Here is a 121,427-nt window from a genome sequence, read left to right on the forward strand (position 1 = left end):
ATTTTTTTTATTTTTTTTTATTTTATTTTTTTAAAAAAGTGAAAAAAGCAGTTCAAAGAGTTGTCCGAAGAATAATTTGGGGTTCTCCAAAACTCCAGCTGGAGCTTCTGCGCAAGAATAGAAAAAAAAATGTGAGATCCAGACAGCTGGGAGGAAAGAAGAAATGATGCGTTCCTAAAAGAAGAACAGTTTGCCAGCAGATTTTTTTTTTAAATAAGGGGAGCTTGTCCGGGGTATCACGTGCTGATTCTAGGGCGATACTTGATGTATGTGTGTGTGTGTGGGGGGGGGGGTTATGTTTATTCTTGTGAAAAAGCAGTTCCTCAGGGAGAACTAATTTAATTAGGTCAGTTTGTGTTTACAGACCTTATCCTTTGATATTTATTTATTTATTCAATTTATATACCGCTCTTCTCCCGTAGGATTAGGTCTGGGCAACTTGAGGAAGTTTGCTAATGTTGGTTGATTGACTTAAGTTTCAGCTCGACTGTTAACAATCTAGCAGAGACACTGATTCTCAGACCATTGTGGATTCTGTTAATATTTTAAGGCACACATGTCAAACACAAGGCCCGCGGGCCGGATCCGGCCCGCAAAGTGGTTTCATGTGGCCCGCGAAGCCATCCTGGAAACAGTGAGGGAACGGCCCCCACTGACCCTCCTTCTGCCAGAGACCCTCAGATCTGTCCCACTCCTGCCCAGGCCCCCATAGGCACCCTTGATGCCAACGATGTAGAGCTGGCCACGCCCACCCAGTAGGCCATACGCACTCTAGCCATGCCCACCCAGTAGGCCACGCCCACCCTGGCCATACCCACCCGGCCCCCTTGAGGGCAACCGCAATGCTGATGCGGCCCTCAATGCAATTGAGTTTGACACCCCTGAAGGGGAAGGTGGAAACAGTATAAAGAATAAAATATATTTGGATATCAAACATCTCACAGAATCAAGAAAAGAGAAACGTCGGCTAAAGAAGCCATTTCCGGCCTTTTTTGCAGCATACAAACATAACTCCTACCTAACCCCTAATTCCTCCATCCTTCCAAACAGCTCCGGTTCATCAATCCAAAACTCGCCTTTCGAAGCTTGGAAAGCCAGATGGGATAACACAATTGCAGTTGGTGAGCCAGCATTCATAGTGTTAAGAGGATTTTCCTGACACATTTACAATATGTTTCAATTAAGGATTGTTGAAAGACAGCATAGGTAGATAAATGAACACAGCAGGTTGGCAAACCTTCGTAAAGGAAGACAAATATTTTATGTATTTGAAGATAGAGTATATGCCTAGGAAAGATGAGATGCTCCTTTACAAGACATTTGTGGTTAATTATAGATGAGGACCACCAAGGGACGCGGTGGCTCAGTGGGTTAGGACGCTGAGCTTGTCGATCGGAAGGTCGGCAGTTTGGCGGGTCGAATCCCGAGTGCCGCGTAACAGAGTGAGCACCTGTTACTCGTCCCAGCTTCTGCCAACCTAGCAGTTCGAAAGTACGTAAAAATGCAAGTAGAAAAATAGGGACCACTCCGGTGGGAAGGTAACAGCGTTCCGTGCGCCTTTGGCGTCTAGTCATGCCGGCCACATGACCACGGAGATGTCCTCGGACAAGCGCTGGCTCTTCGGCTTTGAAACGGAGATGAGCACCGGCCCCTAGAGTCGGAAACGACTAGCACGCATGTGCGGGGGAACCTTTACCTTTACCTTATAGATGAGGAAACATGTCTTTTAGCAGAATATGAAAAAAGTAAGAACTGCACAGGAGGAAGATGGGTAGCTCTTGACTTACGGCCATAATTGAGCCTGCAGTTTTGGTTCTAAGGTGGTAACAGTTGTTAGTGGGTTACCGTGGGACCACATTTTCCAACTTTTTTTGCCGTGGTTGTTAAGCAAACATTATTTGCTATGAGACATTGTGGTCACATGACTGGGGGAGGGGGTGGCCATGGGAACTTTGGGGGGGCTCTTTTGTAAGTCGCTGATTGTAAGTCGAAGAGTACGTGTATAATACATTCCATTTGATAATGACTGGCTAAATCTTTCAACTGAAAACCTGTTTTATTAAATGTCTACACCACCCAGATGACTCTGTAAGACTATGAGAAAGGAGATAGGAGAGCAAATCCACTGTGGCTGCCATCCCATGTTACTTGGGTTGAGTAAATATATTTTCTATGACCTCCGTTGATCATCTGGCATCGAATTCTTGGGTTGGGCACAAACTGGGGGAAAGAGGTCTTGGTCCTTTGGACAATGGAATATTTACTTGCTTCAGGTTTACTGCTGTTGATTGTCGGAGAAAACATTTTGGAGATCTCTTGACTGTTACCCATTGGGTCTCTGCTCTTCAGGGAAAGATGGAGTTGAGATGGCCAAAGAGCCTTGGTGGAGCAGTGGGCTAATGCCTCCTTAAGTAACACCAGTTGCCTGCAATTAGTGCAGGTTCGAGTCCCACCAGGCTCAAGGTTGACTCAGCCTTCCATCCCTCCGAGGTAGGTAAAATGAGGACCCAGATTGTGGGGGGCAATAAGCTGACTTTGCAATAATGCCGCTTGGGGGTGGGGGGGCGAAAGCCCTAATAAGCAGGCATATACATAGAATGGAGGCTATTGCTAAGCTCATTGATTTGTGCTTAGATTGTAAGCCGCCCTGAGTATTTGGAGGCATCTTTTTAAAACGTTGACTCTACAATTGATTCACGAAAGCTGCAGGGAGGTTCCTACCCATTTCTCCAAGTCAGTGGATCCTAAACGGCAGCCGTCAGACTCGAAAAACCAGACTTACATGTGCAGAGTTCTAGCTACTTTATTCCATTCCTGTCTATATTACAGAATTTCCCCAGCCTGGCAGCTCTCTCTTGGGAACAGTTATATACGGCTATAAGGAATTCAGGGAGGATTGCCTGGTTCTTTATGGTTGCGCAGTGACTTTAGACTAGCTCTGTTCTTGATCCCCTGGCAGGGTGCTTCCAAAGAACAACATTGATCTCTGTTTTGACATGAGATCTAGAAGGCTGGCTATTGCATATTGCAGGGAGCCCTGGGCTGGGCTGGGGGGTGGGGTGGGGGGTGAGGGCAGCTGCACAGGGATGTAATGCTATGTGGAAAAAATCTTGGGAGACTCAGGCTAAGAGATGCTGCCAAGAGAGGGGATGGTTAGAGTGGCCTAGAATAGTGGGTGGGTCAAGGTTGCAAAACTCTGTTCTGATTGGTGCTGGCAGGATCTTAATTCTGGATTGGCAAAAATACCACCGAGCTCGGTCAGTGTGACCAATTCCAGGGGGGTACTATTGGGGTGGACAGAAAGAATCTTTCAAACCTTTTGGAGATTCTGTGACTGAGGGAGGAGTTGAACCCAGGTCTCGTCGATACCAGTCCAACACTACCCCACTTCAATTCTCTTTCCCAGATCCCCGTTTGCTCAGTAGTACCATCCAAAAGGGTTGTCTTTGTTGTTTTCTGGGATACCTTTCATCTTTCCAATCTCTTTTTTCTTTTTTTTTTAAAAAATTCTTGCATTTCCTGGTGGTCTTCTATCCATGCAATAACCAAGTCAAATTTGACTTCCAGCTTTTGAAGACCAACCAAGGTTTGGCAAGACAGGAGGCACTTCATGTGTGTGTGTGAGAGAGAGAGAGGGGGGGGGGTCATAATCATAATAGTAAAGTTGGAAGGGACCTTGGAGGTCATCTAGTCCAGACATGTCAAACACAAGGCCCAGGGCCCAGATCCGGCCCGCGAAGTGGTTTCATGCGGCCCACAAAGCCATCCTGGAAACAGTGAGGGAACGGCCCCCACTGCCTTGGCCCTGGCCCAGAGACCCTCCTCCTGCCAGAGACCCCCAGATCTGTCCCACTCCTGCCCAGGCCCCCATAGGCACCCTTGATGCAAATGATGTAGAGCTGGCCACGCCCACCCAGTAGGCCACGCCCACCATGGCCATACCCACCCGGCCCCCTCAGGGCAACCGCAATGCTGATGTGGCCCTCAATGAAATTGAGTTTGACACCCCTGATCTAGTCCAACCCCCTGCTCAGGCAGGAAACCCTATACCATTTCAGACAAATGGTTGTCCAATCTCTTCTTAAAAACTTCCAGTGTTGGAGCATTCACCACTTCTGGAGGCAGGTTGTTCCACTGGTTAATTGTTCTAACTGTCAGGAAGTTTCTCCTTAGTTCTAGGTTGCTTCTCTCCTTGACTAGTTTCCATCCGTTGCTTCTTGTCCTGCTTTCAGGTGCTTTGGAGAAGAGCTTGGCTCCCTCTTCTTTGGGGCAGCCCCTGAGATATTGGAACAGTGCTATCCTGTCCCCCCTCGTCCTTCTCTTCATTAAAAAGAACTTTGTTCTCAGTCATAGATCCAACCTCGTCTGTGTTTTCCATTTCAAAACGAGAGCAATGAATCATTAACCAGCAGCAGTTGCTCCTTTGAGATCTGAAAGGTGTTTTGGAAGCTGCAATGTCAGTGATTTGGGCTTACAGATGGAAGTCTTTGTCTACAGCTGAGCCAGGGAATCTGAATCTCCTCCCCCCTTGTCTGGAGGGGAGGGGCAGCACCCGGGAAGGTGAGGAACTGCCTGCAGAGTCCCTGGCAGAGTAGGGAGGGGAGCAGGTCTGCCACAAACCAGAGACCTCGTCTCTCTCTAAACCTGTCTTCTCACCCCACAATGCCCATCATCAATGCTCAATATCGGACCTCAACACCCAGCATCTCCAGGCAACACTCGTCGGAATGAAGGTTATTTTAGGTTTAGGGCATGTGAATTTCAATACGCTACGGAAGACTGTTTAACTAGCTAAAGGGATAAAAGTGAAACCGTGTCAGATGTATTTAAGCTGTCACGGGTGTAGTCAGGAGAAAAGCAAGGTAACCCCTGCGAACAGGGCTAATGGTTTTAAGACCAGAGTACCTTTAGAGGTAGTATTTGCTGATATCATTGGCCCTGTGAAACCAAGTATTGGTGTAGCATGCTACATCCTGAGTATCATGGACCATTATTCACGGTATGGTTTTTGTTTCCTAATGAAAACAAAAGCAGACACGTCTCAGCATTTCTCAAACTGGCTTTAAGTTTGTAGAAAGGAAAGCAAAACGACAGGTTCAGTGCGTCCTAACATATAATGGCATTGAGTTCACTAATAAGCAGTTTGTTGCCAAATTACAGTCAGCCAGCATTGAACGTAAGCGTTCTGCCCCTTACAGGCCACCACAAGACAAGGGCAAACGCTGCAAGCTATGATAAGAACAATGTTGTCTGATTCCGGACAGCCTCTGTTGGCTGGGGAGGAGCTCCTACACATCTGTCCAGTGCCACTTTTGTGAATTTGAGCTGGGGCACAAGTCTCCCTTCAGGAGAGCTTTCCTATCTTGGCGACTTCCAGATGCGGCCATTTTTGTTCTTAGCAACAGCCACCTCAGGGGAGTACCTTGATGCTCTCCGAGCTTCGGTGGTTTTTGTTCAGACGTTTCACTAACCAAACTAGGGAACATCATCAGGGTTAGTAAGGAGTGGGCTTTACTCTCAGTTTCTGTTCTAGGGACTTGCCCTGTCCCTGTTGGTGGGGCCGGTCTTGGAGATTCTATTGTCCCAAGGGCAGTGGGTTGGGCCATTTACTATTAGTTTGATTGGCACTTTGTTGATTGGGATATTGGCTTCTTGACTAATGGTCTGATCTTGGATTAATTATCTGGCTGTTGACGGCTGGTGGGGAGGCGTTTGTTCTCTTTTAGCATTTTATATATACAGCATTATAGCATTTAGGCTTATATACCACCGCATAGCATTTTACAGCAGAGGTCCCCAAACTTGGCAACTTTAAGACTTGTGGATTTCAACTCCCAGAATGCCTCAGCCAACTTGGCTGGCTGAGGAATTCTGGGAGTTGAAGTGCACAAGTCTTAAAAGTTGCCAAGGTTGGAGACCCCTGCTTTATAGTATTCTCTGGGCAGTTTACAATTAGAAGCATTATCTGCATATTGCCCCCAGCAATTTGGCTTCTCATTTTACCGACCTCAGAAGGATGGAAGGCTGAGTCGAGGATCAAACTCCTGGCAGGGGGCAGAGTTTGCCTGCAATACTCCACTTTAACCACTGCGCCACCAAATAGATATTGCTTATGCCTATGTGTCTGTTGATGGCTAATTTGTCGGAGTGTCAGGCTTCCAGAAATTCTCCAGCATTTTTGACTTAGCTTGGTCTACGAGAGTCAAGTGTTTCCCATCTCAACTGGGAAATTAGTCATCTACCTTTAAAGTCCTCTGGACATAGACACAGGCTATCTACGGGACTGCCTTTTTCTACCAGGTCAGATGAGATGGGCACTCCCTTCTAAAGTTTGCCAAGTGATGGGATCTAGGAAGCATGCCTTTTCCTTGGCAGCCCCCCACCCCCTATGGAACCCTATGCCCCATGAAGTTCAGCAGGCCTCTGCCCCCTCCCCCCCAGCCTTCCGCAAAGATTTGAAGACCTGGCTTCCCCCCCCCCCCCCGAATGCTGGGAGGAGAGTAGAAAAATCACCCTTTAGCACTTTGATCCGATGCCCGGTTTATGTTGTTTTTAAGGTTTTCATGGGTTTGGTTTTATAGTTTTAATATGACTTTATGCGTCTTTTGGTTTTTGATTGGGAGCCACCCAGAGTTGGTTGAAAGCTGGATGGCTACATAAGTGTTCTCAATAAAGAAACTGGGGGAGTTTGTTACGTTTATACGTCACCCCTCTCAGTCTGCAAGGCTACTGGGTTCAGGTCTCCCTCTCTAGAAAGAGGTGCAAACTGGGTTTAGGGAAGAAGACCATCTTAGCAGAGCAAGCAGGACATCCCCCCACCCCCCACCTGCAGTTGGCCGATGGCATTCACAAAGAGACGCCACACCCCTCCCCTTGATTTCTCCATTTTATTGTCCACAAAGGTTGCTCAGAGGCATAATACTGTCAACCGTGACATTGAGGGCAGCAGCCCCAGCCAATGCCCCACCGAGAAACAGCAGCAACCCCCCTCCTCGAAAAAAAAAGCACAGTGTGTTGGGACGATGGCAGCTGCTGAGTCGCTAACAGTGCACACACGCATACACTCACACACAGCCACACAATGTTGCCCATCTCCTGGCTGAGACCAACAGGGGGAGGTTTTAATAAGAGATCTAGATCCGTGTTTCTCAACCTTGGCCGACCGTGGCTGCTTGGGGAATTGGGGGAAGTTAAAAGTTGTCCAGGTTAGGAAACACTGATCTAAATGCTTCCCGTTAGCCGGAACACACGCTCACCTGCAACACTGACACACCCTCGTTTAGGAAAACCCTTCTGGAGTTGGAGGGGGGGTTTGATCTCCCCTTCACACGATCTGGCCCTCGCCTAAAAATACAGCCCCTCTCTCCGAGGGGCAGCCAGATCACAAAGGCGCAGTCCTCGTGCTAACATCAAAGTTTATGTACATTATTCACATCCTTTGTTACCCAGCCAGTTAAATAACTATGTGGTTATATAGCGTTGAAGATGAGCTATGAGATGGGGGTCAGTCTGATAAGGTGCTTATTAAAAAAATAATAATACTAGTCATAAAATGAGGACAGGAAGAAGAGTAAGTGAGTCCAGAGGGCTGGCACCCCAGCCTGGCTCCTTGCATTGCCCTCAAGTCCACAGCGGGGCAGAATTCGCCCTGGGTGATCATCCTCCACTCTTAACGTAGCCTGCAGCTGGCCCCCGTCCTTTGGCATCCCCCTCTTACAGAACCTCTGCAGGAGGAAAAGAAAGAGAAAAATCAGAATTTTGGAGGACTAAAATGCTCCAGGTTTGACCCAGCCATGCTTCCTTGTACAAGACAGGCCTGAATATAGGCAGTCCTCCACTTACGACCACAACGGAGCCCAAAATTTATGAGCTACAGCGGGTTTGCCCCATTTTACAACTTGTGTTGCCACCATCGCTAAGTGAATCATTGCATTTGTTAAGTTAGCAACCCGGTTAAGTGAATCTGGCTCCCCGTCCCCCCCCCCTTGACTTTGCTTGACAGAAGGTCGCAAAAGGGGATCACATGACCTTGGGCACGGCAACCATCCTAAGTACGAGTCAGTTGCCAGGCGTCTGAATTTCGATCACGTGACCCTGGGGATGCTGCAATGGTCGCTAAGTGTGAAAAATGGTTGCAAGTCACTTTTTCCCAGTGCCGTTGTAACTTTGAACGGTTGTAAGTCGGGGACTAACTGTACAAGTAGTCCTGGACTTATGATCACAATGGAGCTCAAGCAAGGCAGTTGTTACGTGAGCAGTGCCCCATTTTATCACCTTTCGTTAAGCGAATCACTGCATTTGGGAATCTGGCTTCCCACATTGACTTTGCTTGTCCGAAGCTCCTTCAGAAGGTTGCAAATGACATTCTCAGGACGCGGCGGCCATTGTAAACCCAGGCCAGCTGCAAAGCATCCGAAGTTTGATCACGTGGCCGTGGGGATGCTGCAACGGTCATAAGCATGAGAACTGATCATAAGTCATTTTTTTTCCCAATGCCATTGTAACTTTGGTCATTAAATAAATGGCGCTAAGTGGAGGACTATCTCTAATCCCTTTTTTTGCCCAGATTGGCATGTTTGTTGTTGTTGTTATTATTACTGTCCCTTGGAGGGTGGGCTGGAATGAGATAATCCAATCGAGAGGCAGGATTTTTTGGCTGCTTGGGATTTTTTGGTGGTTTGAGAAGACTTAGCAGGACAACAGCTGGGAGGGGGGAAAAGTGGTTCAAAGAGACTGCGATGCCTTAATCAGGCATGTCAAACTCGCGACGTCACTTGACGTCGTGCGACGTATCGTGACTTTTCCCCCACTGCCGGCAATGGGGTGGGCGCGGTTTCGGTGTGACGCATCCGGCCCGTGGGCCGGCAGTTTGACATGCCTGCCTTAAATGAAACGTGCCTTTTCCAGGGATGTTCTTGCAGTTACAGAAAACCTGGGGGAAGATGCAGCTGCTTTAAAGAGATGTCTAAAGGTGCCCTGTGAGCACTAGCACATACTTGGAAGCCGCCTTTTGCTTTTGATTCTGAAGCCTGGGACCGCCTTCTTAACGCATTTCACGCTTACTTCTTCCCAAGAAGGCGACCAAGGGCATTTCACCTGGACAGTGTTACAGTGAAGGTCTTTGGGGGCGACAAGGAGCCCCTCCCAGGCCGTGAAAGGCAGACTTATACGAAAACCAAAGCAGACCACTCCCCACTTCTGCATTTGCTCCAACTTACTCACCAACCTGTTGGATGTGTGGAACTGAATCTTGTTTTTATTCATTTGTGAGACTGATACCCTATCTTTTCTCGAGAATACCAAAGTGGCATACCTGGAACCCCTTCCCCATTTTTTTCTTGAAACCATCACCTTTGAGATGCAACTGAGACACAATCAGTGGGCCTGTGGGATGTGAGCCTGCTTTTAGTCTATCTCTTTATTCTCGTTGGGCACCGGAACTACAGAATATCAAGCTAAGAAAGTCACGTTGCAATTCTTCCGAGCTGCAATACTTTATTGTTTCACTCCTCTACTACAGAATCTTTTCGGACTGAAGACTCAATTCTCTGCATCCTACAATGCACAGCTAGTCTTTGGCTTACAATCCTTCATTTAGTGACCGTCGAAGTTGCAACGGCACTGGAAAAAAAATGGTCCTAGCACTTACAACTGTCACAGCATTCCCACGGTCACATGATCAAAATTCAGGGGCTTGGCAACTGGCTTGCATTTTTGACAGTTGCAGCATCCCAGTGATCGCCATTTGCAACCTTCCCAGCCAGCTTCCGTCAAGCAAAATCAATGGGAAAGCTGGATTCGCTTAATGGCCACAGGATTCATTTAACAACTGCTTAACATTTAGTAATAAAGGTTGTACGAGCCGGCGTGACTCACTTAACAACCGCCTTGCTGAGCGATGGAAATTCCGGCCCCAATTGTGGTCATAAATTGAGGCGTTCTGTACTCTATGAACTGTTAAGGAGGGGCTGTCCTCGCCCTCTTTCTCTCACACGATATCTGGGCCAAGTTGCCTCTTGACTCCACTGGAATGCAGCCCCTCCCTTCTGGGAGTCCACCTCCCTCCTGAATTCCACTGGACAGAAGATGCTCCTTGCTGGAGAATGGAGGCTACCTTACCTGTGACCTGTGGCGCCTTGGCCACAGCGCTGTTGAGGAAAGGCTCCTTGTTGGCAAAAGTCAGGATGGGCTCATCAGCCATGCTTAGCCCGGACCCTGCAGGGCGCTCCCGTCCCCCGGGCTCCTGAGGAGAGGGGAAGCCATTCTCATGCTTGCTGGACTGCAGGCCATTCACCAGGGCCAGGGTGGGGTTGATGGGGGAGCTGCAGCAGAAAGAGAAGTGGTATGTGTGTGTGTGAGTGTGTGTGTGTGTGTGTGTGTGTGTAAGTCACGACATCCCAAGCTTCCCTCGAGGAGACGCGGAGGAAGGCAAAAGGTGGGCAGAAGGGAGAACACCCAGATCTACATTCTGGAGAGCAGATCTTTGCACACAACACACAGGTGCTGACAACACACTAAACCTTTGCTTTAGCCCCAAGGGTTGTTCCTTGGATTGGCCTAAGGACTTCTGAGCTGGCCTCGGGAAGGTATGGACAAGGAGGGGAAGGAGGGAAGAAGCCATTCAGCAGCAAGCAATCACACTTGCCGGAGACAGAAAGGGGGGGTCTCTTCAAGAGTCAAACCATCAATTCCTAACCATGCCCATATTCAGTCAAAGGACAAAACTGCTGTTGAATTTTGGCCACGACCACAACTCCAGGTGCTGCGCTGGTTGCCGCTGTGTTTCTGGGTGCCATCCAAAGTGCTGGTTGTCACCCTAACCCTTTAAAGCCCTACATGGCTTGGGACTGGGTTACCAGAAGGAGTGTCTTCTCCCGAGAATCTCTACCTGTCCAATTTTGTCTAGTAGATTGGGGATGCTGTGGGTCTTGTCAACTGAGGAATGTCAACTGGCCTTAACTCCTGTCCTTTGGAACGTTCCTCCTTTGGTGCTCAGGATGGCCCCAACCCTGTTAGCCTTTTGTAAGCCTTTCAAGATCCTAATCTTTAAAGATTAGATTAGGGGTCTCTGAACCAGGCAATTTTAAGACTTGTGGACTTCAACTCCCAGAATTCCTCAGCCAGCCAAGTTGGCTGAAGAATTCTGAAAGTTGAAATCCAGAAGCCTTAAAAGTTGCCAAGTTTGGAGACCCCCTGGATTAGATGATGGCACGTTAGCGTGGTTTGGAGCCAGGTTTTTGTCATTGTTAATGTTTTATGTTTTAACTGGCTTAAGTTTTATAAATTTTAAAATGATTTTATGTGACTTTTAATTTTTAATTAAAATCCGGCTATGTGTTCCTGGAAATATTAGAGGCCTCCATTACCTGGTTGCAGTGTTAAAGATGATAGAGATATAAGATAAATATATATATATGTAATTTTTTTTGGATTGCTAACAAAGAATTAAAGGGAAACTGATATGTGTATGTGTGTGTATGTATATGTGTGTATATATATATATATAATTTTATACACACACACACATACACACACACACACACACATAAATATATATATAAATAAAGTGAAGACAACTCAAGTTCTTGTATTCCAGGAAGGCTTGGTAATGTGGCCCCTGCAGGCATCAATCCCTGATTTCAGCCTGTTTGGGTGTTCAGCATCTGAGAAGGTTGCTATTCCCTGGTTTTTCCCAGTGGGCCAAGATTGAAAACCAAGCTGAAGGGCAGAAGAAACAGTAAAAGGAATTGGAGAAGGAAATACTTTGGCTCTGATAAAAATCATCAGGACAAAGTTTCCGACAATAAATCTTTTGTTCAAAGGATCGCTCAAGTTTTATCCCACTCTGATCCCAGAGTATTCCAAGGATGTGAAGAAGCTACATTATCCTTGAAACAGAGTCAAATGTGAACCCTGATCTGGCCTCCATATACTTTCGTTCAGGACACCAATAATGCAGCTGCATCGTATGTCTGCTCACATGCACTTCAAGCCATGTTTCTCAGCCGTGGCAACTTAAAGATGTGTGGACTTCAACTCCCACAATTGCCAGCATGATGGCTGGGGAATTCTGGGAGTTGAAGTCCTCACATCTTCAAGTTGCCAAGGATGAAAAACACCCATCTAGATAATTTGGCTGATTTTGAAAAAGCTGGTTGGATCTGATTAGTAGCTGGATGGAGGAATACCAGAAAAATCCAGGGCATTCCAGAAGGGAAAGTTTTGGCAGCTCCTTCCTTATTGTTGACAAGAAAACCAGCTAGACGTGTGAAGCTCCACTTGAGGGAGACCTTTATCGTTTTATAGCCACAACGAAGGGGATTCTGGGAAAGTATCTGCCATGGCATTCCTGTAACGTTCTGATCTGTCTTTGCAACTCTTTACATACCTGTGCTGCTTGCCTTCCGGACTTGGCCCTTTGCGACTGACTGGACTTGAGGGTTGCATCTCGGGCAGTTCTTCTTCCTTGGGAAGACTTCCAGGATATTTCTTGCCATCTGAAAATGGAAGAAAATCTATTAAGCCCCCTGGAGGCCAGAGAATTGTAAAAAGAAATAGTAATAGCACTTAGACGTACATACAGCTTCACAGTGCTTTTACAACCCTCTCTAAGCAGTTTTCCAGAGTCAGCCAATTGCCTCCCCAACAATCTGGGTCCTCATTTTACCAATCTCGAAAGGATGGAAGGATGAGTCAACCATGAGCCGATCAGGATCGAACTCCAGGCTGTGGGCAGAGTTTGCCTGCTACACTGCATTCTAACCACTGCACCACAAGGACTAAGGAAAGTGTTGTGATTCAGGGTCAGCCTGTGGGTTCGGCAGTTGGGTCGGACGACTCAGAGGAGGAGGGGGGTGTTGAAGAGCTTGCTGAGGGGGTTGGAGAGCTTGCTGATGAGAGCCCTCAGCCAGGCCCCTCCCACCTGGTCACGACGCAGACCCAGTTGTGTGAGCCTGACAGCGTGGATGAAGATGACCCACAGCTGGCCCTGTTCAAGGACACCCGACGCAGGAGGCAGTCAATCAGGAGTAAACAGAGGAAGGCATTGGGGCACCTCGGAAGGAGGCAGAGAGAAGCCACACCCTGAACTGTATAAAAGGGGAATGCGTGGGAGGGCTGGTTTGCTGAAGGCAACCGCTTGAATAGCTCCTGTTTCATGGTTCGTGTCTTGTTTGCTTTTGTATTCATAAATTTGGCAGGCTTAGTTCCAGCCTCTTGCCTTCTTGTAAAAGGGGTTGTCTCTGCCTTTTCTGCAGGGCCGGTAGCAGGCTGGTACAGAACAGAAAGGAGGGGAGACATAGCAATAGCACTTAGACTAATATACTGCTTCCCAGTGCTTTACAGCCCTCTCTAAGCGGTTTACAGAGCCAGCATTTTGCCACCAACAATCGGGGTCCTCGTTTTACCGACCTGGGAAGGATGGTAAAACCTTCAGCCACTCAGGATCGAATTGCTGGAGTGAGCAGTGAGTTAGCCTGCAGTGCTGCATTTCAACTGCTGTGCCACCACGGTCCTCCCAGGACCTCCTCCTCCTCCTTCCCCCCCCCACCTCAAAAGAAAGCTGGAGTTCTCAATGGGACCCAAAATGAATCTGTATTCATCCACGGTGAGTCTAGGACGGTGATGGCAAACCTTTTCGAGACCGAGTGCCCAAACCGCAACCCAAAACCCACTTATTTATCACAAAGTGCCAGGACCGCATCAGCATTGTGGTGCCCTCAGGGAGGGGCCTCTGAGTGCTGCCTCTGGCACGCAAAAACCGGGGGGGGGGGAGGAGAGAAATGGGCCACTGTGCTGCAAGGCACCAAAATGGTCACCACTGCACCGCAGAGTGCAGTTACAAGGCGGGGCGGGGCTAGTGAGTGTCACACAGGCACTAGCCCCTCCCCATTTGCAGCGCATGCGTGTTCGCGGCCCTGTGCGGACATGTAAAATGCTTCCCCCTCCCTTTTCTTCCAGTCCACCAATCGACAACGGTTGGTGAACTCTGCTCTACCACCTCTACTTGAGCTTGCTAGTCGGCCCCTTCGCCTCCTTTGTTCTGGGCGGGGTTCCTGCTCCGGGCAGTGGTGGTGGTCTGATGGACTTGCTGCCGGCGGTGGTGGCACACGTGCCAACAGAGAGGGCTCTAAGCGCCGCCTCTGGCATGCATGCCATACGTTCGCCACCACTGGTCTAGGAGCAGAGTTCATTTTTTTTAAAAAAGAGAGAAAGAGGCTCACGAGATTACAGGTTGTCCTCAGTGTATGACAACAGCTGGGACCAGAATTTCCACTGCTAAGCAAGGCGATTGTTGAACGAATCACGTGGGCATTAAAGCAAACCCGGCTTCCCCCGCTGACTTTGCTTGTTGGAAGCCAGCTGGGAAGGTCACAAATGTTGACCTCGTGAGCCTGGGGATGCTGCAATCATTGTTAAGTACGTGGTGGTTGCCAAGCACCTGAATTTTGAACGTGTGATTATGGGAATGCTGTGATGGTCGTAAGTGGGAGGACCAGGTGTCAATCACTTTTTCCGGTGTGGTTGCAACATCAAACGGTTGCTAATTCAATGGTGCTAAGCTGAAGACAACCTGTAATCAGATTTCATAGTGAAGATATTTAAGGATGCAGAAAGGGATTCTCACCTGGGCACATTCCACCCCCTTGCTTCCCTTCCTTGCCATTCACCATCTTCTTGTCCTCTTTCTTCTGCAAAAAAGGAGTGGAGATATATTAAGGGAGATGGAAGCGAGTCTTCAACCAGTATGTTGGCAGATGTTCACGCTTGCTATCTTCTCGTGGAAGGAAGGAAGGAAGGAAGGAAGACGAATGAAGGCAAATATATACGCCCCAAGATAATGTTGCAAGATCCAATCTGGGTCGATCACCGTGGCCAGAGGTTGTGTCTTCCCAGCTTTCGGACTTGGGCTGGAGCCCATTTTCAGGGAATTTCTCTCTACTGGAATACGTGCTTTGGGCTATATAAAGCTCGGAAGAGTAATCCTCTGGCCACGGTGCCCGATCCAGATTGGAAGGAAAACTGTCCACTGTTTCTGGGCCTCTGCAAAGGCCCCCGAGTTGGTGAGGTGCCAGAGACTCAAGGTTGCCCTGTCGTGAAGAGGGGCACAGGAGAAGAGAGACTGCCGACCGGCAGACCCAAAGGCTCTGTGGAGCAGCTGGGCATAAACGTTGTAAGAGTCGTGGGAGAGGCCTGGCTGAATTGTGCTCCCGTTCATTCAGAAGAAAGGCTACTAGCTGCTACCTCTCCTGTAGGCGTCACCCTATCTAAGGCCAGAAACAGCAGCTCACGGCCCTCTCGTCTGCTGGACGAGACCAGGAAAATCAATCACCCTTGCATCAGCTCCATCGGCTTTTCGTGTCCGTTTCATAATCTCTTCCAGGCGCTGCAAGGAGAAAAAACAAAACAAGATTGTCAAAAAAAAAGAAAAAGAAAAAAGGCCCTATTGAAATGCAAAAATTTGCTGCCTCACCAGCCACGACAGGAGGGGAAGTCTGATTTATAAAACAGTGAGAGGATATAGGGATTATTCGGATGTTTCGTTATGAGGTAAGGATGCGAGAAGATCCTGTACGTTTTTCAAACCGGAAGGATTCACACAGGAAATCCTGAACAAGATTCAGGATCCTGAACAAGAATTACACTCCACTGTTGAAGGGTTATCCCATTACACTTGGGACCAGAATTTCCACTGTCAAGCAAGATGGGTGTTCAGTGAATCGCACCCAATTCTGTGACCTTTTCGCCGTGGTTGTTAAGCAGATCACGGCAGTTGCTAAGTGAACCATGAGATCGTTAAGCAAACTCTGGCTTTTCCCATTGACTTTGCTTGTCAGAAGCCGGTTGGGAAGGTTGCAAATGGCGATCTCAAGAACCCGGAACCATACAACCGTTGTCAACAGATGCCGGTTGCCAAGTGCTTGAATCTTGATCGCATGACTGTGATCGCGCCCGCCTTTGGGGTGGGTTTTAACTGTGCTTGCCAATGAAGTTGAATTTAACCAGAGATGTGATGATTTTCTGATTGCAACTGTTTAAAATCCAGCGGCTCAAGCACCAATAACCAGAGTACAAATAAGCTACTCTATTGCTTTGCGCTTATTTCTCAGGAATCTTCTTAGACTGGCAGCTTTCCCCTGGGAAAGACTGGCTAAGTCTAATTGCCTTCCAGGGAGGGTCAGGCTTCTTGTGTTTACACAACGACTCCAGACTATTCCCCATTTGACCCCCTCCTCCTGACTGGGATGGTTGCTCTCCAACCCAGTGGCTAACACGAGCTGGCTTGCTTGCTTCGGAAGCAAATTGCCCAGCGCCCCTTTACAGAATAAAGCTATTATGGGTATTTCCACTCCAGGGGCAACTGAGCAGGGATTCCTCTTACCTTCTTCCTCTCCAGCCGCTCTTGTTCTTCCTTCTGGAAATGTTTTTCCCGTTCCACTCGCTGGCGTTCAGCCTCTTCCCGGGCCCGAGCCTCGGCTTCCTCCTTCTGCAAGGAAGGAGAGGAGAGGTGAGCACCCGCCGTGCAAGAGAAGGCTCCCCCCCCCGCCGCCCCTATTTCCAGCTGCTGCAGAAGGACCGGGAGAGCAAGCGTGGAAGAAAGGCAGGACTTTCTGAGTCAGATTCCCCCCCCGCCCGCCAAGAATGAGAGAAAAAAAGGCAGCTCCTCTTGCCAGACCATTTGGGAAATTCAGGGGTCCCTCCCTGTAAAGGGGAAGGAAGTTCTTTCTGGATAATCAAAATACCAACCCTTCTCAGTAGGACAGGTAGTCCTTGTTCAGCACCTGCCTCGTTTAGTGACCGCAGTTAGGATGTGTTGTGGCCCCGACCCCCGTGCCTGTCCTAACCGAGGAAGAGGACTGAGGATGATGGGGAGGAACTGGCAAGGCCTCCTTCTCCGGGACCCTCCTCTCTGGCAAGGCCTCCGTCTTCATCTGAAGGCCAAGAGGAGCAGCCTGGGAGTAGCCAGGCTGGGAGCCAGGCTGGGACGGAACGCGAGCAGCTGCAGCAAATACAGTCTAGTGAAGATGACTCATGGCTAGACCCTTGAGAAAGACACAGGGCCAAGCGTTTGCAGCAATGTAGGATGAGTAGGAGGGCCAGGGAGTAGCTGAGTCATTGAGCCACACCCCATAAGGTACAAAAGGGGGTGTGGCTGCTCTCAGAACATTGTGGCGAACAATTTAATTCAACACTGCTTCTGGTCACGTCTGTCAGATTTCTCTACCTGTGTGAACCCTGGTCTGGATTTTGTGACTACGCTTCTTCATCTCTGATTTTGGTTTGTTTGCCTGGATTTTTGTGGACTTATTTGTTGGCAGTTATCTCATGTCAGTGAACGTTTGAGATAACTAGCTTATTTTTGGCTGACTGTGGGTAGCTTGCTGCCAAGACTTTATCGGACAGCAATTATATTGTGGTATAAAGACTTAACCCTTTTGATTAGTACCTGCTTGTCTGTTTGTTTGTACCTTGAGGGTGGGGGAACAGAACAGGATGGTAATGCAAAGGTCACATTAGGACCAATCCCCCAATTCATAACGCACCTGCTTCTGCAGCCGTTCTTGTTCCTCTTGCTCCGCCCGAGCCCGTTCCTGGGCCTCCTGCTCCTCCTGGCGGGCCTGCTGCTCCTCCAGCCTAGCCAGCTCCACCTGCTGCTGTAAGCGGTCTCTGGCTTCTTGCTGAGCCCTCTCCTCCACTTGGCGCCTGCCGGATGTCAAGAGTCAAATATCTCAGCTCAGACCACAAAAAAAGAAGAATGAGGGCATCGTAGCGTGGCCCAGAATCAATATGCTTGCGCTGCAGAAACTTCACTCAAGATTATGTCAAAGAGAAAATAGAACTCTACACATGTTCCATGTCACCATCTTGTTTTACCAATTCTAGGTGATCTCATCCCTTCATTCCCTAAGAGACACTGGCTGGTCACCTGAAAGCTAATTGTGCCCAACTCTCCAGGGGAAAAAAAAATCGCATCCTCCTCCATGAGGCCTAGAAACCTAGTGTAAAACTCACCGCTCCTGTTCCTCTCGCTCCTTCCGTTCCTGCTCCTCCCGCTCCCGCTGTTCCCGTGCTTGCCGCCTTTTCTCAGACAGCAGTCTAGCAGCTTCTTCTCGGTCTGTGGTGCCAGCCATTGGCTTGCCTGGCGTTGAAGGAGGAGGTGGAGGCATCAGGCTGGCAGCCCCAGAGGGGGCAGGGACATCTACAGAATGCCAAGCTTAGGGTTAGGCCACTTCTCCCCGAAGGAGCCTCCCCACCAGTATCTCCACCCAGAGATCACATTCCTAATGGAAGGGAAGATGTAGCTTGATTGTAGGGAGGCTCTCAGATGGTTAACGGAGCCCAGAGACTGCTTGCTGGATGGTTTTGGATAGTCATCATGGCTGCAGTCACACAGCGCTCTTAAGCTGAGGCTACGTTAACCCGTTGCTAAATTAACCAAGATGGCAGCCCCCAAAAATACTAGCCCAAGGTTAACACTAGTCCAGGCTAGACAAGTTGTGCAAAAGCACCTGAGCTTCACCTGCCTGGATGAACTCAATCTCTCAGCGTAGATGTTGTAATAAACATCCCTACGAGGCAGGGCAGGTTAGGAGACAGACCCTATGGTGACTATTGAAACTCAATTGTCACAAAATATAGTTACAGAATCTGCCACTTTCCCTGTCCTCTTTTATGGAAAATTAATAGGCTGTTATTTTGAGTCTCTTCCTTACATTTCCTTTTTCCCCAGGACTGAGATTTCATTCACTGTCCCTTTTGCATTCCTTGCTATCTTTGCCTCCTCTATGTAAAGTTGGAAACTTCCATCCCTGCCTTGAGCAATCAGAGAAAAGCAGAATATAGCAACTTTTTTTTTTAAAAAAAACCCTGTTTCCCTTTCTTTTTGGGTTCTTGAAACATACCTGTTTTAGGATTCGCAATATCCCATTTAGCTTTCTAGCCCGCCCGCCCCTTTGCCTACAGGTAGTCCTCAACATACGACCATTATAGAGCCTACCCATTATGGTCATCTGTTATGAAAATGATAAACCCGAGTTGATCGTGGGACTGACCTGCTTTTATGATATTTTTGGTGGTGGTCATTAAGTAAATCACCATGGTCGTTAAGTGAACCTGTGGTCATTAAGAAAACCAGCAGTTCACTATAGGCACAGTTCTGCCAAAAAATGGGAGTGCTAGTTTTTAGGAAAATCGTTGTAAAACATGGTCTCGTGTCTGCAGGACAATGAAAACAACTGTAAATGCAGCCGTGTTGCTGAGCACTCAACATTCAGTCATCTAGCCAACCATTGGATCTTTGAATTCAGGTTGTAAGTCTCCTTTTAGGGGCTGGTCATAACTCTGAAGGGTTGTAAGCAGTGGTGGGATTCAGCCGGTTCGCACCACTTCGACAGAACCGCTAGTTAATTTTTTGTTTCCCAGGCCCAGAATGGACTTCTGGAAGCGGCATCCACGCAGAGAACTGGTTGTTTACCTATTTGAATCCCACCACTGGTTGTAGAGATATTAACCTGTCAACAAAAGTGCGTATAGTCAAGGCTATGGTCTTCCCAGTTGCAATGTATGGCAGTGAAAGTTGGACCATAAGAAAGGCTGAGCACCAAAGAATTGAGGCCTTTGAACTATGGTGCTGGAGAAGACTCTTGCGAGTCCCTTGGACTGCAAGGCGATCAAACCGATCAGTCCTAGAGGAGATCCACCCTGACTGCTCTTTAGAAGGCCAGATCCTGAAGCTAAAACTCAAATCCTTTGGCCACCTAATGAGAAGGAAGGACTCCCTGGAGAAGAGCCTAATGCTGGGAAAGATTGAGGGCAAGAGAAGAAGGGGACGACAGAGAATGAGGTGGCTGGATGGAGTCACTGAAGCAGGAGGCGTGAGCCTAAATGGACTCCAGAAGATGGTAGAGGACAGGAAGGCCTGGAGGAACGTTGTCCATAGGGTCGCGATGGGTCGGACACGACTTCGCAGCTAACAACAACAACAACACTGGTTGTAAGTCAAGGACTACCACCTGAATAAATTTTCAAAATTCAATTCTTAATTCTTTAATGTCCGGCTCTATGCCTTGTTTTATTTGACTACGTCAGTCTTGAACTGCAATTCAGCATTAACTAACACCAAGTATGACCCACCTGTTGGTGTTTCGCTGCTCCCTGTTGCCTTCAAGCTCTCCTCTGGGGCTGGAGAAGCTGCCCCACGTTCCTTGGGTTCATTCTTGCGTTCACGGGCCTTCGGTTGGCCCTCAGGCTCCCTGCGAAGTCGTCTCTTGGGTGAAGACTGGGCACTGCGAGCCAGGCTTGACCGATGTGAAATGCTGGGTCCCGGGCTTGGTGAGGCAGGGCGCTGTTTGGCCACAGCTGGCGAGGCTGGCCTGGGCTTGGGGCTTGGGCTGCCAAAGGGAAGCATAGAGGAGATGGCGTTAGAGACACGGTGGAGGAAACAGCTTTGCCAACCATCCAATCCTATTCTGGAGACCCTTCCTGGAGCAGATGTGGACAAAACAAAATCTCCAATGATACGATTTCCAGGGAGAACTCATGCCCAGTATTTAACATCATCCCAGCGGAAACAATGTGCTGCAAAAAAACAAAAAAATCTGAAGCCTTGTGAAAAAAATCTCAGCTGTCCATTTCAGCCCTTCCCAACCAGTTGAATGTGTGGAATCCCACATTCTGGCTGCGCAAAGCTTCCAGCTTCATTCACAAAAGGGGCGTTTCAAGCGTGGAGAATACATATGCCTCGGAAACTGGCCTGCAATCCTAGGAAGAGATGCGGCTGCTTTAAAGGGCTGCAGACTGAGGCTGCTTTCACGACCCTGGATGCAACAAGGCATCTTTTCGGAATTAGGTCCAAAAACTCAGAAATATTGGAATGGTTTCCTTACTGTAACTGTAATTTCTATGATTCCTGTGACAGATTGTACAAAATGGAATTATCACTCTAATCGGTGATAACAGTAATAATGCTTATGCGCATTATTATAAATAGAGGTATTCCTGGCAAGGGAAGCAGGGGGAATAACAAGCAGCCTCATCCATGTAGTCATTGCCATCATCTTGAATTTTGATACACACCTTTGATACACATGAGTGGAGTGGAGTGGAGTGGAGTGGAGTGGAGTGGAGTGGAGTGGAGTGGAGTGGAGTGGAATGGAATAGAATAGAATAGAATAGAATAGAATAGAATAGAATAGAGTAGAATAGAATAGAATAGAATAGAATAGAATAGAATAGAATAGAATAGAAATAGAATCTTTATTTAGTTATTTGACCACATCAAAAGTATAAAATATAAATATCTAAGTAGATGCCAAGAAAACAACAGGATGTGTTCATAGCAAGTAATTACCCCTACAGTTAACCCCAATCTGATCTAAATATTCCATCCTCTTTGAAATAGCCTTTGATACACACCTCCCACAGTCAGACATGACCGCAAAGTTGGTTTCTTAAAGTCCATTTGGCCAATGCTAAATTAATTCTGCATCTCATCAGGATCCCTGTGACTTCTTACCTGCCTTCAGGTACATGCAGCTGACGTGCCTGGCCAGAAGGCGTAGAGTGGCGTTTGCGGAGGGCTAAGGCACTCTTTTCTTGGGCATTTTCCCGATCCTTGTCTTTCTTTTCTTTCTTTTTCTGATGGTGAGAATAGAAGAAGAAAGAATCATAAAGCAGAACCCACATTGACGATGGAGAAGCAGTTCTCCAGAGCTCTGGGCCGAATCAGTTCACAGTAACAAAGCAGGAGGTTGTTAAAGCCAGTGCTTCTCAATCTTGGCAATGTATGAACTTCAACTCCCAGAATTCCCCAGTCCTTTAAGATGTGTGGAAGTCCCCAAATTGCCAGTGTAGTTAGTAGTTGGGTCCACTTTTCTGTACCTGTCTGTATAGTCAGTTGCTTAGCAACCGAAAGGTATTTGGTTTTCATCCATCTCTCCAGGCAACAGCAGAAGCATGTCTGAACATACAAAGCTGTGATGTACGTAGCATTTGGCTATAGGGTATCTCTCTCCCACCGGCAATACAGTACTTCAGGTCTGAAATTCAGGCATCCCTTTCTATCTAAGAGGCCAGGACGCAGGTTTAATTTAGGAAGTAGGCTATGATTAGTCTGAGAGCCCTGGGAATGAAAAGAATCTTGGACAACAACCACAGAGAAGACCATTTTCATTTTCCGTTGGATGAAACGTCTGCAATTTCCTCAAATTGCTGACCCCCTCAAGGTCACTACAGTTCTCCTCATCCCAACAGGCAGGTTAAAAATGAGATGTGGTGTCCCCCATGGCTGGAGTAGGGAGGGGACAGTAGGTTGGGGAAAGCTGAGCTACTACTGCAGCAGTCAAGACCAGGGGTCTTCAAACTTGGCCCTTTTATGACTTGTGGTCTTCAACTCCCAGGATTCCTCAGTCAGCCCTGAGGGGAGTTGAAGACCACAAGTCATAAAAGGCCCACGTTTGAAGACCCCCTGCTCAAGGACCACCAGGAGAACCATGCCAACTGCTAGTCTCTGTTACTTCTAACAGGAGAGAGGGAACTTTGATGGGAATATAGATGTGAATCTAAAAGCAGCGTTTCTCAAACTTGGCAACTTTAAGAACTCTGGGAGTGGAATCCTAAAGATTGGAGAAACACAGATCTAAAGAGTTGGGTTGGTTAAAAAACAAAACAAAAACATGGCAACTTACAGGAGAGGACTGTGGCTTATTTCGGGGCGTTACATCAGGGCTGCTGGTTGCTGGCCGCCTTCGCTCTGCACAACGGTGTACACGCTGGTTTTTGCAGTGGCTTACAGGGCTGGCAGAAGCTGAGCGAGGGCACACGGGTACTGTTGGCAGTCAACGAAAAGAGAAGGTCTGAATCTTTTCTAGGGTTGTTTAACAATACAGGTAATCCTCAATTTACAACTTTTAGTGACCATTCCAAGTTACGACGTCACTGAATAAAGTGACTTGGGACCATGTTTCACAGTTGCGACCTTTGCAGCATCCCCATGGTCACATGATCAAAATTCAGGTGCTTGGCAGCTGGCATGTGTTTATGACGGCTGCAGTGTCCCCAGGCTTATGTGATCAGATTTGACAACCGTCTGCAAAGCCAAGCCAATGGGGAGAGCCAGATTCATTTAACAACCGGGTTACTCATGTAACGGCTTCGGGGATTTACTTAACAACTGTGGCGAGAAAGGCCGTAAAATGGGGCAAAACTCACTTAACAAATGTCTCTGTCATGGTTCCAACAGATGAAACTCTTCAAAGAACTTCGAGGCATTGTTTACCTTGTTGTTGTTGTTGTTAGCTGCGAAGTTGTGTCCGACCCATCGCGACCCTATGGACAACATTCCTCCAGGCCTTCCTGTCCTCTACCATCTTCTGGAGTGCATTTAAGCTCACGCCTACTGCTTCAGTGACTCCATCCAACCACCTCATTCTCTGTTGTCCCCTTCTTCTCTTGCCCTCAACCTTTCCCAGCATTAGGCTCTTCTCCAGTGAGTCCTTCCTTCTCATTAGGTGGCCAAAGTATTTGAGTTTTAGCTTCAGGATCTGGCCTTCTAAAGAGCAGTCAGGGTTGATCTCCTCTAGGACTGACTGATTTGATTGCCTTTCAGTCCAAGGGACTCGCAGGAGTCTTCTCCAGCACCATAGCTCAAAGGCGCTCAGCCTTTCTTATGGTCCAGCTTTCACTGCCATACATTGCAACTGGGAAGACCATAGCCTTGACTATACGCACTTTTGTTGACAGGGTGATGTCTCTGCTTTTTAGTGTGCTGTCTAGATTTGCCATGGCTTTCCTCCCTAGGAGCGTCTTTTAATTTCTTGGCTACAGTCCCCATCTGCAGTGATCTTGGAGCCCAGGAAAATAAAATCTGTCACTACCTCCATTTCTTCCCCATCTATTTGCCAGGAATTGAGAGGGCCAGATGCCATGATCTTGGTTTTCTTAATGTTAAGTTTCAACCCAAGTTTTGCACTCTCCTTCTTCACCTGCAACAAGAGGCTCTTTAGTTCTTCTTCACTTTCTGCCATTAGAGTGGTATCATCTGCGTATCTTAGGTTGTTGATATTTCTTCCGGCAATCTTAATTCCAACTTTTGATTCATCTAGCTCTGCCTTTCTCATGATGTGCTCTGCATATAAGTTAAATAGGCAAGGCGACAGTATACAGCCTTGCCGGACTCCTTTCCCAATTTGGAACCAATCAGTGGTTCCGTGTCCAGTTCTCACTGTTGCTTCTTGACCCGCATATAGGTTTCTCAAGAGACAAATAAGATGGTCTGGTACTCCCATCTCTTTAAGAACTTGCCACAGTTTGTTATGATCCACACAATCAAAGGCTTTAGCATAGTCAAAGGCAGTAATCCATGAAGGGGTTGTTTACCTTAAAGAATCTTTATTCGAGTAGCATAGTGTCAGCACTTACATAGTCGAAGTCGAAATCTGAATTCCCCTCCCCTGAGCGCATAGTATCAAAGCCTAATTCCCTCCTGTAATTAACAGTCATAAATCACACTCTCCAATTAGTTTGAAATGCAGGCTTTCCCTCCAGTTCTTATCATCTCTTATTTCAATAACCTTGGTTCTCAAACTATTATTATTATTAATTTTATTTATATACTAGTTTCAGTATTGTTATGTCTAGCTGAACTCCCATGCATATTCCTCCTCCTCCTCCCCTCCCAGTATCATCTAATTCTAACTCTAATTCTAAGAGCAAAACATAAGAAGAAAAAGGATTGCATCTCCATAGGTTGTCAAAGCAAAAACATCCGATGTTAGTAGCATTGACAGTCTCGCTTAACAGCAGAAATTTTGGGCTCCGTTGTGGTCGTAAGTCAAGGACGACCTGTGTAAGACATTCAGTCTGGGAATAAAACCAGAGTTCTGATTCTACAGTACTTAAAAGGTAGCCTGCCACAATGTAGCACTTCCTACTTCTGTTCGAACTGTAGTACCCAGAATTCCCCCCGGCACATGCGCTAGTCGCTCTGGGAATTGCAGTCCCAGCACTCGGAAAGCCAGCAAGGTTTATAGAGTGGCTATCTCATTCCTGCCATATGCTAGGTTGGGTTCTTCAAAGCCAGCCTTTTCAACCTGTTGTCTTCATATTAGGTGTCAACCTTACTCATCATTCCCAGACAGCTTTTTTTTTAAATTCCATTTATATCCCGCCCTTCTCCGAAGACTCAGGGCGGCTTACAAGCTTAGCAGTAGCCTTCATTCTATGTATATGCCTGCTTATTAGGGCTTTCACACACACCCCCAAGCGGCATTATTACAAAGTCAGCTTAATTGCCCCCAACAATCTGGGTCCTCATTTTACCTACCTCGGAAGGATGGAAGGCTGAGTCAACCTTGAGCCTGGTGGGACGCGAACCTGCACTAATTGCAGGCAGCTGGTGTTTTGTCTGTCCTTGATGGGATGAAGGGCACTGGAGTTTATCACATTGGATGGACAGGCTCTGGCTAAAGCAACAGCAATGCCGGTAATCCTTGACTCACGACCATTTGTTTAGTGACCGTTTGAAGTTATAGAACGGCACTGGGAAAAGCAATTTAGGACCGTTTTTTGCCCTTACGACTGTTGCAGCATCCCCGTGGTCACGTGATCAAAAGTTGAAATGCTTGGCAAGTGGTTCACACTTATGACAGTTGCAGTGTCCAGGGGTCAGGTGATCTCCTTTTGCGACCTCCCAACAAGCAAAGTCAATGGGGTAAGCTGGATTTGCTTCATAACTGCAGTGACTTGCTTAATGACCATGGTAGAGAAGATGGCAAAATTGAGCACAATTCAAGCAACTGCACTGCTTAGCAGCCAAAGTTCCAGTCTCAACTGTGGTTGCAAGTCAACAACTACCTGTATTCAAATCATGCCCATTCTTTCATGTCACTGAGCCTATGCACAAAACAAGCTTCACCAGGCTGGGAGAGCAATCCTTTTTCTCATTTTTGTCCACCTAACCCAAAGGCCTGCCTTCACACAAGAGACTGAACCAGAAGAGTAAGCCAAGATGAAATCTAATCAAGTTTTTGCAAACAGGATGAATGCAAGACCTAGGCTTGTTGCTAGCTTGAGATAGGCTATCAAACTAAAGATAACCCCCCCAAAAAATTCTCAATTTATTGTTAACATAGACTCTTCCTAAAATTGTGAGCAAAATATCAGAGCGTGAAATTTAAGGAAGCACAGGACACAAAGGCTAGCCCCGTGGCTTTGTGTTAGACATGGCTTATTCAATCAGCCAAACATGGCATGCTAAACCATAAACTCTGGTTCATAAATGTAACGGCCGAGGTCACAGAACACAAGCTAAAACTAATAAATCAACCCCAGGATGCAACGGCAGTGTTTGCCTGATGCAATTCCAAACTTGTCCTTATTTTGGCATCATCGTGGCTTGCTCGGGATGCTGGTGAACCCATCACGCCCTCCTCTCGATAACATTTTAGCCCCTTCAGGTCATTCTGCTTACCCTGCTCCTTGCCATTGCCAGCCAGCGTCACAGTGCTTCTGCTGCGGGCCAAGAAGGCGAGAGTCGGGGTCATCAGCCGGTCCACGATGCTGCTCTCCCAAGCACTAAGTTGGAGACTACGATCTGGAGAAGGAAAAAAGCTTTTGGTTAAATCTGGTATGCCCAGTTCCATCCTGGACCAACCTTTCAGCACCTGAAGTTGCAAAGTTGGATTTCTGGTCTGCAGAGGTGTGCAACAAGTCTAACTTTCCAAGCTCCATTTTCCTCAAAATTGGTAGCTATCACTATCACTACAGTTATGTTTCGAGCACCAAAGCACTTCCAGGTTGAAATTGCCCGGAAGATGCCCAGTTAGGGGCTTCTTTCATGTCCCCAAAGTGGCACCCATCTACCTACTTGTAGTTGCTCACTTTCGAACTGCTAGGTCAACAGGAGCTAGAGCAAGTGACAGGAGCTCACCCATCACGCAGCAGCAACCGGGTCTCTGCCAATCATCAGACCAGCATCCTAACCACGTGAGCCACCATGCTCCCCAACGTGCAGCTCAGGTGCCACAATGAGATTCCAGGTGTGGAAGGCAGGAGTAGTGCAAAGGAACCAAGTTTAAGGTGATGGAAGAGAAAAGTCGTTGCGCCCGTGGGGACAGGAAATATTGATTATAGGCAGTCCTCAACTTACAACCACAACTGAGCCCCAAATTTTGATCACTAAGCAAGACAGTTGTTAAGTGAGTTTTGCCCCAGGTGTTAAGTCAATCGCTGCAGTTGTTAAGTCAGTCATTCAAACATTAAGCAAATCTGGCTTCACCCATTGTCTTCGCTGGTCAAAAGCTGGCTGGGAAGGTTACAAATGATGATCACTTGACCCCGGGACAGTGCAACCATCATAAATACATGCCAGTTGCCATGGGCCCGAATTCTGATCATGGGACCATGGGGATGCTGCAATGGTCATCAGTGTGAAAACCAATCATAAGCCACTTTTTCCAATGCTGTTGTAACTCTGGACTGCCACTAAATGAATGGTTGTAAGTCAAGGACTACCTGTATTCCATTCTAACTAATGGACTTGTTAGTCTTATGTCTTCCCTTTCCTCCTGCAGCTGAAGTCAACCTACTAATCCTCTCTATGGCCCATGCTGGCTGGGGGATTCTGGGAGTTGTAGTCCACCCATCTTAAAGTTGGTGAATTGAGAAACACTGCCCTAAAGCAGATACTCAGCTCTCAGCATTTTGTGTGCACAAGACCATCGACAATACGGATGTTGGAGAATCCGGTTTTGTTAAACTAGCTTTTGTGCATGTCGTGGCTGACTTGCCACGTACCTCTGCTCACAAAGAGACAACAGAAACGGGGGGGGGGGAAACGGAAAGTATTGGAATGCAAAGGAGGTTTGGGAGGGAATTGAGGGATTCAAGTGGCCCAGGACACTCCCAGCACCCCAAATCAAACGCTGGGAAAACTCCCAAGCTGCTCGGAATGTTTTCAAAACAAAATGAAGGCCATTGATTGGTGGACAATGGACAGTGGGGAAGTCTAGGGGAAAAGGGGGAGTTTTACCTCTGCTGGCTTTTGCACAAAAACTTTAGAACTGGTGCCTATGTGGAATTATCAGTAAAGTTATACTTTGGTAAAATAATGTCCCAGGAGTTTCTTTTGCTACATTTATCAAGAAGACGGTTGACAGTGCAGAGGCGGCTCTGGAGGGAAAGACTTTGAAAAAAGTCAAGATGGTGGCTGCAACCGAAGCCACCATCCTGAGTTTATTGGTCCTTCCTCCCTATGGACACTGTTGGCTGTGTTATTGCTTGACCCCAGCCAACGTATTGGAAGAGCGTTGTCCAGGACTCATAATCTCACAATAATTACTTGCTTCTCGATAGATTAAGTGATGTATTCAGTTTCACTTAAACTAGCAAAGAAACCAAGATTAGCCGATTTACCTCCTTATGCACTGAATGTGTAGCCGGCTTCTCAGTCTCTTAATAATTCCTTTGGCTGCCCAAACAAGCTGCTTTAAAGCCAACACACTCCAGGGAGATTGAAGGAACTTTGTAATAGTTACGGAGCAAACTACATGTTGACATTCTGGGTATGGCTGATAATTCTGCAAATCTTGTTGACGCTCAACTGACATTATAAACCACCTTTGCCTGAAAAACCTTTAAGCTTTGTAGATTCTGCCAGAGGAAGCGACTTGCCATAGACACAAATATGAACAATGGGAGGTCGAATTAGCAAATCCCATGTGGTTAATCTCAGCCAGGAATATCCCACACCCTAACAGTGGGAAACGTTTTTGTTTGAGAGACACCCAGGTCTCCAGCATTTATTTATTTCTTTGAACAAGCTTGTTTTCAGTGGCTCTGGAGAACAGAATCAAAGGGCATTTTAATGCTCCTTACTACGTATGATACAGATCTAGGGAGCTTGAATGCTTCTGTAAGAGAAATGTGGGGTGTATTTTATTTTAATATATTTTATTCTGTGTATCTATATATTTATCTTAATACACAGGTAGTCCTTGACTTATGACCACAATTGAGCCCAAAATTTCTGTTGCTAAACGAGACATTTGTTAAGTGAGTTTTGCCCCAATTTATGACTTCTTGCCTCAGCTGTTAAGTGAATCACTGCAATTGTTAAAGTGGTAACAATGTTGTTAAATGGATCCGGCTTCCTCATTAACTTTGCTTGTCAGAAGGTCACATGAGCTCAGGGCATTTCAACCGTCATAAATATGAGTCAGTTTGGCAAGCGTCCGACTTTGGATCACATGACCACGGCAGTGGTTGTAAGTGTGAAAAATGGTCATAGGTTTTTTTCCAGTGCTGTTGAAACTTCGAACAGTCATTAAACGAACTGTTGTAAGTCAAGGACTACCTGTATTTTATTTTTAAAAAGTGGGGTCTGTTTTAATCGATTTTAATGAGTTTGAACAAAAGAGTCAAACTAGCTATCATTTTATGTTGTTGGTGTGATTGAAAACAATCACAGCTGAAAACTACCCAGAATCACAGATGTGAGGTGGGTGGCTATATAATTTGAATAAATTGATAAATAAATAAATACAAACATAATTTTAGATTTAAAGGCTTGTTTAATTTGGCTTGGTCACTGCTGGAAATACCTTTCAATCCACTAATCTCAGCATTGTGAGATCACAGATTTATATTTTATTTTATTTTTACCTAAAAAGGACTTTTTTTTTAAAGGGAAGTTGAAATTTTTCTCTTGGCATCCATCCATACCTATGAGCACAGTGCTGCCTGAATAATTCCACCCCAGGACCGCTCCTAATTCCACATGCATTAACCATCCCTTCCTTTGGCCTTTTCCTGAATCTTGTTCAGATGCTCGGGATATTTTCATCTTCGCTAAGCAACGAGGAAACAAAACAATGGTGGGCAGAAATACTATCTTTAGCAGCGAAGGGACATTAGGGCAGAGAGTAATTGGAGCCGGTTGAGCTCAGCCTCGTGGGATCTGCTTGCAAGGGCCAAGTGGTTAAAATTTCCTCTCAATGGAGAGATAACTCCACAGGGGGGTCAAGACGTTTTTCAGGTTAAATCTCTGGGAAGTGTCATGCAAGACATCTGGAAGACATTAGGTGGTATTCTCTTATTTTGTAGTGTCCATGGTAGACATCGCCATCACTGCAGGGATCAAAGTAAACCAGGCTTATTAATATCCCACCCAATTTATAGTTTAGATTTGGGGGAAATTCCATCTTACTATTTCACAGTGCCTTTAGCCGTGTTTCGGCTGAGACCCATTGCAAAGAGCTGCTCCAGAAATATACAACTAGGAGGAGAAGGGTCTAACTATAGTTTGTTGGGTCAGTCAACTATTTCTCAGACCAACACATCTCACAGGGTTGTTGTTGTGGGGAAAATGGGAGGAAGAAGAAGTATTGTGTATGTTTTGCTCTTTAAGTTAGTTATAAAAATAATAAAGGCAGGATATGAGTCGTGGTGGCGCAGAGTGGTTAGAATGCAGCATTGCAGGCTAACTCTGCTCACTGCCAGGAGTTTGATCTTGATGGGGGCTCAAGGCTGACTCAGCCTTCCATCCTTCCAAGATCAATAAATTGGATCGGACTCAGGTTGTTGGGGGCAAAGTGCTGAAATTGTAAATTGTCCAGAGAGGGCTATAAAACACTATGAAGAAGTATATAAGTCTAAATGATATATGAATAAACAAGCAAACAAATAAATAACGGTTAAGATACTGAACAGGGATTCACATTTCTGCCAGCTTACACCCTCCCCCCCTGCCCTGCATGACCCAATGGACAAAGTGAGGGAGAAATAAAATCTGCTTGTTGAGAAGGATCACTGGGATCTCTGATACAAAGCATTTCGAGCATCCCAAACACTCCCCCTCAATGCAAAACTGATTTTTCCTTCCCTGCCTTCCCCACAAGCAGCTGAAAATGCTGGATAGTAGAACTGCAGTACCGGCAAAGAGGTTGAAACTACAAAACTGCCGTCCCCAAAACTAATGAGGATGTCAACCATTTTAGCTGTTTGAGGAATTACTGAGTCTGTCATTTGTACTTCTATAACCGCCTGGTTTGGCACAGCAACCAAAGAGGACAGGTACAGACTTCAACGGATAGTCAGGACTGCGGAAAAAGCAGTTGCAACCAGCCTGCCTTCCATTGAGGGCCTGTATAGTGCATGAACCAGAAAGATCCTGGGCTTTGTGTGCCAAAACCACCAGACACAGAGACATTCATCAGTTTGCATGTTGAGCTTTGCATTCACTTCTTTTGTTTGTTAAAAAACACTTTGCTGGCAGAGAGGAAAAAAAAAGCAGGCCACAAATAAATTACAACAAACATGTCAACAAACGGACCAGGCTGGGCAGTAAAACCTGGGATGACTCTACGACCATTCACTACAGCCAACCCGCTGTGGGACCACTTGCCATGGAACAACTCGCTGTGGGGAAAGAGTTACACCAATATCAAAGAGATAATGGAGCAGAGTCGTGAAAGAAAGGAAGCAAAAGGGGGGAGAGAATGAAATGTGAATGACAAAAATTAAAATATTTTTTTTAAAAAAATATTTTGAATAATTAAATTGAATTGCTAAATTGTCCTGTGGTGAGTTGGCCGGGGCCAACTGTCCCAATCCGACCTGGGGACTGATGACTGAAAGAAACCCCCACCCCCCAAAAAAGCACAACCAACACACTCGCTTTAAGAGAAAGGTCTGGGCTACTCGCATGGTTGTCAAATTAAGCAGAAGTGGTCTGGGGAAAAATCCACCCTTAAGTCATTGGTAAATTTGCATTAAGCTCTCAGCATTGTCTGATGAGACAATGGGGCAGGCAGCATATACAAGTAGTCCTCAACTTACAGTATAACTGAGACAGTTGTTCAGTGAATTTGCCCCGTTTTGCAAACTTTCTTTACCACAGTGAATCGCTGCAGTTGTTAAAAATTAGTAACACGGTTGTTAAGTGAAATATGGCTTCCCCATTGACTTTGCCCATCAGAAGGCCACAAAAGGGGATCACGCGATCCCCGGGACACGGCAACCGCCATAAGTATGAGTCAGTGGCCAAGCATCTGAATTTTCATCACGTGACACCAGGGATGCTTTGCAACAGGCATAGGTGTGAAGACCAGTCGTAGGTCACTTTTTTTAGTGCCGTTGAAACCTCGAACGGTCATTAAACAAACTGTTGTAAGTAGAGGACTACCTGTACTTTGAGACCCTGGTGGGATGACAAATGTATTAGACTTGTCAAGGTGAGGACATAACAGCGCTAATATTACAGAGTCAGGAATCCAGGGTTAATCCTAACTCCTACTAACAACCTTAAAGATGAAACTGAGATGAGATAGTCCTCGATTTATAACTGTTTAGCCACCGTTCGATGTTGCAACAGCATTTTTTTTTTAAAAAAAAGCAATTTACAAGAGGCGCTTGCCCTTACAACCGTCACAGCATCCCTTGTCACGTGATCAATGTTTGGTCGTTGGGCAACTGGCCTGTATTACTGGTTATACTAGCATCTTTGGGTCACGTGATCTCCATCTGTCACCTTCCCAGGCGGCCTCTGACAAGCCAAGTCAATGGGAGGAAGCCGGATTCGACTTTTAACGATCGCACAATTCACTTCACAACTGCAGCAATGCGCTTAATAACTGTGGCAAGAGAGGTCATAAAAATGAGGTAAAACTCACTTATTAGCTCCCTTGCATAGCAACAGAAATAGTCCCCATTGTCAAGGACTTACGTTCTGGAGAAGCCATGCCTGCAAATGGCTCCCTGAGACTCCATTTGCGCACCGAATCCTTGTGCTTTGTACTCTTGCGTGCATATTTGCACAGAGATTGGAGCAACTGAGCGGCCACCTGTGGTCTCTGGTGTGGCCTGGCTGGGCTCAGGCATTCTCTTTGGCCAATCCTTGTTCAACCGTGGCTTCCTAAATAAGCCACCATATCTGAGTTCTGCCGGGACTCAACAGGTAGTGTTGAGACCTGGCTGCTCTGGCTGAGAAACCACAATGTCTGGCTTCATGTGACACGTAAGCCCAGCCTATCATGCCTTCTTCCCCAAACTATGGCCAGAGAGATCAGGATAGCTGAGTGCTTGAGCTGGATCACAAATTCTTGGAGGCCTTTAACTGTTCCTGGATCAGATACCAATGCTGGTCCATGAAAAAGTGTTTCAAATGGATAAGACAATAATTCTCAATTCCTCTTGAGGAACAGCTTCCCCTTTTAGATAAAAACTTGTAAGCATTACAGATAAGGAGTGTTATCCCCTACTTTGAGGAAAAAAGAAGGGATGGGGGAGAATTGTTTCTTCTAAAGCAGGGGTGTCAAACTGCCAGCCCGCAGGACAGTTGTACCATACGGAGGCTGCGCCCACCCCAGATCCGGCAATGCCAAAAAAATAAAGTTGCAATACATTGCGACACATCATGTGACGCGGCGAGTTTGACACCCGTGTTCTAAAGTGTCTACTCTCACATATTTACAGATGATCTAAAAATCTAGGAGAAAAAAAATAAGCACATTTGGGGTGGTGTGGGGGGGCATGCAATTCCCTACATTAATCTGCTGCGCATCCTATGGGTTATTCAACTAACTTTTAAATCTCAACGCCGACCTCAAGCAATATACATGATAAACAGACAGGGAAGGTAAACAGAAATATTAACTGTGTTACTGAAAAGCTGCATAAACATTGATAATTTTGCCATTGGGTGGTGCAAGGATGTTCTGCCCCCAATCTATTAAAATTCTACCGAGCCCCATCTTCTGTCTGCTAAAATTTCATCCTAAATTGTAGGATTTTTCCAACCCTGGCAATTTTTAAAATGAGTAGACTTCAGTTCTCCAGATCTCTCTGCCAGCAACTCTGGGAGTTGAAATCTACACATCTTAAAATTGCCAAGGTTAAGAAACACTGCTCTGTTGGCTGGGTTTATGCTTCTTTTGGTAACCATAAGACCTAGGACCTTGAATCTTTTAAACATGCTGAACACTTGCATCCTGCATTAACATGTTTGTCTAAAAGATCGTTTCTCAATCTCAGCAAGATGAGGTGATGGCTTCAATTCCCAGAATTCTCCAGGCACTATGGCTGGCTTGGGAATTCTGGGAGTTGAAGTCGACACATCTTCATGACCCCAAGATTGAAAAACATTGGTCTAAAACATATACTAGAAGGCCTCTCTCTTTTTTCCCTTTCTTTCTTTCTTTCTTTCTTTCTTTCTTTCTTTCTTTCTTTCTTTCTTTCTTTCTTTCTTTCTTTCTTTCTTTCTTTCTTTCTTTCTTGTCCTTCCTTCCTTCCTTCCTTCCTTCCTTCCTTCCTTCCTTCCTCTTATCAGTTTACCCCTGTCACCTAGTTCCAGGGCTATTGATAGGATGGGTTTAAAATTGGGCCCCACTTCTTCCCATCCCTCGCCATGAAACAGCTGCGTGTCCCCAGGGGGTGGGTGGGTGGGTGGGTGGGTGGGTCTCTTACTTCTACTGGGTGAGTTCCAGAGAGTGGCAGAAGATTTGGAGAGGCGCTTGTTGATTATAGAGTCCACATGTTTGGGAAGATTTACAGCAGAGAGAGAGCACCTGCTTGCACCTACAGAGGGAAAAGACACACAGGTGTTAAGGGCAGCGGGGTGGGGTGGGGGAATCTGGTGGATGTGCGAGCATGCAGCAGCGGGGACCATGCAGTGAATGCAATGAGTTCCAAAGGAGACCCCCTGGGAAAAGCTATTAAGGTGCCTCGTTTCAGGTTGCCTGCAGGAACAGGAAATCATACAAACACCTTGTGTATTCTACTCCAGGATGGGTTCCCACTGATGTCAGAGGCCTAAGTGAGCTTGGCATAAAGCAAATTAGCACATGTGGTGGCACAGTGGCTGTCGGCAGGGCTACGCCCTTCCCAGAGGCCCACCGGCAGAAGGTCTGATTTGGAGATTTTCCCTTCTGCAGCCAAACAACAGCAGGAGGTGAAGACATCACGCACAGCTCCTTCTGGTTACAAGCTGACTTGCACTCGGGTCCCACCCAGCTGAGAGAAGCCGAGTCCCACAGAAAGCATGCAATATAGATGACAGCCTTCATAGAAGATGTTAAATATCTGAGCAAGACATAGAAGGAACCATCCAGCAAACAGATCCCCTTTTAGAGACAGAAGCTGAACCACAAAGTGCCTGGACTGACAGCAAAGCAGCATTTTTAGACCAACGTGAGGGCGGGATGAGTTTTGAAAAGACAAAACTGTAAGCATTTTTTGAGTCTTTATTTTATGGGACACAATCAGGATTTCAAACAAACCCTGGCTTTTTATTCCAGGGCCACAACAAATAAGTGGGGCGGTAGTCTATCCTCAGTACGATCTCTGCAAGCCAACGTTTTGGAAAAATGAACAAGACGATTTATTTATTTTTTAGCATTCTTAAAATTTCCATAGTAAAAAAGTTGTTGTGCTTCTCTAACACACCTAACTTGATGGTTACAGACTTAACTAGATCGGTCATTTGCACAACATGAAAGGCTTAGCTTGTTCTAAGCCTGTTAGGGCTTTTTTGTGACTTTGTGTGTTCTGTGACTCCAGCTTGTTTCTGATTCAAAGTATTAAAACAATCCAGGAAATAAGATGGCTCCGTCACCTGGTTAAGTGTGTTTTGTGAACAAGGCCGAACAAAGCATGCCTTTGAACCTGCTTTTTCTTGTTTCATATGGAAATGTAAACATAAAATAATGAATTGGACAATTTTTATGCACATTGGGTCACTGGTAGCATTCAGCCTGGGTCTCTATCTGTATTCTAGGATGAAAAACAAGGGCTGATGTGGAATTCTTGTTGACATAAACCACAGTTTTGTCTAAATCCAAAGCAAAATTCCTAAACCCAAAACTAATTCAGAGTAAGAGCTCCCAATACTGATGGAAGATTTGTAATAGAATCACAGGATTTGTCTCTGCAGAAAACAGACTAATTGCAGATATTTATTTGAACGTCATATATCCTACTTCTATTTTGCAATAAATAAAATCCAGCAGAGAATTCAGAAGAGATAAAATGTTGTTTGACATTATTTATTTATTAATGAACCACTCACTCTGAAAAGTGACTCGAAAGAACCCTATGGATAGTCCTCATTTTGCAACTGCCTTGTTTAACGACCATTTGCAATTAGAACAAGATGAAAAAATAACTTGGCAACTAAGCTTCGCATTTATGATCTCTGCAAGTCTGTAAACAACTTTGTAAGGAGTTAAGATTGTAAAATTGTGACATTTCACTTAACAACTGGTTTGCTTAAGAACCTAGTTATCTACCCTGTTTGCAGTTGCTAAACGAAGATGAGATAAAAATCGACCAAATTCACCACTCGCTTCCCAACAAGATTCCAACTACCCCATACATTGGCCAACAGATCTTCCTCAAAAAGTTTTTGAAAGTATATCTGAAGTGCTGTGAATATCTGAAAGGTTTGTTTTTATCATGATCAGCAGCAATTTCCAATCCGTTCAGACATTTAAAGTTAAAGAAGAGCACCTCAGAATTGCAAATAATAATAGCCTGGTTGCCTATGGAGAATTATTAATCACCACAGGTGACCAGGAAGTTGCTACTAAATCAGTTATGCTTGTTGTTCTCTTACAGGTAGTCCTTGAGTTATGAGCATAATAAAGCTTGCTCATAAAATACAAGCATTTTTGTGTGTGGCTGCCGCAGTTATTCAGTAAATCAATGATTCACTATAGCGGGGGTCCCCAACCCCTGGGCTATGGCCCACTAACGGGCCTTGGCTTTTTCAAAACTGGGCTGCAGGAGAGATGGGCAAGCACGCATGTGTGAAGATAGATAACCTTTATTGTCATATTTTACTGTGGGTCCAACGGCACACATTAAAAATGAAATTTAGTTGCTTGCTCTCAAAGTGTACACATACATAACACACAATTAAACCTACTATATACCACACCCTTGCTTATAAATATAGACCTACACTCTTGCTTATAAGTAACACACACACACACACACACACACACACACACACACACACACACATATATATATATAAAAGGTAAAGGTAAAGGTTCCCCCGCACATGCGGGCTAGTCGTTTCCGATTCTAGGGGCCGGTGCTCATCTCCATTTCAAAGCCGAAGAGCCAGCATTTGTCCGAGGACGTCTCCGTGGTCATGTTATGGAACTTTATCTTCCATAATACCTAGTTAAAATCATATACAAGCCTCTGGGGCCCCTCAGAGATATAAACAAAATCCATCATCCCCAGACAGGTTTCTCTTGCTGATGAACCTTTGTTGATCAAGGCAGTTATAACATTCAGTCACTAGGCAATGGTGGGTAAATTGTGCTTCTCAGGATAAAATATGGAAGCATTTTAGGACTGTGAAAAGAATGAGTAACCCCTTTGCAATGGTCTGGAAAACTGCATATTGTTGTGTCACGCACTTGATTTTTATTTTGGAACAGTTAGGAGCATGAGAAAAAGGAAGGACTGAATTAAAATGCTGGAAGAGATTAATCTGATAAAAAGCACAAATCTATAATATTTTATATAAGCACTGGAAGTCAGAAATCCAGATGAGGCTCACCCAATTAATTTGGGATACAATATTAAGGGTTATAAAAGGTAAAGGTTCCCCCGCACATGCGTGCTAGTCGTTTCCAACTCTAGGGGTAGGTGCTCATCTCCGTTTCAAAGCTGAAGAGCCAGCGCTTGTCCGAGGACGTCTCCGTGGTCATGTGGCCGGCATGACTAGACGCCAAAGGTACACAGAACGCTGTTACTTTCCCACCGTAACGGTCCCTATTTTTCTACTTGCGTTTTTACGTGCTTTCGAACTGCTAGGTTGGCAGAAGCTGGGACGAGTAACAGGCGCTCACTCTGTTACGCGGCACTCGGGATTCGACCTGCCAAACTGCCGACCTTCTGATCGACAAGCTCAGCGTCCTAACCCACTGAGCCACCACATCCCATATATAATACATAACGGAAGGAGGAAGCTTGAGAGTTCACAAGGTTTACTGCATGGCACAAAACTGTGACTGAATCTGGATGTTCTGCTTCGGATACCATGGAGCCCACTCCTCCCGGAAGGTAACAAGGAAAACAGGTCTAGCGGCGGGCACGAGCAGAGACTGCTTGTGTTCGCATGAGCGGAACTTTGCGCACAAACGCAAGGGCTTTCAGCTTGCATGAGTGGAACTTTACACACGGCATAAGCATCCCCCACTCAAGTGTGAAGCTCCAATTGTGTGAGTGGAGGGCACACATGCTTGTCGTGCACATAAATGGAGCTGCACAGATGAATGTGTGCCTGCCACTCTCTCTCTCTCTCACACACACACACACACTGCGCCGGACCGCCAAACTGGAAAGGTTGGTGGCTGCTGCACTATAGGCATTGTTTTGCTGAAAACTAGAAATGCTGGTTTTCAGAAAAAAACTCATAAAATGGAGTCACGTGTTCACGGGATTTTTGTAAATGACCGTCAATGCAGCCACGTGGCCAAGCACACAAAGTGTGGTCACATGACCATGGGCTGGGTGGGTGACTGTCGGAACTTTGGATCCAGATTGTAAATCCCCTTTTCCAGATTGGTCATAAGTCAAGGACTACTTGTACTGCTTGTCTTTTTGGAGCCCTTCCAGAGTATTTCTGTGTTGTCATCCCACATCCTGCATTACACACTTCTCTCTCCAATCATTGGAGTTTGTGATCGTATAACCCTCTCCGCTGCTAGAACGGCATGCTGCCTTGAGGAATTCTGGGAGTTGAAGTCCACGTCTTAAAAGTGCTGCAGGATCACCCCCCCCCCAAAAAAACGCTTCCTAACCCCACCAAAACAGGAAATCCTTGCCCCGTTCACACACAAGGCTATGTCCACTTGGCATCATGCATGCCTACAGCATTTGTACATGCCCAAAGTGTGGAGTGTGGCACCTCCCATTCTCACCCTTCAGTTTACCACCCTCCAGTCCATTCCTGCCCAAAGACTCTTGGGGAGGGGAAGATTTCCAGATACAGAACATGCTCAGTCTTGGGCAAGCTGCATCTATGGCTCAGCTCCTTTCTGCCTTGGTCCCAACGTGCCCGCATGGTGGAAACTGCCAACCAATGAGGAGAAAGATGGGGGAGGCTCTGAGCAGCACAAGGCATAGAAGAGAAGAAGCAGTGTGGGAACTTAAAGGTACCAAGCGGTCAAGAGTCCACCAAAAATGGACAAAGGACCCCAGCGAAGCTGCAAAGAAATGGAGTGCTGTCCTATATGCAGAGAAAAGAAAGAAAGAAAAGAAAGAAAGAAAGAAAAGAAAGAGAAAGAAAGAAAGAAAGAAAGAAAGAAAGAAAGAAAAAGAAAAGAAAGAGAAAGAAAGAAAGAAAGAAAAGAGAAAGAAAGAAAGAAAGAAAGAAAGAAAGAAAGAAAGAAAGAAAGAAAGAAAGAAAGAAAGAAAGAAAGAAAAGAGAAAGAAAGAGGAGAGGAAGAAGATAGGTGAAGGAAGGGAGGGAGGGAGGAAGGAAGGAACTGCCTTATAATTTCAAACTATAAACTAGGGTGCATAAGCCCCTCCTCATCTGAGCACATGCGCGTGCAAAAGTACCCAGCCGTGCAAAAGCATCAACCCCCCCTCCCCACCAGGCCCATTATGCGTGCTGTTCCCCCAGGGAATCTGACAGCCGTGTGTCCCCAAGCTAAGCAGGGCCTCCACTCACCCTCCTTGTGAATTGGGGAGCCCTGATGCAGCGCCCCAGCCCACGACCATCGCTGCTGCCGGATTTCAGCCCAGGTTTTCTTCACGGAGCGCTGGATGGCAGCTTCGTAGAGCTCCTGATCACAAAGTGGGAAAAGGGGAGGTTTAGTTCTCCATTTTTGTTCGCCAGTCGTGCAGCGCCGGGATGCGCTTGCGTAAGCAACGAAACTGAGCAGTTCGGTCAGAGGGGGGCGGGGAGAAAAAATGATAAAAGACTTTTTTTAAAAGAACAGAAATCCTTAAAGATAGTTCTTGACTTACAACCAAAATTAGGACTGGAACTTTGGTCACTAAAAAAGGCGCTTGTTTTGGTGAGTCTTGCCCGAGTTTTACAATATTTTTTTGCTGTACTCATTAAGCGAATGCAGCTTCCCCCTTGACTTTGCTTATTGGATAAATAAATAAATGCTTATTGGAATCTGGCTGGGAAAGGGAGAAATGGCGATCACGTGAGCCCCAAGATGCGGCAGCCGTCATAAATAGCTGGCATTCCTGCAGCTATTCCAGATGGCATTGGAGAAGGAAATCCTCTTTCGTTATTAGGAACCAGCCATTGGCACTCCCTTATTGATTCTGCCCGAGCCACCATCCCAAAGACCACAAGGTGTTTAACCTTCGGATGAGAGACCACAAGGAATTCTGTGGGTGAAACTGGGGCCATTTAAAAGAGGTTCCCTTCAGTCAAATGCTGCCTTCTTGCAGGACAGAAGAAATATCTGCCGGTTGCCAAGAGTCTGAATTTTGATCGCGTGACCATAGGGATGCTGCAAGAGCTGTTAAGTGTGAGGACCAGTTTATTAGGCACTTTTTTCAGCTCTGTCATAACTTCAAACAGTCACTAAAGGAACAGTTGTAAGTCAAGGACTGCCTGTATAAATGGCTTTCGACTGAAAAAAGAAAAAGTGCATTTATTATGGCATTTGGATATTAAAAATGAGACTAAGGGGTTGGAGGAAAGTTTAACGTGACGGTTACTCAACAGAAAGGACAAAAGGTGCCATTGTGTGGGTGGGTTTTTTCCCTCCAATTTCTTTCTTGTTTCTCCATCTCTTTATTTTCTTCGTTCTTGTTTGTTTTGCGTAGTCCTTGATTTACAACCACTCGTTTAGTGACTGTTCAAAGTTTCAACAGCACGGAAAAAACTTAACTTGTGACTTTTTTCACTTTTCATACGTTTTTCATACTTATAGCCCTTGCAGCATCCCCATGATCACATGACCAAATCATGTGATCCCTCAAGGCAACCTTGTGACAAGCAAAGTCAAGGGGGAAGCCCGATTCGCTTTACAACTCTGTTTACAGATAGTCCTCAGTTTACAACCACAACTGGTTTCTGTTGTTAAGCGAGACCTTTGTTAAGTGAGTTTTGCCCCACTTTACGACCTTTCTTGCCACCGTGGTTAAGCGAATCACTGCAGTTGTTAAATTAGCAACCCAGCTGTGAAGTGAATCTGGCTTCCCCATTGACTTTGCTTGTCAGTAGGTCACAAAAGGGGATCACATGATCCCTGGACACAGCAACGGTCCTAAATACGAACCAGTTGGCAAGCATCTGAACTTCGATCACATGATCATGGGGATGCTGCAAAGGTCCTAACTGTGAAAAACGGTCATAAGTCACATTTTTCAGTGCCGTTGTAACTTTAAACAGTCACTAAACAAACCGTGGTAAGTTGAGGACTACCTGTATTAACAACTGCAGCGATTCACTTGGCAAGAAAAGTCCTAAAATGGGGCAAAACTCATTTATTTTTTTATTTTTTTTATTTTAATTCCATTTATATCCCGCCCTTCTCCGAAGACTCAGGGCGGCTTACAAGCTTAGCAGTAGCCTTCATTCTATGTATATGCCTGCTTATTAGGGCTTTCACACACACCCCAAGCAGCATTTTTTACAAAGTCAGCTTATTGCCCCCAACAATCTGGGTCCTCATTTTACCTACCTGGGAAGGATGGAAGGCTGAGTCAACCTTGAGCCTGGTGGGACTCGAACCTGCACTAATTGCAGGCAGCTGGTGTTACTTAAGGAGGCATTAGAAATGTTGGACTTAAGTTTTTGTCGTACGTCAAGGACCACCTATAAACATTTCTAATCAAACCGGGAAAGACATCGTGGTGGAAACAAGATGCCTTTGCTCCTGTTACCTTTCAGGACAACGTAGCCATGGAGTAAGCAAACGTTGGTGACCCACAGCTTGCCTGGCTGCTCGATTCCTCTTTGACTCGCCCAGAACCTCTCCAACTGACCTTGTTCCTCTCCAACTTTTGGCGCTGGCGTTCTTCCAGGGCGGCTCGCCGCTTCTCTGCTCGCACTCGCTGCTCTTCCAGCCGCCTCCGTCTCTCTTCCAGCTGTTTTTCCCTCAACATGCGGGCCTTCTCTTCCTTCTCCAACCAGACTGCCCGTTTGGCAGCTATTCAAGGATGTGCGAAGAGACAAAAAGAAAGAGCGAGAGGTTTAGAGGCGCAATACAAGCAACGCCATGTTAACTTATCATGAAATGTGGGGCTTTTTCATTTTTTTTTAAGGGCCACCCGGATGAAGCCCACCCTGCAAGAGCTGTAAAAGGCATCTCAACCCGCTTTAGCACTGATGACGTTACCTACTTGGGTAATGAAACATCTGCAAGAAAACAAGGAGGCTCAGAGAGCACCAAGGACCCCACACCTTTAATTTACAGCACTGCTTCTTAGACTTTTCTTTCTTTCTTTCTTTCACGAGCCTGTCCATTTTCAACATTATAGAGAAACTGCAAAATGTGTCTGTTTATAGGGATTTGGTTGATCAATATTTATTTTATTAAAAACTAAAAATGATGCATGTGCTGATTTTGAGGACCCCGAAAGAGTCTAGACTCTAGAGGGAGGGAGAGAGGAAGGAAGGAAGGAAGGAAGGAAGGAAGGAAGGAAGGAAGGAAGGAAGGAAGGAAGGAAGGAAGGAAGGAAGGAAGGAAGGAAGGAGAAAGAGCAAGAGCAAGAGAAAGAGAAAGAGAAAGAAGAGGGAGGAAAGAAAGAAAAAAAGAGGGAAGGAAGGAGGAAAAGAAGGAAGAAAAGAGAAAGGGAAGGAGGGAAGGAAGGAAGGAGAAAGGAGGAAAGGAAAAGAGGGAGGAAGGGAAGGAGGAAAAGAAGGAAGAAAAGAGAAAGAAGAGGGAGAGAGCGAGGGGGTGGAAATCAATGGAGCAAGTGTTGCAGCAGCTTCATCCCCAGCTTCAGGAGTGACCCGCACAGCTGGCGACAGCTGTTGAGGCAGAAGCAAGCAAGAGAAGAGGGAGGTGAAGTGCTGCAAAGGCTGAACACAAAAGAAATGGGAAGCTGCAGTGAAAAGCACATTCAGGCCAGACAATTGGGGAACGAGAGTGGAAAGGGGCAGGGGGCGAACTGCCACTGCTGTGAGGGAAGAGCAGGGGGTGGGGGTGGGGGCTGGAGGGAGGCTGCTGGAGCAGAAAAGACCACCCTGCCCAATACAAGGCCACAGACCCGCAACGGTTGGAGAAAAGGAGCTGTACGTCAGAAGGGACCTTCCCAGAACCACAAGAGCAACTGAGAGGGCCATGCGCTCTGCGCCTTCGGAAGGCTTTGCGTCCGGCCCCTCTGTCATGTCTTTTAGCGTGACAGAAGGGTAAGCCATCCGGTGAAGAATTAATCACATTTCAACCAGGTTTCATGAGCTCCCATTCTCTCCCATTCTTTGTCCTATTCCCTTTTGGAATGCACTGGGGTGGGGTGGGGGGGGGAAAGACACAGGCTTGCTGGACAGTTGAGGGCTCCCCAGCATCGGGCTAATGATGGGAATCATAGTCCAATATACTTAGAAGACACTGGGAGGGAAGGAAGGAAGGAAGGAAGGAAGGAAGGAAGGAAGGAAGGAAGGAAGGAAGGAAGGAAGGAAGGAAAGAAAGTGAAAGAGAATCAAAAGGGAAGAAAGGAAAAGTGAAAGATAGCTAATGATGGGAACTGCAGACCAATATACTGTATCTATAAGACAGGTGCCCCCAACCCCCGGTCTGTGGACCAGTACTGAGCTGCAGCATGCCAGCAACCGGTCCACACAAACAAGCAAAGCCCCATCTGTAGGATGCAGGCAGCACACAAAAACACGCACTCTCGGGTCCGTGGAAAAACCTTTCTCCACGTAACCGGTCCCTGGTGCCCAAAAGATTCACCAAGCGTGAACACGGCACCTGAATTGATTCCAAGGGCCTCTCCCAAGAATAACGGATCCCACTTAGGCTAGATTTATGCAAGACTACCAACTTTGAACAAAAATGGATGTTCTTGCTTTAACCAAAAATATACAAGATTTCCCCTGATTTCTGTGGATGCTCAAAAGTTTCCAAAGTTTCTGATACGGCTCTCGGGGAGGGGTGTGTGTGTGTGCGTGTGAAATTTATTTGGGCTTCTCTAAGAATGTTATGTTTTGGATGGATCTCAATCATCCAACTCTTAAATCAGGGGCGATTATTTATAGGGTACCCTCTCCTTGGGCCAATTTATGTTGCCAAGTGTGTTCTTTTTCTCATTCTCTGTTTAATTCAGAGAATGATTAGAAATTCAGAATATATCTGATAGAGTAGGAAGGGAAAGAGCATAAGATTTTATTACATACCAGTTATGTTTTTATAGCCAGTTCAGCGATCAATATTCCTATTTATTAATACATGAATTGGGAATGGATATTGGACATGAATTTACCTGGATGTTGAGCAAAGTGGATTATCCTGTCGTATTGGTTGAATGGAATTTACAAGGTTTTTGAACCAATTTTGTCAGCAAGGGCATCTTGCAAACTTGCAGGTTTCTAAAGCGCAATTATCTGTTCAGAAAGATGAGTTTACTTTTCCATCATTCGAGATTTATTGCTAGGCATTCTCTCAGTAACTGTTTAACTTGAAAGGTATTGTCTGGCCCCACCGCAATCTTGGGTGGTTTTGAGGGAGAGATGTTATATTATGCAGGGATCTATTTCAAGACCCGTTTTTAATGCTTCAAAAATATATAGAAAGTATTGGATCACGGATAACCGAATATGTCTCAACCTCAGCAACTTTTAAGCTGTCTGGACTCCAGCTCCCCAAAGCCCGGACATCTTGCCACGGTTGAGACAAACTGATTTAATCCATGAAAAGCATACACTGGGGAGTTTAAAAAGAGTGTCTAAATCTGAGTATAAACTAAGCATCTCATAATAACGAATTCTGAGGAAGCCAATTTTTGAATTTTTGCTGCATTAAAACTGAATCTGATTTACTCCAGAGTATATTCAACTTAAGGATATATCATCTAGTTCAGCGGTAGGCAACCTCGGCTCTTTTATGACTCATGGACTTCAACTCCCAGAATTCCTGAGCCAGCTGGCTCAGGAATTCTGGGAGTTGAAGTCCATGAGTCATAAAAGAGCCGAGGTTGCCTACCCCTGATCTAGTTTATCTGGGCCAGCTGTTTCTGAACCTGCCTGTCCAGGAACCCTTTGGCATAAGACAGGGGTCTTCAAATGTGGCCCTTTTATGACTTGTGGACTTCAACTCCCAGCAAGGCTGGCTGAGGAATTCTGGGAGTTGAAGTCCACAAGTCATAAAAGGGCCACGTTTGAAGACCGCTGATGTAGAAGAAAGCTGATGGAATTGGTATTATATTTTACTTGATTTTATATGTTAAAGAGTTTTATGTAATGGGTTTTTGGGGGCTCTATCCCCATTTTTTCTTTCGGAATCCATCAAAATATCGTGAATGATGGATTGAGGGGGATGAGAATTAACTGAATTCTTCTACACTTCTGATAGGAAAATGTTACACTTGATTGGCAACGATGGGTTGTTGTTTTGTTTAATTGTCAACAATACTAGAATTCCTCTTTCTTTCTTTTTAGAAAGGGGAAAGGAAGAAAACAATCAAGTAAGTGATGAGTTTAAATTTGGGGATTCACCGGAAAATAAAGGTCCCAAAATCCTTTTCCTGACTTAATATATTCTGTGTAAATTCAGTCATTTGGAGACGCTTTCTCACTTTCATTCTCCTTTCAGGTAGGAAAAATGAAAGGACATTTTATTCACAATCACAAACACTAAGCTTGGCCAAGAATACCACACAAAGAAAAGCAGGTTATTCTTGATTCCCCCCCACTCCCTAAATTGAGCTTAGTCTTGAAGGGAACAAGGGCAGAATTTCCTGAATCTGGAGTCTCTTTAATTGTCATTGGATGACAAGTCCCATCATCCCCATCCTCTGTGTGGAGGGCCGGGCAAGATAGGAACCTAGTCAGATCACCCAGAGAACACCAGGTTGAAAAAGAAAGTGAATTAACTAGATCGTAAATCTGGATTTGAAGGCCTGACATGGCTCAATGAGGCGACTCCAAAAGTCATCTAAATGCATTGGATGGCAGCTCCCATCATCCCCATCCTCTGTGTGGAGGGCTGAGCAAGACAGGAACCTAGTCAAATCACCTAGAAAACACCAGGTTTTTGGGGGGGGGGGGAAAGGTGAAATAACCAGACTGTAAATCTGGGTTTGAAAGCTTGACATGGCTCAATGAGATGACCCCCCACCACGAAGCCTGTGGTACAGATGTTAGATGGCCTCCTCCTTACCCAGATGTTTGGCTCGTTCTTCACGACGCTCCCGGGCCATCCTGTGTCTCGCCAGGGCCTTCTGAGAATCTGGAAGAAAGAGAATCCAAAGGCATCAGAACAAGGAAGGGAAAGTCGGATGGGTTGTGAAGACAATGAACTTGCAGTTAGGGTGAGATTAGCTTCTTTGCTTCTAAAGAAAACAGTACAGGTAGTCCTTGACTTGCGACCACAATTTCTGTTGCTAAGCAAGGCAGTTGTCAAGTGAGTTTTGCCCCATTTTACCACCTTCATGGACACAACTCTTAAGTGAATCACCGCAGTTGTTAAATTAGTAACGGGGCTGTTAATTGAATCTGGCTCCCCCATTGACTTGGCTTGTCAAGGGGAAAAAAAAATCACACTGCAACCGTCATAAAGATGAGTCAGTTGCCAGGTGTGGCCATGAGGAATGCTGCAATGGTTGGGTGAAAAATGGTCATAAGTCACTTTTTGCAGTGGCCCTTGTCACTTTGAATGGTCACTAAACAAAGTGTGGTAAGTCGAGGTCTAGCTGTATGGATATTTATGGCTGGTTGGACCTACGGACCTTTGGCACAAAATAGAAAGAAAATGCTATGATTTGTGGGCAACAGCGTCCCAGGCACCCACTAGATCCCCTCTGTAAGTTGGTCCCACCTACAAAAAAACCCTACCTTGTTTTGCCCTGGCAGTGCCCGAACCTTGGGCAGGGGGAGGCTGCTCGCTCTTGGGGGGCAGGCGGGTACTGCCACGCGTCTCCTCTGTTTGAGGCGGACTCGGGGCTCCGATGGGTGGGGGGCGATCACTCTTAGGGGGCAAGGTCTCTGCTTCTGGAAGTGGGGCAGCAGGCAGGGGGCTGGGCTGGCGAGTCTGGAGGGCAGGACTTGCTTCCGAGACAGGTGTGGTGGGGGTCTTGGCACCAGCGAGTTCATTTGGGGCTGGCAGTGTCATGGCTGCAGCCGGCAGAGACGGGACTGCTGGATGGAGGGCTGGGGGGGTCTGGAGGCCGGCCTGAGCCTCCGCCTTCCCCCCCAAGGGCGCCGTCTGTTCATTTCGAGGCGCTGGCATCACTTCTGACAGGGTCCGACCGGAGGCTGAAAGACAGACATTGGCTGGCTCAAATCTGACTCAGCTGCTGATATGATCAAAAGTTACAAGGAAACGACAAGCCAAGGGTTTTCCCGGGATGAAAGACCATGAGGAAAGCCTCATGCTGCGGATTAGACTAGAACAGTGTTTTTCAACTTGGCCAATTTAAGATGGGTGGATTACAACATCCAGAATTCTCCCGCTTGCTATTTTTCCGTTTCTCTTTTTCTAGTTTTTTTTTTTTCCCCTCTAGTCATTTCTTAGGACTGTTTCATTTTGTTCCCCCCTCCACCCAGGGCTTCCTGAACTGTGAACGATCCCCAGAAGCTCCCCCCCCCCATTTCTTTCCTTCCAAGGCACCCCCAAAATACATAGATTGAGCAAAGGGAGCATAGCTGACTGGAGAATTCTGGGAGCTGAAATCCACCCATCTCAAAGCTGCCAAAGTTGGGAATCAATGGACCGGGAAGTCAAAAAAAAAAAAAACCAGCCCCCAAAGAGGGAGGGGCAAACCATTTCCTCAACACTACGAAGAAAGCCTCATGAGCAGCCTTTACTGTGAACACCCAAGACCACCAATCAAACATTGTGCAAGCCGCCCATAAAAGCCTCCATTTGCCCTCAGGCCCCAGAATCTCGGCATAATCAAATTAAGCCGCCAAAGATCACACCCCCACAGCTTGGAGGCAGGTGCCATCTTTAGGGGGAAAGCCATTCAAACTTTGAACTGGTCTGTCAAACACTGGAGGTTTTTAAGAAGAGACTGGACAGCCATTTGCCTGAAATGGTATAAGGTTTCCTGCCTGAGCAGGGGGTTGGACTAGATGACCTCCAAGGTCCCTTCCAACTTTATTATTATTATTACTATTACTATTATTATTATTATTATTATTATTATTATTATTATTATTATTATTATTATTATTATTATCTCTCATCCAAGACAGGTGTGTGAGTTTCCTAGTTTCTATGTTTCCGCTCTAGTCATTTCTGAGGACCGATTCAGCTCGTTGCCCATTCCACAAAGGCTTCCTGAGCTGTTAGTGACCCCCAACTCCCCCAGAAGCCCCTCCCCCATTCCTTTCCTTCCAAGGGACACCTCAAACCCATAGATGAAAGAGAGAGAGAGAGAGAGATGGAATCACTAGTTTTGCAGATACCCACATACGTAATTCTTCACTATCCTTGATTCCCATAGACATGCTTGCACAAACACACAGACAGACACGCAAGCACATCACTCCCCTCACAGCAGCAGCAGCAGCAGAGCCTTTTCAGACAACAATTAAGTAATGCATCAAGAATGTCCAGCAGAGATGCAGAGAAGCCCAGAGAACAAGGCTGCAAATGTTGGTTCTGCCAAGGGAGGGAGGGAGGGAGGGCAGAGCTTTGAGCTTCTATGGAAGGAAGGCAGACCAAGAGGGAGAAGCCAGCCGGGCGGGCGTGGGGGAGAGGAGAGAGCAGGACCAGACAGCAGAGAAACCGTGGGAAAAATCTCCAGGGCGGGGTGGGGGGGCTGGCCTCAAAAACAACCAGACCTGGTTTTCCTACACTGATTTCAGACAACTGCCCTTTGCATTGGGTGTAATTTTCAAGAACTTTTGTCCTTCATTTCGATCATTTCCTTTTTACAGTACTCATGACACCACATTCTGCCCAGTCTTCCAGGTGAAAAAGATGGAAATGGGCCTGTCTTTTTTTTAAAGTGCATTTACATGAATTACCGTTTGGGTTTGGATATTTCTATTAGGAGTTTTTGCCAAGCTTTAGCTGCCACCTCTCTCTCTCTCTCTTATCTCTCTTCTGTCTATCATCTGTCTGTCTGTCTAATTTATATAGAGCTGCCCATCACACAAGGAAGTGGCTTTGGGTGGCATAAAACTGAAGCAATAAAGTTTTCCTTGGCTTTGCTCTTGAATTTTTCCTTTGTAAAGCAGTTATAAACATAAACAATTCAAATGTTTTATCCAAAATAACCTCTTGCAAGCCATGATGTCTGGAATGGAAAGGGAACACAAAAAAGAGCCCAAACAGACCATCTTAAAATCCTAAAAAAGGGATTGATTGCTGAGCATCTTCAAATGGAGGGAAATAGAGTAACAGTTAACTTAATCCCCAGACTAAGGCGTGTTTGGAGCTCATACAATGCAATGAACTCTGTAGGGACTAAGGTCAGACCTCACCAAGCTGAGCACATGCTGTACTAAAGTTGAGGACGGTCCATTTGCAGTTAACCCGTTAAGAGCCAGGGTGGTGTAAGAGAGAAAGTGGTCCCCAACCAGGTAACCTCAAGGCATGCTGATCTACAATCCTCCTGCCCAAACACACACACACACACCCATAGGCATCCTGGACAAGGTTAATGGGAGTTGTGATCCCATGCATTCTGCAGGCATTAGTTGGAAAAAAGGACTACCTAAAATATAATGGTCCAATCCAGGGGTCTCCAACCCCCGGTCCATAGACTGGTACCGGGCTGCGGCATGCCAAGAACCGGTCCGCACAAACAAGCAAAGCCCCATCATCCGTGAGATGCAGGCAGCACACAATACCGGTCCCCTCCGGTCCACGGAAAAACCTCTCACCACGGAACCGGTCCCTGGTGCCCGAAAGGATGGGCATCTCTGGTCCAATCTATGACTGTTGTTCAGCACCCTTTCAGATTGCCCGATGAACACGTGGAGACCTTTGAGAGGACACTGTGGTAATCCTGTTCTGCCTCCCTCCCCTCAAAAACCTGGCAGGTTTTCCACCCGAATGAAACCACCTGGTGCATTGCTAACCTTGTTGTCCCAGAAAAAAAAACAAAAACAAATGTCAAGTCACTCCTACAGAAAACTGTATGTATGGATATGTCCATGAGGTTTCCAGGCAAAATAGATTTTAGTTTAAGGAATCCAAGATTCACTGTGTGGTACAAAAGCCAAGACTATGAATGTAAAGGATCCTGAGTTCACAAATTTGTACCAGAACTGATTGGGGGAGGGGGGGAATCAATTAAAAAATGGTTCTACCCATGTTTTCCAGCCTTGTTCTCTGTAAATGTGTGGACTTCAACTGCCAAAATTCCCTAGGGCTGATTGGGGAATTCTGGGAGTTGAAGTTCTCAGAATTGACAAGGATGAGAAACACAGGTATAAGAATTGACCTGTAATGCATTTTAGCAATACAATTTTGCAGAGCGCTGGATGGCGGAGCTCCTGATCACAAAGGGGAAAAGGGGAGGTTTATTTCTCCATATATATTTTTGCCAATCGTACAACGCGGGGATCCACTTGCATAAACAACAAAGCTGAGCAGTTTCGTCAGAGGAAAAAAAAATAAAAGATTTTTTTTAAAAAAGGACGGAAATCCTTACAGTTAGTCCATGACTTACAACCAAAATTAGAACTAGAACTTTGGTCACTAAGCAAGGCACTTACTGTATTAAGTGCCTGATTTTTACAATATTTATAACAACAACGACGACGACGATGATGATGTTGGAAGGGACCTTGGGGATCTTCTAGTCCAACCCCCTGCTTAGGCAGGAAACCCTATACCATTTCAGACAAATGGCTGTCCAGTCTCTTCTTAAAAACTTCCAGTGTTGGAGCATTCGCCGCTTCTGGAGGCAGGTTGTTCCACTGGTTAATTGTTCTCACTGTCAGGAAGTTTCTCCTTAGTTCTGGGTTGCTTCTCTCTTTGATTAGTTTCCATCCGTTGCTTCTTGTCCTGCTTTCAGGTGCTTTGGAGAATAGCTTGACTCCCTCTTCTTTGTGGCAACCCCTGAGATATTGGAACACTGCTATCATGTCACCCCTCATCCTTCTCTTCACTAAACTAGACATACCCAATTCCAGCAACCGTTCCCTATGTTTTAGCCTCCAGCCCCCTAATCATCTTTGTAGCTCTTCTCTGCACTCTTTCTAGAGTCTTTCTTCTGCTGTACTTGTTAAGCGAATGCAGCTTCCCCCTGGACCTCGCTTATTGGAAACCAGCTGGGAAAGGGGGAGATGGCAATCACATGAGCCCCAAGATGTGGCAACCGTCATAAATATCTACCGGTTGCCAATAGTCTGAATTTTGATCATGTGACCATAGGGATGCTGCAAGAGTTGTTAAGTGTGAGGAGCAGTTTTTAGGCACTTTTTTCCCCCCAGCTCTGTTGTAACGTCAAACAGTCACTAAAGGAACAGTTGTAAGTCAAGGACTGCCTGCATAAATAACTTTCTGCTGAAAAAAAATGAATTCAACAGGGATACCATTGAAATGACTGATGCTTTATTGGAAACTGGGTTTGATCAAATCTTCTCGTAACAGCACCCGCTCGAGAGGGGAAAGGTGGTGGTTTAATCGGGGGGGGGGGCCTGGAAGGCAAATGCAGGCGTTCCTTGACTCACAACCACAATTGGGCCCAAAAAATTTCCACTGAGAAGCAAGGAGCTTGTTAAGTGAGTTGCGTCCCAATTTGCTAACTTTTTGTGCCACCGTTGGTTAAGTGAATCGTTGTGGATGTTAAGTGAAGCATGTGGTTGTTAAGTGAATCCCAAACCCGGGTCAGTGCAACTGTCATAAATACATGCCAGTTGCCAAGCGCCGAATCTTGATCACGTGAGCATGGGGACGCTGCAACAGTTGTAAGTGTGAAAAACAGTCATAAGGTACTAAGCGCATTGATTTGTGCTTTAAATTGTAAGCCGCCCTGAGTCTTCGGAGAAGGGCGGGATATAAATGGGATTAAAATAAAATAAAATAAACGGTACTTTCAGTGTTATTGTAGCTTTGAATGGTCACTAAACAAATGATTGTAAGTCAAGGACTAGCTGTATTGATTGGAAAACACTGGGAGAGGTACTTGTTTAAACGACTGTTAAATTGATAAATTACATCCAATCTGAGCTTCTGGAAGAAGACGCGGAAAGTATAATAGGGAACAATTTGTCCATCGCAATTGCCATTTCAGCTAGGATGAAAAGCCTTTTGGGACAAAGTATCCCTGTTCCTTTAATGCAAGAATCAATCCCCATCAATCCTTAAGTAGATAATAATTTTGATAAATTTTATGGCATTCCTGCAGCTATTCCAGATGGCATTGGAGAAGGAAATCCTTTCGTTATTAGGAACCAGCCATTGGCACGCCCTTATTGATTCTGCCCGAGCCACCATCCCAAAGACCACAAGGTGTTTAACCTTCGGATGAGAGACCACAAGGAATTCTGTGGGTGAAATTGGGGCCATTTAAAAGAGGTTCCCTTCAATTAAATGCTGCCTTCCTGCAGGACAGAGCAAATATGCCTTCTCTATCCTGGTCCCCACCAGTGTTTTCCAATCTTGGCAACTTTAAGATGCATGGACCTCAAACCCCAGAATTCTCCAGCCAATATGCTAGCTGAAGATCTCTGGAAGTTAAAGTTCACACATCTTAAAGCTGCCAAAATTGAGACGTACTCCTCACCACCTCCTGGATCAGCATTTCTAGTTTCAGATGGTGCCCCTTCTTCCCCTGGTGTTCCAGGAAGCCTTTAAGACTTGGCTCTGTTCACAGGACCGGAGTTAATGCGGGTGTGAAGTCAGGCCCCTGTTGCATTGTTACTTGGTACTTTTTGTACTGTTTGTTATTTCAGTCCAAGCTCCCTGTTTATTTGGATTTCAATTGTTTCATTCTTTTTTATGGATTCTGCAAGCAGTGCAAGAGTCTACTGGAGTGGGAAACCATATTCAATTGAATAAATATATTAAATATTAAAATTAACCTATTTTTCAAGCGTCCAGAAAAGGTTCGATGCACGATATTAAAGTCCTAAGAATTAACCTGTCCAAGTTCAGTTTAGTAGATGCCAGATTTTGAAGAATCTGGTTCTTGTTAAGTTGATTGACCCCCAACAATAGAGGGACACGGAAAACTAGCAAGACCCATGAAGGAAATGTGCCTCCATCAACAAAGATGTGGACCATTTTAGATTGTATGTTCCCCTGTGTATTCCACTCAAATACTGCCTGCTCTTCAACAAATCCTGTTTTTATTTTAGGCTTCATCTATAGCCAGGACATTTGCGAAATTTTGGGAGCTGAAGTTTTTACACATTGGATGGAGAGTTCCCAGATTGCTGGAGATTGATCGAAGTTGGAAACACATTGTGATAATATGGAATTTGTCAAGGGAAACGCTTCCCCTCCCCAGCTATGCCTGGAAAATTATTGGAAGCTACATGAGACCTTCAAAGGTTTTTAAAGTTCTTCCTTCAACAGCCGTACCCAACCATAGCCATTTGGGAGTTGCAAGGCCAACTAAAATGACCACAATTAGACACCTCCTAATATATGCATTTCAACTCCCAAATTTCTCAACAACGCCATGATAGCTGGAAAATTTGGGGACATTTTCCATTTATGGAATGGAATGGAATGGAATGGAATAGAATAGAATAGAATAGAATAGAATAGAATAGAATAGAATAGAATAGAATAGAATAGAATAGAATAGAATAGAATAGAATAGAATAGAATAGAATAGAATAGAATAGAATAGAATATTTGTCCAAGTGTGATTAGACACACAAGGAATTCATCTCCGGTGTATAAGCTCTCAGTGTACTTACAAAGAACAAAGTAATATAATCATATCAATAGGAGAAGGTAGTAGTAAAGATGAGGATAGTAGTAATACAGCCCTACTACATGGGTAAATATTCTTAGACATTCTGTGGGAATTAGGTGTTAGCAGAGTGAAGGCATGAGGGAAAAATCTCTCTGTGAATCGTTTTGGCATGCGATTCCCTATCGATTTATTTGGCCAAGTGTGATTAGGGCACACACACAAAAAACCTTGTCCCTGTGTCTAACGCCATACAGAGGAAAACAGCTGAAACATTTTCTGTCCAGGATGTGAGAGGTCTGCAAATATCTTCTCAGCCCTTCTTCTGACCCGTGCAATATGCAGGTCTTCTATGGAAGGCAGGCTGGTTGCAATTACCTACCCATTGTCCTGTTTGGTTACTGTACCAAAACAGGTAGTTATAGGAGTACAAGTGACAAATTTACCATGCCTGACAGCCATGCAGGTGAAATCTCAGACACCAAGGAATCTTTCTCATTAGCTTCTACTGAATGCCTTCAGCTAGACATGCTGGAGACTCAACTCAAAAGAGTTAGTGCATGCAAAGTGTGCTCCTTCACACTGCCTTTCAGAGAACAGACACATAACCAATATACACCAGTCCAATCAATCACCTGACAGCTCCCTTTATCCCAATCCCATCACTTTAAACCTTGAGCGGTCTTGGCACTGTGTAATTAGGGAGTACAAGCTGCTTAGTCAACAGTATCGCCCTTCTGGATAATGATGGATGAGCTACATCCAGTGCAGGAGACAAAAGAAACTCAGCAGACAGAGCAAAGAGAAAAAGAGGTGTGAAGGCACATTGGAGAGGAAAGCAGAGTGACAGCCAGACCAGGGACGGCGGTTGGCAAGGAGACCTGGAGCCAATCGTTCCCCCAAGCTTTTGAGAAGTAGATATGAATTCCTATTCCTAAATGTAACTCTTATTCCACCACCAGATGCAGAAAGGTGACAAGAGAATTAAGCTGAACTTGCTCATGCACCATTATTAAATGGGTGGACATCAAAGCTGTTTTCTCCCCTCCATGCAAAGGGGACATATGCATTCATCTGAGATGGCCTCACTGTGTGGGGCCAGAAGGAAACATTTAGGCCAGTCTGGGATGCTTCCCACAAACTGAATATGTTGTTGTTGTTGTTCAGTCGCTAAATTGTGTCCAACTCTTCACAACCCTATGGACCATAGTATGCCAGGCTTCCCTATCCTCCACTATCTCCTAGCATTTGCCAAAATCCCATGTTTGTTGCATCGATGACACTATCTAACCATCTCATCCTCTGTCGTCCCCTTCTCCTTTTGCATTCCATCTTTCCCAACATCAGGGACTTTTCCAATGCGTCTTCTCTTCCCATTAGGTAGCTAAAATATTTGAGCTTCAGCTTCAGTATCTGTCCTTCCAAAGAGCAGACAGGCTTGATTTCCTTTAGGATTGACTGGTTTGATCTCCTTGCAGTCCAACAGCTGAACATTAGCTCTCCTAATTTTCAAAAGCCTTTTGAGCGCAACCTGCTCACCACTGTAGTAGTCATCCCAAATAAAGCAACTCTGATGGATGGCTGTCCAGAGTGGCTCTAGAGCCAGGCACAAATGATTTCTTGAAATTCTCCACCAAGGTTGTAAGCAGAGAAGTTGGAAGGTTAATTTTTTCCCTCCCATTTTTTTTTCAGGAGGAGAAGAGATTCTTCCAGCAGTTCTGAAGTTTACAATAGGACTGCCACTAGAGAAGTTCCATGAAGAGTTTAGAATCCAGGGACAGCTGGAGAGAAGTTTCTCCAAAGAAAGAGAGGTCAACAAGCGTCCAGGAGAACAGACAAGTGATAGGTACATCATGGTGGACCTGATGTCATCACAGCTTCTAATGGACATAAAAGATTCATGCACACTCCTCAGTTGCCTTGTAAGTAAATGAAGTGAGACACTGATGCTCACCCATAAATATTTCACTGAAGATCCATTTTTCTTTGCCAGAAATTTCTTTAAAAAAAAGCTTTAATTTAATTGAATATGAGCCAAAAGGGAAAAAAAATATAGAATTATTCTGCTCCATCTCGGCTCATTGGTTCACTTAGCCGTTCTTTTGGTCAGAGTTTCTTTGCATTCAATCAGAATCTGTTTTCCTATTATCTATGGCAGGGGTCTCCAAACTTGGCAACTTTTAAGACTTGTGGACTTCAACTCCCAGAATTCCTCAGCCAACCGTGCCACGATTCCATGCCCTGCAAGTCTGGAAAGATAACTAACAAATAACCCTGTTTCTCAGGGTTCAAGTATCTAAAAAACTGCCTTCATTCCTTTCCTTAGACTTTCCATTTCAAGGTTAAGCAGATCCAGCTCTATCAGTTTCACTTTGTCTGCTTTGATTTGCCCTTTGTCCTCTTCCAATCCTGTTTCTCTGAATGGTCCATCAAGTATGGCTTCCAGAACTGGAGTTAAGGTGGGTATCCCATCAAGAGTTGGGCAGGTGAGGAACTGTGCAAAAATCCATCACGCTCTTCTCTGCCTCTCACCAATATCTCAGCTGGATTTGGTCAAAGCAGGAGTCTTCAAACCTGGCCCTTTTGAGACTTGTGGACTTCAACTCCCAGAATTCCTCAGCCAGGCACACTGGCTGAGGAATTCTGGGAGCTGAAGTCCACACGTCATAAAAGGGCCAAGTTTGAAGACCCTGGGTTAAGGAAAGGCTTTCTCCAAGGCTGTTGAGAGGTCCAACTTTGTCCTGCTCGAATTTGGGAGGATGGCATCAAATGGCAACCGTCATCAGCCACTCTTGGTCCTTTGTGGGCCAATTCTTGACCGCTCTTCATAGAGAAAAGGGCGTAGACTTCTCTTCTTCATATCCAGAAAGGGCTTAAATGTCTCCTTATTTCAGGGGTAGTCAAACATTTGAGAGGTATCAAAGGACTTCAAAGAGGTGAAGTGGAATTTGGAGAGGACTGAAGTTTGATGTTCCTTCTTCACTTGTTAACGATGAAATACCTATTTATGGCTGAGCAGTACAGATAGTCTTTGACTTGCAACTGCAATTGAGACCAGAATTTATGTTGCTAAGCAAGGCAGTTGTTAACTGAGTCATGCCCAATTTTATGACTTTTTTGCCATGGGTTTTAAGCAAATCACTTAAATCATGAAATGATTCGTGCAGTCATTAAGTGAATCCAGATTTCCCCCATTGACTTTGCATGTCAGAAGCTGGCTAGGAAGCTCATACAGTAAATGGCAATTACATGATCCCAGGACTCTGCAACCATCAAAAATACATGCCAGTTGCCAAGGGTCTAAATTTACATCACACGAGTGGTGGAAACTGTGACAGTCGTAAGTGTGAGGACCAGTCATAAGGCCCTTTTTTAAGTGCAATTGTAACTTTGAACAGTCACTAAGTGAATGGTTGTAAATTGAGGGTTACCTGTATGGTTTTCATGTTTTCCATCTCAAAATAATAGTAAAGTGTGTCACATGTTTTTAACACTCACGGCCAGAGGGACAAATACAGGGGACACTAGTCTTACGATAGCCAGAGAGGAAGAACACGTCTCAATCTCTGTTGCATCACATGTTGGAAGCATTTTCAACTCCAGATTTAGCCAGAACCTGCTCTTTGCTTTTGACTCTCTTGACTGCTGACAGTGTACATGTTTGCACAGAAGCAGAGATGCCCAAACAGCTTCCTTCTTTAGCATCTGCCAAGCTCCCATATAAATATGCAAAGCACGTGCCACGTCATGTGTGCTAAGCACCTGCTGATAGCAGTTTATATTGTATTTTTTTAGCTACTGGAGAATTGGATTAGCCAGCTTTCCACAGTATGATTGCAGCATTCCAGAAATCAACCAATCAACCAACCAACCAATCAAACCATCAAACAAACCAATAGGTTATAACAAAGAAGATGCAATATGGAAGGATGGGTAGATATGTTGTATTTGACGAATTTTGAATAATTGGTCTTCCACTGTAAATAATTAAAATAACAAAGCACACTCATTCCTGACATTTCCAGAAGAGTAAATTTGGAATATCCATAAGAGTAAGAAAGAGTAAGACGCGGTGGCTCAGTGGGTTAGGATGCTGAGCTTGTCGATCAGAAGGTCGGCAGTTTGGCGGGTCGAATCCCGAGTGCCGCGTAACAGAGTGAGCGCCTGTTACGCGTCCCAGCTTCTGCCAACCTAGCAGTTCGAAAGCATGTAAAAATGCAAGTAGAAAAATAGGGACCACTCCGGTGGGAAGGTAACAGCGTTCCATGTGCCTTTGGCGTCTAGTCATGCCGGCCACATGACCACGGAGACGTCCTCGGACAAGCGCTGGCTCTTCGGCTTTGAAACGGAGATGAGCACCGACCCCTAGAGTCAGAAACGACTAGCACGCATGTGCGGGGGAACCTTTACCTTTTTAAGAAAAATATAATTGACTAAAGACACAATTATCTTTACCTTAAATATTACTTTGGGTTTGATACAACTTAACTAATCGATGGCTAGGAGATAAGAGAGTTTTTGTTTTTATGTTATACCTATTAATGTTTCAGAATTATCCTCTGGGAAAGAACTGTATTAACATAGTAATGAAGGAATGAATGTTGTACTATGTGATTTATTTTGCTTCAGGCAGTCCTCGACTTACAGCCCTTTGTCCAGTGACCATTTGAAGTTACGATGGCACTGAAAAAAGTGACTTACAGGCAATCTTCATATCAAAGTCTGTTGCAGCATCCCTGCTGTCATAAAATCAACATTTGGGTGCTTGGCAACCAACATGTATTTTATGATGGCTGTAGCATCCTGGAGCCACGTGATCACCACTCGCAAGCTTCTCAGCTGACCTCTGATAAGAAAAATCAATGGGGGGGGGAAGCTGGATTCAGCTAATGACTGCATGGTAAACTGTGGCAAAACAGGTTGTAAAATCAGGAGTGACCCACTAAACTTCCTCCTTTCTTAGGAATGGTTGTCACCGTAACCGGCTGTGACCATAACATCGAATACCAACTGCATTTGTTAGTACGTGGTTGTATTCATTTACTTCATTCTGTTATTGTTCTGTTAAATTTGGCTGATCCTTGACCGAAAAAATATAATGGAGTGTGTTAATTAGTGGCAGGCTCACAGATTTCTTCCTGGATCAATCGAGGTTTTGTTGAGAGCCCCCACCCCCACCCTAACGCGTGTGATGCAGGAAGCTGTGTTTACAGTTAGGCTGAGTTATTTTTGTTGGCTTGACGAGGCCTAAGAAGATTGGGCTGGTTCTCATCTTCCCATCTCTCGGCACAGATTTAGGAAAAATAAAGAAACCCGAACACGTGGAGATGAGCAATCATTTCTAGCCCTTTTCCATTTTCACCGTGGATCAGCTGAAATGGATCATTTGACGAGCAGCGGCAGACGTAGGATTCACCCCTTGGCACCAGCCCCTGGCTCGAGATTAAAGGGGAGGGGGACATGTCCGATTAGCACCGGTTTCTCTCCTGGAGAAAAACGCCAGCTTTGGAAAACTCACCGAGTTATAAGCTGGCAAAGGTTTTCCAAGATCACAAGATCAGTTTTCAATCTGTCCCCGGGATCCTTCCCAAAGTTTGCGTGCCAGGAAGGAGAGGCAGGGAAGAAGCAGGAAGCTTGCTGTTCCTCTGTGCCCCCCTTTGCATATGCGCAAGCATGCATAAACACCCAGGCGCGCACACAGGCACAAAGGCCGAGCCAGGAAGATGGGAGAGGCCCCAAGGGAAAAACCGGGTGGAGCAGGGCGGCAAGAGATAACACTGCCTGTTGCAGAGTTTTAGAGAACTTGTGGGAAGGCCTGAAGGTCTGATGTGGGCAGGAGATGGCAAGGAAAGATGGCATTGGGGAGGATAAAAGGTGGAGGATTAAAAGCATTTGTCTTGATAAAACCGGCTTAACACTCTGGATTATCTCTAGGACAATAAGATTTGCCGAAAAGGCTGGATTAGCTCTAGAACCCACGATTAATTAAAATCATTTTTTGAAACAGAGGCATCTTGAGAGCAAAAGCAATTTAGATCTACATTCAGGCACTGATCAAGAGAGACACGTTCAAAGCCTGAAGAATAAACTAAATGGTTCTTGTTTGGCAGCCCTAACCTCTCATCCAGAATTTCTTAGATTCAGCAACTTTTAAGAGGTGCTGGCTGGGGAATTCTGGGAGTTGAGAAGTCCACGCCTCTCAAAATGCTAGGCTTGAGAAACACTGCTTAGGGCACCAGATTGCACCTCCCTGCCACAGATCACCTGCATATCTAAAAAAGCAAAACTGGAATTGCAGGAGGAAAGAAGAGGATGTGGGAATTTCCCAAAGCATCCAATTTTGCACCCTCAGATCTTGGGTTCCACATTCCGGATGGGGAATTCTGGGAGTTGAAGTCCACACCTCTTAAAAGTTGGTGAGGTTGAGAGACCCTGGGCCTAGCCTTAAGCAGAAAAGTATCTCCAGAGATGGCCAGGGAATTCCTGCTGGAAGGTCCCCAATTCAATGCCTACCGTGCCCATTTCCAAAAGGATCAGATAGTGGAACCATTGTCCAGGTACACTTTTGCCTGAATCTTTGAGAGGCTACCACTAACCTCATTGGGGTGTCTGCAGGATGTGATGAAATAGTCAAATTAGCAGCCACAAGGCTGCACGTTAAAAACATGACAGGTAGCGCTCAATATACAACTGCAATTGAGATCGAAATTTCCATCGCTAACCATACAGAGGTTAAGTGAATTGCACTCAATTTTACAACACTTTTGCCACAGTCATTAAGTGAATATATGGTTGTTAAGCAAATCCGACTTCTCCCATTGCTTGTTGGAAGCCTCCAGGGAAGGTCAAAAACGGTGATCATGTGATCCCTTCAATAGTCATAACTGCGAGGACCTATCGTAAGTCGCTTTTTTCAGTACCATCATAAGTTTAAATGGTCATAAGTCAAGGACCATTTGGATCCTGCTGTAAACTGTAATCTGTCAAGACACCAACAAAGATTCTGTGCATTACTATAAGCAGCTTTACTACCACACTAGCTTTTTTTAAACTGACAGTCACGCTTAGAATTTCATTGTTAAAAACAATAGAGGGTGGTTCATTTGCATATTAAAGAAATGGAAATAAATCACCCACAGCAGTGGTTCTCAACAAGCATACTGCAACACCCGGCAAGCTGCGTGCTTGGTTTTGAGTGCAGCAAGAGAATTGTGACTTATGTTATTTTCTTCTTCTTTTTTTGTATTATGCATATTCTGAAATATCTATATATTCAATTAAGTGCATATATTTTAAAACATTGAATAACTTCCCTTCAAATCAGGTCTTACACATTGTAAAACATGTATATACAATTAATAATTTTCTGGTGTGCCACAGGACTACTGCTACATTCAATATTGTGCTGCAGATTCAGAAGGCTTTAGAACCACTGATCTGCATCTCCATGTGAATTTACAGATAGTTAAAGACAGTAGTAGAAGCGTCTTCATGGAAAAGTCAACATCTCGTGATGAGTGAACGCAACAAAGAGGAAACTGTGGGCGTGCCAGAATTAGCCAAGGACTTAATCCCTGAAGCTCCTGTTCTGGGTTTATTTCAACACAGATGAATCATGAGAAGCCTCCTGCACACTTAACGTCTACCTGGGTTGTGCATTGTTTCAGATTACTTAGTAGTGAATGCCTTTCCAATCACTGTTTAAAGCACCGCCTCCATCTAGAAGAATAGGCTCCAAGCAGCGTTTCTCAACCTTGCCAAATTGAAGACTTCAATTTGGCAAAGTTGGGTGGACTTCAACTTCTGGAATCCCCCAGCCAGCATCCAATGTAAGAGACAGTCCCAACTGGTCCTCCAGAGCATTGGGGTTCATCTGTCATAATCCTAGACAGCAGTAACACCCTAGCTGAATTTACAAGCACAAGATGAGGACCAAGAAAGAGAAGGACCCTAACAGTATCTATGGAGATTCTCAGCCATCCAGGCCACAGTTATCCCCAAGATGTTTCTTCACAAGACAACTAGACTTTCTCATTTTTTTTTCTTTGAAGTATGCAAATGACCAGCTGTCTGCAAGGAGTAAAAATCCTTCCATTCCCCACCATCCAGTCAGAGTTGAAGAAGCTTCTTGGATGAGAACTTTTTTCTTTTCTTCAAAAGAAAAATAAGGAAGTCCAGTTGCCTCCTGAAAAAAAGCCACTTTAGGACCCTAACCGTACAGTAATTGCATCCAGACCTGGAGAAATCATAGGCTCATTTTCCTACAGAGATGGAAGAACTCATTTTGGTTGAGAAATTTAACCCCTTTCTCAGCTAAATATGCCAGAGAGCACTGTTCTAGGACTGAATTCAGTTCGGGGAGAATCTATGTCTTATTCATTTCAGTTTAAACCCAACCTCCACTTGTCTAAAAATTCACAGGCCTTGTTTGAGCATCTGTGTAAAGTCGGACTCATTTTCCCCCAAAAAAAGATCTTGCTGGACGATGCAGCAACTGTTAGGTATGATTGAAGAGGGGATAGTTCTAATACAAGGGTCTTCAAACTTGGCAACTTTAAGACTTGTGGACTTCAACTCCCAGAATTCTGGGAGTTGATGTCCACAAGTCATAAAAGGGCCAAGTTTGAAGACCCCTGCCGTAGGACATTCCTGTTTGCAGCAGATGCACGGCTGGTTCATTTTCAACTTTTCAGCTGCTTACTTGCAGATTCCCCAACAAAAGGAAGCTTTCAGCCAGCAACAGATGGGCGCTTAAAATGGAGACGTTAGAAAGGGTGGCTGCAGCAAACTTAAGACAATCCCAAGATTTCCAGAGGTAGGAAAAGGGAGACGGGATGATGGGGAAGAGACACAAAACTCTGGAGGGCGGGGGCGGGGGGGGGAATGGAAGAGAACAGTCTGGCATTCCAGAGTGCCATGTTTTATTGCAATTCCTACTTACTGGAAAAAGAATGCATTGCCCATTTTTTCTTGGCTCTGTGTCTCCTGCCTATTCTAAAATTAGCACCTGGCTCTTCTATTGCAAAGACTATCTCCATTTTCTACAAGATTCCAGAAATACTGACATTTGTGGCCAGCAGTCATACAGGAATAGATTACATACAGGGAATCCTTGATTTACAACTCTAAAACGGGTCACCCGTTTTTCCCACAGTAGATCGGATAGCCATAAATTGGAGAACAATGGTTGAAATTAGAATATGTGACATATATTTCATCTAATTCCAACGTGCCAGTCATTTCATCCTTCTGTCAGAACTCTTTTCACCTCAACAGATCATCAGAAGAACCAGAACTTGAAAATCCAATTCTGAGCTAGCTTTCTCCTCCTCCCTCCCCACTCTTTTTCCTTGTGTGCTATATATTTTACAATCACAAGCTCGGGAGAAGCTTTGATATTTTTAAGCTGCCGCAGAAAAACCTTTTGGCTTTAAGGAGGGATAAAATAAATATGCTTTAAAATAACAATAATTAAAAAAAACTTGGTACTACGGCTTAGCTAGCTGTTCTTGTAGACAGGCATCTTCAAGGCCTCCACTCCTCTTGGGGATTTGTTATCTTTAAAATGGACTTTGACTGGATACTGCATCCTGACCGTTCATGTGACTATGGGAGAGCAAATAGGTGCAGCTGCCACACCAAGAAACTCAGGAAACTTTCTCTGTCCGTAAATGCAGAATTATTCAGAACTAAGAACAGAAGGGAATGGAGATATTCGTCTGATTCTTCTTCTAAAAGATTTTTTTTTCTTGGTTTGCTCAAAACTAGCACAAAGGCATCTATCCAAACTTTGCTGCAATTGCACGCATCCCATCCCCTGCCTTTTGCAAAATGGTTGCTAAATGAACCCATTTCTAGGATCAGCATAATATTCCAAAGCAGCCATGAATCCAGCAGGGAGCAGCGCCCAAACTATTTTTTTATTTTTTTTAAATCCCATTTATATCCCGCCCTTCTCCGAAGACTCAGAGCGGCTTACAATCTAAGAAGCACAAATCAATGTGCTTAGCAATAGCCTTCATTCTATGTATATGCCTGCTTATTAGGGCTTTCGGCCCCCCCCAGCGGTATTTTTACAAAGTCAGCTTATTGCCCCCAACAATCTGGGTCCTTCCCATCTCTTCTTCAAATGACAGAAATTGCAATGTGCCACAGCATCACTCCACCTGTAGAAAAGGGCTCACCTAAGGATGCCACAACACTGCTTCAGGTGCTTTCACACACACACACACACACACACACACACACACACCTACGGTATACGTAGGCCAGATTCACATGAAATGGTGGGCCAGCAAAATCATCATCATCATCATCATCATCATCATCATCATCATCATCTATCCCAGCTCAAGATTAACAAAGTTTAGCGGACAATGGAGAAGGAACAGGTTTGGAATTTTCCTGAAGGGAAACCGAGTCAGAGCAAAGCTTAATGCGGAGGAAATCTTGCTTTGATTTTGTCCACGTGGCATGACACAGAATCTAGCAAGCTTCTTGCTAAGCTTTGGGTCTTAACAAATCCAGCCGGAAGAAGAAGACTTCATTCACTGCTCCCTCTGAGTGGTTCTCCCTATAATTAGAGCCAAAGACTATGGGAATTTTTTTTAAAAATAAAAAATCCCCAAATTGAAAGAGTCAGCAACAGCTACAGCTGTCTCACTGGCTGCCCGTGATTGGGAAGGCGGCCAGCTTTTTGGGTCCCTGGTGTCTTTTCCTGCCTGCTCCGCCCCTTCGCCAATTACAGGGCTAGGCAGGCAGCGGCCAAAGCTACAGGGACTTAAGTGCGGGTCTGGCCAAACCGCAGCAGCACCGCCTTGCTTTCCATAAAATGCTGCTGGCAGGCCAAAGCTGGGTAGGTTGGAAAGGGTGTTGGCCGAGTGCAAGACGGAGCAGCAGAAACAGCCGCCTCCAAGCAGAAAGATGCTGACCGTCGCCCGTCAATCCCACCGCCTTGTTTTCCTCCTGCTTTGCTCTGTGGGATGTTGGCTATGCAGTGCTGAGTGTCTCTAAGCATGCTGGAGGGTGATGGGCTGGGAGGCCAGAGACAGGCCCTGGGCATTCAGCGCGTTCTTTGAGTCAGCTTGGTGGGGAAAACAGGCATTCCAAAGTGGGTCACCAGGAACCTCTTGTTAGCCACAGCCAGCGTCTCTCGCTCATTGACAACTCCATTCTCTTTCTCTCTCTTACAGAACTTTTATTATAGAACTTTTTTAAAAAAAACAATTCCAATTTTGAAAGAAAAAAAATAAAAGAAAAGAAGAAAAAATGCAAAGGAAGAAAAAGGGGAGAGGAAGGAAGGAAGGAAGGAAGGAAGGAAGGAAGGAAGGAAGGAAGGAAGGAAGGAAGGAAGGAAGGAAGGAAAGAAAGATGGGAAGGAAAAGCAAAAATTGTAAAGAAGCAACTTCTGCTTTTCTAAACAGCAGTTACAAATATTTATATTTTACCCCCTCTCTCTCTCTAAGGTTGCAGCTTAACTTCCTTCTTTCCATTTCCTACTTTTTCTAGTCATCAGACCCATGGGGAATCACAAGTTCATTTTTTTTTTCTTATTTCAGCAAAATGGTTTCAACCCACTAATAAATGTAGTCAGTGTCCTTTCTCTAATCCAACAAGTCGATTTCACCATCCCTGCTAATTCTGTCCTCTTCAACAGCCAGGTATTTGAGACTCTTTCCAGTGACATGCATATAATAATCCATTCTTTCCTGACCAAAATCTCAGGAGTAGGTAGGAACTTTGGCTGCTCTCTCTCCTCTCCCTCCCTCCCTCCCTCCCTTTTTTTTTAAAAAGTAGGTGTGGGACCATCCATCCATCCCCACATTTTTTGGGGGGGGGTTTCCCAAAGCCACAGTAGAAACACCTGACATCACATTTTGATGGGGCCACTGCCGAAGGGCAGCCATAGCAATCTCCTGCCATTTGGGAGAAGGAGACGTTCAAAGAGGGACATAAGAAAGAGCCTTAAACATTTAAATCTCACATTTTAAGAAGCGCCTTATTGCGCGTATGGAAAAAATATTATAAGTTAAATTATAAAATACCAATTTGGGGGAATTCCTGGGCATGCGATAGAGCAGACATGTCAAACACAAGGCCCGGCGGCCGGATCCGGCCCGCGAAGCGGTTTCATGTGGCACGCGTAGCCATCCTGGAAACAGTGAGGGAACGGCCCCCACTGCCTTGGCCCTGGCCCAGAGACCCTCCTTCTGCCAGAGACCCCCAGACCTGTACCACTCCTGCCCAGGCCCCCATAGGCACCCTTCATGGGAAGGATGTAGAGCTGGCCACGCCCACCCAGTAGGCCATACGCACTTTAGCCACGCCCACCCAGTAGGCCACACCCACACAGGCCATACCCACCTGGCCCCCTGAGGGCAACTGCAATGCTGATGCGGCCCTCAATGAAATTGAGTTTGACACCCCTGACTTAGATGGATAGGGAATGGTTGGCAATTAAAATCATTAGGTGAGTTAAAACAAGAAAATATCATAAAGTCTTGGTTTCAATATACTCAGTTGCAAACGAGGTGGAAGATAGATCAGAAAATTGGTATTACATTAACTGATGAAAATTTGGTAAAACAAATTAAAGATCAAAACCGAGCGCATATAAAGAGAATATATAATGCTTTAATAGAATTGGATTCTGAAACAGAATTAGTTAAAGATTGTATGATAAAGTGGGCTCAAAATATTCAAGAACCGATTTCATTGGATACATGGGAGGTAATTTGGGTTAGAAATGTGAAATTTACCCAGGCTCAAAATTTAAGAGAAAACTTTTATAAAATGTTTTATAGATGGCATTTGGATCCCAAAAAATTGTCCTGCATGTATCCTAACTTACAGCCCAAATGTTGGAGCTGTGGTAGTTTGGATGCTACCTATTATCATATATGGTGGACTTGTAGAAATGTTAAAGCTTTTTGGATTAAAATTTGGTGGAATATTCAAAAGATTTTTAAGAGAAAGATAAAATTTTCTCCACAATTGTTTTTATTGGGTATTGTTATAGATTGTGATACTAAAGAAACAAATTTGATGTTGAATTTGATAACAGCAGCAAGGCTCTTGGTAGGTCAATATTGGAAGAAAGATAGTTTGCCTACTATAGAAGATTGGTCACTTAAAGTGTCAAATTTGGCAGAAATGGCTAAGATTTCTGCTTATTTGAAGGATCATTCACAAGAAAGATACATTTCGGTCTGGAGAAGATGGATGGATTATATTCAGAATAAATATGGGACTAAAAAGTTTCATCTAGCTTATGAATGAATTATAGAATGATATTATCAATAGTATGTTTTTATGGTATTATTAGTTTTTATCATATTTTATTATTATTTTCATTATTAGTATTGTTTAATAATATGGATATTATCTTGTTTTTATGTTCTTCTTCTTATTATGTTTGCTTTTATCTTGTTTGTGTTCATGTTAAAGGGGAGTTAAAGTGCGTTAGGAACTTGGTTACATATACAGTTGGTTAATGTTATTTAGATTTTAATTGTTATTTTTGTAACCCTGTATTCAGTTCTGGGAAGTGGGGGAGGGGAAGGAGGGTGGTTTGGGGGTGGGTTTGTATTGTAACTTTTATAAAACTTTTTAATTAAAAAAAAGAGCCTTAAAAATGTTCACTTAAAAGGGAGACGTGGAGTCTCCCAGGTAGAGAGAGAGACAACAGCTGCAGGTCAGTGGTGGAGGACCTGCTTTGCTGGTTCCAAGAAAGCAGACTTAGGCAACACCCTGGCCTCAAAATATGGAGAACTGCAATCACAGTGGAAAAGGCCACACCAGAAGCAGCTGTTTGCAGCAACACTGTGGCCGTTGCTCCAACCATACTCTGCGTTTAAGGTCAAGGAGAGGGAGCCATGTTGATGTTCTCCTAGCTTCCCAAAGGTGCTTTTTCACGAGGCAGCTGGACTTTCTTGTTTTTCATTGGAAGACGTTTCGCTTCTCGTTCAAGAAGCTTCTCATCCAAGAGCTGAAGAAGCTTCATGGATGAGAAGCGAAACATCTTCCAATGAAAAACAAGAAAGTCCAGTTGCTGCGTGAAAAAGCCTCTTTGGGATAACTATGGCCTGGATAATAATAATAATAATAATAATAATAATAATAATAATAATAATAATAATAATAATAATAATAATAATAATAATAATAATAATAATAATAATAATAATAATTTAATTTGTATACCGCCCTTCTCCCGAAGAACTCAGGGCGGTGAACAGGGCAATAAATACTAAAATACAAAGATACAAAAATTAAGAAAAGATTAAACATAATGCCCTATGCAATACAACAATAAATTACAATACATTAAAAACAATAATAAAACCCAAACCCATCAGACCAGGCCGGCTTGTTCAAACAAGTAGGTCTTTAGATCACATCGGAAGGAGCGGAGGTTGGGAGCCATCCGGAGCTCAACCGGTAAGCGGTTCCACAAATCCGGCGCACCCACAGAGAAGGCCCTCCCCCTGGGGGCCACCAGACGGCATTCTCTGACCGGTGGCACCCTGAGGAGGCCCTCTCTGTGGGAGCGCACAGGGCGGAGGGAAGTTGATGCCGGCTGCAGGTGCTCCCTAAGGTACTCCGGACCCATGCCATGTAGGGCTTTGTAGGTCATTACCAACACCTTGAATCTCACCCGGAAGACAACTGGAAGCCAATGCAGCTCACGGAGCAGAGGTGTAACATGGGAGTATCGGGAGACCCCCAACACGACTCTCGTGGCTGCATTCTGCACCAGTTGGAGCCTCCGAGTGGTCCTCAAGGGCAGCCCCACGTAGAGAGCATTGCAGTAGTCCAACCGAGAGGTCACGAGCGCATGAGTGACCGTACGCAAGGCATCCTGGCCTAGATAGGGCCGCAATTGGCGCACCAGGTGAACCTGGTCAAGATGACTTGACAGTCTCCACTGGCATTCTCCTAGCTTCCTTGGCCCAGAATGGGACTTAACGTTTTGCTCCGTGGAAGAGGAGGAAGAAGGTAACAACATAGAGACAAAGGAGGAGGAAAACGTTGCTTTCCAAGAAGCATTTCCTGCAGAGTTTACCAACAATGTTCCCAATAAGCTCTTCCGAATTTTGTTTGGGTGCCAGGTGGGGCTAGACAAGGACTGGAAGGCATTTGAGTGGAAGCCCTCCAGGAGCTGCAGAGGACAGAAATGCATTCTTACAATGCCTAATATCTAGAGCAGGGGTCCCCAACCTTTTGGGGTACCAGGGACCCGTTCCGTGGACCGAGGTTTTTCCGTGGACCGGAGGGGGAGTGGTTTTGTGAGCTGTCTGCATCCTGCGGATGGGGCTTTGCTTGTTTGTGGGGCCCGGTTGCTGGCATGCCGTGGCCCGACTGGGGGTTGGGGACCCCTGAACTAGAGGCTGAGACAGGAAGCAAAAAAGGTGAACGTCGGCTTTGCATTCTTCTGCATTAAGGCTGCCCCACCAGGATGACCAACGTCCCCAGCCTGATGAGTTGTATACAATAATTAACCTGCAGGAAATTGGTTTGGAGGTCTGAGCTTAAGAGGACCTCTGCCTGAGTAGGGCAGACAGGGCAGGGAAAAACTCCTGGGAAGGCAGAAGCAGGAAAAGCTGTGGAGGGAGAGGGCAGCCTCAGCAAGGGACAAGCCAGAGGAAATAGGCTTGTCTGCTTTTCCTCCAGTTTGGGAACGGCTCCAGCGAAGGCCATCAAAGCACTGTTTCTAAGATTCAGGAAGCAGCTTCCCGGTTCTTCTTTTCAACAATGTCTAGGAGCTACGTCAGCAAATCACATTCCAGGCCAGATGTTGGAAGACCAAAAGGCGGCTGGGGCATTTCAGTCGATGAACTTGCAATGCCGCCTTAATGGGAGTTTGAAAAGGCAGACTGCCTTGTCTGTATTATCACCTCCCAAAAGCAAAATGAGATAATGCTGTTTGTTTAAGGCAACATAACTTCCATGCCCTGTTGGGTAAGGAGCAAACTTGGGCTCAACTGAAAAGGATTTTCTCCAGCAGTGTCTGCAGGGTTTGGTCAAAGATGTCGAAATGGGGGTTACAAATAATGCAATCAAAGTTTGGTGTGTGTGTGTGTGGGGGGGTTATGTGCAGTGTATCCCACTCCCTGGGTGACATGGGGGGACCTCAGGCCCTCTGAGGAATTTGTCCATAATGTTTCATCTGCAATAGCTCATTTTCAGAGCCGATGATGAGCTGAACATCTCTGAGAAACTAAGCTGCAGGTTTGAGCAAGCCCTTTCGACTTCACAGATAACAGAAGAGGCACGGACTCATACTTTCTAGTTCGGCTTTCGAAGTAGGATACGAATACATTTGGGGAAAAAATAAAGGCTGGGATAACTGGAGTACAGAAAAGTCTGCTGCTGTTCCTAGAAATTCATCTAAATGCTTTTTCTACGAGGATGGAATTTCATTTTTATCCCAAAGTTTAGGCCAAGCTTTTCAATACAACTTTGAGACACCAGCTGTGGTTTCTCTGCTGAATGATGTAAAATATTTTAAACCCTAAGGAACTAGGAGTAGCCCCTGCTTTAGGTAAAAGCAGCAGCTTCTCTCATCTCCCACTGATTTCGGTTTATAAACAATGAGCTATAATTCCCAATTTCTTCAAATATAAATTTCATGCTAGTGAAGCAATGGCTGGGTTTAACTATTATCCATAGTTATTCTGTGGTTTCTGTATTTTCAGCTTAATATAATGGAGAGACCTATTCATGGTGGCTTTCTCCAATGGCACACACTCTCTCTCATCTGTCTGTCTGTCTGTCTGTCTGTCTGTCTGTCTGTCTGTCTGTATATCTATCTATCAACTCCAAGGTCAACTTCAGACCAACAATCAAGTAAACAATACCCCAAACAAGAAACTGCCAAAGAGCCATTAGTAAACAGCCCAAACAAGGAATTCCTAAGACTGCTCCTACCCACTCAGGCAGGCAAGGCAAGGCACCAGAATATAAACAAGAGAGCAAACAGCACTCTTTAATAGCACTGATTATATTACCTAGTTAGGATAATGAAAAGTCTGCAAAAAAGAAGCAAGCTCAGAGAGCACCAAGGACCGATCTATCTATCTATCTATCTATCTATCTATCTATCTATCTATCTTCTATCTATCTTATCTATATCTGTCTGTCTATGCATCTAATCTATCTATCTATCTATCATCTATCTATCTATCTATCTATCTATCTATCTATCTATCTATCTATCTATCTATCTATCTATCTAATCTCACATTCCTACACTATTCATCTGACAGTTGAAGTCCCCACATCTTAGAATTGTCACAGTTAAGAAACACTACCTAATATCAGCCATGGAAGGAAGAAGGCAGTCTGTGTACAGACCTATGTTTGATCAGGGCTTAGCAAATATTTGCTGAGGTTGCCAGGGGTGGGGTGGGGGGGGAATGGAGGATGGCTCAGCCCCAGAACTCTCCTGAAATTTGCAACACCTGAGAAATGGGGTAACCCTTCACCAAAATACAGGGGGACCGCAGGAACAACATGTGCCATTTTCCAGTCTGTGGAAGAAAGGGGCTTCAACCCCCTGACTAGGGAACTGGATTCTGGAAATGTTGACGAAACCAGTGAGGTTTCTACTGAAGGTAGTCCTCAACCTATGACTGTAATGGAGTCTGCCCATTATAAAGGTAAAGGTAAAGGTTCCCCCAACTCTAGGGTCCGGTGCTCATCTCCGTTTCAAAGCCGAAGAGCCAGCGCTTGTCCGAGGACGTCTCCGTGGTCATGTGGCCGGCATGACTAGACGCCAAAGGCGCACGGAACACTGTTACCTTCCCACCGTAGTGGTCCCTATTTTTCTACTTGCATTTTTACGTGCTTTCGAACTGCTAGGTTGGCAGAAGCTGGGACGAGTAACAGGCGCTCACTCTGTTACGCGGCACTCGGGATTCGACCTGCCAAACTGCCGACCTTCTGATTGACAAGCTCAGCGTCCTAACTCAAATTGAAAGAGTCAGCAACAGCCACAGCTCTCTCATTGGCTGCCCATGATTGGGAAGGTGGCCAGCTTTTTGAGTCCCTGGTGTCTTTTCCTGCCTGCTCTGCCCCTTCGCCAATTACAGGGCTAGGCAGGCAGTGGCCTTTTTTGCGGCAGTCATTAAGCAAGCCAATTGTTTGCTGAAAACCAGAAGTAGATGCCAATTTTCAGCCAATTTTCATCTTAAAACATTGTCACGTAAACACGGGACACAGCAAAGGGCCATCAATGCAGGCCAGTTGCTGAGCACCCGAAATGCAGCCACATAACTTCAGGGGAGGTGGGGGAGGTGGGTGGATGTTGGACACGTGAATCCAGGTCCTAATTAGCTTTTTCAGAGTCCATCCTAACATTGACTGCTCGTAAATCAAGGACTATCTTTATAGGAGATTATGCTTGCTAGGTTTGCAATGAACCCAATTATGCATGCATTGTGAACACGGTCATTGTCAGGAAAAGTCAGCCATGTGCAAACCTCCAGATATTGGGCTACAATAGTCCCATCAACAGGAAGGCCGATGAAAGAATGTGGAGATGTGAATTTGCAGAAACCTTGTTTAGTGTCTTCTAGAGGTTGGAAGAGTCTCATTTTTTCACAATGTACTCGGAGATGCCAAAGTTGAACTCAGTTTCTTCTTGGAATGATGTGCTGCAGCCTCTCAGCCAACATCTTCCCATGTTTTGGAATTTCTCTTCAGCAGTTCCCACCTCTAATCGAAGGTTTCTCCCCACCTCAACCTGGTCAGGGCCACCTCCAAACCTGACTAATCTCTCCAAGAACCCCCTGCTCAATTGCCCTGATCCCATCCTCCCCCTCCAGTCTTGATGCTGATATTGGCTTCTCCATCGGTGGGGGAGATCCTCCAATGAGAGAAGAAGGCCCTGCTTCCTAAACAAGGAAAACCCAAGATTGATCATCTTTGATTCCTCAACCATGAAACTAAGTCAACCCAATCTACCTCTGAGATCCTTTCCTGGGTATCTGCAAGCCACAGTTTGAGCCACAGGCCAGCTTCTCTGCAACACTGCAGCAGGGCCAGCCAAAGGGAGGATCCTGCCCTGTTTGTCTCCTGTTCCACACAACCGCACGAGGAGCCGCAAAGCTGAAGCTTAAGCCACATCTTTCTGGCAGAGCTGCTGGGTGGAGCGCCCAAACCACGTGCAGAGTCTGTCCAGTCTTAGGCAAACTGCAATTATGCTGGGGGGTGGGGAGGCCAGCCTAATGCCATTCCTGGCTGGTCCGTCCTAGGCGGTTTGCAAATAAGGGAAGGGCAGGGGGAAACCTCCCCCCCATGCAGAGATCTTTCCTTTTGCTTCAGATTGTGGGAAGGAGGGAGCTTTTTGTGACCAGACTTCTTCTTTTTCTTTTTTTTAAAAGCTTTTCAATACCAGGCAGGAAAAGGCGGAGATGCTGCCTAGCACTGGAGAAGACAGAGCAAACATATTTTTCTTTGGTGATTGAGGAGTTAAGGAAACCGATTGCCGCTTTGAGCTCTAAAGAAATCCATTCGGCCTGCCATTTTTGCAAAGGGGAGGGGGGGAGGGGGTGAAATGGATCCTATTAGGAAGATTGGGGCTAAGGGGGCCAAAGAACTAACTCTGGGCCTTCTGCTGAAAATAGGCGTTTTCTCACTGAGTTCCAGCAGCATTTCTGCAATGCAATCCAATGAGGGGCATAAAATAGGTCCTAAGAGTCCAAATAGAGCAGTCCACCTCCCTTTCAGATCCCCCAAGGCCACTTTATCTGGTCAGACTCTTTGTCCATCTGATCTAAAGTGAAGCAGTGGGTAAACAGAGGAGGTGTTGAGACCTGGACCGTCTGTAAAACTTTGCAATTATGCAGGCACAGCAGCATTTGAACCAAATACTTGGCCTGATTACTGAATTAGGTTATTTCCTGGATTCACACCTTACATTGACCCATAAACTAACTAGACGAGTAGCTTGGGAACTCGGTCACCACATCTAAATGGTCTACAGCAGTGTTTTTCAAACTTGGCAACTCTGGCAAGCCATGCTGACTGGGGAATTCTGGGAGCTGAAGTCCACACAACTGAAAGTTGCCAAAACTCTGGTCTACGGCTTCCCTATAGGAAAAGGACTCTACTTTTGAGGACAGAGCAGAAATTCTTCGTCATGTACGTTCCCAGCTGGGATAGTCAACATGGCCACATTGGCCTGGAAATGAGCAGAAGAGAACCTTCAACCTCATGCAATGATGGGATGCACAGAGTGTTACTGACATATCCCCATTTTAATAGTGGTGGTCAGTTTCATAATATCATGGGTTGGAAGGGATTTCTGAAATCATCTAGGGTTAGCCTTCCCCGGTAGACCAGACAGGTAACATGATCAGATGATCATTCTACTTTGTGGTAAGGCTACATTTACAAAATCTTGTAGGCAGGTTTGAAAGTACAAATCTTCTACTGTCTCCTTTATAGGCTGAGAATCTAGGGAGGGTCCCTTCTGTACCTCTTTCTCCACCCATTATGTAGCTGACGGTTATACCTAATCTGACCATTCTCTAGGCAGCATTTCTTTGTCCCATCTCCCAAGGTCTTCCTCACATACCATTACTTCTAATCTAACACCCTGGTGTGGGAATATGCCACTGTAACACACACACACACACACACACACACACACACACACACACACACACACAAAACCAGGCAAATGGCAGCCATTCTGTATTTCTATACCACCAACAAATGAATCCATCACCTCCACTGCAGTCTGCTTCATCACTGAACAGCTCTAACCATTAGGAAATTATTCTGGATATCCACTCAAAGTCTCCTTCCTCATAGCTTTAGCTCATTGTTTCTTCTCCTGTCTTCTGGATGAGTCCAAACAATTCCGACATCAGCTACTGAAAGACAATTACTAGGTCTCCCCTAGACCCTGCACTCTTCTCTGCACTGAACACTTCCAATCATTCCTCACATTCTCTTCCTTCTTGAGCCCTTATCCAAACAAATGAATCTTTATCAATTATCCACGTCCCTTCATAAGGCATCACATGCCCCAGCTCACATGTTGCATGAACCCAACTTCTGTTCATCAAATTATGATGACAACAAATCTTTGCTTAATGCCACGTGTGAAACCAAACATGTTTTTGCATGTGAACTTTAATATCAAACGAGCTGTTTATTTACTAAGCAAAAGGGTACCATTTCACGTAACACTGAACGATAAGCCACATTAATCGACTCCAGTGGCCAGATGTAGGCATTATGCCACATTTAAACCAAACAAACCATACTATGGCTTAAGGCAGTTATTCCCAACTTGTGATTCGTGGTGAACCATAAGCGCTTATCTGGCAAATTGAAGAAAAATGCTATGCAACTAGAATAGATCAAAGGAAGATGATAAATGAAGTATTTTCTCAGTGAGAAATAATAAGTAATTATAAGAAAGATGGTTGGTGAAGATGATGAAACCTGTGGAGACGGCTAAATTAACCACTTTATGTAGAGAAAAATTAATAGCTGCACTTATAGCTGACTTAAAAATCCTTATAGACTTTTTGTTTTGCAAAAAATGGAAACAAAAATGCACTTTAGGATTTGTGGTTTTGATGTTTAGAAGAAAAACAACCCTGGATAATAGAAAAGAGTGAATTTTCGTTTGCAAACAAACAGTTGGGGATAATTTTGTAATCGTGCTTATATTTGCTGCAAAGGAAATTAGTTGATCTCAGTTTTTATGCAGCACTTGTTTGGTTTAATGGTTAAGGCTCCGGGCCAGAAACTAGGAGACAATAAATTCTAGTCCCACTTTAGGCATGAAAGCCAGCTGGGCGACTTTGGGCAAGTCCCCCTCTCTCAGCTCAGTCCACCTCACAGGGTTGTTGTTGTGGGGAAAACAGGAGAAAGAAGAAACATCAGGCACGTTCACCGCCTGATGTGCTTTATAAAAAAAATAAGGTGGTATAAAAATAAATAAAATGTACTCTATATACAACTTTCAACAGCAATTTATTTTTTTAGAGAAGAAATTAGGCGGGCTCTGTCTTTAGCAGCCCTTGACAAATGCTTGACCTCCATTTACGGAGGGCAACTCTGAAATGTTTCGGGTGCCTTGTTGAGATGGCAACCTACAAAACCTTGCAGCAACCATCTAATACAGGGGTCTTCAAACTTGGCCCTTTTATGACTTGTGGACTTCAACTCCCAGAATTCCTCAGCCAGGCACGCTGGCTGAGGAATTCTGGAAGTTGAAGTCCACAAGTCATAAAAGGGCCCTGATCTAATGGTTCTTATTGAAAGAACAAACGGGGCGGGTCTGCCCAAGTATGACACATAACCTTTCCCACACCATTCCAGACCCAGCAATGGCAGGCAACTCTCACCCAACCCGTTGCTTGGAAGGCCCTGTGCTGGGGCAATGCTCCAAGAAGTCCCTTCAAGGGCATAGCGCTACATCACCGGACACTTGACAGAGGCTTAAATTAGCACCGAGCGACCCTCCTATCCTATTTTTTTTTTAGTTACCAAATTTATAGAGCCCACAAGAAGTGACTCTGGGTGGGGTAGAGCAAAAACAATAAAAGTAGTCCTCAACTTGTAAGCGTAAGGGAGTCTGCCCATTATGGTCTATTCCCCAAAGCACATGAAGGCAGGACAAGAAGCAAAGGATGGAAACTAATCAAGGAGAGATGCAACCTAGAACTAAGGAGAAACTTCCTGACAGTCAGAACAATTAACCAGTGGAACAACCTGCCTCCAGAAGCTCTGAATGCTCCAACACTGGACGTTTTTAAGAAGAGACTGGACAGCCAGTTGTCTGAAATGGTATAGGGCAGGGGTAGGCAACCTGACTCATGGACTTCAACTCCCAGAATTCCTGAGCCAGCACAGCCTACCCCTGGTACAGGGTCTCCTGCCTGAGCAAGGGGTTGGACTAGAAGACCTCCAAGGTCCCTTCCAACTCTGTTTATTCTATTCTATTCTATTCTATTCTATTCTATTCTATTCTATTCTATTCTACTGGATTCTATTCTATTCTATTCTATTCTATTCTATTCTATTCTATTCTATTCTATTCTATTCTATTCTATTCTTCATCACCATGGTAATTTTATGATCTTTTTTGCAGTAATAAAAAGCCAAGCAAATCATTAAGGGAATGCTGCAGTCATTAAGTGAACTAATCGTTCACTGTCAACATTGTTTTGCCAAAGACTGAAAATAAGTTGCTGGTTTTCGGCAAAACCATCTTAAAAGACAGTCATGTGATGGGAAGATGTTGCAAATAGCCATAAAGTCTGGTTCCACCCAAAGTTAAATCACTTGTCGGGGGAAGAGGGCTGACCACTGGAAATGTGTATCCAGGTGATAAGTCTCCTTTTTTAGGTCAGTTATAACTTCAATCCGTCACTAAGAGACAGTTCATAAGTTGAGTACTACTTGTAAACATGCCAAACCCAGTCACTTTTTTTAAGGCACACACAAGAGATTCCATCAGCAATGGAGCCACCTCAAGGTCTCACTGTCCCCTGACACCACCAAGCTTGTGGTGGAACTTCCGGAAAAGAACGTAGGATGGAGCTAGATGACCTCACTTCAGGGGGGGAGAGTGTTCCATAAGTCAGGTACCACGGCAGAGAAGGCTCACCTCCTTGGACCTGCCAAGTGGAAATCCCTGAGAGACGGGACCCACAGCATGCCTCTCTCACCAGATCCACTGGGAATTCAAGATGCAATCATCTTTCTCCAATAGGTAAGGGGCAGATGCATTTGCTTTCCCAGCTGACTTTCTGCAAGTTCCAGACTTTTGCAAATCTTCCATGTGGTCCCGTCTAGCCCCACAACTTCAGCCACCAAGTCAGGTTTGGACAGAAAAGTCCAAGGAGAGCAGTGTTTTGTTTACTCCACACAAGTAAGGAAAATCACCGCTTTTTTCTCTTGCTCATCCTGAAACATCTGCACAGACTGGGACCCCACCTGGTGCTAAGCCATGGTTGGTTGAATGATGGCTTGTGGAATTGGCTAGATGAGAACAGGCCAAACCATCCACTCTGCTTCATTACAACCTACAGCATGTTAAGACCAAGGCTTAAGACCAGCATATACTGTGGCTCAGGGTATGGTGGGAGCCTTACTGGTGCGTCCTCCAAGAGCTAAGAAATCTACAGGGATGCTGGAATATTGGGGGCTTGACCAGTAAGTCAGTAGTCTTAGATCAGGTTCTCCTCACCTGGTCCTCTCCAGGTGCGTTGGCCTTCCAGTCCTACAATTACTACCCAGAAAAGCATCCAAAGGCCAACTCATCTGAAAGACAGCAGGCTTTTGGATCAAGATGGATAAACCTACTTCTTACTTGAAAGATTTTCACACCTTGGTGGCCTGTTGGCAGCCTCACTTGTGACCTCTTTGCATTTCCTTGCAGTCTAGGTCAACAAGCTTCCTTACCCAGATATCCTGCTGAGATTTTTTCCTACACCTTCCACCTACAATTACCCATTCCAGGGTCATGAGATGCATCCCTCCTTCCTTGCTCCAGCTTAGGAACTCTTTTCTTTGGAAGAACTAACCAACACCCCCAAATAAATCCAATGTAGACCCACTTGAGCTGGTTGGCTTCCAGGCATGTTGTAGGGGACTCAGAAGCTGTACTCCCTCGTCTTCTTAACCCATCAGCCTGGAGAAACCTTGGCACCACTCGATGGAAATTAAGGGGGTTATAGTCAGAACAGGAAGGAGATGCATTGAGGAGGCTGCTGTGGATTATGGGTCTTTTGCCACTCACTCCCTGGTCACAACAGTCAAGGTCAGGCATCCAGTGGTTAACTAACCCAAAGGAACAAACCTTGCCTTAACAACCATCATTACCCCAATGAGAGGAAATATGTCATGTCATTTGCACAGTGACATCATGAACACAGATGGCATCGTCTGACTTCTCATAAACGGCAACCATTCCCTCTATAGATGGGATGAATAATTTGAGGAGAGGAAACGCTAGTCGAACCATTCGGTGTTTGCAGAACGTTATGCACAGCGTATTGTTATGCGCATAATAAATTGATCTATGACCTAACAACTGAATGAGCCAGGTCTACGCAACGTACTGTATCAAGCCACACCAAAACCGCCCAAGGCTGAAATTAAACTCTGCACATTGCACACACTAGATTTGCAACTGACCTAATTAAGAGTGTTGTGTGGATACATCCTGCCCTTCTTTTGTTTTCATTATTTGAAACCCAATCCAATTTCTCTTATTTTAATTCCTTCTTTCTCTTCAAACAACCGTGAGTTGTTTCACCCCAACTTATGTACTTGAGGAGGCAATGTCATGGACGAGCCCCTGTTAAAGCTGAAGAAAGCAGGGGCCAATTTTGAGAGCCCCATCTTTCGGGAGGAATGCAGAAGTGGCTTCTTCGAAACAAACGGCAAAACTAGCCTAGAGAATCCTAAGATTCAAATGACCAGCCTATCTTGAAGTAACACTCAAGACAAAGAGTGCCCCACCCAACATTCCCTTAATGGGATTTTTCAAAGTTATCTCATGCCCCGAAATCATGCCTGGTGATTTTAGCAACGGGGGTTGTGGGAGATTTCCCCACATGGAGAAAAAAGCATTGAGCAACGTTGAGCAAGTGACCCTATACCCATCTTATACACCTATATCGAGCATATTTAGGAACGAGAAGAAAAAGATTGCCTACAATTCTGACTGATCGGAGTCCTACTATCATCCTGGTGGTGCCAGACTACAAATAGGCCAGCTTGAAGATGGGCGGACTTCAACTCCCAGAATTCCCCAGCCAGCCTTGCTGGCTGGGGAATTCTGGGAGTTGAAGTCCACCCATCTTCAAGCTGCCAAGGTGGAGAAACACAATATTTTTTGGAGAACCAGGCCAAGAATCAGGATTTGTAGAAGCAAAGCTCATAATAAGAGACAGGCCCAGCGGGTCAGAGGGAGTGGGGGGGGGAGAAGAGACACATTGCTTAGGTGGTGGATTAAGAGAGCCTTCATCCATCCGTGAAGAGGTGGCCTCAACTTTCTTTGCCCTTTGTGCAGCAGGGAAACTGGACTGCAGGCAGGCCTCAACACCCCCTCCCCTCTCCTCCCTTCCCCTCCATCCCCTTCTTCCCAGGAAGGCCAAGCCCACCCCTTTTTGCAGACCCCATTCAAGAAAGACCAGGCCCAGCCTCAGCAGAACGTGGGGGCAGCAACTGTCCCCATGAGGGGAGGGAGGGAGGGGCTCTCCCCCCACCCTCCCAAGGTCAGAAAGAAAGCAGGCAGGTGGTCTTTCCTTCAGTCCCCAAGCAGCTGTCGGGAAGATGCCACTTCTGGGTTGGGGGAGGAAGTGGGATGGTTATTTATAAACCCCCCAATCCAGGGCAGGCTGCATGGCTCCCTCCCCCCTCCCCTTTCTCCATGCTGGGTCTGGGATCCTGGAAAGGAGTTGGTGGGGGTGGGTGGGCGGGTTGTGATGGTGGGGGCTGCTTTATCTGTGGCCTTCCTAGAAAATGGCCTAAGGGAGGGGGAGCTGTCCCAGCTCCAAGAATCACCAAAGGCAGTTTAAAAAAATAATAATCGGGGTCCACGTCCTTCTTCCCACCCGTGTGCCTCAGTTTCCCCCCCACATACACACACGCGCGCCCCACCGCCGGTCCCGCAAAGAAATCTGCGTTCTCCCCCTCCCCGTCGCGCCCCTCCCTTGCAAGCAGCGGCAGACGGTCCGTTCGCAAGGGGAGGGGGCGGCCCAAGGTCCCACACGCGGACACCCCCCCCCGCCCTCTTCTGCGCCCGTGCCCGAGCAGATCCAGACAAAATCTTTCTCTCTCTCCCACCCCCCGCCACCCTCATCCCCTCCCTCTCTTCCTCCCCCTCCCTCAAATCTTCCTCCCCCCCCGCCCTCCTCATCCCCTCCCTCTCTTCCTCCCCCTCCCTCAAATCTTCCTCCCCCCCCGTTCTTCCTCATCCTCTCTCCCTCCCCCTCCCTCAAATCGTTTGCAAACAGCAGCATCTTCTCCCCACCGGGAGGGACTTCGTCGCCCTGGCAAACGTTTTACCTCCGCGATCGCCGGGCTGTTGCTCCCCGCCGGGGGCCTCGGGCTGTTCGGCGCTCTGCTCCATCCTGGATCGTGGGTGGGATGGAAGGTGGCGGGGTGGGGGAGGAAGAGGAAGAGGAAGAGGAAGGGGGCGGATAAGGCTAGGGGGGCTGGCCTCGCGTCTCCCCCTCGATCGCTCGCCCGGCTCTCCTTGGGAGGCTGTCCTTCGGCGATCCTCTGGCTTTCTGAGCCGGGACTGGAATCAAATCAGGGACGATCTTTTTTTTTTCCTTCCTCGAATGGGGGGGGGCGCGGAGGAGGGGGAGGGAGGCGGGAAGGGGAGGAGGAGGAGGAGGAGGAGGAGGAGGAAGCCCTTGCAAAGAATTCAGACAATCCTCCAGCCGCGCTCTTCCTCTTTTTTTTCCTCGCGGGCGGGCGGGCGGCTTTGGGCGCAGAGGAAACGGAGGACTTGGCCGAAAGCGAGGGAGGGAGGCGGTGGGCGGGCGGCAAAGCACAAAGCCGGGAATATTAGGGAGGGATTCCCCAACACACACACACACACACACACACACACACACAGACAGACAGGGGAGAAAAAAAATCCTTTGTACAGTATGCTGGATCGGGAAGTAAGGGGGAGAAAAGGGTGGGGGTGTCCCTAACCCAGGCGGCTGGAAGAAAGATAGAGAGAGAGAGAGAGAGAGAGAGAGAGAGAGAGAGAGAGAGAGAGAGAGAGAGAGAGATGATAGATAGATAGATAGATAGATAGATAGATAGATAGATAGATAGATAGATAGATAGAGATGATAGATAGATAGAGAGAGAGAGAGAGAGAGAGAGAGAGAGAGAGAGATGATAGATAGATAGATAGATAGATAGATAGATAGATATAGAGAGATGATAGATAGATAGATGATAGATAGATAGATAGATAGATAGATAGATAGATAGATAGATAGATAGATAGATAGATACAGATGATAGATAGATATAGGTATAGATATATAGAGATAGAGATAGAGATATATTTAAAAGAAAAAGAAAGGGGGGGAAGCATAAACCCAGCCCCGCTCCACTAGCAGCTGATTCTGCAAAATGACCAGAGCGAGAATCTCCACTCTTGTACATCCTCCGTCTGGCCCAGGGGTAGGCAAGCTCGGCTCTTTTATGACTCATGGACTTCAACTCCCAGAATTCCTGAGCCAGCTTGGCTGGCTCAGGAATTCTGGGAGTTGAAGTCCATGAGTCATAAAAGAGCCGAGCTTGCCTACCCCTGGTCTGGCCTCTGAAACTGGGCGCTACCAATGCCGGGCAGCAGAAGCGGCGGGGGGGGGGAGAGAAAGCCCTGGTTCCCTTAACTAACCGGCTAGGAATCGCGGACCTTTGGGGGTTATCGACCCACACCCGCTTCCGACAAGTTGCCAGTGAAGGTCCGGAAAGGAGGAGGGAAAGCTCGCTCGGGCTCGCCACGCGGCACCCCCCCTCCCCGGGTCGCCGCCGCCTCTTGGTCGCGCCCGGGAGCGTGTTGAGACCGTGTTGGGAAAGTTCAGATTGGATTCCTCGCCCAGCAGCTGAAAGGCTGACTCATTTCGCAAGGGGGGGGGGGGAAGGAGGGCCGGGATGAGGTGGGAGGGGGGGATTTCCAAGGCTAGACGAAGGAAGTGGCGATCTGCTTTGCAAGGATGGGGGCGGGGGGACGGGGAGAGGAGCGAAGGCATCCAGGATTTAAGGCAGGGGTCTTCAAACTTGGCCCTTTTATGACTTGTGGACTTCAACTCCCAGAATTCCTCAGCCAGGCAAGCCTGGCTGAGGACTTCTGGGAGTTGAAGTCCACAAGTCATAAAAGGGCCAAGTTTGAAGACCCCCTGATTTTTAAGGTATATTCATCAAGCCCAGGCAGAAAGTCTCTTGGTCTCCAGAGCTACAGGTGATCTGGCGTTGGCAGTGCTTTTTTAGTAAAAGAAAAAGGTGCCGCAACTCACACATGTCATACAACCCGCCTTGCCTACCCTACAAGGTTCCATCCAAAAAAGGTGCCGGAACTCCGTTCTGAGCGTTCTATGAGAAAAAAAGCCCTGGGCGTTGGAATGGTATAGTTCTCCTTGAGCTGGACTAGAAGACCTCCAAGGTCCCTTCCAGATTCTATTCTATTCTATTCTGTTCCTTATTCTATTCTATTCTATTCTATTCTATTCTATTCTATTCTATTCTATTCTATTCTATTCTATTCTATTCTATTCTATTCTATTCTATTCTCTATGCTATGCTATGCTAAAGGGATGCATGCGGTGGCTCAGTGGGTTAGGATGCTGAGCTTGTCGATCAGAAGGTTGGCAGTTTGGCAGGTCGAATCCCGAGTGCCGCGTAACAGAGTGAGCGCCTGTTACTCGTCCCAGCTTCTGCTAACCTAGCAGTTCGAAAGCACGTAAAAATGCAAGTAGAAAAATAGGGACCACTCCGGTGGGAAGGTAACAGTGTTCCGTGCGCCTTTGGCGTCTAGTCATGCCGGCCACATGACCACGGAGACGTCCTCGGACAAGCGCTGGCTCTTCGGCTTTGAAACGGAGATGAGCACCGGCTCCTAGAGTCGGAAATGACTAGCACGCATGTGCGGGGGTAACCTTTACCTTTTATCACCCTTAATATTGTATCCCAAATTAATTGGGTGAGCCTCATCTGGATTTCTGACTTCCAGTGCTTATATAAAATATTATAGATTTGTGCTTTTTATCAGATTAATCTCTTCCAGCATTTTAATTCAGTCCTTCCTTTTTCTCATGCTCCTAACTGTTCCAAAATAAAAATCAAGTGCGTGACACAACAATATGCAGTTTTCCAAACCATTGCAAAGGGGTTACTCATTCTTTTCACGGTCCTAAAATGCTTCCATATTTTATCCTGAGAAGCACCATTTACCCACCATTGCCTAGTGACGGAATGTTATAACTGCCTTGATCAACAAAGGTTCATCAGCAAGAGAAACCTGTCTGGGGATGATGGATTTTGTTTATATCTCTGAGGGGCCCCAGAGGCTTGTATATGATTTTAACTAGGTATTATGGAAGATAAAAGTTCACTCTATCAATAAAAAGTATGGCTGCTCCAAATCAGGCAGTATCTGGTCGCACCTTTTCAAATGAACAAATTTGATTCAATGGTATAAACTTTTGTGAGCTATCAGACGCTGTGTGATTCTTCTATAGCAGGGCTTTTCAACCAATGGTACGGGTACCACCTGTGGTACACTGGCAACTGGCAGGTGGTACGCGACCATCCAAGAAAAGTGGTAGCAGGGGAGGGGAACGAGCTGAACCGGTGGCAGCACCGCACAAGCCTAAGCAAGAGATGGCTGGAGCTAGGCGACTGGTGGTACTCAGATGTTGCCATATCCTAAAATTGGTACAGTGGGTGAAAAGGTTGAAAAGCCCTGTTCTATAGCAGGGGTCTTCAAACTTGGCCCTTTTATGACTTGTGGAGTTCAACTCCCAGAATTCCTCAGCCAGTGTGCCTGGCTGAGGAATTCTGGCAGTTGAAGTCTACAAGTCATAAAAGGGCCAAGTTCGAACACTCCTGTTCTATAGCTTCAATACTCTTCAGTGGCTGACCATCCTTGTCTGGACTAAAAGCTAAGTAGGGTTAGATTTGGCTGACAGCCAAGACTATACATTAGCCCGATGTTTCTCACTCTGAACAACTTTAAGATGTGTGGACTTCAACTCCCAGAATACCCCCAGCCAGACCTGGGCAAGATGTAAAAATAACAGCTGAGGAAGACAATGGGTAACCATCTTTAATGTATATTGTTGCTAGGAAAACAACACAGAAGTATCTATGAAGCCTACAGCTTCGCATCTGAGCTACTAAGATCCGGATGACCATTAGATGGTCACAGGGATCCACATTTGGGCTGCTAAGCTCCAGATGACCCCTAGATAGCTACAGAAATCTCTTCTTGGTTGCTACCTATTAATCATCTGGATTTTTGCAGCTCAGGTCAAGCTTGACTCAAAGGCAATCTTATCTTCTTATAGAATAAATGGGGATTTTAACTCCTCTGGGGATTATGGAACAGATCAGGTGGGACACTTAATGTTCTCCAGATATTTTACACTGTCCTGCTGTTCATCCAGTATGGCCATCCATCCTTCTCTCTAATTCACAATGATGGGTTTGGAATAACCTATAAAAATAAAGATGTTGCCGCATCTACACTACATTGAATATCTGAAGAGCATTTCTCAAGGACCCCCTCCTCCAATCCCATTCTTGTGCATCTTAATGACCTTGTCATTCTTCCTGACTTCTGAAAGTTCTTTGGAGCTCCTTAGAGTATGGGTCATCAGGGTGGAGCTCAAAGCAGTCTCCGGGGAGTAAAAAGAGAGCTTCAAAGGATGGGGTGGTCAATCTGTCCATGGTCGTGTATAACCTGACTCAACATGGCAGAATTCCTGAGCACATTTTCTTTGGTTGCATGAGAAGCAGAAGGTATATTTGAGGAAAGAGAGCTTTAGTGCAGAAAGCTTGCTTGAAACCATAAGCCAACCCATGTAGAAGATCAGCAGGTTGAGCCTGAGGGCGAGGTCAAATGCGTCATCAGTTTGGAGTCGCTGTGCTCAACGGGAGACACAAGTCCAGCCATCTGTGAATTCTGTTGATCCTTATCTAGTGCCAACTTGGATAGACCATTAGTAGATCAGATTCTTGTGCATAAATAGCGTATAATAAACTTTTAGCACTTTGAGCTCAGCTCCTGTTCCTGATTATTTGTGCCTTACAACCAGTATGTTAATGGTGAGAGCCAGTGGGGGTTATAATCCAACCCACATGGAAAACAAGTCTGGTATTTCAATTTATTCCATTCCTTTTCCACCTTCAAGATAATATTTTTGATATTTGCCTGGCCTGGAGTTCAGCAGCTGGACAGGAAGTTGTGCCAACAATGTCTAGGGTAAAACACCGATGGGTATCTTTTGAAAACCCTAGAGCAGTGGAATATCCTATCAGGGTCAGAAGAAGGCTAGGAAATGGGACATTTCCTGTATATTTTATGATTATCTATGAGGGTTTACATTTCGTGCGCAACAATGGAAACCATTAGGAACGGAAAGATAAGAATAAAATGGATTATGCTGGAGGAGGTTAAGTCCCAAATCCAGCTCCCAGTCATTCTAAGTGGGGAGCAGGGCTGCTAGCAGAAGCAGTAACAAAATCTCTGCAATAGGATTACAAGGCCCATACCTCCAATAAAGGAGCTGGGATGAGCGGGGGTGAGTCAAGAGTATTATCTGCCACAGTCAAAGCCAAGAAAGAGGAAATTAAATACTAGATGTTAATTAGAAAAATGATGTTCTTAAAACTTAAATATGCTTTTTTAATTAGAGGGGGAGGGAGAGGAAGGGAGGGAGGGAGGCAGGCATTTTTAAAGTGCTCCATCTATATTACTCAGATTATTTTGATTGCATCCCATCAACAGTGATGATGGTTTTGGCCCGTGGAGCAGACGTTGTTCCCTGACTGACTCACATGCCCTCAAGGCCTTGTGCATCTTACTTCTCCTCCATGAAGTCCTGCTGTTGAAAGGGTTCCAATATCCTTGTAAAATCAGTACTATTATTTTCATTTTTTCAATAGAGACCAGAAGTTGAGAAAACAGGAGATTGTAGAAGGCCCATCTACAGCAAGAGCCTTCGGATTGAGGATATTTCTGCTTTTAACTAATTCTTTTTTTAAACTAAAATCCTTCAGTCCGCCCATAGAATGCAATGCAGAATAATGCACGAGTTCAGAATCAGGTTGAAAATGGCGGTTCAGATTGGGAATATCTATTTTTATAAACAAATTTATACACAAGGCACTAGGGATCAGTGATATAGTTATTTAGCTAAAGTGGTAGGATACAGTCAAGAGTCCCAGAAGGGAGGGGCTGTTTCCCAGAGGGCAAAGAGACAGCTGAGCTTGGGATGTCTGGTGGGTAGAAAGAGAACAAGGTTGGATTCTCCCTAGCAATTCAAGAGTATGTCTATAGTTATAGCAAATAATTGCTTTAGTCTGGCAAGATTCTGTTTGTAGGTGAATAATAAAGGAACTAAAAAGGTAAAAGGTAAAGGTTCCCCCGCACATGCGTGCTAGTCGTTTCCAACTCTAGGGGCCGGTGCTCATCTCCGTTTCAAAGCCGAAGAGCCAGCGCTTGTCCGAGGACGTCTCCGTGGTCATGTGGCCGGCATGACTAGATGCCAAAGGCGCACGGAACGCTGTTACCTTCCCACCGGAGTGGTCCCTATTTTTCTACTTGCATTTTTATGTGCTTTCAAACTGCTAGGTTGGCAGAAGCTGGGACGAGTAACAGGCGCTCACTCTGTTATGCGGCACTTGGGATTCGACCTGCCAAACTGCCGACCTTCTGATCGACAAGCTCAGCATCCTAACCCACTGAGCCACCGCGTCCCCTATAAAGGAACTACTTAGAAGTAATTCCACGTATCATTCCTGGTTCTTTGGACCTGAAAACCAGTGTTTCTCCACCTCAGCAACTTTAAAAAGCATGGATTTCAGCTCCCAGAATCCCCCAGTCAGCATGGGCAACTTCTTTTTTTTATATCACAGGACAGAGTGGAGGCTATTCTGTGTGAAGTGTGCAGGAGGGATGTCACATTTTAGATCAATGTTTCTCAACCTTGGCATGGTGGCAGGGGAAATCTGGGAGTTGAAACTGACACATCTTAAACGTTGCTGAGGTTGAGAAAAACTAATCTCGTTGTTCAAAGCCCCCCACTTAGTAGTCATTTTCTAGAGCTCTTCAACTCCCAGAATTCTCCCACCCTTAACTTTCTAGATTGTTTTGGTCACCACGATATAAAAAAAGATTTTGAGAGTGCTGAGTAGAGCAATAAAGATGATCAGGGGACAGGAGGCTAAAACATAGGAAGAACAGTTGCAGGAATCGAGTATGTCTGGTTTAATATAGTGAAGGATTAAGGGTGACATGATAGCAGTGTTCCAAAATTTCAGGGGCTGTCACAAAGAAGAGGGAGTCAAGCTATTCTCCAAAGGACAAGAAGCAATGGATGAAAACTAATCAAGGAGAGAAGCAACCAAGAACTAAGGAGAAATTTCCTGACAGAACAATTAATCAATGGTGTTATGTATTGGGCTTGTGGTGTTATACCATATGCGTTGCTGGAACAGCTAACGGCTGTCCAGCAACCCAGACAGGCCGTCTCCGGTCCTGCAATTGGTGAGCCCCTGGCGGCAAGAGTGGGTTCAAACCTATTGGCTGCCGCCTAGGGGCTAGACTATATATTGTGGCCGGTTGCGGTCCAAGTTCCAGTACAATTCTAGCAAGAATAAAGCATGTGTCATCTTGTACTCAGCCTCGGGTCTTCCTTCCTGCACCCAAGAGCCCACGACATACTAAGTGGAACAACTTGCCTCCAGAAGTTGTGGGTGCTCCAACACTGGAGGTTTTTAATAAGAGATTGGACAACCATTTGTCTGAAATGGTATAGGGTCTCCTGCCTTGAGCAGGGGGTTGAACTAGAAGACCTCCAAGGTCCCTTCCCACTCTGTTTTTGTGTTATTCTGTTGTTATTCTGATTAGTGTTTCTGAACCACCCTATACCCCCTAGCATGGCTGGCTGAAGAATTCTGGGAATTGAAGTCCACACTTCTTACGGAGGTTGAGAAATATTGTAATGGAATGGTGAATTTGGAAAAGGAGAAAAAAAGCAATTAGCAAAGAAATTAAGCCATTGGGTTCCGTTCACTGCTGTGAGTCAGCAGCCTTTCTTGGCTAACTGAAACCCACAGAAGATCTGCCAAAAGAGAAGACATCTTTCCTGCTCATTCCTGTCTGGTGGCATCACAAAAGAAGAATCTTTCATCGTGCTTAATTCCAAAGGCAGATGTTCCCCAAAGGCACCCGCCAGTTTTCGGGTGTCTAAAGCTTTGTTCTGTAAAAGTGGGGGAGGCAAATACTGACTCAGGAAAAATGCACGGTTGGTCATGGGCAAGCTAGAACTTCAAAAAGGGATTCAACCATTTACCAAAGAGACAATGCCATGTTTGCCTGGCCTTTGTCACATTGCCAGTATTACTCATCTGTTTTATCCCTGTGTCTTTCAAAAATGAAGCAATAATCCCAGAATGAGCAGCTGAAAATTTTCCTGGCAACTTCCCTGCTGCCAAACGAATAAAAGCAATGTTCTCTCAGAAAGGAAAATTGGTCATCCTCAGTAGAGTTTTAGAGGTTCTGAAAGCCGTTGGTCTACATTGCAGCCCCTAGATCAGGCTTTTCACACCTGGCAATTTTAAGCTGGGTGGACTTCGACTCCCAGGATTCCCCAGCCAGCTAGATTGAAAATTTTGTTTTAAAGCAACTTCCTATCAATCCTATCAATCAAATTCTATCGCCAAGATAGAATTTCTGCCTATTCTACTGCAGTTACCAGACAGAATGGAGATGGCACTTTGACAAAGCAGCTTGCCCTGATCTTGCCAAGGGTAAAAAACATTGCCCTAGGCCAGGGGTAGGCAACCTTGCCTCTTTTATGACTCGTGGACTTCAACTCCCAGAATTCCTGAGCCAGCACGGCTCAGCTTGGAAACCTCTCCCTTTCCCCTCAGCATGGCTGGCTCAGGAAATCTGGGAGTTGAAGTCCACGAGTCATAAAAGAGCCAAGGTTGCCTAACCCTGCCCTAGGCAAACCAGAAGTCTTTCCAGTCAGCACCCACTGTTGATTATTATGGATGGGTGGGGATGCCTCTTGATGAGTCACTCACTTAGCATCTGCTACTCTAGAGTTAGACTTTTGCTAACAGTCACCAGCCCAATCAGTGACACACACACACACACATGGAGTGAGGGGGCTGATTTCTTCACAAGCTGTGCCCTGTGCCCCCTTCACAAACCCCATGGAGTTCCTCTCTAGGTCCTGCTGAAGTCAGGGGATAAAGCTTGTGAGATACAGCCACTTGATTCCCATGAAGCTGACTTAAACAGAGTCCTCTACTTATAAACTTTTGAGTTACAAACCTTCACCAATAGAAACAAAACACAGCCCCATCCCAGAAGGTCCTGGAAGGCAGGAGAAGGTGGGAAAATGTTAATTTACGGCACAGCAGATACGTATGCTTGGCAGTACTGTCACACATTGGAAGGCTGAGCGTGCGCCATTTTGGATGCTACCGTGTACTGCCCATTCATGGTGTTTAGTTTGCAGTATTCTTCTTTTGTGTATGGACCATGAATTACAGCATGTCTGGAATTAAGTGTAAGAGTGTAGTGTGCAAGTTCTTTTACATGTACTCGGTTGGACTTACGGACAGAAAGGACTTATAAATAGATTCTTGGAATGTAATCTGTTCGTAAGTAGAGGAGTGTTTGCATCAGCAAAAAAGCTGGTTACTGAATGGGGCCTCCATTCAGTGGAGGTGGGGCTGAATTTTACACTGGCCCACTCGAATCTGCTGCTTGAAATGGACCCACGGACCTTCCTTCCCTGCTGAGACCACTGCCTTAAAACACAGCACTTTCAGGCGAGCCCTAGCCTACCACATGCTTCTGGAATTGGGTTTCATTTCAGACCTGCTGCACTGCCCACAACATTTTTCCTGTGCTGAGTCAGGCTGGGAGACAGGCCTGGATAGAGTTTCATAGGCAACATTTGCTCCAAGTGAAGACAGTAGAGAAGTCTAAGTGGATGGCACGATCAGGACAAGGTGCCATTTCAGAGTGCCACCTCCATTGCTGTAGAATAGGCAGAAATTCAACAAGTGCATACAGTTTATTGATATGATAGGAAATTGCTTTAAAACAGCCCTTCTCAATCTTGACCACTTTAAAGTGGGTGGACTTCAACTCCCAGAATTCCCCAGGCAACAAACTGACTGGTGCATTCTGGGAGTTGAAATCCACCCATCTTAAAGTGTTCAAAATTAAGAAACACTGCTTTAGACTAGTCTTTCCCCATCTTGGCACCCTTCCATTCAAATCTTCTCCATCCATGAAATCACCATTTGAAGGCTAACTTAGACCTCCTAGCTCAATACTGGCCACCCCAGCCTTGTTTAAACTGCTGCCTTCCAGATTTTTAGGGTCTCTAGGTTCCAGAACTTCCCATCAATCAAAATCTAATACACCTGGAGTGGGTCAGGTAGAGAAGTCTGACCTTTACCTGGCAAATGGAATGCTTATTCAAGAAACGCGGTTGGGGCCAGCAGTAAAATGATGCTGTGTGGGGGGACAGGGTTCAAAATTCCCCTGATTGATGATCCCTGCCATAGCCAGTTTTTTTTTTGACCCCTGAGCTATTATACGTAGTCCTCAAATTACAATTTGTTTAGTTTGAAATTACAACAGCACTGAAAAAAGTGACATGACCTTTTTTTCACATGACCATTGCAGCTTCTCCGTGGTCACGTGATCAAAATTTGGACACTTGAAAATTGCAGTGTATGTACAATGGCTGCAATGTCCTGGGGTCACGTGATCCCCTTTGTGACTGTCTGACAAGCAAAGTCAATGAGGCAGCCAGATTTACTTAACCACTGCATGACTAACTTAAACTGCAGTGGTTGACTTAATAACTATGGCAAGAAAGGTCGTAAAATGGGGCAAGATTCACCTAAAAACTGTCTTGCTTAACAACAGAAGTTGGGGGCTCCGTTGTGGTCATAACCCGAGGACTATCCGTATTGAGATTTTCCCATCCTACGTTCTCACCTCGAGACCACTACTTTCAAACCTCAGGGTTCTCCTAAGTCCTTTTGGGCTAGATAAGCAATGAGATTCCCAACCTGATCATCAACTGTGGAGAACCCACACATCATGCCGCATTGCATTTGAAAATGGGGCTACCTGGCTTTCACAAAGCAACCTCATCACTAGGCTGAGTTGTAGAGGAATCTTCCCCATCACTGTAAAACCTGGAAGAATATCATGAGATAGAATCTTACCTTCCTCCCCCACCCCCCATTTTAAGCATCCGTTTTCAAGGCCGACTTTGCCGGGCCCCCAGACGTTGGAAAAGACAGCAAAGCAGCCCGCCTCTCGCGTGCTGCTCCAGGGTCTGATCATAATTATGTCATAGATTTTTCCATAGATCCAATCAGATCAGCTGCTTCTGAGATTGCAGTGGGCTGTAATTCATTCTGCAGAAGAGCCACTGATTGATTTTTCCAGTCATTATATGCATCTGCGGGCTGGCTCTGTTGCAACTTACCTCTCTTAATGCATCATCAATCAGAGTTTGGCATGGTCTCCCTTCCTTCCTTCATTCTTTGACCTCCATCAAGCCACAAAAGAAGCTGGATGCACATCTGGGCAATAAAGATGCTGTTGAAAGCTGATGCCAGCAGTATGTCAACTTGTCATCCTTTGGAGGAAAGCTGTCCAGCATTTGCAACTCAACTCTTCAGAGTGCATGGGGGAAAGGTAGCACCTCCTTGCAGCTGGACCCATGCCAATTCTTTAAAGGCTGCGGGTTTATGGTTTGCTATGCTCCAAAGCTGATTTTTTGAACCAAATCTGAAGCCCAGAATGGTTCTACTTCAGTTTTGTTGGGGCCACAAATTCCAGAATTCTCAGGAGCAATATCCACCCATCTGGAAAACATCAGATTGATCATGGATGATCTAGAAACAAATCTAAAAAAACTGGCATGCTAAGTCTTAATATGGATAGTTTGTTGTTGACAGTGCATGGCAGGGTATAAACCATGCTTTATGGCTTCGTATGTGTGCCTACTAAGTTATGTGTCTTATTTAACCAATTAGATCAAGTATATAATGCTTTGTCATGGTATGTAAATTCAGACTCTTTCATTCTACTCTTAAAGTCACTGTACAATAAAGCAAGAGCACTAGAATATTGAATAACAACTAAGAAGGTCTTGGAAAAGATATTCAAGTGCCATAATGTGTTTATACCTATGAAGTTCAGAATTGTGCAAGCTGTGGTATCACCTGTGATACTCTATGGAAGCAAAGGTTGGAGTTTAAAGAATCAGGAAAGATTATTGATGCTTTAAACTTTGGTGTTGCAGAATACTCCTGAGAATATTGTGGACGACCAAACAAATGGATCATCAAACAAATCAATCCAGAGTTCTCACTTGAGACACCAATGGCCAGGTTCAAATTATCCTACTTCAGATACATTATGCAATGACCCAACTTTCTGGAAAAGGCTCTGATGCTGGGAAAGGTGGAAGGAAAGAGAAGATGACATCAGCAAGAAGGATGGACCCAATTACGGCAGCGACGGGTGCACTGTTAGAAGAGCTGAAGGACTAGGTTAGGAACAAATTGTTATGGAGAAATCCTACCAATGTGGTAAGTAAGAGTCAACAATGACTTGATGGGATGTAAATCAATCAATTAATCAAATTTCTGGTAGTTTCATCTCCACTCTGAATACAGAAGACAACTGGATGTGCAGAAGTGCTGTCTCCAAATGTCACCAGGATCTACACCAGTCTTTTTCGACCTTGGCAACTTGAATATGGGTGGACATCAACCCTCAGAAATCCCCAGCCAGTATGCCAATGTTGAGAAACACCGGTCTACACTACGGCGTCCCTCTTGCACACCTCACATAAGAATTGCCTCCACCCTTTCCTGTAATGTCAAAGAAAGGAGCAGCCTCTAGCCATGATCTTTTATTTGCCACGTGAAAACCCATTCTGAGGTCCACCTCATTTCTGTAGAAACGTTGCAGATAGAAACTTGCCTCTCTCTAATTGCAGTCATTTTTCTGACGTTATCGTGCTTGCTCCCCGATCCACACATACCTGAGGGAAGACTCAGCATCCACCATTCTGGAACTCCTCTCTTACCTTCGTACTGAATCACAGGGAAACCACCGTGCACCCCGCCGCCCCCACTGCTGGGTGCCGCCCCCTGATTCAGAAGCAGTCTTAATAAAAGTGATGTTTCCCCCAAAGCCTCTTGTGGACTGTGGAGTCTAACTTCAAAAGCAAAACATGAACAAGAAAAGGAACCCTTGAAAGATGAAGAAGACTGTGATGTCTTTGGTGCTCTGTGAGTGTGGCAGTTTTCTTGGAGACGTTTCATTACCACACTAGGTAACTTCATCAGTGCCAAAGGGTTTGTTCTTATTTTTATATACTAATGGCCTGGCCTGCCCGTGTTGGTGGGAGTGGTCTTGGTAGTTCCTTGGTTAGTTTGTTGTTTACTGCTAGCTTGTTCGTCTGCATTGTTCGTTCCTTGATTAGGGTATTGTTTACTTGGTCTAGTGCAGGGGTAGGCAACCTCGGCTCTTTTATGACTCATGGACTTCAACTCCCAGAATTCCTGAGCCAGCTATGCTACCAATGCAGACGAACAAGCTAGCAGTAAAGCTAGTTATGCTGGCTCAGGAATTCTGGGAGTTGAAGTCCATGAGTCATAAAAGAGCCGAGGTTGCCTACCCCTGGTCTAGTGTTAATCTTAAGTGTTAATCTCTGCTCATGTGGGTGCTGATTGCTGGTGACGAGGCTTTTTTGTTTCCTTTTGGTCTTTCTGACTGTCTCTTTTGAGAGTTTTGTAGGTTTTATTTATTTCAAAGACACAAGGAAATACAACCTTTATTTGTGCTTCCTTTGGCTTGCAAATGGGCAAATTTCCTCCCGAGTCCACTCCTGCTTGCTCCACATGGTGCAACCTCCCCCACGAAAAGACCTGTCCATTCCAAATCTGGAGGCATTTAGGCCTCAGTGAGGTTTACGTTTTAGGGTACATGATGGTGTCTCCATCACATTTATCTACAAGAAGCAACTTTACAAGCTTGTTGAGAAATTGGTAACTGTGAAGTCTTTTGTCCTCCCTGGCCTTGGCTATTTTGTTTGCAGACATCTCATCACCCAACTAGGCAACATCATCCATACCAGGACGGTGTTAGTTAGGCTGTGAAATGCCTTCAAGGAACCAACCAAAGTCTGAATCTGAAGGTGAATCAGGAGTGGATGCTTGAGCAAACAGCTATCGCCACTGGTGATGGATTATTTTACAAGACAGCCTGGGACTTGGGCGCCCCCAAAAAGAATATTTCTCCACTGTTATACGGTAAGTAGAGCTGGACCTAGTTAGCATTAGAACTCCCAGAGCTGTGAAGTAGATGGGGAAGTCAAAACAACCTCTTGAAAGGATCCACTTGCCAGGAAAACAACGCTGATGAATCACAAGAAGGAAAATGTTACTTCATCATCCACCATTGATGTGCATTTACAGCGGTAAGATGGATGGAGGAACAAGGCACCACCTTCTGGCCATGTAGTGACATTGCAGGGATACTTCAGAACAGAAGAAAAATTGATGGGGTCCATTTATAGAACTTCCCTAGAATTTCTGGGTAAAAGTATTAGTGCAAAAGTAGCCCTGTCCAAGAGGAATGTTTTGTAAGTACAGAAGAGGCAAGACAGGGACCAGTATGGGCTTTGTTGTTGTTATCACAATATCAACATAGAATGTTTCTGGAATGATGGTCTTTGAAGGGAAAGGAAGAGACCTTCACTTGTGTAGTTTCCAAGAAGATACTGAGAAAACGTGGAGGCAAAGCAGGCTGATTTGGGTTGGATCAAGTCTCCAAGTTGGCATCGTTCATCATGATTTTATTTAATTTCACAACATATAGACAGAGTTAACCATAGTTTCAACTGAGGGGTCCTGGGTCCTCTCTGAGCCTGCTTGTTTTCTTGCAAACGTTTCCTTACCCTAACTAGGTAACATCATCAGTGCTAGTCAATAGTTTCAATTGGAAAAATATGACCACCCTAGACCAAGCCAAGTCCAAAAACATCAGGGAATTTCCAGAAGCCTGGCACTCTGACAAATCAGCCATCAATAGACACATAGAGGTTAACGACATCTATGGTAAAGGTAAAGGTTCCCCCGCACGTGCGTGCTAGTCGTTTCCAACTCTAGGGGCCGGTGCTCATCTCCGTTTCAAAGCCGAAGAGCCAGCGCTTGTCCGAGGACGTCTCCGTGGTCATGTGGCCGGCATGACTAGACGCCAAAGGCACACGGAACGCTGTTACCTTCCCACCGTTGTGGTCCCTGTTTTTCTACTTGCATTTTTACGTGCTTTCGAACTGCTAGGTTGGCAGAAGCTGGGACGAGTAACAGCTCACTCTGCTACGCGGCACTCGGGATTCGACCCGCCAAACTGCCGACCTTCTGATCGGCAAGCTCAGCGTCCTAACCCACTGAGCCACTGCATCCCTTAACATCTATAGATTATGCAAAAGAGACAATCAACAAGCCAAAAAGGCAACAAAAAAGACCAAAACGCCTCCCCGCCAGCAATCAGCACCCAGATCAGCATAGATTAACTCCAAGGATAACATCAGACCAGCAATCAAGTAAGCAACAACCCAATCAAGAAACTTCCAAAGAAGCCAACAGCAAACATCCCAATCAAAGAATCTCTAAGATCACCCCCACCAAACACTGACAGGCAAGCCACTAGAACAGGGGTAGGCAACCTCGGCTCTTTTATGACTCATGGACTTCAACTCCCAGAATTCCTGAGTCAGCAGCTGACTCAGGAATTCTGGGAGTTGAAGTCCATGAGTCATAAAAGAGCGGTTGCCTACCCCTGCACTAGAATATCCACTGACAGCAAACAGCACTCCTTACTAGCAGTGATGATGTAACCTGGTTTGGTAATGAAACATCTGAAAGAAAACTAGCAAACTCAAGAGAGCACCAAGGACCCCTTAGGGAACACACTGATTGATGTCAGGCCTGATCCAAGAGTGACATCGATCAATCCAGCCAACATTCAGTTCTTTGTTTGCTCATACCATATAGACAGAAGCTTGCCAGACTAAACCTATACTACCCTAACTTAATGCATATATCCTGGGAGATTCTAGAGAGTGGCTATCTTAAATTTCTTCTTCTTTCTCCAATCCTGGTTCAGGCTGTGTGGCCTCAGTACTGTCTCAGCATTAGGCTGCATCAACAGAGGGATAGCATCAAGGTCACGTGAAGTTTTAGTACCTTATCCTGCTTTGGTAAGACCACACTTGAGATAGTGAGTCTAATTTTGGTCACCACGATTTAAAAAAAAAGATGTTGAGACTCTAGAAAGTGTGCAGAGAATCATGTACATGACTAGGGGTCTGTAGGCTAAAACATACGATGAACGGTTGCAGGAACTCGGTATGTCTAGTCTAACGAGGAGAAGGACTAGAGGTGACATGATAGCAGGTCTTCCAATATTTGAGGGGCCGTCGCAGAGAAAAGGGGGTTCGCCTATTCTCCAAAGTACCTGAAGGCAAGACAAGAAGTAACGGAGGGAAGCTCCAACCTAGAACTAAGGAGAAATTTCCCGACAGTGAGAACAATTAACCAGTGGAATGGCTTGCCTTCAGAAATGGTGGGTGCTCCATTGTTAGAGGTTTTTAAGCAGAGACTGGGTAACTATTTTTCCTGAGTGTTACAGGATCTCCTGCTTGAGCAGGGGGTTGGGCTAGAAGACCTCTGATAATCCCTTCCAACTCTGTTATTCTGTAACCCCTCCTTGTACTGGGGTTGTTCCTTCCTGGAAAACTGGCACTTCACTTTTGTCCATCCCACCACCTCCCACTTCATAGACAGAATCCATCACAAATACTGGGGTGCTACGGTATTATCTCAATTAGAGATAAATATTACTTCCCAGTTAAATACTTCCCCATGGAGGAAAAGACATCCACTCCATCACTTTGGCTCCACCCCCTCCAGATTTCAACAGGGCCACCAAACCAAGAGGAGCTTTCAAGCATCTTGAAAATCTGGTTCTTCCTGAAACGCAGCCAAAAGCAGAACATCCACCAAGACCACTTGAAAATGGAGTTTATTACTATTCTGTAAGTGCTCTGTTATTCTCCTGGCAATCTTATCTTTCCATGGCAACCCTTCCCCTGCCCATTGTCCAGCGCAATCCAGTCACCGGAGCCAACAAAAACACATTCTCAGATGAATAGTCATACCTTCTCAGAAATTTCAGATTGGCTCCCTCTGTTATAAGCTTTTACTGACTGCAAAACGTCTTGTTCGATAAGCTCTGGCTCAGCAAGCCACCGGGTCGATTTCCCTGAGCAATCCTGGCCTATTTGGGAGACTAGCATTGGCTTGCACTACGGGAGTTCCCAAAGACATGAAAATCGGTCTGGAGAACATTTGAAGGAAGGCGGACTTCTTGGAAGGGCTGCTGACCACCAACAAAGATGGTGAAAGTGCCAGGCTCCAACCACCACTGTCCAGCCCATACGGCTCTCTGGCGGAAAGGTAACAGGAAGGCCACCTTGGTAGCTTGTCCCTGGCGTATCGGCAAGCGGCGGAAGCCAACTAGCTGCCAGTGGGGCATAGGCACAGATGCTTGTCCCCAGCGGAGGTAGAGCTGCACCACCTATGGAGGAGAAAAAATGTCAGAAGTGAAGAGAAAGTCCTCAAGAGAAGAAGGCATCAGTAGATTCTTCACACGTACAAAGCATCATCCTATTTTTACAGCATCTTCAAGGATAGGGAGATCTTTTATAAAAACCCTGAATCTACGTGAATGACTTCTGCCTCTTTCATCTACTCATCTGAAAATTAGGGATCATTTTCCTCTCTGCTTGTTTGACGGGTTCCTTGAGATTAGAGACAAGCATCTGTATGATCCAATTTGGAAGGATGCAATGAACGGAATCCATTTCTTTCTCTCTTCCTCTTTCTAGAAAACCAGGGGAACTCTATGAATCCTGCCAGGGCTGGAAATATGAGAACTATGTAGCTTCTAAGATCCAGAGAAGAGTTATTTGCTTTTTAATCCCTGTCTGACTGTGGTTCTCTATCAAATAACAGGCTGCTGTGAATATTCTGCACTCGAAGCAAAACACACTACATCAAAAAGAAATATCAAACATATAAATCAGCTGGATGTGGACAAATATTCCTTATTAGTAATAACAAATAACAATAACAATTCATAATTTATTAGTAATATTATCTTCTTATCCATTCCTGTTTCTGCTGCCCTGCAACCTGATCCCTAAAAACTCTTATTTCAGCCAAGTCAAAACTGGCTTTCTGTTCTTTGTTCAATGCTGTTCTTCATGGGAGCTGCCAACAAAGACCTGGGGACTGAAAATCAACCACCATTTTAGATTCATAACCCCTGTGAGATGTCACCACCACTTACTCGTTTCGTAAAAACCTCTATTCCACCATAAATGGGCCTTATAAATATATACAAATATCCTTAGGATGTTGAACTTCGAAGACAAGTGCACCGAATTTGTCCCACACCACAGATGCTTCCAACTCTTGGTGGTCTTCAACTTGACTCTCCATCCTCACATCCTGGACTTTATGCTAGAGTTTTCACCCATCTCAAGCAACATCTCAAACTCTTTTATCCCACCCCCTCTGCCCCCACCAGTCTTTGCATGCAGACAAGCAACAGAATTGCCTCACCTCTTCACCATCTCTGGATCCAACGTTCTCCACCACCACAGAGATGCTAAGATTGCCACAGATGGGCACTTGGTCAGCACTCACTACCAGATCATGGTACTGGAAGGTGGTGTATGAGAGTCCGAAGCCAAAGGGGTACAACGGGGTCTCTTTTCCATAGTAGCGATATGTCCTTCCAATCATTGTGTAGTTCTCTATTGGTGGTACCTGTGGTGGAGGGCAAGATTAGCTGAAGGAAATGGAAAGACTTGAAGCTATATGTTTATGGAGATTCTCAGTCATCCAAAGTCATGGTTGTTTTCAAAGGCAACTGGACTTTGTTTTTCCTTGAAGACGTTTTGCTTCCCATTCAAGAAACGTCTTCATTTCTGACTGAATGGTGGAGAACGGAAGGAAGCTTCTTGGATGAGAAGCAAAACGTCTTCAAGGAAAAACGAAGTCCGGTTGCCTTTGAAAAAGCACCTTTGCGAAATTTGGGGCTATAGCAAGCAGGATCTAGGAGTGACTTGAGGGACTGTTCCTGCCCAGCCTTTATCGGTTAACCACCCTTGAATAAGTGCTCTAAATTGTCCCAATGTCATCTTATTTCTCTGTAGCTAAGGTTTAATTACCGATTTGTTTTTCCTTGCTTTTATTTTAAACGGTGCAACAGCATTATTTTGCTGTATATTTTCAAAGCAGTCCTTTCTATTCAAGGGCAGTTAATGGACTGTAGCTAATCCCCCATTGGAGACCCACAAAACACTAATTCAATGGGTTGAATCAGCATAAAGTTTTAATTAAAATTGTCAGCGGCCTTTGTGGAATCTGACATGCTTCAAAGGAAAGACTGCAACCGAATCTGGCTCTGGGACATTGCTGAATAGCACACCGGACTTTAATCTCATATGATGCATTTTCTGGCCTAGATTTAGCAAAGTCTCCTTCAAGTCAAATCCAGTTCTGAAGAACTTCATAGAGTCCTGGATGTAGTTTCCCTGGCAACAATATATGTACTTTTAAATGTACTTTTTTGTTACTGCCTTCTTTCAAGATGATGTATGAGTTCCCAGTTTAGTCTGCAGCAGATTGCAGTTGGACTGGGGGTGGGTGGGTTTCCTGGAACATTTTGGAGACTTTTGAGAATGGCCCTATGTCCATGCAAATGTGCTCTGCTTACATGGTCACTCCAAGAAATGCTAGCATTCTGGTTAGGAGGACTCCCACAACTCTTTTCTCCCAGGTTCACTGTCTAATAGACCTGGGTGCAGTGGCTGCTATATTTAGAGATTACATTTGTATTGTCTTATAGGTCTTTTACTTTTTATATGCAGGTTGTTTTTTCTGATTTTTACTGTGTTGATTTCCAGGAGGGAGATGTCTAGAGGCTTATGAATGGAGTGGCACATCAGTGAAAATAAAATAAAATAAAATAAATAAAATAATTAATAAAGTAAAATAAAAATAACACAAAATATTTAATAAAATAAAAATAAAATAATCAATAAAGTAAAATAAAATAATTTTTGCTTATGTACCATCAAGCACTTTTCTGTATAAAATTAAGCTATTGAGATAGTCCTTGATTTACGACCATTTGTTTAGAAACCATGTGAACTTACGATGACCCTGAAAAAAGTGACTTACGACTATATCATTGCATTGACACCATTGCGCCCCTCTAGTCCTGCGATTGCAATTTTATGTGCTTGACAACCGACATGCATTTATGACAGTTGCAGCACCCCGGAGTTACTTACTCACCCTTTGCAACCTTCCCAGCCAGCTTCCAACAAGCAACGTCAATGGGGGGGAACCTGGATTTGCTTAACGGCTGTGGCAAAAATGATGGTAAAATCGGATGCACCGAGGACTCACTTGATGACTGCAACTAAAGTTCCAGACCCAACTGTGGTCATAGATTCAGTTTGAATGCTACAGTCCGGGAAAGAGGCACCATTATCCATCCCAGCCATACCTGGTGCATTCCTGCTGGCCACGTAGCAGGCAACCTGCCAGCAGGATTTGCCCCTTCAGCGCCCACCAACATCTTGGCCACAGCCAGCCCTGTGGTCTCAGCAGGAAAGAAACAAGCCACGATTGCCCCCACGGCATCCTCTTTCTTGGCCCAGCTTATATCCAGCGGGCCAGCGTTGAACAGGAGCAGAACCACAGGACGGCCAGCGGCTGAAATGAAAGGCCCACTCAGCTCATGAGGAGGCAAGCTGCAATCCACGCATCCCTCAAACATTATACTCTCTAGATACACGGACGATTGTACCCCTCAGCCCCAGCCATCGTGCAGAGGGAGAGCCGAAGGCTGCTGACCCTGGGAACTGCCCATCTCCACCGAGTTACAAATTCTTTTTTTTTTGCAGCAGAGTGTATGTTTTCCATGAATAAGATCCACAAATGGTAGTAGCAGATACAGGTAACTACAGGTAACTTAGAAGTGATCAACTCAGAGTCCAAAGGATGCCCTTAGACTTGCCTTTCCAACCCTGGAGTCCCTCTGATCCCAAGATCATGCAGCTAATATCTGGGAGTAAACCCCCAATCATTATGATGTAAGATTCTGCCTTTTTTGGATCAAGGAGGTATAAAATAGGAATCATGCAATGATTTTTCTAAAGCAACAATTTATAAACATTAAGAAGTTTATAACAGAGGCCCCCAACCTTTTGGGCACCAGGGACCGGTTCCATGAAGAGAGGTTTATCCGCGGACCGGAGGGTGTGTAGTTTTGTGTGCTGCCTGCATCCCATGGATGGGGCTTTGCTTGTTTGTGCGGAACAGTTGCTGGCATGCCGCAGCCCGGTACCGGTCCACAGACCGAGGGTTGGGGACCCTTGGTTTATAATACTGGTTGAATAAACTTCAACTCCTACTAACTACGGGGGCAGTATCTATGTAGTTTCCTTATAGCAGCAACTCTCAGATTGTTCAGCTTCACATTCTACCTCACAGCCCTAGAATCTGTTTGGGGTCTCCCACCCAAGAACTAACCTGGTCTGATCCTGCTTAGCTTTTCAAGATCAGCCATGTTCCATTAGGTGCTACCATCCAGTTGGACCGTAATAATTCATCCGGACCATAAAATGTGATCCAAGAAGGCCAAAATGCTGGCCCCATCTCTTTTAGTGATGTCACTAGGCCATCTCCAGCCTTCTTGTAGTCCTCCCCTGGGGAAAGAGACAAACTCACCCCAGGCCACAGAAGACTGCAGAAGGTCAAGCTGATGTCTGGGCAAAGACAGGTTCTTGCGATCATTGGATTCAGATTCCAGATCAGCTCCTGAGAGGAAGGAACAGAGAGTGTGTGAAAAAGTTCCTTTTGCTGTTCTTACCTTCCAGGGCTATCCAATCTCTATGGGTGGGAACTTTTTCTAGGAAGAGGGGGAAGATTTTTCTCCCTGTTGTCTAGGGAAATTCTCAATCATCATCCAAGTCATGGTTGTTCCAAAGGTGCTTTTCCAAAAGGCAACTGGACTTTCTTGAGTTTTTTTTTCCTCTTTGAAAATATTTCGCTTCTCATCCAAGAAGCTTCTTCAATTCTCCAGTCCTTTAAGGCAAGGGTCCCCAACCCCTGGGCTGCAGTCCACTACTGGGCTGTGAGCCATTCAGAACCGGGCTGCAGAAGTGGCATGCCTGCGTACGCATGCATCCCACTTGCGTGAGCAGCGAGCAAACACATGTGTGCGTGCATCCCCGCTTGCACAAACAACGGGGGTATGTGCCCGCTGCTCATGCGAATGGAAGTGCCTGCATACGTGTGCGCACTTGAGGGCTGCTCACATGGAACCCCACGCCCCCACCCCCACTGATCCATAGATAGATTGGGGGACTCTGCTTTAAGGCAACTGGGCTTTCTGATTTTTCTTTAAGCCATTAAAAAGGGGAGCTTTTGCCCAGGTTCGCCTGGTGCGCCAGTTGCGACCCTATCTGGACCGGGATGCCCTGCGTACAGTCACTCATGCGCTCGTGACCTCTCGTATAGACTACTGCAATGCTCTGTACATGGGGCTGCCCCTGAGGACTACTTGGAGGCTTCAGCTGGTGCAGAATGCGGCCGCGCGAGTTGTGATGGGGGTCTCCTGATACTCCCATGTAACACCTCTTCTCCACGAGCTGCATTGGCTTCCAGTTGCCCTCCGGGTGAGATTCAAGATGCTGGTGATTACCTATAAAGCCCTAAATGGCATGGGTCCGGATTACTTATGGGAGCACCTGCTGCCGGCGTCATCTTCCCTTCATCCTGTGCACTCCCACAGAGAGGGCCTCCTCAGGGTGCCATCGGTCAGAGAGTGTTGGCTTGCGGCCCCCAGGGGGAGAGCATTCTCTGTGGGTGCGCCAGCCCTTTGGAATCAATTGCCGGTTGAGCTCCGGATGGCTCCCGACCTTCGCTCTTTCCGCCGTGATCTGAAAACCTATCTATTTGAACAGGCCGGCCTGGTTTAAGGGTTTGGGGTATTTTTAATTATTTATTGTTAGGGCTTAATTAATTTAATTTTATTTTAACTTTTGTATGTAATGCTTTTACTGCCCTGTACACCGCCCTGAGTCCTTCGGGAGAAGGGCGGTATAGAAATTCAATCAATCAATCAATCAATCAATCAAAATCAGAAAGTCCAGTTGCCTTTAAAATAAAGGCACCATAGAGATGACCATGACCTCGATGAAAACAGTCAGAGGAGAGATCTCTCTGCCCACAGAAGGAACAGGGATGGAGAAAGCATCTCCTAAGGGAGACTCCCTAATTCTCTGAAAAGTCAAGGGAAGGCAAGGCAGAAAGGCTTTCAGGCTTGCATGATTCTGTCACTATAATCTTACACTTCTTGAAGGCCTGACGGAAACCCTGCATTTTTAGGCACCTGTCAGAATCCATTTATATCACATTCATAAATGTATGTTTAAAACATTATTTCCCCCCCCCCCTGGATTCTGCCATCTCCCGAGGAAGGAGGAGCGCATGTGGATTCAACCTGCCTTAGGTTATTTCAAAGACCAAGGGAAACCTTTTGAACTGGGGGAACAAAGGGGAGGGTTAGGGAAGAAGGCATCTGGCCTGTGTCTCCATTTGAATCTGTAAAGGAAGAAGGCAATAACCGTAAAGATCCGAAGTTCCCTTTTTCCCACAAAAGGGATGACACGAAGTAAATGAAGGGGGGCTGACCAAATGGGGTCGAGGGAAGGGGGGTTGAACCGGAACTCTTTATAAAGTTTCAGTCTGTAAAACAATACCAGGTCCTGTCTTTTATTTCCACAACCAAACATGTCCTAGTAAAAATTCCTTTTGGACTACAACTGACTCCAAGAGTTTTTGTTTTCCTAAGATGTGGATTGGGGTGAGTCCTGACAGTACCACTCTTACCTGTCCCAAGGCACACAATCACAATGTCTGCTCCTACGACTGCAGCTTTCACATCTTGGGGACAATACTGGAGACACCTCGGATGCTCACATCCAAGAGCACAGGTGACATTTGCTGAGATGGCTGCTAAGCCCCTCCTGCATCAGCCAGAAACAAGAGTAGGTCCTTAGCTTTTTGGCAGTAGCAATACCAATAGCACTTAGATTTATATACCGCTGAACAGTGCTATCCAGCCCTCTCTAAGCGGTTTACAGAGTTATCTCAGGGAAAGGGCGGTATATAAATGCAATAAAATAAAATAAAAATAAATCTCTACCCTTGACACAGTGTTCCCTCCTGATGCCAAGAACAGGGCTGATAGGTTTGGGCCAATGCACCACAAGTGCAACTGCAACCCTATTTTATTTCAAGCATGTCCATCCTATTAAATGCAAACAAGGATCTCAGTCTTCAGACAGCCTTTGCAAACCAACCATACTGAGGCCTGCAGTGAGGTGACACACAGTTATCTTTTTTAAAATATAAGGGATTCATGAAAAATGGAGACTTGCTTTAACCAAGCATGCGTGCAAGAAATGAAGTTAAAGAACAAAAGCAGCAACTACAATGAAGCAGAACACAAGTGTTGTAACATGCAAGAAGCTGGAATAAAAGATGCTGATAAGCATACTAAACTGCAGTACACAGTCCATTGGGAATCCAAGGACTGCCTTAGTTTAGGATACAGACCATCATGGTTTTGTTGCTTGCTCATTGCAAGTAATAGCAATAGCACTTAGACTTGTATGCTGTTTCATAGTGCTTTACAACCCTCTCTAAGCAGTTTACAGCATCAGCATATTGCCCTCAACAATCTGGGTCCTCGTTTTACTGACCTTGGAAGGATGGAAGGCTGAGTCAACCTTGAGCCAGTGAGATTTGAACTGCCGAATTGCTGGCAGCCGGCTATCAGCAGAAGTAGCTTGCAGTACTGCATTCTAACCACTGTGCCACCACAGCTCGTAGAAGTCCCAAAGTTCAGAAGGATCTTATCTTCAGAACCGTGACTTGTGAAACTGGATCAACCAACCCTGGGAATGTCCTTCCTAAGTCCCACCACATTATAAGGTACATTTGAACTAGCTACAACCAGCACTATACCCAAAGTAATGGCTGAAGTGCAGTTGGCCTCATAGTTGAGTGTAATGAGAAGGAACAACCTTGAGGAACAACAGGAAGAGCCACAGTCAAGGCAACACTCAAATAGCATACATCTTTCACTTGACAGTGGGATGGGGGTGGCACATCAATTTTATAAATAAAATAACAACAATAATAATAATTCACACCAGCTGTAGAAAAGCTAAGAAGTCGTCTAGATGGGAGCTCTGATCTAACACCATCAGCCCCAATCATACCACAGCAGTCACCCAAAAAGCTGCTTTGGGGCAGAGAGGATTGTTGGTCCTACCTGGGTGTATAAATGTATTGGGGTTCAGGAACTGGCGCATAATCCCCAAAGAGGAGATCCGCCTTGTCTGCAAAGGGTCCGACCACCTGCCAGAAAGAATAAGGGAAAGTAGAAGAGATGTTGTTTCTCAGAGGAAGATGAAGTTAAGTCACCATCAAGGTTTCCAGGACTGACTTTTTGATTGATTCCCCCCCTCTATTTTATAAGTGAATTTAACAATCAAACTAAAATCCACAGCAGTTTGTTTATGTTTTAGTTTTGTGAATCAGTATAACCTATGCTAGTTATCACCTTGTAGCCTAGAACCACTGTTTCTCGTGGCGTCTGCTCCTTCCCAGCAGGGCGATGTTGCTCCAGGAACCTTCAAACAATGCCACCTAGAAAGCAGGACTTCTGGGTCACAGCACCCACCCCTTGAAGAAGCAACCCCAAGACCTGGCCAGTCTGGACCCTCATCAGGACCTCAAAAATTTTCTTCCTTCCCTTCCCTTCCCTTCCCTTCCCTTCCCTTCCCTTCCTTTCCTTTCCTTTCCTTTCCTTTCCTTTCCTTTCCTTTCCTTTCCTTTCCTTTCCTTTCCTTTCCTTTCCTTTCCTTTCCTTCCCTTCCTTCCCTTCCCTTCCCTTCCCTTCCTTTCCTTTCCTTCCCCACCCCATCTCAGTCAATGACTCTGGCCAACTATATCAATCATTGTTACTGCTGTATTGCTTTTGCTTTCAATTTGTTTCATTTTTTTCAGACCTTTATTTTTATATTAAAAAACCCATATATCTTTTCCTATCTCAGTCTCAATCTGCACACACACACACACACACACACACACACACACACACACACAAGTACACATTTATTCCCCCCTCCCCCCCTTTTGTGGCTGTATCACCAACCTTATTTTTTTTTATTATTAGAAACCTAATCTCTAACAAAGTACCCAGAAACACATCAAGGAATGAAGTCAGAAAACTGTTCATGCCAATCTCTCTCTATTCCTGGTTCTCACCTCCCATCTGCAACCCCAGTAAGATTCTTCTTCAGCAGCCTCATCTAAGAAAGCTTCTGCAGGGGACAGGACCCACCCAACTTTAGCTGACCTTGAAAGGCCAAATAGGACTGGACCAGCTTAAACAGATGGTTCCCCCACCAGGAGACTTCAAAGCTTGTCTGAAAATCAAAAAACCCTGCATGAATGTGCCCACCTAGACCCCCAAAACTGACATAAGAAAGTCTTTGTCCTTCCATTAATTTCAAATTATTATTATTTAATTGTGATATGTTTTGGGAGCCAAATGGTGTTGCCGATCTGTTGTGAAACTTCCAGAAGTCAAGCGGGACAATCTGGGCAACATTTGCTCAGTCATGTTCACAGACGTGCCAATCTCCCCATGAATATGTCCCAGGAGAGAATACCCACTATTACTGCAATCCTATCAAAAGCAGGCTGAAGACAAGCTGTTCCACTGTTCCACTGATTCATTGCTCTAACTGTCTCCTTAGTTCTAGGTTGGTTCTCTTCTTGATTAGTTTCCATCATTGCTTCTTGCCCTGACTTCATGAGCTTTGGAGAATAGCTTGACTCCCTCTTCTTTGGGGCAGTCCCTTAGATGTTGGAACATTGCTATCATGCCCCCCCCCCCACTCCTTCTTTTCATTAAATTAGACAAAACACTGTTCCTGCAACCGTTCTTCGTATGTTTTAGCCTCCGGTCTCGGTGAACACTTACCGCAATGGTCTTGTGCAGTAGATCTTCTGCTTTAAAAGGTAGCATTTCATTCCGGTTTTTCAGCAAAACAAAACTCTGGAGGGCGGCTTCGAGGGCCAGACTGCGGTGGGCTTCTGATTGTATAACCTCAGCCCCCAGAGCATTATAGGGGTTCATGGCTGGTGGGTCAAATTCACCCAGGCGCAGGCGAGTGAGGAAAAGGGGGCGCACACGATCCCGGATCATCTGCAGGAAGCAGGGAGAAGCAGAGGCTTTAAGTAAAGGAATTACTTTCCCCACCAGCATTTATATATATATCTTAAAATAACTCCTCACATTTTCCTATTGTATCCCTCCAAGGTACACAAATTCATTTACCTGCTTTGTTGTGGTTTTTTTTGGGGGGGGGGCACTGATGCATAGCCTGCAATCATTCATTCCGTTTTTCTTATTATGCATTACTTTGGATACTCCCCGTTGCATTGTACAATCTATCTGACATTCACTGCAAATCACTCCAGTTCTTAGCCAGCCGCATGGCATCATCTGAATTAAAAGTGTGCTTACATGCATACCCTTAACAGCAAACTCTAACATTAACACAAGCCTTCCTTTTCATCGTATCCATTGCTTTTCCCACACCATTCCACAAACCCTCCGCTGCACATTAAGGTGGCACTCTTCTCCTTCTCCCAAGCAGTTTCCCCTTTGTCTTTCCTTAATTCCACTTTCCTTTCGTTCAATAGGGAGGCTGAGCGATCTTTCTAATATTTTTGATATAGGACTTGTACTATCTCTTATCCCAGAAAATTACCATTTCTGTTCGCTACAACTTCTTTTGTTTTTCTTCTATATTTATTTTTCTCCAAGAGCCACTTGTAAAAGTAGATGTCAGCTTACATTTCCCCCTAAGAATATCTACAGGTGGTCCTCAGCTTATTTATTTATTTATTTATTTATTATTTGGATTTATATACCGCCCCTCTCCCAAAGGACTCGGGGCGGTGTACAGGGCAATTAAAACACTATATACAACACATAATATACAAAAGTTAAAATAAATTAAACCAAGTAGCCCTAAACAATAAAACATGTTCTAAAATTTAAAATTTAAAATTTAAAATCTAAAATCCCAGTCCCCCAGTCCAGGCTGGCAAGTTCAAATAACCAAGTCTTCAGGTCACGGCAAAAAGAGCGAAGGTCGGGAGCCATCCGGAGCTCAACAGGAAGCTGGTTCCAGAGGGCAGGTGCGCCCACAGAGAATGCTCTCCCCCTGGGGGCCGCCAGTCGACATTCCCTGACCGACGGCACCCTGAGGAGGCCGTCTCTGTGGGAGCGCACAGGACGATGGGAAGTTAACGCCGGCAAAAGGTACTCCCGTATGACCACAGTTGGGATGGGAACTTGCGTCACTAAGCAATGCGGTTGATAACTGAGCCGTGTCCTATTCTACCACCTTTTTTTGCTGCAGTTGTTAAACAAACATGGCTTCCCCCACTGACTTTGCTCGTCAGAAGCTGCCTGGGAAAGTCGCAAATGGGGACTTGGTAGAGCAGTGGGCTAGTGCCTCCTTAAGTAACACCAGCTGCCTGCAATCAGTGCAGGTTCGAGTCCCACCAGGCTCAAGGTTGACTCAGCCTTCCATCCTTCCCAGGTAGGTAAAATGAGGACCCAGATTGTGGGGGGAAATAAGCTGACTTTGTAATAATGCCGCTTGGGGTGTGCGTGAAAGCCCTAACAAGCAGGCATATACATAGAATGAAGGCTACTGCTAAGCTTGTAAGCCGCCCTGAGTCTTCGGAGAAGGGCGGGATATAAATGGAATTAAAATAAATAAATAAAAATAAAAATAAAAATGTGACCCCAGGATACATTCAGAGTTGCTTTTCATGGCTTTACTTAAGTGAAGCTTGCACAGAATTCTTTTCAACAAGACAGAGAAGTTACCAGCTCTTGTCATACCCATGATGGGAAGGCCTGGAAAAAAACTGGAAAAATTGGGTGGGGCAACAGGGTTTTTCCCCCCGTTTTTTTCAAACGGCTTTGCAAAAAAAAAGAAAGAAAGAAAAAAATCTTCGTCTTTTTTCCAGACCTTCCCATCTCTGTCCGTGACACAGTGTTCCCTCCTGACGCCAAGAACAGGGCTGTTAGGTTTGGGCCAATGCACCACAAGTGCAACCGCAACCCCATTTTATTTCAAGCACGCCCATAGTATTAAATGCAAACAAGGATCTCAGTCTTCAGACGGCTTTGCAAACCAACCATACTGAGGCCTGCAGTGCGGTGACACACAGTTATCTTTTTAAAATATAAGGGATTCATTAAAAATGGAGACTTGCTTTAACCAAGCATGCGTGCAAGAAATGAAGTCAATGAACAAAAGCAGCAACTACAATGAAGCAGAACACAAGTGTTGTAACATACAAGAAGCTGGAATAAAAGATGCTGAACTCTTAAGCATACTAAACTGCAGTACAGAGTCCATAGTAATACAAGGACTTCGTTTAGGATGCAAGCTATCATGTTTTGTTGCTCACTCATTGCAAGTAATAGCAATAGCACTTAAGACTTATATACCGCTTCGTAATGCTTTACAACCTTCTCTAAGCAGTTTACAGCATCAGCATATTGCCCTGAACAATCTGGATCCTCATTTTACCGACCTTGGAAGGACAGAAGGCTGAGTCAACCTTTATTCAGTGAGAATCGAACTGCTGGCAGTGGGCAGAGTCAGCCTGCAATACTGCTTTCTAACCAGTGCGTCACCACAGCTCATAATGATTGTTAAGTAGTCATGAAGTAATGACTACTTAGCAGTTCCAGGGTTTACAGTTGGAACACGTTGCATGAATGCTGCTAGGGAATAACAAGTCCAAAACCTGGAGTTGGAGGGAAACAGCAAAGATTATCTTGTCCTCTATAACATTCCTGAATAATGCCCATCTAACTTTTATTGACAAAGTTCCAAATGAAGATGAGTCTAGCTCTTTCCATGACACTCAAACACCTGATGTTTTGCTCACATTAAATAAAAACCTCCCTACTTTGTAATATGAATCCATCGTTGTGGAATCTCACTTAGCCTTTCTTCTTCAAGGAGATGCTCCTTTGAGCCATGCCTTTGTTGTTGAACTGCAACTCCCAGCAATCCCATTTAATAATATAATAAATTGCAAAGGAAGCTGGAGGTTGTAGTTGAGCAACATTTGGAAGAGCCCCGGGTTCTCTGCTTTGCTTCACCCATTTGGAAAAGAGAGATGATCACATCCTGACAGGTCTGCTCTGGAACTGGTAGGTCTTTCTTCTACTTCAAGGAGATGGGCCACTTACTTCCAGAGAAATGTTGCCCTTGCTAAGGGCTTCGGCTATGTGCATGTAAACATTATTCCTCATCCCATAAGAAAGCTCTAGATTACATCCGGCATTCACAGCCACTGCAGGGAGAAAAAAGGATAGCACCGTTAGTCCAATAGTCAGTGAAACATTAGCTTCAATTCATGTTTGTCTGCAAGCCATGGATTGGCTATCTGTTTGAGTGCCATCCTTAGCAAGTGAATAGCCAAAGCAATAGCACTTAAGACTTATATACTGCTTCACAGTGCTTTACAGCTGACAACCTGGGTTCGAGACCCGAGCGCTGTACAATGGGTTGAGCTTCTGCCATCCTAGCAGTTCGAAAGCATGCAAATGTGAGTAGATAAATAGGTACCACTTTGGTGGGAAAGTAACAGTGTTTCATGTGCCTTGGCGTATAGTCATGCTGGCCACATGACCACAGAAGCGTCTTCGGACAACGCTGGCTCCCTCAGCTAAAAAATGGAGCTGAGCACTGCCCCCTAGAGTCGGACACAACTGGACAGGGGAAAACTTTATGTGATAATTACAGACAAGGAGTTTTTGGTGGATTTGGGAGCGAAAATAGTGCTTGAATGATGGAAATTAAGTACAGATGGAAACAAATCTGGGCTCCAGGCTAGAAGGCTAGCCTCAGAGCAATGCTAGTAGGACTCTCGAAACTCAATCTGCAACTGAAGGTAGGTTGCAAGGAGCTTCCAGCATGGAGATGAGAAGAGCCGCGTTTTGCAACACTCACCAATTGCAGTCTCCAGGAAACTGTGCGTGTAGCGGTGCCCAGCCATGATCAGCTCCACAGCACCTTCATCGCTCACTACATAACCCTGGAAGCCCCATTCATCTCGGAGGATGTCTGTCAGCAGCTTCTTGTTAGCACAGGCTGGGATTCCATTAATTCTGCCAGATGAACCAGGTTAGCAGACTTACAAGCATGCCCCCTTTGCGGTCTTCCTGTTCTGGCAAGAGCCAGTTTGTTCTAGTGGTTAAGGCACCAGGCAAAAAGCAGGAGACAGTGAGTTCTAGTCCCACCTTAGCTATGAAAATCAAATGAGTGACTTTGGGCCAATCGCCAGGAGACAGTTCTAGTCCCACCTTAGCCATGAAAGCCAGCTGGGTGACTTTGGGCCAGTCCATCTCTCTCAACCCAACCAACCTCACAGGGTTGTCGTTGTGGGCAAAACAGGAGGAGGAAGATGTGTTGGATATGTCTGTTGCCTCAAGTTATTTCTAAAGATAATACAGGCAGGATAAAAATGGAAATGAAAATAAATAAAATAAAATAATGAAATAAAAATATAAAATAAAATAAAATAAAAATAAAATAATAAAAGAAAACAAAAGAAATAAAAAATAAAATAAAATAATTAAAATAATAAAATAAAACAAAACTAAACTAAAAGAAATAAAAAATAAAATAAAATAATAAAATTAAATTAAATTAAAAATAAAATAATAATAAAACAAAAATAAAATAAAATAAAATAATAAAGAAAAGAAAAGAAAAGAAAAAATACCTGTTATAGCTGCACATGAAGCTGAATGTCCCGGCTCGCACGCAGGCTTCAAACTGAGGCAGGAAAGTCATGCGCCAATCACGTTCTTCCACCTGTCACAAAACGTACCACCCTGTCCTCAGTGTATTGCCAGCCCATTCAGCCTGGCTTGTGAAACTCTTCCCAAATCAATGCTGCCTTCTCTCCTTTTATTATAGGTAATCCTCCAATTTAGGACTGCTTCCATATGATCGCTGCCAAAGAGCTGGTAAAATTGAACCCCCCCAGGGGGTACTTACAACCTGGTTCAGAAGTTCTAACAGTTGCACACACACACACACACACACACACACCCTCACAGCCATATGTCAGGTGCTCGGCAACCAGCTGGCATTTACGGTCATTTGCAGCATCCTGTGTTCACATGACTGCATTTTACAACGGTTTTGACAAACATGGCACTTCCTTCCGTTTTTCAGCAAAACCAGCCCATGGTGAACAGTTGGTTCACTTTACAGCAGTGGTCTTGGCTTAATGGCTACCACAAAAAAGGTCATAAAATTGGGTAACCTGCATTACCACCATCATGACTTACAGCTGTAATGAGCAGGCTCCATTATGAAGATAGGTTAAAAACTCTTTGTAAATACCTTAAGTTCATAACTATCCTGTGAGGTCTCCTTGTTTGCTCCTCCTTGTAACCCAAGCCAGAACTTACACATGTTGAGGGTTCATTTCATATCCTGGTTTGTGCTAATAGGAGATAGTGGTTGACCAGATTCCCCCAAACCAATACATGAAGGAAAATCAGTGGCCATGATTAAGGAGCACAGATGGGCCTAGTGCTTGGTCCCATTAATCAGAAGGGCTTATCTATTATGTCTTTAAGTGAGAAATGGCCTAGAGCCTGCAATGTGATTGTGGTACGCAGAAACAAATAATAGTGTGTGTGTGTGTATAGATATATATAGAGATAGATAGATAGAAATAGTATTTGTATTTGTATTTATTAAATTTGTATACCGCCCTTCTCCCGAGGGACTCAGGGCGGTGAACAGGGCACATATAAATAGAGGATACAAAAATTTTAAAAAGAATTAAATAATTGCCCAGATAAAACAGTAACAATATAAAACCCAATTAAAAAACCCTAACTTCCCCCATTAGGCCAGGCCAGCTTTTTCAAATAAATGGGTCTTCAGACCGCGTCGGAAAGAGCGAAGGTCCGGTGCCGTCCAGAGCTCAACCGGCAGTTGGTTCCATAAAGCCGGGGCGCCCACAGAGAAGGCCCTCCCCCTGGGGGCCACCAGCCGACATTCTCTGACCGGGGGCACCCTGAGGAGGCCCTCTCTGTGGGAACGCACAGGGCGGAGGGAAGTTGATGCCGGCAGCAGGTGGTCCCCGAGGTACTCCGGACCCATGCCATGTAAGGACTTAAAGACCATTACCAGAACCTTGAATCTCACCCGGAAGACAACTGGTAACCAATGCAGTGATATAGATAGAGATAGATAGATAGATAAAGATAGAGATATAATAGAGATATAATGACCCTCAGTAAATTTCAAGGCACCTAGCATGATATCATTACAGCCACACCAAAAACACTTAAATGGCTAACTTCCTTAGATATTGAGCTATAGCATCTATCCTGTTGCGACTCTACAGTGCCATACTATGGTGATTTTATCGTGGTTTTAGCCTAATTTAATATTTTACCTCATCTATTGTATTTGTGTTTGTATGTACAGTACAGTGTGTTTCATTAGTGTTATATATCCGTGATTGCATGACCTCTGTGGATGCCATATGCCAAATAAAATAAATAAGTGAAGTCTGTTGTGCTGTTCTTGCTTCAAGGGTTGCAAGAAATTAGGCTGTTGGGACGAAAATAAATGAGCTAGAGAAACTGGCGGGAAAGAGGCACCCAACTCCGAAATCCGCCTGGAGAGGAGCTCCATCTCTGATCCTCTTTCACTGACCTTGGCATCGAAGAAAAACCGGGATACAGGGATATTCTCAGGACCCCCGTGGACATCAAAATGCTTGCAGCCGGCATTAGCTTTGACGTAACGGGGATGGTCACCCTGCAGCCCCTTCACAAATGCAATTCCCAGCTGGGTGGTCAAGAATGGGTCCTCCCCATATGTCTCCTAAGAGTGGAAAAAGAAGCAAACCGGTCAGCTCAACCCTATTCTTCCCACCCCGTTTTTATTTCCCTTAATGGCAAGCATAAAATGAGACCAATCGGGCAAAGCAATGAAAAGAACTACAAAGCAGAAAGAAGCACCAGAACAACGAGATTCTTAAATAATTGATGTATAACCTGGGAAGATGATAATACTGCAATCCTGAACCTACAATCTATAACGACATACAGAATATTATTAGCCTTAAAACTGTAAAATTAAACCTAATACCCCTGATCAAGAGAGAAACAAAGCCTTTGATCATGTAGTCACTCATTTCTACTTCTGGTTATCCCATTTCTGAGAGTAAGAATCTAGCAGTTCCTTGGGTCTTCCTTAAATTTTCTACAAGGCAAAGTATCTCAAGATTTGCTTTGACCTAATTGAGGAGCTCCTTTTTCAGCTCAGGTGACTCTTATGGCCAAGGCTAGGAATATTTGTAACCTCCAATGTAATCCCTGTTGAGATTCAAGAATCAGTGACTGTCCTTCACAACTTTGGAGACACTCAACAGTAGTTGCGTTTCAGAGGACTTTTCTCGTGGCGATTAAAGTCATTCTGTTTCCCATGATCTGGGAGTTTCCAGGTGTGATGGAATCAATCCTTACCCTCCCCATTCATGCTCCTAAATCATTGATACCTGGTTCCTGCCCCAGAGTGGATGCCGCATAATGTTCAAGACTGGGCTGAAGCAGCTTAAGCCAGTATGGTCTTTATAATAGCCGACGGAGTCAAAATAGTTGTGCTTGGCGCGAACCTCAGTGGCCGTAGCGTTGGCCACTTCAAAGATGAGCTGAGTGCTGTTCAAAGACATAAGGAGAGTTGAAAAGGATTCTGTAAATTGCCATGAAATAAGGTCACTCCAAACATGCAGGGCCATGCTAGGCCGTCATCCTGTACAGACAGAGTCTCAGTTCTCTGCAGGGCCACAAGAGATCCATAACTGAAGTCCCAACTGTGTATTTTGCATCAGTGACATCCCTTGCAAATAGCGTGCAGCACATCATTTACATGATTTGCATGGTGATGTCATGGCATAGGGGACATCATTCCCACCACACCCACACACATACACCCACACCCACACCCACACCCACACACACACACACACACACACGTGGATACCCAGGTCTTGTTCTTCTTAATAAATTTAATAATCTTTTTTTTAGCAAGATAAAAAACAGTACGAATATTAGAAAAGAAACAAAGGAATTAAGAATGAATAAGTGAGAAAGAAAATAGAAATAAGACAAATACAAAAAGAAAATATTGTAAAGTAGCAGCTTCTGATTTTTTGGATAACAGTTATAAATGCAACTAAGCAGCAACCCGGTTTAAGACAATATTCAGTCTGAATAAGAGAGGACTTTTTGGAGATATGTTAGCCATAGTTGGGTACATAAATGGAAGCTCCACAGAAGATGGGATTGTAACTATTTTCCTTGGCCATGGAAAGTAGACTCAGAAATAAGGTGACACTATCTAGATTTTCTTCCAAACCTTCCTAAAGGTTGTTCATAGGTAGACAGTGGAACAGTCTATCTCCAGTGGTTTGTGTTCTCCATCTCTGGAGGCTTTGAAGAAGAGGCTGTACATCTGACTCTGGTAGATGGTTTAAATTATCTTTGGAGCAGATGATCCTTGTGACTCTTCCAACTCTGCAATTCCAAAAATGGTACTGGGTTTTGCAAGTCTGGACCCTTAAGGTGTCCATGCTGGTAGGTCTGATAGTATGCTGAAAATTTAGCAATAATGGGTGACCAAGATTCTAAGTGGGTGAGCTCAGAGACAGAATTGGGACAACATTCACATAACAACTGCTTTACTGATCAATGGAAATGTTGGGCTCACTTTTGGCCATAAATTCAGGACTAACTGTACATTGACTTAATAGGTAAATTCCTACTTGAAAGAGGCCGCCAAGCCAAGTGCTTGAGGATAAGATGTTGCCCAGCCTGGTGCTTCTGCATCCCCACGAAGACATTCTGTGTTCCAGTTGTAGGGCCCAATGCCCAAACGCTCAATAGGTGGGGCTGGCCCGTTGCCCTGAGCTCCGCCTCTCGCCATCTGTGAGTAGAAAGCCCATATGGTGAATGGGTAGCCATGGTCAGGCACCCCTCTGATGTGGTTTTGATAGAGGAAGACAAGCAAATTGGTCTTCCAAAGCTCTGTTGACTATCAACCCCACCAAACCATTCAAGATGCTTCTCGTACCTGCAGGATCATCTCATTCGGGGTCAGCCTATTAACCAGGTCGTCCACTCGTTCCTCCCAAGACAATGTGGGATCCCTGAAGGGAAAGTCCCATCCCCAGCAGAGCTCAGCCAACAGCAATGGGGCAGTAAGAAGACAAAAAGCCATCATTTTGTCTGCAATTGAGAAAAATAGCAATAGCACTTAAACTTATATACTGCTTTACAGCCCTAAGCAGGTTTTTTTTTACAAATCTTGGAAGTGTCTTAATGTTCCTTTTCCCAAGATGCTCTTCCTGTTCCCCATTCCGCCTCCCCACCCCCGCCACCCCGTAATCCCATCTAAGAACTAACCAGTTTCTACATGAAACTTTACCAAAGTCTAAAAAATCTTCCAAAGAACCTTCATCCTGGAATGAGTCTTTGATGGTTTATTAAGGAAAGCCCATGGGAGATTCAGGAGCAGCTGCATTATCTCTGAGTAGAGCGACTGAATTCATTTACCCTGTCCCTGCTCACATGGTTCAAACCAGCTTGTGTTTCTCCACGGTTCGTTGAATTAACCACAAATGATTGGCTCTGTACATTATACCATGAACGGTGACTTACAAACCTAGTCACTGGTTCACAATCAGGCTAAGCCAAAATTAAACCACATGATAACTCAATCCACTGCAACAATGTGGATTCATATCAACTTGGTATCAAGGTTCATTTACTGATGAGCCCATATGCCAGTCCCATCAGAGCATCTTAGCCATCAACAGAAAAAAGGGTCTAGTCTCCCCGATTTTGAAATGCTATTGTGTGTAAACTGAAACTGAAAAAAGAGAAATTATATTTGTCTATTAGGGAAAGAAAGAAAAAGTAAGTAAGTAAGTAAGTAAGTAAGGAAGGAAGGAAGGAAGGAAGGAAGGCATAAATAAATAAATAAATTTCCTAACAATTACGTAAAAGCACAGTTCAACATGAATCCGTAACATGATTTGTTTTGCGTGTTGCATGTTGTATGCATATCCAGCCAACTATGGTTTATCCAATAAACCATATAAATCAACCATGGCTTTCTGCAGTGTAGGAACCCAACCTATAATCATTGTGTTCCTCCTGGGCTTAAATGAAACTGTCAAAACCCGATTCAATCCTTGTGTCAGGACCCACCCCAATCCATGTCTTAGGAAAACAAAAACTCTTGGAGTCAGTTCTAGTCCAAAAGGAATTTGTACTAGGACATGCTTGGTTGTGGAAATTCAAGACAGGACTTGGTATTGTTTTACAGATTGAAACTTTATAAAGAGTTCCCGGTTCAACCCCCCTTCCCTCAACCCCATTTGGTCAGCCCCCCATCATTTTACTTCGTGTCATCCCTTTCGTGGGAAAAAGGGAACTTTGGATCTTTACGGTTATTGCCTTCTTCCTTTACAGATTCAAATGGAGACACAGGCCAGATGCCTTCTTCCCTAACCCTCCCCTTTGTTCCCCCAGTAGTTCAAAAGGTTTCCTTGGTCTTTGAAATAACCTAAGGCAGGCTGAATCCACATGCACTCCTCCTTCCTCGGGAGATGGCAGAATCCATGGGGGGGGGATAATGTTTTAAACATACATTTATGAATGTGATATAAATGGATTCTGACACCTTGGAGTGCTGCTAATGTGGTTGCTTCACTGCTTCGGTAGCAGGTTCTGTACAGAGATAAGATGATGTTGAGAACACAGTGCAGATGATAAACTAAGAAAGAAGTAAAGTGTTGGTAAGTACAGAAGCAACACCCTCTTCTAAATATATGTTATTAAAAAGATCTTAACCTGAAGCCTGGAGCAAAGAACGTGGATTTCTGGGACTTGTGCTGATTTTTAAAGTATTAGAAAAGTTCTCAGCACCTACGCCTAAACAAGTCAGTGAAATCGTCTTGGGAAAGGAGACTTTACGTGCACGCAATGTGAGTATGATACGGCTAAACAAGACAAGTGTCTTCTTGAGGTTTCTGGAAAGTCAAAGGCTTACAAGAGAATTCCATGAAGGTGTCTATGAAATCACAACATAGTCTTCATGGCAGAAGAATGAAGGTAGCTTGCCGTGACTTACTATTACTATCTATTAAGACAGATAACTAAGAGTCTTTGGTCTAGTGGTGGTTAGAAAGGCTGGAAAGCAGGAGACTGTGAGTTCAAGTCCCGCCTTAGCCATGAAAGCCCGCTGGCTGACTTTGGGCCAGTCACTCTCTCTCAGCCCAACCCACCTCACAGGGTTGTTGTTGTGGGGAATAAAGGAGGAGGAAAGAGTACGGTGTGTATTTTCTACCTGGAATTTCTTGCAAAAACAATAAAAGCAGGATATAAATAAATTCAGAAAAAAGAAGAAATAAAGATCTATTGCTATCTATTACCAATACTTACTACTACTGTCTCCTATCTATTATTTACTATCCAAAAGGTGCCTTTAAAACTGTTTGCAACTGAAGAAGCTTGCAGCTGAAGGATTCTTCCACCAAGAAGCACATCGATTTGTGCTTTAGATTGTAAGCCGCCCTGAGTCTTCGGAGAAGGGCGGGATATAAATGGGATTAAAAAAAAAGAAAACCATGCTGGGTCTATCTATGCATTGTTAAACATGCCAAAGGTAGTTGGTTCCACCAATCGGCACTAACAAGCCATCATTTGCAGATCCCAGAGTGTGGGTATGGTCACCCACAAACCCCAAACTGAAGCAACTATGACACCGCTCTACGGGCCCCTTGAAACTGGCACCTTTCTACATGGGGAATGAAATGTCAAGACCAACAGACTACTAGACCAGGGGTCTTCATGCTTGGCCCTTTTATGACTTGTGGACTTCAACTCCCAGAATTCCTCAGCCAGGCATGCTGGCTGAGGAATTCTGGGAGTTGAAGTCCACAAGTCATAAAAGGGCCAAGCTTGAAGACCCCTGGTCTAGACAAAACATTTCATGTTGATCCATGTGGCGTCTAATTCTACATATATATATAAAAGCCTTCCCCAAAGTTAAAACAGGCTGGAGTGAACTATTTGAAACGGGAGATTTAGATTTTCATCCCCTGTAGCACTCTTGCCATTGCCCTATTGAAAGCCAGGCCTTCAGCAGGAGCAAACCTTTGATGATCCAAGGGAAAGACGACTTAAGAGATACACACCTGTCTTCTGGGCAACCGTAGGAAACGGTTAACTATGTGGTTGTTCTATGATGCTTTCACTTTTTCTCGGTCTAGTTTGCAGTCCTCAGGCGTGCTCTAACCTTATGTGGTTTTGGAGCACAGCACCTGGGACACGGTGGCTCAGTGGGTTAGGACGCTGAGCTTGTCGATCAGATGGTTGGCAGTTTGGCGGGTCGAATCCCGAGTGCCGCGTAACAGAGTGAGCGCCTGTTACGCATCCCAGCTTCTGCCAACCTAGCAGTTCGAAAGCACGTAAAAATGCAAGTAGAAAAATAGGGACCACTCCGGTGGGAAGTTAACAGCGTTCCGTGCGCCTTTGGCGTCTAGTCATGCCAGCCACATGACCACGGAGACGTCCTCGGACAAGCGCTGGCTCTTCGGCTTTGAAACGGAGATGAGCACCGGCCCCTAGAATCGGAAACGACTAGCGCGCACGTGCGGGGGAACCTTTACCTTTTCCTGGATTACTTCCCACTTGTCACTTTCCAGGGACAGCAGAACAAGCCACTTCTCAGCTTCGCAGCCAACTTTAGACTTGGGCACCAGGGCTTTCCTGCTTGGGTCTTCGAGTTTGGTTGATTGCTGGGATTGCGCTCTCCCCCCTTTCCTCAACCCCAAGGAGACTCCTTTCTCCCAGGTTCTGCACCTTTCGCCAACCCAACGGCGCCGGACCTGTTTCGGCGGTCTCCAGCCACGGCAGGTGACCAAGCCAAGTTGGTTAAGAGTCGTTGGTGGAAAGAAGGCGAAAGAAAGGTCGCTGCTCTCTCGCTCGCTCTCCCCTTCTCTCCCTCCCTTTCCCCCCGCCCACCCCACCCGCTACCTTTCCCCCTTACCTTCTCTCGCGATCCCTCTCTCCAGCCGCTTTGGCACCCGGCTGCGTCCTCCCCGCAAGTGTTGCAAGCGCAGAGTCGTTGCACAACGGCGATCGCGAGGCACCTTCCTTCCCTCCCGCTCCTCCGTAGCCCGGAGGCTTGCGGGACGAGCTGAGCACCGCCGCCCGCAGACAGGCCGCGGTCTGGCGCGCCAACTGGCGCTGCTTCTTTCTGCTTACGAAGCTTTAGCACCTCGCGATGCAGCCGCCGCCCTCGCCT

General features: G+C 45.3%; 2 protein-coding genes across 6 annotated transcripts; both read right to left on the reverse strand.

The window, feature by feature from the left end:
• Nucleotides 1-6,886: 6,886 nt before the first annotated feature.
• MAP7D1 (MAP7 domain containing 1) lies at nucleotides 6,887-82,432 on the reverse strand. Of its 5 annotated transcripts, XM_083369746.1 has the most exons (19): nucleotides 82,361-82,429; nucleotides 81,019-81,083; nucleotides 46,982-47,401; nucleotides 46,308-46,376; nucleotides 41,971-42,134; nucleotides 39,686-39,800; nucleotides 34,459-34,569; nucleotides 26,468-26,590; nucleotides 22,686-22,825; nucleotides 21,515-21,636; nucleotides 20,134-20,390; nucleotides 18,013-18,199; nucleotides 17,544-17,703; nucleotides 16,382-16,486; nucleotides 15,332-15,385; nucleotides 14,627-14,690; nucleotides 12,389-12,497; nucleotides 10,120-10,322; nucleotides 6,887-7,724 (listed from the first exon to the last, which is right to left on the reverse strand). In XM_083369746.1, the coding sequence occupies exons 2-19, from the start codon at nucleotides 81,080-81,082 to the stop codon at nucleotides 7,714-7,716; spliced, it is 2,478 nt and encodes an 825-aa protein (XP_083225872.1). In that variant the 5' UTR covers nucleotide 81,083; nucleotides 82,361-82,429; the 3' UTR covers nucleotides 6,887-7,713. The 5 variants fall into 5 exon arrangements, 4 of the variants coding, with proteins under 4 accessions (XP_083225872.1, XP_083225874.1, XP_083225873.1 ...); XR_014493316.1 differs by lacking the exon at nucleotides 82,361-82,429 and having other exon boundaries at nucleotides 10,120-10,243; nucleotides 81,019-81,113; XM_083369748.1 differs by lacking the exon at nucleotides 81,019-81,083 and having other exon boundaries at nucleotides 82,361-82,432.
• Nucleotides 82,433-97,743: 15,311 nt separating this feature from the next.
• Nucleotides 97,744-117,336, reverse strand: LOC310644848 (uncharacterized protein). The gene is made up of 14 exons (XM_083370159.1): nucleotides 117,186-117,336; nucleotides 116,878-117,038; nucleotides 115,612-115,771; nucleotides 114,765-114,935; nucleotides 112,804-112,895; nucleotides 112,029-112,186; nucleotides 111,266-111,369; nucleotides 107,957-108,181; nucleotides 106,238-106,323; nucleotides 104,788-104,924; nucleotides 102,622-102,711; nucleotides 101,396-101,604; nucleotides 99,439-99,645; nucleotides 97,744-98,389 (listed from the first exon to the last, which is right to left on the reverse strand). The coding sequence occupies exons 1-14, from the start codon at nucleotides 117,333-117,335 to the stop codon at nucleotides 98,102-98,104; spliced, it is 2,238 nt and encodes a 745-aa protein (XP_083226285.1). The 5' UTR covers nucleotide 117,336; the 3' UTR covers nucleotides 97,744-98,101.
• Nucleotides 117,337-121,427: the final 4,091 nt, after the last annotated feature.

The sequence above is a fragment of the Vipera ursinii genome, assembly GCF_947247035.1.
Source record: "Vipera ursinii genome assembly, chromosome: 9".
Classification (NCBI taxonomy): domain Eukaryota; kingdom Metazoa; phylum Chordata; class Lepidosauria; order Squamata; family Viperidae; genus Vipera; species Vipera ursinii.

What these genes read in the sequence shown, in the direction of transcription:
- MAP7D1 (XM_083369746.1), bottom strand. Translation starts at nt 81,082, where the DNA reads ATGGAGCAGAGCGCCGAACAGCCCGAGGCCCCCGGCGGGGAGCAACAG. An exon ending in CTGGAACTCACCCAGTAGAA is followed by an intron (nt 26,591 to 34,458) that starts GTAAGAGACCCA and finishes TTCCTTCTCCAG; the next exon opens with ATCGTAGTCTCCAACTTAGT. An exon ending in TGGCAATGGCAAGGAGCAGG is followed by an intron (nt 22,826 to 26,467) that starts GTAAGCAGAATG and finishes GACTGCCAACAG; the next exon opens with TACCCGTGTGCCCTCGCTCA.
- LOC310644848 (XM_083370159.1), bottom strand. Translation starts at nt 117,335, where the DNA reads ATGATGGCTTTTTGTCTTCTTACTGCCCCATTGCTGTTGGCTGAGCTC. An exon ending in CACTCTGGGGCAGGAACCAG is followed by an intron (nt 114,936 to 115,611) that starts GTATCAATGATT and finishes TTCCACTCTTAG; the next exon opens with GAGACATATGGGGAGGACCC. An exon ending in CAATACATTTATACACCCAG is followed by an intron (nt 104,925 to 106,237) that starts GTAGGACCAACA and finishes TGGCTGATGCAG; the next exon opens with GAGGGGCTTAGCAGCCATCT.